The 112,877-nt window shown below is 37.6% G+C and overlaps 2 protein-coding genes across 3 annotated transcripts; both read right to left on the bottom strand.

Moving 5' to 3' along the window:
- Positions 1-2,360: 2,360 nt before the first annotated feature.
- On the bottom strand, positions 2,361-34,566 carry LOC141387089 (uncharacterized). The gene is made up of 15 exons (XM_073956225.1): positions 34,411-34,566; positions 22,086-22,900; positions 20,318-22,003; positions 19,925-20,188; positions 19,595-19,858; positions 10,164-10,367; positions 9,990-10,088; positions 9,557-9,781; positions 8,868-8,963; positions 4,689-4,781; positions 4,324-4,627; positions 3,903-3,989; positions 3,734-3,838; positions 3,158-3,295; positions 2,361-3,082 (listed from the first exon to the last, which is right to left on the bottom strand). Exons 2-15 carry the CDS (start codon positions 22,868-22,870, stop codon positions 2,642-2,644), a joined length of 4,791 nt encoding a protein of 1,596 aa, XP_073812326.1. The 5' UTR covers positions 22,871-22,900; positions 34,411-34,566; the 3' UTR covers positions 2,361-2,641.
- Positions 34,567-48,639: 14,073 nt separating this feature from the next.
- LOC141387088 (uncharacterized) lies at positions 48,640-110,820 on the bottom strand. Of its 2 annotated transcripts, none has more exons than XM_073956223.1 (8): positions 110,434-110,820; positions 68,719-69,803; positions 63,085-63,177; positions 62,717-63,020; positions 62,431-62,517; positions 62,262-62,366; positions 49,531-49,674; positions 48,640-49,457 (listed from the first exon to the last, which is right to left on the bottom strand). In XM_073956223.1, exons 2-8 carry the CDS (start codon positions 69,744-69,746, stop codon positions 48,942-48,944), a joined length of 2,277 nt encoding a protein of 758 aa, XP_073812324.1. In that variant the 5' UTR covers positions 69,747-69,803; positions 110,434-110,820; the 3' UTR covers positions 48,640-48,941. The 2 variants fall into 2 exon arrangements, with proteins under 2 accessions (XP_073812324.1, XP_073812325.1); XM_073956224.1 differs by lacking the exon at positions 110,434-110,820 and adding an exon at positions 82,640-83,123.
- Positions 110,821-112,877: the final 2,057 nt, after the last annotated feature.

Genomic DNA, 112,877 nt, shown 5'->3' with positions numbered 1-112,877 from the left:
ACATATTTCTATTAGGAATTGTTTAATAGTTTGAAAAAAAATATGATTAAAATAATTTAAAGTTTAGGGCCTTTTTCACTATGTCGAAAGAAAATGATTGCGAACGAAAAACACCTAAACTTTGGTGTTCATGGCAATATTTATTTTGTGTTTGCTTTAAAACAAATTACTTACTTACTTAGTTGGCCCATTACAGAACATTTGTTCTATAGACCGAACTACGAAAAGATCTCCATTCCTCTCTGTTTTTCGCTTGACTTTTTGGAATACCGCGCCTTTTCATTTCTTCATCCACTTGTATGCTCCATCGAAGCTTAGGCTTTGAAAAAAAATATGATTAAAATAATTTAAAGTTTAGGGCCTTTTTCACTATGTCGAAAGAAAATGATTGCGAACGAAAAACACCTAAACTTTGGTGTTCATGGCAATATTTATTTTGTGTTTGCTTTAAAACAAATTACTTACTTACTTAGTTGGCCCATTACAGAACATTTGTTCTATAGACCGAACTACGAAAAGATCTCCATTCCTCTCTGTTTTTCGCTTGACTTTTTGGAATACCGCGCCTTTTCATTTCTTCATCCACTTGTATGTTCCATCGAAGCTTAGGCCTGCCGATTCTGCGTGCACCGCCATGTGGCATGTATTTATACGCCTTTTTAGCGGGTTCATCATCGCTCATTCTCATGATATGGCCTTGCCAACGCAATCGTTGCATCTCGATACGTTTAACTATATTCATGTCTTTGTATAGCTGATAGAGCTCGTGGTTCATACGACGTCGATATTCACCGTCAACGCAAATCGACCCGTAGATCTTTCGAAGAATTTTCCTCTCAAACACACCAAGCACTGCCTTATCTGCTTGCGCAAGTACCCATGCTTCGGAGCCATACATTAGCACGGGTAGTATCAGCGTTTTGTATAGCATTATTTTTGTTTGACGAGATACGGCTTTGTTTTTAAATTGCTTCTTAAACCATAGTAGCATCTGTTGGCCAATACAATTCTTCTTCTTATTTCACAACTGATGTTGTTTGTTGTGTTTATGGCAGTGCCGAGGTAGACGAAGTCTTTAACTACCTCAAAATTGTAGGTACCAACTTCCACAGTTGGTCCGAGCTCTATGGACGCTTTGCGCGTTGACACCATCAATTTGGTCTTTTCGCCGTTTACCACCAGAACCACTTTCGCAGATTCTGCTTCGACCTTCCTAAAGGTATCAGTTACTTCCTTTACTGATCGTCCCATGATGTCTATGTCATCAGCATAGGCAAGTAACATGTGGCTATTGGTGTAAATTGTGCCATTTCTTTTGACGTTTGCATCTCGTATTACCTTTTCCAGCAAAATGTTGAATAGGTCACACGAAAGGCTGTCTCCTTGTCTGAAACCTCTTGTGGTACAAAATTCTTCGGAGAGGTTCTTTCGAATTTTCACTGAGGACCTAGTATCAGTTAAAGTCATCTTACAAAGCCGGATGAGCTTTGCGGGGATACCAAATTCAGACATTGCATGGAATACCTTTGATCGGAGGGGACTGTCGAATGCTGCTTTATAATCGACAAAAAGGTGATATGGGTCGATCTGCATCTCTTGGGTCTTCTCCAGGATTTGCCGCAGGGTAAATATCTGGTCAATGGTGGACTTGCCAGGTCTAAAGCCACATTGGTATGGTCCAATTATTTCGTTGACCATTGGCTTTAGTCGTTCGCACAATATCCCTGACACTATCTTATAGCAATAGGGAGAAGACTTAAAACAAATACAACATTTAAAAATCATACACGAGTTTAGTTGTTTTTCTTTCGTTTTCATTTTCGTTCGACATAGTGAAACAGGCAGTTAATTAATGCGGTTGATAGAGTGTTTTTGTCATCAAGATTTTTCATTTGATAAAATTATGTTTACTTTCACCTTTGGATATTGCAGAAAAATATTTGCATACGTTTGCAGCTCTAATTCCATTTATCAGGAAAAAACATTTAAGTTTGCAGTTGCCTTTCTCATACCAAGACGACATCTATTGGTAGCTTTTGGAATGTAACGATAAGTTCTGTATACATGTGTGTTAAAAAGTGTGAGCGTACTTTACGCATTGTGTCAACAACATATTCAGTTAACAACAGATTTTAAGAAAGCTTTAGTAAGATATTTAAAGAAATATTAGCCGTGTTCCAGTAACTTGCAGATATTTTTCCATTTTCTTGCTAGATACATGTGATAACCATCATTTGGTTGTTGTTTTATTTTACCCATATATACATTTTTCTGTTTGGCACCTGTTAAAATTTAAACAATTATTTATTGATAACGGCATTGTTTATTCACTAGAATAATAAAAATTTAAAACACAAATATTTTTCAGGAAATATGAAATAAATATCAAATTTGTTCTTCCTCTTCAATTTTAACAAACAGAATGAACTAAATGGACGCTTAACTTATTAATATAAGTAAAAAATTAAATGTATGAATTTGTGGACTACTACGACAAATGAAATAAAACTGAATTATGTATATAACTGAAGTTAACAGAGATACTCAATATATTGTAGGCTTTGGCATATTCTCTTATAAGTTTTATTTTATTTTACTCTACAACCTAGAGAAATACTCTAGCTGTCATATTCTAATATATCTAATTATTGCTTATACCGCTATCGGCACTAAAACGATTTGAATCACGGAATAAAGATAAATCAATTGCTCGTTTTTGCCTGTGAACCACCTCGGGGCAATGCAATTTTTGCAAACGGGCCCTTTCCTCCACAGCATAGGCGTTGATGACATCACGTATTAATTCCTGCCATTGTCTCACCAGCAATGGATCTCCCATAAATTCACATTCCTGCTGTTTGAGGCGATCATAGTATAAAGTAAAGGATTTACTCTGTATAGTCATGCCCAAATGTTCTCGCGGATAACGACCTCGAAATATCAACTGTTTACGTTTCACCTCGGTATAGATAATACACTTTTCATAAATGAAAAGTTTTGAACGATAATTTCTCTTTAGAGTAAAATCGTGGCAATTGAATTCACCAACATCACGAAATTTTCCCTGATAGAAAATGTTGAACTATAAAGAAGAAGGAGAAGAAAATCGGACTTCAGTCAGGATAAGTCCTTAATTGGCTTCAAAATGTAAACAAACCTCATGTGTTTCACTAATGCACTCCACGTCGTTGATAACTTCCGATTTGTTAATGGCATTCAGCAGAATTTGCAGTTTTCTATCCAAGCGACAACAGGAATCGATTATGGGTTTTAGGGGATAATTACCGAAAAGGTTCTGAAAGAATATGCGGAAGTGTGTTTAGAAAAGTTCAAATAGTCGATAAAAGTCCATGTTTATATTAGGCAATTTTCCTTGCGGCAATTGTCACCCTTTACCACTTAACGCCCTCTCTCACCAACAAACTGACAATTGCTGCTAGGAAAATTGCCGAATGTAAATATGGACTAATTTTAAATATAATTTACCATGTTAGAAATACAACTTTTTGAGCTTTAGGTCAATGTGGATTTTTATTTATTTTATTTTTCCAATATTTCGCAATTGTATAAATTGCATCCTCATGCATACGTGATTTGTTCAAAGCTCAAAAAGTTGTATTTCTAACATAAAAGGAAAAAGGTCGAATAAAATCAACACTTACAAATTATAATTTACCATCCTAATGGATTTTTTATTAAAAAACACTTGTTATCCAATAATAAGTGTACCAACCTTTATAAACTCCTTTAGCAGCAGAGAATATCGTGGAACACGTTGTATCGGCTGTAGCAGAAAACTATTGATGCCCAGGTTATCTTCACATTTTGTTTGCAAAATCTACGGAATTATAAATATGTGTATGCTTAATTTCTGTTATTTTAGAACAATTTCTGGGACTTACCTTGAAAAATTTCTTATAGTCATTGCACAGTTCCAGAGATCTTTGATTGTTCATGGCATACAGGACATATACATAAAAGTAATCCTCCTATAAAAAACATAAATTTCAGATTCTTATGTGATATGTTTAGAAGTATATAAGGGCTGGATATTTTCGATTGGATTGCAAGTCGGGGTGAGAGAAGCATTTACTAATGTACTAAATCTATAAAAAAAGGAAAAATTAGAGTCGAAGCCTTCTACAGCGCTCGGAGTGTAAAGCTAACCTTAAGGTCGACAAGCATAAATTTGTTATTCAAATAGCGATCTCCAGTATTTTTTGTCAATAAATAAGGGGTTGATTAGGCACTCTCCTTTTCGATTTTATTCAGGCCACCAAAAACGAACGTTCATACCTAAACTTTCCGTCTCATCAAACTTACCTCAATATAACGTTGAAATTCATCAAATAACTTCTTTAAATTTTTACGATTCCTCAGCAACATTGGTAGAAATTCTTCTCGATGGAATTCTGCAATCTGCTCAATATTCCCCAGCAAAATATATTTTTTACCCTTTAAACCTTTGGGTAGATCACGTTGTTCAAATAGCTTGCCATAATTATTTAAACCTTTCCATAGGCTATCCACATAAGATTCTTCGGTTTTGATTAATTCCTCCAATATGGGTTGTATTTGTTCCAGGCCTGTAGTGCATATTTCCGGAGAAAGTTGTTGCTCACAGGAGCTAAAATTATATAAAAGAATAAGACTGCAAATTTTATACGAATAATGTTTAATATGCTTACACAGGTTCAGGTACATGGGAATAATATTTATCAACTGGAGGATCCACAATTTGATAGGTACCATTTTTGATAATAACCAGGGATTTATTTTTTCTGTAATAAATTAATTGTTTTCAAAATTTGTTGAACAATTACGGTATTGCGGTCTTAGACTTTAGTTGGGAAAAATGAAATGTTATTTTTAAATTAACATTTTTATGACATTGCCTTCGGTCCTCTAGGGGACAGATTACAACAATCGCTTGGGATGCCATGTTCTCCATGAGTTATCCATTTACTCAATGGGAACTTCCATCCATTCGCACTGTGCCCTTGAAGCAAATTTAAATGGAAGGTGCTTACACCTGGGAAGTTTTTGCAGATTCTGAAACTACAATGTTCATAGATGAGAAAAATAAAAAAATCGCCGGAGCGCTTTTTAAATAAATCGCGATTCAAGTTGACATTTTTAGGGGTTGTATAGGTTTTTGTGATTTTGCTTGGAAACCGCAAGTCCTACCAACATGGGAATAAAGAAAAGTTTGTAGCTATGACAATTTTCTACAAGATTGATCTTTATGATATTCTCGTCGGTTTTACGGTTTTTGAGATATAGAAGTTCAAATTGGGACAATTCAAATTCAATTCAATTCTGTATCGCCCACTTATAAAACAATGTCAGGACTGCAAATTCCCAACTTAAACTTATATATCTAAAACATGGTACAACCCAGGAAAAGTTACATAAGCCAGTCTTGTAGAGAATTTCCACAGCTTCAGGTCCCATATCGATAAGACTTGTCGCATTCAAGCAAAATCGCGAAACTCTAACAAAAAAACCTTAAAATGTAAACTGAGCTTATTTATCTCAAAAATGGTATAACCTGGGAAGACATCATAAAGATCACTCCTCTAGAGAATTTTCACAGCTACAAAATTTTTTTAGCACCATTTCGATAGGACTTGTGGTTTCCATGCAAAATCGTGAAAACCTAAAAAACACCTAAAAATGTGAATTTTTACCGCGATTTATTTAAAAATCCCTACAGCGATTTTTTCTTGATTTTGGATTTTTCTCATCTATGAACAATACTGTTTCAGAATTCACAAAAACATTCCCTGTGTAAGCGGTTTTCATTAAAAGTTAGTTAAGGCGCACCCTTCATGACATTGCTTTATAAGGGGGGCGATAAAGTCAGTGCATTGTCCCAATTTGAACTTCTATATTTCAATAATGGTGACGTGGGGGATGGAAGGTACCAAGGAACGGTCCTGACCGGTTTTAACATGGCAAAGCCCAGGATTTATCTTATATATTATATTTTACGAGCGCTTAGAAGAAACATATGACCGTTGCCCTGCCCATGACATTAAAATCATTCTAGGCGATTTTAATGCCAAAATTGGAAAGGAGAATATCTTTGGCCCAACGGTCGGTAAATTCAGTCTCCACAGTGACACATCTGACAATGGTATGAGGCTGATAGACTTTGCAGCTCCAAAAAACATGGTAGTTAGCAGTACCAGATTTAATCATCTCGATATTCATAAGGGCACCTGGCTGTCTGCAGATCAAAGAACAAGTAATCAAATTGATCATGTTGTGATAGATGGAAGAAATTCATCGAGCGTGTTGGATGTACGATCGTTCCGAGGCGCAAACATAGATTCGGACCACTACCTTGTTGCAGCAAAGGTACGTACCCGTCTAAACTTTGCAAATAATGCACGAACAGACACAACGCGGAAGTTGGACATCGACAGGCTGCAAACACAACATATAGCCACATAATATTCCACTCAACTAGCCCAATTGCTTAATGCGAGCACTTCTTGTCCCGATAACATAACAACACAATTGCAACATATTGCCCACTCCATGCAAACAGCCGCAAAATCCATACTTGGATTCCAGAGACCTCCACAAAGGAATTCATGGTATGACCAGGAGTGTCGTGCTGCTACCGAACAGAAAAATGCGGCATATGGAGCTACTTTACAATCAGTAGCAACGCGTAGCGCACGAGAAAGATATCGGGAGAAAAGGAGAGAAGAGAAACGTCTTTTCCGCAAGGAAAAGAGAGAAATGGAAAGACGTTAGTGTGAAAAAATCGAGATGTACAGGAGCCAGAATGAAGTCCGAAAATTCTACCAAAGAGTGAAACATCAAACAGATGGCTTTGGTACAGGCACATCCTCCTGTAGAGACCAGCAAGGTAATCTGGTAACAGATACAGATAGCGTGCTCAGGATATGGAAGGAACATTTCTCCAATCTGCTGGTATCCAATAGTAGCGAAGACGATGATACCACAGATCCAATCCCAGAAGATGGTATAGAATGTATACCGCCCGGCAAAGATTAGGTAAAAACAGCAATCAACCGGCTGAAGAATAATAAAACAGCAGGAGCCGATTGCTTACCAGCCGAGCTGTTTAAAACCGGAGACGACACGCTGATAAGGTGTATGCATCAGCTAGTTAGCACCATCTGGCAGGAAGAACGCGTACCCGACGATTGGAACCTGAGCATCCTGTGTCCCGTCCACATGAAAGAAGATAAGACTGTATGCTCCAACTATAGGGGCATAAGTCTTCTCCCTATTGCCTATAAGATAGTGTCAGGGATATTGTGCGAACGACTAAAGCCAATGGTCAACGAAATAAGTGGACCATACCAATGTGGCTTTAGACTTGGCAAGTCCACCATTGACCAGATATTTACCCTGCGGCAAATCCTGGAGAAGACCCAAGAGATGCAGATCGACACATATCACCTTTTTGTCGATTATAAAGCAGCATTCGACAGTCCCCTCCGATCAAAGCTATTCCATGCAATGTCTGAATTTGGTATCCCCGCAAAGCTCATCTGGCTTTGTAAGATGACTTTAACTGATACTAGGTCCACAGTTAAAATTGGAAAGAACCTCTCTGAACAGTTCAGTACCAAAAGAGGTTTCAGACAAGGAGACAGCCTTTCGTGTGACCTATTCAACATTTTGCTGGAAAAGGTAATACGAGCTTAAGCTGATGACATAGACATCATGGGACGATCAGTAAAGGAAGTAAATGATACCTTTAGGAAGGTCAAAGCAGAATCTGCGTAAGTGGGTCTGGCGGTAAACGGCGAAAAGACCAAATTGATGGTGCCGACGCGCAAAGTGTCCATAGAGCTCGGACCAACTGTGAAAGTTGGTACCTATTTTGAGGTAGTTAAAGACTTCGTCTACCTCGGCACTGCCATAAACACAACAAACAAAATCAGTTGTGAATTAAGAAGAAGAATTGTATTGGCCAACAGATGCTACTATGGTTTAAGTAAGCAATTTAAAAACAAAGCCACATCTCGTCAAACAAAAATAACACTATACAAAACGCCGATACTACCCGTGCTAATGTGTGGCTCCGAAGCATGGGTACTTGCGCAAGCAGATAAGGCAGTGCTTGGTGTGTTTGAGAGGAAAATTCTTCGAAAGATCTACAGGCCGATTTGCATTGACGGTGAATATCGAAGTCGTATGAACCACGAGCTATATCAGCTATATAAAGACATGAATATAGTTAAACGTATCGAGATGCAACGATTGAGTTGGCTAGGCCATATCATAAGAATGAGCGATGATGAGCCCGCTAAAAAGACGTATGAATACATGCCACATGGCGATACACGCAGAATCGGCAGGCCTAAGCTTCGATGGAGCATACAAGTGGATGAAGAAATGAAAAGGCGCGGTATTCCAAAAAGCGAAGCTAAAAACAGAGAGGATTTTAGATCTTTTCTTAGTTCGGTCTATGGAACAAATGTCCTGTAATGGGCCAGCTTAGTAAGTAAGTAAGTAATATTTCAATAATGGAAAAACTACGGAAATACCATACAGGTCAATCTTGTAGAGAATTTTGATAGCTACAACATTTTCGTTAGTCCTATTCTGATAGGACTTGCGGTTTCCAAGAAAAATCGTGAAAACACAAACAAACCCTAATGATGTCAACTTGAATCGCGATTTATTTAAAAAACGTTCCGGCGATTTTTTTTTTTTTCTGATTTTTCTCACCTATGAACATTGTAGTTTTAGAATCTGCAAAAACTTCCCAGGTGCAAGCACCTTTCATTTAAATTTTTTTTCAAAAGCACCGTGTACGACATTGACTTTGATCGTTTTTATTTACTGTTTAATAAATTTGTTTATTAAAAACATACCTTGAAACATCCTCAGTTTTGTTCGTTTCCAAGTTACTACCCTCTTGCACATGTTCATATTTAGTTCCTAGACTGTGGTCATCTCTACTTTGTTGTCTGTAAAAAGTAAGTGAGAAGTTTTATTTATTTCAAAACTGGGTAATCGAGGTTGGAGCCTGTCCCTTCATTTTAAGTACTTAGAGTAACGGTTCTTCTCGAATCGATTTGTAAAAAGCGGCTTCTAGTAACCTACCTTCTTCTTATGAAAAGATTATCTTTACAAAAGTCGTATTTTTAGTTGAACTGTTTTTAATGAACAAGTTCGTTCATTTAGTTTTTTTTTTCAATCAATCGTTTTACGCTTTCATACAACTGATTATAATCTTTGAAGTACTTTTTTAGTAGCACAATCTGTATTATATAAATAGTTCAATGGTTCACGGTTACGAGACGTTCGGTCATTTCTGTTCCGTTCACTAGTTCAATGGCTCATTTCAGTGAATCCGTCAAATTGAATTATTTTATAAACGTGTATATATCACTTTAAGTGGCCAACCGCAATCGTTCCGTTGAGCGTCGCATTACAACAGCCACATGAAGACTTCAAGAAAAAACTTAGCATCACTTACGATATTTTCGTGTGGAGGTTGTTTTAATGGGTTAACGTGACGCTCAAAGAAGCGATTGTGGTTGGCCCCTAACTGACTTACCTGGTAATACTTCTGTGCTTAGATCTTTTAATGACTTCTGCGGTAAAATTCGCATTTTTCGCTTTCATTTCCTCTTCTTTAGCAGAGTCTTTTCTACTAATGACTAAAGTAAGATCTGTCCTTGAAGAAATTTCGTTAGTTTTCATTAGAGAACTTGCGGTAGTATTGTTTGACAAATCATCCTCCTTATTAGTTGAAGTTTGATCTTCAAATGAAACACCTTGTCTATAATAGAAATTTTTATAAGAAAAATGGAAAAATCATCAATCTTTAGGAAGATAAATATAATAGTAGTTGAATCATAAACGTTTGCATTAGAGCTTTTGCCGGGTTAACCTTTTTTATGAGGATTTATGTAACGTTTGCTCTATGAAATTGACATTTAAAACCCAGTGTGTTTATTAAATTCGGTTAACTGCAAACGGGGTATTACCTAGTCAAATCTTTTCTTGTCGCTTTCGTTTGAACTCCATTCTCCTTCACATGCTCCGTTCCCTTATTCACATCTTTAATATCTTTGCTAGGCTGGGAACTAGAAGAAAAACGTTTGTATAGAGAAAGTTAGATTTTAATAAGAGTTTTAAGACTTTGATTCGATTGCATTTACCTTGCAATAGTCTTTGGTCTTTTTCTTCGCTTGAGTTCCTTTCTGCGTTCTAAACGTTGTGGAATAATTATCTCTTTCATTTGCAAATCAGTTTCATTTTTACTTTCAGTTGATGCCTCCTCGAACTGTGTATCTGATTTGGTTTCTTTAGCTGATAATTCACTTTTGTTGGATCCCTCCTTATCCACAGATATATTATTTGAACTGGAAAAATTAATAAAAAGTTAAATTTTGAGAGAAGATCGAAATCAGGAAAAACCCCCGAAGGACATATTATTCAATCGGACCCCTACCGACACTACGGTGATCCCAGACAAGTTAACTAGAGAAGATGAGTATAGCATGGCGGTAAAAATATGAATTCCACTTGCAGATGGTCCTGTATCAGCGCATACCGGTAACAAACTTCACCGCAGGGGCAATGACTGACGATGGAGAATCCCAGGAGTCTGCAACAACAGTCAATGATTCTAAGAACAAATCTGCCAGAGAAGTTACAAAATACAAAGCACTACAAACGTACTGTGATGTATCTTCGCAAATTCTAGAACCGAATTTGCAATCTGGGAAGGGGGTCTTCTTCAGAAGTAAACTCAGGTACATGAGAACATTCGAGAAAACTTACCCTCATGTATCTCCACGCGAGTTTCACATGGATAAGATGCTCCTTCCATACCCTGTAGCTGCTCAAACCAAAGCCTCTAAGAAGCTGCTGCCACAAGCAATCAAGTGGAAAAGACGAAACCCACTCCCACCCACTAACGTGATGGTGTCAATTTCTATTCCGAAGCCGAACCCAAACCAGAATGGAATGAAGAAGTTAATGAAAAAACCCAGCAAACCAATCGTACCGACATTGTAACGAAATTCGTACGGTACGTCCGATGTCGGATTCAAAATCTTATCGACATCTTAAGGAAGTGGTTGACATAATTTCGGAACGAAATGACTGAGCGAAATCGGATCGATTTCGGTCAGAATTCGGAACGAAATCGGAAGAAAATTTTTTGGGAAATTCGGAAGGCGAATTTTTTCTTCTGAAATTTCGTACAGATTTCTGAACGATTTCGGAATAACCGTCGAATGAAAATCGGATGTACCTTCCGTATCGTAAGAATATCGAATGAAAATATTTTTTTCAGACGGCTTTTTATTGACCAATTTTTCTTTGTTATGTTTTTTATTGGAAGATTGCAGTTTCAAATATTTCCACTGATTTTCACTGTTGTTATTACCCAGCAAAATGTTCGATGCCAAAGATGTCATTCAATCATGGGTGCAAGTGATTTGGCATGTCATCTTTTTAGCATCTTCATCGATGAATTTTTTTATGAGCGTGGACCCCAAAAGATGCTATTCATTTTTGGATCCAAAGCATGTAATTTACACCAATGCTTTGGCATGTCTTTTTCATCAATGCTTTGGCATGTCATTTCCACCAATGCTTTGCCATGTCATTTTCACCACTTCTTTGCAATGACATTATCATTACAAGAGTTTTAACAACGTTGGTTGTGATTTCGAGTCTCCGACAACATCAAGCTTATTGTAAATTATTAATCTTATATATTTAGAAAAATGTGTATAAATAAAAACACAAAATTCATCTCTATTGGATCGATGGAATGGGTTCAAATGCTGGTGAAAAGATCGGATCTTTCACGACTTCCTTTGCGTAGGTTCAAATGCTGATGAAAAGATCGGATCTTTCACGACTTTCTTTGCATTTGTTCAAATGCTAATGAAAAGATCGGATCTTTCACGACTTCGTTTGAACCAATGCATAAGATGCAATGAAATAACGTCATCGCATGGAACCCCTTCCCTCAAATTTTGCTGGGTATTTTCCATTTATAGTAGAACAATGTAAACTTCGTCTACGAATATGTTGAGTATATAGCACTAATTTTATAAATATAAATTTTAAAACCAACAACTTTGTTTTTTTCTTTGAAATTTTGCCTTTTAGGGCGAAGATCATTTTTAATGATTTTTATTAATTTTCTCGTTTAGAGTTAAGCTTGATGATCGGAAATTTTTTGAAAGTGAAAAAGGAAAGCCAGGGACTCGAACCAACACAGTCACCAAATTTCGTTACCTGGTTTCGCTGTTGGTTAAGCAACTCTTCAGACGTATCGACTGTCGAATGGCTTCTCTGTCCTAGAACTTTTCGTTTTTCGTTTTTGTTTTTTGACAAAAAACTAAAATGATGTATGTTAGATACATACAAAAGGGCGGACATCCGACATTTGGTTTGCTGGAAACCTACCCCTAAATCAAACCACACCAAACGACATCCGCAAAGGAGATCAATTAACAAAGGGGTCTGCTTCTAAGCCCGACTCAAACCCGAAAGGCAAGAGTAAAGCGGGGGGACATCCGGTTCTAGGACCGGTGGTTGGGCCGACAGATAAACCATATTCTTCCGAGAAGACGAACAAAGCTACACAGCCAAAAACTGTTCGCTCCTCCGGGGCCCGCAGCTTTCATCTAAGAAGATGATGGTTTCTCAGGCAGTCAACCCATCTACTTTCTATGCAGCTGCCCTCGACCAAAAAAGCCTACTTAATCTCCTCCAGACCTATCTCGCTTGATCCTGGCTCTAATGACCTGTACATGGAATGAATGGGGTTAGCAGTCATGTGTGAAATTGTCGAGATAAATAGCTGGACTCCAGGTTATACTTCCAATATTACGAGGGCAGTTCGGAAACTTCTTAGCCTAGCACAAAAAGCGCGGTATAAACAGAAAAAAGTTAAGTGTTTTGGAAACTTCCATCTCTGTTATGAACACATGTTAAATTTTGTTTCGTTCTGGCAACTCCTTCATATAGAAACAGGTGTTCAAAAAAGACGCATCCGCAATTTTTTACAATGGAAAAATTAGAAATGCGTGCTTTCATTAAATATTTACATAAAAAAGGTTTATTGGGACATGAAATTCATAATGATATGGTGAATGTGTTAGGTGAAAGTGCTCCTTCATATGCAACAGTAAAAAATTGGGTTGCTGACTTTAAACGTGGTCGTACAAGCATTGAAGATGAACCACGTAGTGGACGTCCAAAAACAGCAAAAACAACTGAACTTGTAGCCAAAGTGCATGATATGGTATTAAATGATCGACGAATAAAAGTGCGTGAAATTGCTAATATCATGGGCATCTCAAATGATCGAGTCCATTTAATTTTGAATGAAGAACTACAGATGAAAAAGCTTTCTGCAAGATGGGTGCCGTATTTGTTAACAGTCGATCAAAAACGCATAAGAATGAACATTTCGCAAGCTTGTTGGAACGCTTTAAGCGAAATAAAATGGATTGTAAGCGTCGTTTCATAACTGTTGATGAGACATGGATCCACCACTATACTCCAGAGACAAAAGAACAATCCAAACAATGGAGTGAAGCTGGAGGAAGTGCCCCAAAGAAGGCAAAAACAATTCAATCGGCTGGTAAGGTTATGGCAACGGTTTTTTGGGACTTCAAAGGTATTTTATTGATTGACTATCTGCAAAAGGGTAAAACAATAAATTCAGAGTACTATTGCAACCTTTTGGATCAGTTAAATGTAAAAATTCGAGAAAAACGTCCTGGCTTACAACACAAAAAATAATTTTTCATCAAGACAACGCACCAGCGCACAGTGGATCCACCCATTGGCCAAAAATAAAAAAATTAATGTCAAAATTTTGGTACAGCATCTGGCAATTCTAACAGCTATGACATGGACCTTTTTAAATATATATTAATTTCTGTTTCATTCGAACGCGATCTTCTTAAGAATAGCTTCAAAAGTCGGAACATTTGACTAATATTTTTTGTTGTGAGTACAACCTATATTTTAGGTGCAAGTAAATATATTCAAAATATCGCGAAACTAATACGTATAGCAAAATATTATAGTGGAATTTGAAGGGGGAGGTAATAGCTTAATTTTCATTAAAAATAGTGTTTTAGCGTGTTATGGAATTCTAGTTAGCTGCATATTTTCTTAGTGTATTTTGTAATGCCAATTCGATCATATACTTAAGTTTGACCTAAGGTTTTAGTCTTGATGCCCACCAGTGCCCACCTCGGGAATAATTTTCCAAAGTAGCTCATGGGTTTAAGATTATTCAGTATTCAAATCAGCTGCCATCTAGTGCCAGACTATAAATGGTGGGCCGCTGACTAAAGCTGCCCTATAATAGGGTTTCTATGGATATATTAGCGTATAACTCTGTTATCTGACCACGTACATTAACATAATTGGTATCAGTGGCAAGATGAAGAAATCTTCTTCCAAATTAGTTTTACGTTGGCGGTACGTGCCTTCCAGGAAGAACGCTATAAGATCTATATTAAAAATTTTACCAAATTTCAGACAAAAATTTTGATTTTTTAATCTGCTAAATTGGTTGGATTTTATGTTGTTGTGGAGATTGTTCTGTTTCCCCAAGCCTATTTTTGCATAATAAGATAATCGGGACCTTTGTTCATGTCATTTTGTATTAACAGCATAAAACAATTCTTACCGTATACCCCCTCCAGAGGGGAAAGGGGGGAGAATGTTACGCTCGTGGTTTCTTAAAACACTCTTCGCAGCAGCACAAAGCTGCAACCAACGCATTAACTTGATATTTACACGGGAAATATTTTTGGCCACTTTCTCCATACAAGTGGATCCACTGTGCAGCGCACAAGAGTGTTTTAACAATGGCTAAAATCAACGAATTAAAGTACGAGTTGCTTGACCACCCACCTTATTCTCCTGATTTAGCTCCAGTGAATTTTACTTGTTCCCAAATCTAAAAAAATTCCTTGCTGTCAAGCGTTTTACCTCAAATGAAGATGCAATTACAGTTGTAAACCACTATTTTGAAGACCTTGAGGAAAAATATTTTAATCAAGGGATAGAATTGCTAGAAAAGCGTCGGACTAAGTGTATTGAAGTTTCAGGAGATTATATTGAAAAATAAAAATATTTTTGAAAAACTAACTATTCTCTTTCATTGATAGGCTAAGAAGTTTCCGAACCGCCCTCGTAGACAAGAGGGGTAAGTGCTGGCTGAGCAGATTTATAGCTCCACATTTGCACGGACATTGAGGACGCCCCTATCAGAACTGTCAGAAAGAGAGTGTCGCAAATCGCCAGATATACCCGTAGTGTCACCTGGTCCGCTTCTATTGAGTCAGACCATCTCCCCATAATTATCTCCATCAGCAAACCGTCCGATTTCATCACCTCTCAACGCAATATTTTCGTCAATCATGAAAAAACTAATTGGCCTAGTTTCAGAGACTTCACTAATCAACACTTCAGAGATATGCCCAATCCCTCTGATGTTCGGGTAGCAGAGAGGATTTTCCGAGACATCATCACTGCTGCAGCCGCTCGCTACATACCTGCTGGTCGAATAGCCGAAGTGAGACCAAATTTCCCAGCAGAGGCGAAGGGTTTAGCAAATGAGAGTAATCAGCATTGTCGAACCAATCTTAGTGACCCAAGAGTGAGTAGCTGATAATGGAAGTTAACAGCAGGGCTTCGGAGTCGAGCCATTTTTGGTCAGACTCCGACTCCGACTCCAGTCCATTTTTTTTCTCGACTCCGACTCCGACTCCAACTCCGGAGTCGACTCCGGAAATAGATAAAATAAAATTCACAACTTAAATTACAGTTATCTCAGTTTGAACTTTCAAGATACATTACATTGGGAGGATACCAAAACATAGACCTATATTGTTCCTTTTTTTCTCGTTGACAATACTGAATACAGAGTAACAAGCACTTCAGCATACTTCACACTTCAGAACATGTAGCAAAACCCTTCAAAGCAACTGCAATCGGACGGTATCGTTACAAGGTTTCTCTACCTAAACACCGACATACGAGTATATTTACAATTCTCCGAATTTGACGTATGTACCCAATGAGACTCGAAATACCAAATTACCATAATTACTGACCGGTAACACTTTTTGTAATTTTTTGAGTTATGGAAAATTAACGATATTTTAGCACCGCAACGTGATAGAAGACCAAAATAGCGTATTACCCCTTAACTTACACTTTTGTGGTTAAGGTTACTTGAAACCTTTATGCCAAAAGGGATCATTTTCTTCAAACCGTTAAGAATTTTGATTTGCACTTGTAGACCTTTGCCTACATAACTCTTCATCTTCAAGGACAATATCTCGGATTCTTGTCCGTCCATAGTTATTTTTTACGTATTGCACCACGTAATGTGACAATAGAAAACATTCGAAATACATAAAATAGGGCCGTGCCGTTATACTTATTCGTAAACCTATACCGGCAATTTTACATCTTTATACTTTATAAACTTCCCGACGAATATTTCGATGTGTTTCAAACGGAATGACAAGTTAGTATCTTATGGTGAAAAGTGTCTTTTGTCTACCACCTCAAAAAGAATACAAGTAAAACGAACGTTTATTACGGCTAAGCCGAACTCACAATAGGAAATGATTAAATAGTTCTGGAAATTTATATATCCACCATCCTATAGAGGTAATGCTCATAATTTAACGTCAATTTGTTAAATATTTTTCATTCCTCAGCATAAATATATTGACAAATTAATCCTAGATGCATGACTTAATCGAAAAATCATTTGATCTCTTCTTATCGAAGAACAACAGGATAGCATAAGAATATCACCTTAAATAGAGAGAGAAATGGTTAAGTAGGTTTACTTATAGATAACCACACACTATTATATTATAAAAAAGCAGACTTCTTTATAAAAGACGCATGGTTCTTCAAAAGCCCGAATATGCTGTATAAAAAATAGCAGGAACATCGTCTTTAAGAAGATTCTAACTTTTCTCATACAAATTCAGCAAGAAGTCTAGTAGGTCTTTCCTATGATTTCCCTTAAAGTACTACAAGGTCTTTCATAGAAGTCCAACAGGTTCTTTCACAGCAGACATAAATGACTTCTAATAAAAAACAACAAGAGAAGACCAGTGAGTCTTCTATAAAATGGCCTGTAACTCTTCTAAAAGATCTTCCTTAAGTATATTTGGAACATGCAAACATTATTCCAATCAATTGACCCAAAAATGTTTCCGATATGCATTTTGTAGTCAAAATAGAGATTAAGACTTTTTTAATTATGATCATTTAAACAATTTAATTCGATTTGACCAATTTTTTATAAATGTAGAACAGATTGATGCCCGGAGTCGGAGTCGAGCTTTTTTTCACGACTCCGGCTCCGACTCCGACTCCAGCAAAATTTGTTAGACTCCGACTCCAGACTCCAACTCCGGCTCCGAAGCCCTGGTTAACAGGTTTGTCGGTAAGCATAAGTGGAACAAGTGGCTTAAAATCATCTGAACATTGGAGCCGGAATAAGTGAATTGTGGGCAACGGTTAAGTCACTTTCGAACCCTGGAAAGAAAGTAGATAGCACCTCAGTCACATTTGGCGACGTTACTCTGACTGATCCGAAGAGGTGCGAAAGTTATTTCAATCGATAGTTTGTCGAGCATCCCGGGAGTGGCAGGGTGAAGAGGAGAGTACTACGTCACATCAAATCTCTTCCTGCCGAGAAGGAGCCACCCCACTTTACAACACAAGGTGTTGTGAATGCCATCAAAACCAGTCAAACCTTTGGGCCTTGATGGAATCTCAATGGTAATCCTGTAAGAGCTGGATGAGCCGGGTGTCAAGTATCTTCCAAAGTTCTCAACTTGTCGCTAGCCACCCACTAGTTATACGTAAACCAGATTTCGGTTAATCGATTATTAGCCGTAAAATTTCTAAAAGTCGTAGTCGACTATTGACTGTGCAAAACCGTATAATAGTCGACTATTAATCGTGGACGACTACTAGTCGTAGTTGACTATTGGTGTGCTAAAACCGCGTAATGGATGGTACTTTTTTTATACACATGTATGTATATACATCACGGATCGCATCAACGAAAATGGTCGATTATAATCGGTTTTCGGCGGTTAACGAATAACCGAAAGTCGACATTTAGTACACTCTCAAATAGTCGACTAACCGAAAATCGAGATTTAGGTTTTTCAAGAAAACCGTATAATCGAAAAACCGATTATTGCATTTCTCGATGTGGGTGGTAGGGACTCACATCGTTCCCGAAGTCTGGAATATGGGCAGGGTGGTCCCGCTACTGAAGACAGGCAAGGATGTCAGGAAAGGTGAATCGTACCGACCGATTTCGCTTTTGTTGCCCGTAGCAAAGACCCTTTAAGCTTTACTCCTTCCCAGCGTCAGAAACAGCTATCCAGTTGGCTATCACCAGCTTGGGTTTCGTAAGCAGCGCAGAACGGCAACAGCGCTGCACGCCATCTCCACACATATTAGTCAAGAACTCAACCAGAGCAAGCCGTGCGATAAAAAAGTGTTGGTGGCGCTCAACTTTTAAAAATCCTTTGACACTGTCACGCTGTTTGAGGATATTGAGGAGACTACCCTCCGGCCAAATTTGAAACGTTGAATAATCAGTTACAGTCGAAATCGCTTATAACGTCGGTCAAGGGACCGACGGAATTTGTCGCTATAACCGATATGTCGTTATAAGCGATAGGACTATAAAGGGCCCCAGAGATTTGGGACTTTTGGATATAGTCGTTATAACCGATATGACGTTATAAACGACGACGTTATAAGCGATTTCGACTGTATATGTGTGGACGCCAGTAATACGTGGAATTCAAAACAAAAAGATCCGTAGAGTGAAACAGCGAGTTCCCCACGTAGGGGTGATGTTTAACATCCACCTCTCTCGTATTCCACCCCCTCCAGACAGCTCTGAGATCCTATGTATTACACGATCATGGCGTCAGGTACCTTCTTGATGTTATATGTGAAAGACTGAAGTACTATTTAACTGATTTTTTCACTGGAGGAAAATGCAAATATCCACCACTAAATCTACGACCACTCTGTTCACCACATGTTCTGGTCGATGGCAGCAGAATTCCGACCACTAAACACCCCAAGATTCAGTTTCGGGTTGCATCCGACAGCATGTTTACTTCGCCCACGCATGCCACAGCTGTCTACGACAAGCCGAAATGTAGGAACAATGTCCTCAAGTACCGAGCCGTCAGCACTTGGGGTGCAGATGAAGAAACCTTGTTGACCACATAAAACGCGATATGACGGTATGTGGTAAGCTATGCGGAGCCAGTGTGGTCCGAGAATATAAGTGCAACGCGATGGAAAATATTCAAACCTTTCAGAATGTCGCCCTGAGAGCAGGAACAGGATGCCTCCTCATGTCATCATCTACATGAGGAGTCGAAGATCATTCCAGTACGACAACATAATGACATGCTCTCGTTGCAGTACTTGCTCGTGTGTTACCATGAGAGCCATCCTCGTATCGGTCACCATCGTCGTATAGTGGATAGGACCAACCCGTGCGAAAAACATATAAGTACGTTTAACTTACCGGTCTAATTCTTCAAATTGTGTCTCCGTTGCAGCATAATGTTCCTTCTCTATAGAGATATCAGCGCTTTTATCCTCAGTTTCAGATTCCTCATCTAAGCCCATAAATTTCTTAAAGGCTGGCGTCAAAAAACTTTTATTCCGAATTTCCTCAGATACCTTCGGTACTGTTATGGGATATAAAAAGCTATTTTGGGAGGTATGTTCTTCTTTAGACTTCCTTACAGAATCTGGACGATCACGAGCAATAATTTGATGTTCAGTACTACCAAATATCAGAAGAAAAAATATTAAAGTTTAATAAGACAGATTCTCTGCAAGGTAAACAAACCTTTTGAATTCCTTATTTGTTTCTATAATCTGCGATTTATTGTCGTATTTGATGGTGAGACCATCATCACTTTTGGTTAAGTCATATTTCGGAGACTTTGGGGGCGAAAGTGGTTTATATTTGCTAAAGTCATCATTCCTTGGAAGGTCATTTATTGGTAATAGTATGGGATTTGTATTTATCACGGAGGATGTGCGGGTTTCAAGCTCAGCTGGCGATAATTTGTATGAACCTTGCACTGAAAAGTCGCTCCTGGCATCATTCCTGTAAACATAGAAAGTTTTATTAAAATTTCAATATTCATCTCCTTTGAAGAGATTTCCTAAGGAAACTTCAGGGCGTATAACCAGCGTCGTAACTCATACGCCTATTTAGCCACTTTATTATACTTACCTTAGGTATTTGATTGAATTAATTTCGGTTAATAGCTTTTTGGCGAATTCACTCTCAGTGCTTTCAATAACACTCTGAGTATTTTCAGAATGGTATTGGGTAAATTTCTCTGTAGTACTCCTCTGGGTATTTACAAAATCATATGAAGAAGACATGACAATTTTACCACTGCTATATATATCCTTTTGCTCTTCGATCTGAGTTGTTATAAAATCATATGAAGTGGGTGTGACTGGTTCTTCACTTTGGGGGGAAATTTCTTCATATGCTTTAGGTTCCATAAATCTGTTCTTTGCTTTAACAAAATCATATGAAGACGGTGTGACCGCTTCTTCTCCTTCACTGTCTTCATCTGTTTGAGGTTCTGTTTCACTACCCTGAGCATTTACAAAGTCGTATGCAGTTGGTGTTACCGGTTCTTCAACAGCCTCTTCTGCTTCAGGTTCCGTCATTCTACTCTGAGCTTTTACAAAATCATATGAAGATGGTGTTGCCGGTTCTTCAACTTCACTGTCATTGCTATCTTCATCTGTTTCAGGTTCCGTTGCACTACTCTGAGCATTTACAAAATCGTACGAAGATGGTGTGACCGGTTCTACAAATTCATTGTCATCATCTTCTGCTACAGGTTCTGCAATTCTACTCCGAGCATTAACAAAATCATATGAAGATGGTGTTGCCGGTTCTTCATCCGTTTCTGGTTCCGTAACACTACTCTGAGCATTTACAAAATCGTATGAAGTGGGTGTGACTGGTTCTTCGCCTACTATTTCAGGAGTGTCTTCATCTGCTTCAGGTTCCATAATTCTACTCTGAGCTTTTACAAAATCATATGAAGATGGTGTTGCCGGTTCTTCAACTTCACTGCCATTGGTATCTTCATCTGTTTCAGGTTCGGTTGCACTACTCTGAGCACTCACAAAATCGTACGAAGATGGTGTGACCGGTTCTACACATTCATTGTCATCATCTTCTGCTTTAGGATCCACAATTCTACTCTGAGCTTTAACAAAATCATATGAAGATGGTGTTGCCGGTTCTTCATCATTTATATCTTCATCTGTGTCAGGTTCCGTAACACTACTTTGAGAATTTACAAAATCGTATGCAGTTGGCGTGACCGGTTCTTCCACTTCATCTTCTGATTCAGGTTCCGCCATTCTACTCTGAGCTTGAACAAAATCGTATGAAGCTGGCGTAGCCGGTTCTTCTCCTTCACTGTCATTGGAATTTTCGTCTGATTCAGATTCCGTAATACTACTCTGAGCATTAACAAAATCATACGAAGATGGTGTGACCGGTTCTACCACCTCACTTTCGTCATCTTCTGCCTCAGGTTCCATAAATCTACTATGAGCATTTAGAAAATCATATGAAGATGGTGTTTCCGGTTCTTGAACGTCACTATCACTGACATTTTCATCTGTTTCTGATTCCGTAATACTACTCTGAGCATCAACAAAATCGTAGGAAGATGGTGTTGTCGGTTCTTCAACTTCGCTGCCTTCATCCTCCGATTCAGATTCCATAATTCTACTCTGAGCATTAACTAAATCATATGAATAAGGTGTTTCTGGTTCTTCTACTACATAGCCATCACTTTCTGTTTCAGGTTCCGTATTATTTTGAGTATTTTCAAAATTTTCTGGTGTTCTTGGTATTTGATCTCGTGTAACGTAAATTTTACTAAAATAAAACAATGAGGCGTATAATTGTCGATAACACACATACGCATCATTATCCAATTATAAACATAAAAACTACTTACCTAAGAAACTCAATTGATTTGGCCTTTCGTATTAAAGCATCAACTTCCGAATTATGTTCGCCAAGGCCTTCTTTATTGTTTTCCAAATCTTGTGAAGAATCCTCTACCGTTTTCTCGGCATGAGTTTCAGGTACCGTAATATCATTATTTTTAATTTCCAAATTATTAGAAGAGTGTAACCTTTCCCAATTTACCACACCATTCTCTTCTCTGTCATCAACATTATTAACATAAAAAGTTGAACTAGAACGAGAGTTTTTCATATCTGCCACCCGTTTCACTTCCCTACCATCCTCCTCCGCATTAATATAAAAAGTTGCCATGGATATTTGTGGGGATTTTGTTTGTCCTACTTCCCATTTAGAAACAAACTTTCGTAAATTGGATCCTTTATTGCTGCTCCCTTTATTTCTTGCTGTCGTAAAACTAATCCATGAATCTGATTTTAATTTCTTCTCAAATAATATCAACTTGTCCTTTACACCCAAAAGTGAAGGTTCAGGTGTTTTAGCAGTAGCACAACTGTTTCCGGAATTTCGATCAAGTAGAGGGGAACTTGTGGATAAATGTTTGACATCCTTAGACATGTGTTTAATATGCACTTCCGTATTAGCATTTTCCGTTAAATCCAAGTTAGAGGAGGATATACTTTGCAGAGTATCGGAATGATTTACATAAAATTCCGACTTGGCGTAGTTATCATTTAAGGCACTCCAACGACGTCGTTCAAATTTTGCAAATGTTCGATTGCGTTGAAAATTTTTTCGACTATTAAGCTCATCCATCGTTGGAGATAATATTCAGGGGCTAAGTATCTGTGGATTAGAAAATAGGCGTACATTTAATTTATAAAAAGTATAAGTTTGAGCGATTATTATCAGTAAAAGTGAAATCGGAAGTGCATTGTGCTGTTTGCAAAGAAGTTCATTAGTTTAAAATGATTATTTTGTGAACTATTTCCTCACGCGCTTGGGACGATTTCTCTATAATTTTAGCAGAGCTCAGTTAGAGCCACATCTTTATATCTGTCATATGAGAACCCTCACCCATACGGCCAAAACGTAGATATGCTACTCAGAGAGGAATGCGATGCCAGCGTTCACAACTTTCATAAATCCGCCGTAGCTAGTCCCAAGGCGGATTAAGGAAGGATGAAGGATTCTTTCGCTAGCCTAAGAGGTTTACTGACTTAACCACAGTACACCTTTGAAACGTGCGATATATATTTACATTTTGCAGATCAAGGCGTTGGAGGAGTTGAAGAAGTATGGTCGCCAGTAACTCCCCATCGACGCCAATCCACGGGTTGCGTAGACTGTTCATGCCGTCATTGGAGGCGGACAAGAAATACACAAAAATTTAACTGAAAACAAGGTGTAGGGCCAGACGACATAACAAAATGACATAACCGTTTGTTTTTCACTGATTTTATCATCATTTTATATTATATATAACTTTATTTCATATATCATAAAAATTTAAAGTGGTTTGTGCGGGACCTTTTTTAAACTTTAAATGGAATAAAAGTTATTTTAGTCATCAATAGGCAAAAGACCATTCATTTGTGCAACAGGAAATAATTTTTTGAGATTTTTTTTCATATCATAGAATTTAAAAAAAATGTTCTTCACTGTGGTTTGTGCGGAATCTTTTTTATAATAAAACTAGCAAAGTGCCCGCTACTTCGTATGCGGAAAGGATGTAAAAACAAATTTAAAATATATAATACGGAAATGGTGAACACTGAACATTTTGTTGTACTAAATACTAAGCACTGTTCGTATCACTTTAGTCGGATTTTCTAAAAAACCAGCCGCATCTCACCCCAAAACATCAACAGCGGGCCACATTTTTTGAAACATTTTAATAAAGGTGTCCTCAGAAGGTAAAAGTTTTTGTAGGTCTACGTTTCCGAATAAAATTACTAAAACCGTTCAGAATAAAGAAACAATTTTTGTTTTGTTAAAAACCGAAAACGGGTCACATAGAACCAATGGTAGAATACCAGACCAAAACCCAGGACTGTATCTCAAATTTTACAGCTTCAGCCCTCCTTATTCGCCCACTACCTATGGATATTACGTGTATAAACATAGCATACATTTTAAGTGGGAATTTTCATAACCATTCAGATCAAGTCCCAACAGTGATCCTCATAACAAATTTCAGTAGTGGAATTCTGTAATTATTTTTTCGAGTTACCGACACAAATCGGTAAAATTAGAATGCTTATAATTTCGGTAATTAACGAAATTTTTATTTTTTGGAATGGTGAGAATTACACTTCAGAACGCTGGATTTACCTGTTCATTCAATATCAGTGCTCCAATGTTTAGTATTATTTAGTACATCTAGCTTACACAGCGTTATTTCAAATTATATATAATTATAGCTTTATTCCTACACCCAAGACCAATTTTAGAACCATTTAGTACTTTTCGTTGCCGTACAGTAGTTATTTCCAACGCCTTTTCAGCCCTCGGCGACCTCCATACCATGGTACCGCATTTAGTACTTTTCGTACAACTGTATATAGTTTTCAAAAAATATCAACCCTATATATCGACCTCGATTATCATATACAGCTCTATCAATTCCCCAAAAACCAAATGTAAAACTATTTAGAACTTTACATATAAATACATAAGTATGAATTTCCGAAACCTCCTCTTAATATTTGTGAATTCCTACTCCTTTACCAACAATGACTCCAAGAACACATTTTAGAATTCCACCTCTGTTCCCAATACCAAAATTGGACCGATTTAGTACTCTTCGTAAATTTATGGTACGTATTTCTTAAACCACTTCCATATACCAACATTACACACCAACACTCACCCTGAGTGCAACAAACAAAACAAAAGAAAAAACAACAGTATTCAGACCTGTCTCTACACCCAATACGAAATTGGATACCACATAGTAACTGTCGTATAATTATGGTACGTATTGAACAGCATATCTCAGCCCTATACTGACATTAGCACCAAATAACCAGTAATCTTAATTTAAAATCTCAGAATTCTAGCTCTATTCGTTCGTCCAATGCCAAACTATACCAAACTTAGTACCATTTAGTACTCTTCGTACCCATAATAACGATTTTCCAAAACTACTACCTTAATCCTTCACTTCAACAATAATCTTAATTCCATATCTTAGGATTGCGGCTCTATCTGTTCACCCAAATCAAAATTTCCAAACATCCTCAGTCCTACAACAATTCCAGCTTTACCCGTTCAATCAAATCCAAATTAAGTACCATTTAGAACCCTTCGTACCCATAAGTACGAATTTACAAAACTACCTCAATCCTACTCTTCAACAATAAACTTAATTCCAAATTTCAGAGTTCCAGCTCCACCTGTTCAACCAAATCCAAATTTTACCAAATTTAGTGCAATTTAGTACACATAAGTTGGAAATTCCAAAACTACCTCTATCCTACACTCTAACAGTAATATCAATTCCAAATTTCAGGATTCCAGCTCTATTTCTTCACCCACACCCAAATTGTACTAAATTTAGTACCATTTAGTACTTTTCGTATCCACAAGTACGAACTTACAACAATAATCTTAATTCCAAATTTCAGGATTCCAGCTCTATCCGTTCACCCAAAATCAAATTTTACCAAATTTAGTACCATTTAGTACTTTTCGTATCCATAAGTACGAATTTCCAAAACTACCTCAATCCTTCACTTCAGTAGTCATCCTAATTCCAAATTTTAAGATTCCAGCTCCATCCGATCGTCCAAATCCAAATCGTACCAAATTAAGTATCATTTAGTACTTTTCGTACACATAAGTTCGATTTTCCAAACCTCCCTCGATCCTACACTCAAACAATAATCTTAATTCCAAATTTGAGGAATCCAGCTCTATCCGTTCACCTAAATCCAAATTGTACCAAATTTAGTACCATTTAGTACTTTTCGTACCCATTGTACTAATTTCCAAAACTTCCTCAATCCCACTCTTCAACAGTAATCTTAACTCCAAATTTCAGGATTTCAGTTCTACCCGTTCCCCCAAATCCAAATTGCACCAACTTCAGTACTATTTAGTACTTTTCGTACACATAAGTACTAATTTCCAAAACTACCTCCATATCTCAAACCTACACTCCAACAGTAATCTTAATTCCAAATTTTGGATTCCAGCTTTATCCGTTCATCCAAATCAAATTTGTACCAAATTTAGTACCACTTAGTACTTTTCGTACACATTTTTAAAACCACCTCTTATATCAGCCCTACTTGCTTTTCATGATTCTCATTTCAAATTTTAAGATTCCAGCTCTATCCGTTCACATAATACAAAATAGTACCAAGTTTAGTACATTTTAGTACTTTTCGTACACTTCGATTTCGAATTTCTAAAAACCCTGTGATACATATATCCTACACTCTATTAGTGACTCTCGTTCCAAATTTCAGAATTCTAGCTCTTCCCGTTTGCCTAATCAAAGGGTACCATATTTAGTACCTTTTAGTACTTTTCGTACCGTTCTAGTTCGAATTTCCAAAAACCCAGCCTTATCTGACACTTTCGGACCAAGACTGACCCTCACCCAAAAATTCAAGATTCTAGCTTCAGCCGTTTGGTATGTGTCATTAAGTCAGTCAGTCAGTCAGTCAATCACTTTACTCTTTTATTAATATAGATGGAATGAATGTTATTTTATGCATTAATAGGCAAAAGTTCATTCATTCTCACTTTAGGAAACCATTTTTGAATAGTGAGATACCAATTGTGTCCAAGGGACACTCAAATGAAGAAAATTAACGACACCTTGTCGAAAATTCTTCCGAATCTGTTAAAATCTTTCTTACGATACACTTCCTTGTTTGCACGGATAGAACCATTAAAGACGCTCGACACGAAGTCTTTAGGACTATTGAGAAGTCCTTACAACACAAACAATACACCTTAGCCGGCCTTCTGAATATTGAAAGCACCTTCAATAACATAAGTACCTCAGGGATAGAACATGCTCTAGCTAGAGAACCACCATGCTGCAAGGAAGAGTTTGAAATTTACAGTTTATTCGTGCTTCTACAGCATCACACGTCAAACTTAACACGAATTTGTGTCGAAAGTCAAGCGGTACTCTTAGCATTAAAATCAAGCACTATCTCATCAAAGCTAATGAAAGAAAGTAAAGAAGAGCCTGCTAACTTAGAGCGTTTAGCTAGAGTAGTTCTTTCATGGATCCCAGATCATAAGGGACTTGTTGGTAACGAAAACTGAGACGAACTAGTCTGATCAGGATCCTCCTCTAACGAATTCCCAAATGCGTCAGTCGCAAAACCAATGGGAACTGAGACCAATGGGAACTGAGATCAAACGTACAACGTTCCTGATGAGACAAAATCGACGGAACCTGGCAAGACTACTTTCACGGTGCTCTTGAATCAAATTTAAATGGAAGGTGCTTACACCGTTGAAGTTTTTGCGGATTCTAAAACTACAATGTTCATAGATGAGAAAAATCAAAAAACAAAAAAAATCGCCGGAGCGCTTTTTAAATAAATCGCGATTCAAGTTGAAATTTTTAGGGGTTGTTTAGGTTTTCACGATTTTGCTTAGAAACCGCAAGTCGTATCAAAATGAGACTGAAGAAAATGTTGTAGCTATGAAAATTCTCTACAAGAAATGGAGCTAAAAAATGTTGTAGCTGTGAATATTCTCTACAGGATTGATGTTTATGATTTGTTCTCAGGCTGTACCATTTTTGAGATAAACTGAGCTTACATTTTTAGGTTTTTTTTGTTAGGGTTTCGCGATTTTGCTTGAATACGGCAGGTCTTATCGGCATGGGACCTGAGAAAATATTATAGCTGTGAAAATTCTCTACAAGATTGGCTTATGTAATTTTTCCTAGGTTGTACCATTTTTTTAGATATATAAGTTTAAGTTGGGAGATTGCAGTCATGACATTGTTTTATAAGGAGACGATACAGAATTGAATTGAATTGTCCCAATTTCAGCTTCTATATCTCAAAAACTGTATAATCTACGAAAATATCATTAAGGTCAATCTTGTAGAGAATTTTGATAGCTACAACATTTTCCTTATTTTCATTTTGATAGGACTTGCGGTTTCCAAGCAAAATCGCAAAAACCTAAACAATCCCTAAAAATGCCAACTTGAATCGCGATTTATATAAAAAGCGCTCCGGCGATTTTTTTTTTATTTTTCTCATCTATGAACATAGTAGTTTCAGAATCCGCAAAAACTTCCCAGGTGTAAGCACCTTCCATTTAAATTTGATTCAAGAGCACCGTGCTTTCTAAGCGCCCAAATATATATAATTAAGACCAGCTGCGGAAACGAAGAGGAGGAGGAACGGTTGTTTCTGCCCTGCACAAATGCGAAGGACGCCCGTTATTGCACTGTTTCTATTCACTACCACTTCCAACGGGGAAGCAATCGCACTAATGCTAGAGAAGGGTGTATATTTGCGTTTATTTTAAGAGTTAACATTAGAATGTGGGGGAGTCTGTCATCGGCACAACTCAGCTAGGTAAGGACAAATCACTTAAATCGGATATTCTCTTCATGCGCACCAACCTGTCGAAAAAAATCAATTTTTGTATTGAAGATACCCGATGAAGTTGACCGATATGGCCAATGATCGAACTTGATCTAAGTTTTGGCAAAAAATTACGAGGCTTAAAATTTGGACCAAATCGGTTGATCCGTTCTCGAGTTATGGTACGCTACAGCCTGGTTTGTGTCATATTCTATCTTATTGTGAAGAAATATGACATAATTGCGCGACTCCTACTGATATTCAACCAACTGTCAATGTATGCCCTTTTACACTGTAATTTCGGTGTCCGAGGAATTATTTAGAGGTTTTCTTTTGGTGAAAAAAGATTAGAAAGTCCTGCTTTATCGAATAAAGATAATCAACAATTCGCGAAAATAACATGATTGTCATATCCTGATGACCAAAAATAAATACCTATTCTTGTACCCTCCACCATACTAGGAGGGTATTAACCCTGCGGGACTTTTCTCAACCGGTTGAAAAAATAGTTATAATCGCATTATTCTACAACTAACTACAAATTGGTTGAAAAGTCATCTATAGATCAACCAGATTTAAAACTAAAATAATGGACGACTGACTATATCTGCATTACTTTTCAACTAGTTATCAACCAGTTTGAAAATAGTCAGTTACAAAGCAATTATTCTACAACCGACTATAAATTAGTTGAAAAGTCATCTAAAGATCAACCAGTAGAAAACGTTGAATGTTCAATAGTGTGTTTTCGACGCAAATAATTTTCATATACACTTTCGTAATTATTTTGATATAAATGCAACATACAATTATACAAGCTAGTTTTGATAGACTCGACATACCAAAAGTGAAACAACGAGGAATCATACTGGAAACAACTGGTGTCAAAATGAAAAGTCAAAGATAAAAGCAAAAGAAATTAAAAATAAATATAATATAATAAATAAAACAAGTAAAAAAGAGTTAATTTCGGCCGGGCCGAACTTTTCATACCCTCCACCATAAAATATTCTGAACTAAAATGGAATAATTAGTTTTCATTCCTGTCCCCAACTTTAAGTGGGTACGTTAAAATGTCAGATAATGTACATAAAATGCTTCATTCGGGAGGCGCTTTTTTATGGTGCCTATATCTAACTGTTGACAATTTTTGGTGGGCGAGAAATTGGGAGGTACCGTTATATAGGGGTTATTATAAAACATGGACCTATGTTGACAGTTTTTGATGGGAGCCTTTAATGTCAAATAACTCCTAATTCGGTTAAAAATTGTAGCTAGAATCCTCAAAATACCGAAAATCGGTACATAACGTGGGAACTTCAAATGTCATTAACAGCTAGTTCGGATGTATGTGGGCTATACGAAAATATGAACTTACGAGTAAATGTACAATTTTTGTTGCAAAATTGTTGTTGACTATTAAATTTAAAATTACAGAAAGTTCGTCCAAAAAATAAAGCTAAGGTACGGAAAATCGGGAGGTTTGTTTTGGGGCTATACCAAAACATGGACCTACGTGGTTAAACATTTTACGTAAAATCCTCTAAGTACCGAAAATCGGGAAGTATCGTTAAATTGGGGCTATGTTGAAAATTGTTGATGCAGATGTGTGGTGACCACAACAACCTTCAAATGTCAAATTACAGTTAGTTCGGTTAAAAATTGTAGCTAAAATTGCCAATTACTGAAAATTGTGAGGTACCATTATATGGGAGCTATATCCGAACATGGACCTATGTTGACAATTTTTTATGGAGAGGTGTTATGACCACTAAGAACTTCAAATGTCAAATTACTGCTAGTTCGGTTTAATATTGTAGCTAAAATCATCAAATTACTGAAAATCGGGAGGTACTTTTATATGGGAGCTTTATCAATACATCGACCTTTCTTGACAATTTTTGGTGGAGAGGTGTGGTGACCACTAAGAATTTCAAATGTCAGATGTTCAAATTACAGATAATTCGGTTAAAACTTGTAGGTAAAATTCTCAAAATACCGAAACTTCGTTATGTGGGGATACCGAAATCCGTTATACCGAGGTACCGTTATATGGGGCTATACCAAAACATGGACCTAAGTTCATAATTATTCCGAATATAAGTTTTTGGTCACTAAGAACCCTAAATATCAAATTATAGCTAATTCGGTCTAGAAATGTGAATTTAAACGTCAAAATACCTGAAATCGGGCGGTAACGTTATATGGGGGCTATTCCAAAACATGGACCTATGTCCACTAGTTATATAAGTTTATTGACATTTAGGAACCCTAAATGTCACATTATAGATAAATCGGTCTGAAAATGTAGCTAAAAACGGCAAAATACCGTAAATCGGGGGGTACCGTTATATGGGGGCTATACCAAAACGTGGACCTGTGTCCACAACTTTTGTTATATACGTTTATTGACACTTAAGAACCCTAAATGTCAAATTATAGCTAAATCGGTCTGAAAATGTAGCTAAAACGTCAAAATACCGTAAATCGGGGGTACCGTTATATGGGGGCTATACCAAAACGTGGACCGATATAGCCCATCATCGAACTTGCCTGCAAACAAAAGAAGCATTTTCCCAAAATTTCAGCGTTCTATCTCCATTTTTGTGGATGCTAGAGTGATTACCACAGACGGACGGACGGACGTGCACAGATCGACTCAGAATTTTACCCTGATCAAGAATATACATATATACTTTATAGGGTCGCAAATGAGTATTTCAACGCGTTACAAACGGAAAAACAAACTTAATATACCCTCCATACTATGGTGGAGGGTATAAAAATGATTTTTCACTCTCTTTAAGACAAAAACAACAGTTTTAAACTGACTACAAAAAGTCAAAAATAGTTAGATATAAATTAGTTAAAAATAGTTAGTTTATAACTAGTTAAAAGTAATGCAGAGATGGACAATTGTCCACTGCCTAGCTCATCCCCTGTTAAAATAGTTAGTTGGCGTAATGGAAAATAATCGAAAAATAACCACTTAAGTTTATTTTTACACTAGTTATAAAGTACTTTTAAACTAATTTATTTCCCCGCAGGGAAGTTTGTCATTCCATTTGTAACTTCTCGAAATTATCATTTGCGACCTTATAAAGTATATGAGGCGCTCATCGCCAAAACGGCCTAACCCACAGGGCCAAAAAAATCAAACTGATGTGGGTTAGGCCGTTTTGGCGCTGAGCGCCTCATATATAATTGATCAGCATGCAATTCTACATCGATATAGCCATGTCTGTCCGTCTGTGGAAATCACTCTAGGGTCCGAACGGATAGGTGGATTAAATTTTGATGAAATCTATAGTGGGTCCGTAGATTTTATGGTATCGAAAACGGACTATATAGGTCCGCGTATTGGTATAGCCCCATATAACGCCCCATATAAAGTGCGTCACTTTGAATGATTTTGAAGGTTTTAGTCCTATTTGACCGCCGAATTGGTTGTTATTTGGTATCTTGTATTTCCAGAGGCTAAAAACATTTCCACCTATAATTGTTTATATAGGTCCACGTTTTGATATAGCCCCCTTAGAACAGTACCTACCGAATTTGTGTATTTTTAGAGTTTTCGCCTCATTATCACACCGAAATGACTGACATTTTGTATTTAGTCTTCGTTGGGGTATACAACAACCCACCTGAAATTTGCTGGAATATGTCCACGTCTTTATATAGCCCCCGTACAACGGAAACTCACGATTTTGAGAATTTTAAAGTTTCAGCCACATCATTCAACTGAATTTGCTGAAATCTGGTTTTAATTACTTTTATGGTGCCGGATATTAAAAGTTCGGCCCGGCGAACATTACGCCGTATTTACTTGTTAATAGTAACATCGGAAAAATGATTAGAAAATAATTTCGGAAGGTGCTAAAAATAACTCTCGATAACCTGCCGACACCAACTTTAATGTCTGTTAAGAGTTGTCCAAAGCTTTACACATTGCAATATAAAGGTCTTTATCGGGCTCCTTAAAAGCACCCTGCGTACGTCCCTAATTCTTTTAGGTACTTTCCCCAAGCAAATTCAACGCTTTTCTTTTGGAAGCCTACTCTCGGATCCTGTTGGAATTTTAATAGCGGTCCACTTTTCCGATAGTGTTGGGGAAGCCAATGAGTACTTCCCGAGATATGGCGTCCGAAATTTCCCACTTTAATCCATAAGTAGAGAATTTATTATTATATTACTAGTAGGATGTTTGCTATTGAACATGGGCTATATCTCCCGATTTTCTGCGTCATTATCAAACCGAAAAGGATGAATTTGATATATAGTCCTAGAAACGAATCCTACAAAAAATAGAGGATACAGAGGATACAAAAACTAAATTAAAAATTAAAAATATTGATCCATTTTTTGTAAAGAACAATGATGACGCCCTTTTAAAAATTCTCAATATAAAAAGATTTTCGTCAGTTAAGATAGTCTTCTCCTCCAATAAATAAACCTTAACATGGAGGAATACCTTGGTACTATCATAAACGAAAGCGAGCTAATTGTACCTATTTAACGCCGTTATAACTTGTTTTAATTTAATTATGCAAAAAAATTCATCCGCTTATATGCCTTCGGCTTGTGTCTTTTTTCTGCAGAAGGATATTTCTACTTCCGTTTTTTAAAGCTCCCATAGAGAATGACGGTTTCCCCATTATAAAATTTCCATATATTGCAAATTGCCGCCTATAGTTGACATGAAATCTTTTGTTTAATAAATATTAAACAAATTCCTCCTTAAGTCAGTATGACAATGACAATTACTACAACATTATCGAATGATTTCGTATTTTTCAATACCAAAATGATAAAAAGTAAGTGTGTAATCACTACAATAATCAAATCGATATTTATCTACAATTTATCGCAATTTTGTTATTATTATGAAAACATTTTTCTTTTCTTGTGTTTTATTATCTCTATATGGGGAAATAAAACGTTTATATTTTCAACCACTGAAAGAAACAAAAATATTTCCCTATGTATGTACAATAAAGGAGAGACAGCTTGGATGGCTATCAGGATAGAAAACGGATTATTGTGAGTGATCAAATTATTTTTACGAACTATATGTTAATTAAGGTATTAAGTATGTTTGGTAGAAGTTCTCACACCAGCCAAACGTAGCCAACATTTCACATTGAATTATAATGTCATCGCCTATAACTTTAAGTCTTTCACTGGTCTCGATGGTCCCAGTCCTCTTTTTGCTGTTTCCTCACTCTCTTAACCCTTATAGGATAATCTAACGGAAACATTTGTTATTTAATCATTAATGATTTAATTATTATGAAGCACTGTATGGATTGAAAAGGCTTTCGTTCCACACAATACTGTCAACGACCTATCCCTTACCTACTCGAATGTTTCTTTTTTGATAAAAGTGGACAACGACACTACTTAATGGTGTTATAATGCTTCCCAAACCTCTTCCAACTCACCGCCACTTAGACTGAAAAAGAAATAGTGTTTTTTTTCTTTATCTCACTTGCTTTTGGGGAATTTTTTAATTACCTTCCCCCGTCCCAACCAAAAATACCAAAATGACACATTTTATTTGTGAACGAACTTTGTTTGCAATTATTCGAATAACATTATTATTTTTTTTTAAACAATCAACTTTTTTTTTTAATTCCATTTATTATTGGCACTTTCATAATCACTTTTATTGATACATATCATCGTTCGTTTAATAACTAAAACAGATTATTATTTTGCTGTTTTCTTCCAATGAATAATAAAATATAGCTTTGTAAAACCAAAATAACAAACAATACGTACAAAAAATATAAAATTTGCACCGATTTTATTGACGATTTTCCAGCGTCAAAGAACACAGCTGGAAATATAAAACAAACGTAAAATTACTTAACGCGAACTTCTTTCTCGATCGAATTCTTAAATATAACTAATCGAAAAGTAAACTGGAATTCAATTGGGGGGTTTGTCGCTTTTCTTCCACCCCTTTACCATTCTGCCAATATTCCATATCATTTTATTTATTTCGTTATCTTGGTCAATGTTATTGGCCATTTTCAAGTTTGATATAAATAGCAAGGCAAAGTACCCTACAGTGCGAAAAAATGGACTTATGATTATGGAATTACTTTACACTGTAAGAATGATCTGGTGAACCAAAAACGATCTGCTATGAAAACAAGGAGAGCCTACACCTCATTGCCACCACAACCTTTGCACTGCCTAACGCACCGCTGGCATTAATGGAAAAACAATAATCCTGACAATATCTCACAATTAAGACTTCAACACGAACCAAGAATGGGCTTATACTGAATTAAAACGAATTGAACTTAAACGAAGATGGACCAAATATGACTTGTTGGAAGCAAAATATTCAAAACAATGCATGGTAGAACAATATAAGGTAACAGAAATACCCAGGTGATTGAACTGTGCTTAGTGTCAAATTCCGTACGACATTTTATATATTTATTTCTATTTTCGATATATATTAGGGATATATATTTTTGAAGAAAAAGTATATCATTCAGAAAAAAAACTATTTCTCATTAAGGGTTCTTCATATCAATGACATATAACCTCCACCAAGTCTGAACGACGCACACTGGTCGAAATCACTGATCTAGCGGCGCAAAAGTAAAAAAATCGAACTATAAAATTGCGAAATATTTTCAATTGTATCGATTACAGACACTTCGCAGACAAAGATTTTGTTTTTTAATTTTTGTTGTTGTAAATATTCACTCAGTTATTCACTATCAAATGCAAGAGTTTCTGTTGCATCAGATTTTAAAAAATTGTTGCAAAAAATTAACTTCATATTTGTTTAAATGTTAAATGCATTCGTAATGAAACTGGACAAGATTTATATTCAATTAATAGCAGAGGGTGAGATTTAAATTATAAAAATTAGTTAGGAGGTACTTAGTTATATAGCAATAAATTTTCAAAAAAATTCAATTTTTTTGTGTTTTTATGGGTTGTACGCGCTTGTTCCACAGAGTGCATCTTGTAAACTTAGCCGAACGTAGGTTCGATTATTTTTTGGGGAATTAAATTGGACTCTCTGGATATGGAATAACCACATTTGGGCTGCAAATATTTGCAAATCTTTTGATGACTGCACTTTTAAAATAAGGGATTTTGCATGAAAATCATACAAATTTAGCTGTGCATTTGTATGGGAGGTAAATCAAAATATGGACCTATCTTGAGAAATGTTTGCAAGGAGGATTTCTACCTCCGGAGACACTATAATAGCATATTATAGCTAACTATGTTATTAAATATGGGATATAAAGTAAAAATTCAACGAATCGGGGGTACCATAAAAGGGGCTACATCGAAACATAAATCCGTGTTGAAAATGTTTTGTAAGAAGATTTTATACGCAGTGAGAACACGGAATGCAAAATTACAGCCAAGTTGGTTTAAAAATGTGGTCATGATATTCAAAATACCTTAAATTGGGAGGTACGGTTACATGGGGGCTATATCAAAACGTGCACCTATGTCCATAATTTTTGGTGAAATTATTTTGTGACCACTAGGAACCCTAAGTACGAAATTACAAGTAATTTGCTACGAAATTGTGGCTTAAATCCTCAAAATACCGAAAATCTTAAGGTACCGTTATATGGGGGCTATACCAAAACATCAGCCGATATTGTTCATATTTGGCCCATTATTACCCACAGGTACAAGCTGAGTTTGTGCCAAATTTCAGTGACGTATCTCAATTCGTTTGCAAGTTATTAATTTTGCGCCGCTAGATCAGTGCTTTCGACCAACGTGCGACGTGCGCACACTATCACACCGCTTCTGGAGGCGGGACAACAACAAAAGATTCAAACACCTCCTTTTTGAATGATTTTCCAGTGACACCAAACATTTTTGCAAGAATTCTACTTTCTGCGAGAAATTATCCACTTAGTGGAATAACATGGAAACATGCAAATTGAAAACGGAACGAATTTTCAGTCATGTTTTTCAGAATATTTAATCAAAAGTAAAAAATTTTATTTTTTTTTTTAATTCCCATTATCTCAGGAAATATGGATTGCCCCACATAAAATTGAACTCTCCCAAATTCTACTTCCTGGAAAAAAATTCAAAGCGATTAAATTTTTGTGTAGGATGTACCCGAAGGAGTAGACTCATATAGTTCATATTCGAACCTGAACCAGGCCTCGAAAAATATGGCCAAATCCGTTACTCACTTTCCGTAGTTATCGTGTTCACAATTTTAACTAAAACAAGTAAAACAATAAAAAAGTAATAAGCTCTTCTTCTACCTTAAGGCACATTCCTAGGAGGTACCCGAAGGAGTAGACTCATATAGTTCATATTCGAACCTGAAATAGGCCACGAAAATATGACCAAATCCGTTACTCCCTTCCCGTAGTTGTCGTGTTCACAATTTTAACTAAAACAATTAAAAAAAATAATAAGCTCTTCCTCTACTTTAAGGCACATTCCCTGGAGGAGCAGATTATCTTAACAATCTCCGTTCGAAAATTTGACAAAAATCTACGAAAATATATTTAAATTGGGCAATACCGGTTCATGGGTGCTAGACCTAAATCGGGGGTACGGGGTATCGGTAAGATGTGAGCCTATACCGACAAATTTCAGATGGAAAGTTTTATACCCCCACGAAGATTAACAATTTCGTTTGGATATTGCGGCCACAACCTTGAAAAGACCGAAAATCGGGGGTACCCTTCTAGGGGGCTATATGAAAACGTGAATTTATACTCATAATTTTCTTCTAGAATATTTTATAACCCCGAACATCGAAGGCAAATTACCAAATTTCATCCATTTCGGTTTGATAATGACGCTGAAATCTTTATAATACCGAAAATCGGGAAGGGCCGTTCTACGGGGGCTATATGAAGACATTGACCTAAATATATAGCGAATTTAAGCCATTTCTATGGGATACTGAGGCCACAACCCGCAAAATACCGAAAATCCGGAGGTACCGTTCTATAGGGGCTACATAAAGACGTTGACCTTTGACGTTGATTTTATGTATAACGTTTTATACGCCTAATGAAGGCTAAATACCAAATTTCAGCCACAACCTTCGAAATGCCGAAAATCAGGAGGTATCGATACGGTTCATCTTCGAACTATTCGAGGTTTGGACAAAATATTACGAGGTGCAAAGTTTGGACCAAATTGACTCGAGGTTTACCGTGCCCACCAATCTCACAGACTGGTTGTTTTAAGCGGATTTCGTCTAAAAACACTTTGGGTCCATTATATCGATGAGGTACATTTTTAAGGGTATTAAACAGTACATATGTATATACCCTCATTTGCCTAAAGGCTAAGAGTATAAAAATAGACTCGCGCTGCACTAATCAATAAGAGGAGAGTCTCACCTTGTTTTTATACTGAATACATTTTTGACAATTCTGGTACCTACCACACAAAAGTTCTGATAAAGGGTGTGTCCTGGCAACCCGTAATTTCTCTTGGCTCAAAACAACACTCCGTTTACATACTACTCGACAAAATAACCTCTGACAGACGTACTTTTCTGGACCATGGGAAGCAAAGCTGAGATTCAAAGCAAGGGTTCAGATAATTTACCAATTATCGCTTCACAGAGCTGTCAAGTCTTTCAGATCGTAGAATAGCTGAGAGAACAACTGCAGCCGCTTGAGACATTTTTGCTGGTCGAATACTCAAAATTTAGACCAAACTTCCCAATAGAGGCTACGAGACTAGCAAATTATCGTCGTCCGACCGAACCCTAAAGAGCCAAGAGTTGGAAAACTTACTCTGTAAGTCAATAAGCTAGTATGTGAGCATAAGCGGATGAATTAGTAAATTGTGGGCAACGATTAAATAACTCCCGAATGCGGGAAAGAAGGATGATAAACTGTTACTTTGAAAGGCGTCACAGTGAAAAATCCAAAGAGGTTTTATGTAGCAGTCTAGAGTACCCCGAAAGTGACGGGGCGAAGAACAGTATTCTACGCCGTATAAGATCCACCTAAGCCCAGGAAGATTTACGAGGGCATTAAAAAACCTTCTGACCTAGGCAACATGCAGTGTCGCCAGGCGTCATTTGACATTTGTTTGGAAAGTTTGACAGTTTTTATCCTAAGCGTATTCAGGACAGTTTGACATACGACCATGTGTTGGGTTATTTACAGTGACTTGAAAGAATCACTTTGCAACAAAAATTTAATTTACTTGTGAACATTTTCGTCCGATAATTTTTCACAACTTTCGACGTGGAAAATCACGGCAAGAGTGCATCGAACAAATTAAATCTTTTGTATGCCGATAGCATATGAAAAACTGGTTTAATGAATTCAATCATGGCCCGACACTTGCCAAAAACGAAGGTCGTTAGGGTCGCCCAAAATCGGACGTTGTGGCAGAAAAAATAAATCCCTGCGTGAACGGATAATGCTAGATCGCCATGTCATATACCGTGAGATAGAGGCACCCTTTGGCATTTATTCCACCAACTAACATTTGATATTGCATGAACGCCTGGCCGCAATAATGGATTTTTCTCGTTAGATCCAGCAAAATTGGTCAATCGCTCAAAAAAGGCTCTTGTAGGTTGGTGCAAAGAAATTGTGAATAAAAACAATCGCGATGCTTCAAACGACATTTATACGATCGTCACAGATGACGAATCTTGGATCTATGCTTAAGAGACCGAAACAAAGCAGGAATCGACCGTTTGGGTCTTCGAAAGCGAGACACATCCAACGAAAGTTGTTCATGGAAGAACGCCTTCAAAGCATATTGTCGCCTGTTTCTGCGGCAAAACTGACAGTGTGGCGACTATACCGCTTGAGAAAATTAGGACGGTTAATTCTGAGTTCCACACTACAATTTGTTTGCCTAAGAAAATCGAAAAACGAACAAGAGAAGACGAATCGTTCTACATCATGACAATGCGAGCTCCCACACATCGATTCAAACCAGTGCCTGTTTGACCAGACAAAACGTGGAATTGATGGGTCATGCCCCGTACAGCCCTGACTGGGGAGCCAATGACTTCATTTGATTCCAGTACATCAAGAAAAAAGGCCTGGTCAACAATTGTCGTCGCCAGAAGATGCTGTAGAAGCGTTCAAAAACCATGTTAGAGGTGTCTCAATCAAGCCACTGTAAACAACCCAACACATGGTCGTATGTCAAACTGTGCACTTAGGCTAAAAACTGTCAAACTTTCCAAAAAATGTCAAGTGACGCCTGGCGATACTGCGTGTTGCCTAGGCCAGAAAGTTTTCTAGTGCCCTTCCTACAACAAGCATACTCAATTAATCGTAAGTCTAGACAGTTCGCAGGTTCTTGACGCTACTAAAGCCAAAAAACCAACGATACCATTAACCATGTCAAACCTTTTGACTGCATAGATAAGACTTCCCTCCAGCCGTGTTTGAACCTTTGGATAATCAGCTATATGTCCAATTCAAAAATAATAAATAGAAGGACCTCAGAGTGAGTTCTGTACCACTCATAAATTTCACACCCTGATGATTGAAAAATGTGTTAGGGTAAATGCCTACATAACCTGGGCAGTTCAGGGGAATATGAAATGAGGCTCCCCCTGAACATATTGGTCAATGGTGTCCTGATTTCGATCATCAACTACATAAAGACGCTGGCCGGCAGCTCTTGCGGTGCTGACAAGGACACCTTGACATAAAGCAATAGACCGGCCTACGGAAAGCTATGCGGCAGCAGTGCGGCAGAATATTCAAACCTGCCAGAATTCCTCGCATATTATTACCTCTTTATGTCACGAATGGGCAATGAGGCGAAGATTTTTCAGGTTCATCAGGACAACAAAATCTGATTAGGTGTTCTTTGTTGCAGAATATTTGAATACAGAAGAATCAGAACCTGATAACTGAAATTAAGCACGAAAGGACACCTTGTCATAAAGCAATAGACCGTCCTACGGTAAGCTATGCGGCAGAATATTCAAACCTGCCAGAAGTCCTCGCATATTATTGCCTCTTTATGTCACGAATGGGCCATGGGGCGAAGATTTTTCCGGTTCAGCAGGACAACAAAATCTGATTAGGTGTTCTTTGTATTCTTTGTTGCAGAATATTTGAATACAGAAGAATCAGAACCTGATAACCGAAATTAAGCACGAAAGAACTTTTACGTTGCTGCAACAATACAAGTTAAAAATTGTTTGCTTAAGTACAGTTTAAGGGCTGCCGTAAGTAGTCGTTGTGGTACTTCCAGAGTTAATGACCGGAAAACTTCATAAGGGCACGTAGCCGTCAGTTGTGGAGTAAGTCGTCCGAGGAATAATAGAAACAGGATGAATTACCAGTCAAACTGTTCAAGACCGAAGGTGGCTAGCTGTTTTGCACGTCATCATCAATCTATTGCCAAATAGAAATCGAGGCAGCTGCACCATTTTAGAACTTAGTTTAGCCAAAACTCTGGTCTGTAGAGGCAGCTAACGTTCTTCTGCTTCAATAGATAAGGGATATACTCCGAGAACATCATTCAGTCACTGCATCTGTGTGAATGCCTGATAAGTTTGTTGATGCAGGATCTCTTGTAACTTTCAGCCACTCCTTGGCAGGGTGTCCTATACACCATATGATGATTAGGATGTCTCCCACGGTAACACCCGAGCAGGTACTGCAACTAAAACATATTATTATGTTGACGTAAGGCTATTCTCTAACTAATTTTTTTAGTTACCGAAAATCGCAATTAACGATATTTTTCGGCAAGTTAGCGACAAAAAAGTAGTCGTAATGTTCTACCAATATCAATACGAACATGTACACACTGAGGTGGCAGCCGCTGGCCGGAACATTGGTTTTGTGTTGTTCCGAGTCAATCCGGTACGAAAGAACCCGCTGCCGTGGGATTGTATGTAATGGCAAGAATGCCAGCAAAAGTGAATCGTACAGACCGATTTCGCTTTTGTCGCCCGTAGCAAAGACACTTGAGGCCTTGCTCCTCCCCAGTCTCAGAAATAGCTATCAAGTTGCCGATCATCAACATGGATTCCGTAAGCAGCACAGCACGACAACAGCGCTGCACGCCATTACCACATATATCTGTAAAGAACTCAACCAGAGACGGCCGTGCGATAGAACAGTGATGGTGGCGCTTGACTTATCAAAAGCCTTTGATACAGTCAGGCACTCCACGCTGTTTGAGGACATTGAGCAGACAACCCTCCGGCCAAGCTTGAAACGTTGGATAGTGAACTATATGTGTGGACGCCAGTCGTACGTGGAATTCAGGAATAAGAAGTCCAAACCCCGTTGAGTGAAACAGGGAGTTCCCCAAGGTGGGGTGATATCTCCGGAACTGTTTAACCTCTACCTCTTCTGTATTCCACCCCCTCCAGACGGCATGGAGATCGTGACGTATGCGGATGATTGCACGATCCTGGCGTCGGGTACCTATCCTGATGACATCTGTGAGAGACTGAACAACTATTTAACCGATCTTACCACCTTTTTCCATTCGAGGAATATGCAGATTTCCCCCACAAAATCTACAGCCACTCTGTTCACCACATGGACAGCGCAGTTTGGACGTGAGTTGAATGTCGTGGTCGACGATAGCAGAATTCCGACCACAAACTGCCCTAAAATTTTAGGGGTCACATTCGACACTACAATCACGTCGTGCGCACACGCCACAGCTATCTGCGACAAGTTGAAAAGTAGAAACAAGGTCCTCAAGTTCCTGGCCGGCAGCACTTGGGGTGCAGATAAAGAAACCTTGTTGGCCACGTATAACGCGATAGGTCGGTCTGTGGTAAGCTATGCGGCTCCAGTCTGGTCCCCGAGATTATGTGATTCGAACTGGAAAAAGATTCAAACTTGCCAGAATGCCGCCCTGAGAACAGCGACAGGGTGCCTCCTCAAATCTTCAGTGGACCATCTACATGAGGAGGCAAAAATTCTTCCTGTAAAGCAACACAATGAGATGCTTTCGTTGCAGTACCTGCTTGGATGTTATCGTGTGAGCCATCCCAATCACCATCTTGTGGGTAGGCCCGGCCCATTCAGGGAGATCACGAAGGATATCCATGCTCTAGAGGCAGAGGTCCAACGATACAGGAGAGAACCCCTAGATCAACAAGCATATCAAGCAGGATTGAATAGCATTCACACGGACGCAGTTGCCAAGGCCAATAAAGTACTGCCAATAAAGTACTCAGAGTACATCCTCCATCTATCGCAGCTGAGGAGTGTAAACTACCACGACAAACCAGAGTAGTTTTGGCTCAACTACGCTCGGGATATTGCAGTCGCCTAAATTCGTATTGGGCGGAAATCGATCGCGCCGTGCAAGACATATGCCCAGTATGCGGCATGGGCCCGCACGACGCACAACACCTTTTTAACAGCCCCGCCAAACCTACCCATCTAACTCCAGTGGATCTGTGGCTACATCCCATCGAAGCAGCCATTTTTCTGGAACTGGAGATAGACCCAGAGCCAGATTGAACAGAGGAACGAACATATAAACATAATAAAAACACTGTTACAACAACAACAAGACCGAAGGTGGCTAGCTGCTTTGCACGTCATCATCAATCTTTTACCAAATAGAAATCGAGGCACCTGCACCATTTTAGAACTTAGTTGAGCCAAAACTCTGGTATATAGAGGCAGCTGACGTTATTCTGCTGCCATAGATAAGGGATATACTCCGAGGACATCATTCAGTCACTGTTGATGAAGAATCTCTTGTAACTTGCAGCCACTCCTCGTCAGGGGGTCCTATACACCTTATGATGATTAGGATACCTCCCACGGTAACACCTGAGCAGGTACTGCAACTGAAACATATTATTATGTTGACGTACGCAAAACTCTTCGTCTCCTCATGTAAATGGTGCACTGAAGACATAAGGAGGCAACCTGTTGCAAAGGAAGTGCGATTCTCTAACTATTTGTTTAGTTACCGAAAATCGCTGTAATAACGATATTTGTCGGCAAGTTAGCGACAAAAAAGTAGTCGTAATGTTCTACCAATATCAACAGTGTTGTCAACTTTCGTTTGAACATTTCATTCATAATTTTACGTTTAAATGTTGCGAGTTTTGACGGTACCCAGCAAAATTTATTTGAAGTTGTTCCTTGTGAAGTAGTGATTGAATAGCTTTTTTTGAAGCAGTCCACGCAGAGTCATGAAAAATGCAGTCCGTTCTTCACATTTTGACAATGTCCGATTTGAATCCATTTCATAAATTTTTCACATTTTATAAATTTCAAAATTTTGCAAAAAAAAACTTAAAAAGACAAAGAACTTAATTTGTTTCTTGTTAATTATAATAACAGCAATATGTTTGTATACAAAAAATAATAAAAGTGATTTCGAACTACATCTTTGTTTGTAGCCAAAGAAGTAGTTGAATCATATGTTGTTGTGATTTATTCACTACAAAGAACTAATGCAAAATGTGTGCTTAAGAAGCAAATTAGACAGTATCCTCACTGCACCATGCCCTTGTAAAAATCATGACTTCTTTCACGTAAAAAGATGTAGTCCGGAATCACTTGCACTCATGATTTAACTACTTCTTTGGCTACAAACATTTTGCTGGGTAACTCAAAAACTGAGTAAGGAAAATCGCACTACAGGTCCGAATACTCTTTCATTGTGTTGCACTTGTATTCAAGGGCCACACCGTGTAGTCTACATGCGACACCACGTATAGAGGAGTTTTTGATGACTGAAATTCTCAGGAAATGTAAGCCAACATTATGCCGCCGAAATTTTTGATATTCTGGTCAGGGATTAACTCGCAGATCTTTTGAGTGCAAGGCGGGCGTGTTTACTACAGCACCACGGCTACTTTTGTTTAATCCTTTTGAACCTACTGTCATCACTAATAATAGCATTATAGCTTGTTTATATTATAGATTTTTACCGGGTTAACCTTCTTTATGAGGATTTATTTGAAGTATACCCAATGGAATTGACATGCTGTAAAAGCGCATGGAATGGAATTGAAACCTCAGTCTCTGACTGACTGCATTCTTAATCGGTCGTGTGTAATGGATCCTCCTGCAAACACTTTGTGCGCGAAATGTTTTAATGCGCTAAAATCTAAGTTTATTGCCTGCCATTTATGCAGAGCAAGATACCATCTAATTTGTGCAAAAATTGAAGATAAATTCGGTGAACTGTTTTTACAAAATCCTAACATTGTATACAATTGCAATGATTGCCTAAAAGTTACGTCAAACCTAATCTCTCATGTCTCTTCATTGTCTAGTGAAGTGAGAGAGTTACGTGAGCTAATAAAAAACTCAATATCTGCTCAATTATCTGAACTAAAAGAAAAGATTATGGAGGACGGCAAACAAGTGAGTCAAGCAAAACATGAAGAAATAGACAAACAACAAAGTAACCATCAACCTGTTGTTGTATCGCATTCCACATCTAAAACGCAACAAAAGGCTAATGATAAAAACAAGAAAATAATATTCCCCCCTTTATCTTGTTCGTCGCTATCGTCACAACACACAGATGCTAATACTGTAAGTCATGCTGATACTGATAATGCTAGCAACGACATGTTTGATGCAACTGTCCAACCTGCAGTTAATACCCATGACTGGGTTGATGTTCAGAGGCGTAGGCATAGAAGACGTAGAATTGTTTTTGGTGCTAACTCAGAACCTAATGAGTTAGATGTTATTAAATCAAAAAAATGGATACATTTGGCATCCTTTAAGCCTAGTGTTTCTGCTGATCAAGTTATTGATTATGTGGCAAAGAAATCTAGTATTGCGAAAGAACATATGCAATGTTTTAAATTATTAAAAAAAGATGCTGACACTTCGAATTTGAAGAAGGTTAACTTTAAATTTGGCATTTCATCCTGTTTTTATAACGACATTTTGGATCCAAAGATTTGGCCTATGGACATTAAGGTCCGTCCCTTTATAAATTTTCGGAGGAACCTAACCCAAAATCAACAAAACTAGCTGACGTCAATAGCGGATTATCAATTTATTACCAGAATGTTTCTGGCATGCGTACAAAATCTAAGCAAATTTTTGAATTTTCGTCCCAATGTGACTTTGATGTTATTGCTCTTGTGGAAACGTGGCTAAATGAGGACTTTTTTAGTTCTGAATTCTTTGATGCAAACTTGTTTGATGTCTACAGAAAAGACCGTAATGGCGATACCACTGGTTGTTCGAGAGGAGGTGGAGTGCTTTTAGCAGTAAAGAAGGAGTTAAAATCGGAGCTTTTTGATATACATAATGATAATGGCTTACTTGATCAGCTAATTATATGCGTTCGTGGTGACAATGTCAAAATATACTTATGCATTTCATATGTACCACCTGGCAGTCCTGGGAGTTTATACGATAAACACGTTTCTAATATATTAACGCTGGATGGAGTGGTCAATAACAATTCGTTTTTGTGTGTATTGGGCGATTTCAACCTACCAAACATCTCATGGGCCCGTCATGATTGTAGTGAGTTTTTAGATCCTATAAATGTTACTAGAGATTATGAAATTTCTTTTATTGATACTCTTCTTGCCATGGGCTTGGTTCAAATTAACCATGTCTCCAATAACCTTCAACGTTTTCTTGACCTTGTATTTGTATCTGATGAATGTAAATTTTATCTTAGTGAATCTTTATCACCTCTATCGCCGTCGAATATTCATCACAACCCATTGGTAATTGAAATAGATTCATTTCTTTATATGCAAAGTTCTTTAAATAATGATACTGCAAATTTTAATTTTTATAAATGTAATTTTGAATTGCTTAATTCAATAATGGCCTCTGTTAACTGGATTGCATTGTTTGAAGATAGTTCGACTCAGCACTGTTATGACTTATTCATAAGAGAAATGTCTAATATTATAAATGAACATGTTCCGCGAAGGAAAAACACATCTTATAAACAGCCTTGGTACAACAAAAATCTGAAGAAAATTAAAAATCTTCGTAATAAATTTCAAAGAAGATTCATCAAATCAAACTCCCCTTATGATAGGGAAAAATTTATTCACTACCAACGTGAATTTAATTTCCTAAACAAATATCTATATAAACATTATATACTCAATAAGGAATCAGAAATAAAATCTAATCCCAAAGCATTTTGGTCATTCATAAATTCTAAAAAGAAACAATCTGATATTCCTACCACAGTCTCTCTGAATGGGAGGACCTCTATTTCAGGTAATGATACTGTTAACTTTTTTGCCGAATATTTTAAATCTAATTTTGAAGTTCCCACATCTTTTAATGGTGAATTTTGTTTATCGCAAACCAATTTGAATATTGGATCTATGTGCATTTCAAAAGATGAGGTTTTTGAAGCAATCCATGGATCGAAGAACGACACTAAAATTGATGCCGATGGTCTTTGTTATTTCCTCCTTAAAAAATGCAATAATAGTCTGTGCATTGCTATCACGCATATTTTCAATTTGTCCCTCAAAGAAGGTGTTTTTTTAAACTGCTGGAAAACAGCATCAATCACCCCAGTTTTTAAAAGCGGCAATAAACATGATGTTTCTTGTTACCGGCCTATATCTAAATTATCCTGCGTGTCAAAGTTATTTGAGCGTATTGTATACAAAAGGCTGTTTTTCTTAACAAAATCAGTTATTTCTCCGCAACAGCACGGATTTTTCACTGGCAGATCCACAGTTACAAATCTTGCAACATTTAGTGAATATTGCATCTCAGCCTTGGAACATAAAAGCCAAGTTGAGACAATATATACGGACTTCTCCAAAGCTTTTGATAAAGTGTCCCATTCGATATTAATATACAAATTACAATGTTTAGGCTTCCACTCATCTTTTTTACAATGGATTGATTCCTACTTATCAAATAGAATCTGTAGAGTAAGGATTGCTGATTTCATTTCTACACCATATGTTCAAACATCTGGTGTTCCACAGGGGAGCGTATTAGGTCCCTTGTTCTTCAATTTGTTCATTAATGATATTTCTTCTTGTTTCTTTAGATCCAAATTCCTGCTTTACGCAGACGATCTTAAGATTTTTTCGAAAGTAGATTCATTATTGGATGCAGTTTATCTGCAGGCTGATCTTGATAATCTATACAATTGGTGCATTTCGAATAGAATACCTTTAAATATCTCTAAATGTTTTCACATATCATATAACAAATCCCATCATCCTATTTCATACCGCTTTAAACTTTGTGAACATACATTGACGACAGTTGAAACTATTCGTGATCTTGGGGTTGTTTTCGATTCAGCCATGTCGTTTGTGCCTCATATCGATTACATGCTTCCGAAAGCTTATAAAATGTTAGCATTTATTAAGAGAAATTGTAATGACTTTACTGATCCTTGCACTCTAAAAGTTATTTACACAGCTTTTGTGAGATCTAGAGTTGAATATGCTTCAATTATTTGGGATCCACATGGTATATCCCATACCTCCCGCGTAGAAAGAATTCAACGATTATTTGTTAAACATGCTTTAAAATCTTTTCCTTCCATTTGGCATTCCACATACATTTCTAAGTGTTTGTTTTTGGGATTACAAACTCTTGAGCATCGTAGAAAAATTAATTCGGCTCTCTTTGTTTTTGATTTGATTAATGATTCAATTGATTCTCCAGAATTAATATCGCGTATACCGCTTTATGTACCACCTAGGCAAATGAGATATACCGATGTGTTTAACGTTTGCCTACACCGCGTTAACTATGCTAATCATAGCCCATTAACTCGGACTTTTTGTTTTATCAATTCCATTAACATGAAATACCAAAAGAAATTTAACCAGTGTATAGAATTCAGCATTTCAAAAGATAATTTTAAATTATATTTTTTAACTAAATTTGATTAAAAAATATGTTTTTCTTTTTTTTTTTTTTTGTTTTGTAAATATTTATATTTTTTAAATCATAGTCTGTAAGGAAATTATGTTCCATAGACCGAAATAAATAAATAAATAAATAAAAACCCAGTGGTTTTGTGAAATCCGGCTATATATAAACGTACTATTATTTCTATTAATATTTTTAAATCGTTGTTTTTATTGTTCTTAAAAAATGGAATATTTGGCGTTTAGTTTTCACTTAATTTGCGACATACATAAATTAAATAACAAAATTATTAACATAGACAAAATGTTAACTAGACAAACTTACAACTAAAATACTCAGAAAAAAATTCAAGCATATAAAATAACAAAAAAATACTTAACAATAAATGGCTATTTAAATATTACACTGAAAATACTAATTATTTAGTATTTGTCTTTAATTGAGCGCGCTATGATTCTCCAGGAACCAAACAAATCTCCCTCCTTCCTACTTCTTTTATGTTGTTGCATACCATGTGGAACGGCTGGAAGAACTTTCTTCACTTTCCGGCTTCGGGGGTAATATCCACATATTACCAATACCACTATCCGTGCTAAAACGATTCGAATCACGGAATAGTGACAAATTTGCCGGTTTAGGATGCATATGATCTTCACCATGTTCCAAGGCACGCATTTCTTTGAATTTCTTACGTTCTTCTTCGGCATATGAGCTAATCATGTCACGTATTAGATCCAACCATTGTTCAATCAGTGCGGCATCGGCAATAAAATCACATTCCTGTTTCTTACGATGTTCATAGTAAAGTGTAAATTGTTTAGTTTTTGCCGTTATACCAATGTGTTCGCAGGGATAGCGGCCATGGAATATCAATTGTTTACCCTTTATTTCGGTGTAAATGATGCATTTATCAAAGATGAACACCTTGCCACGATACGTTCGCTTCAGTGTGTGATCGGCAATATTGAATTCACTGACTTTGCGAAATTTACCCTGATAGAAGGTGTTGAACTGTAAGGGGAGAGAAGGAAAGAAATGTTAGTTTTTTTCGTTGGGATGTGAAGAAAAATTTTCTGAATCTTACCTCATGCGTTTCGCTGAGACAAACAATGTCATTAATGACCTCAGATTCATTTGTGGTGGTTAGAAGTGTTCTTAATCTCTTTTCCAAACGACAACAAGATTCAATAACTGGCTTCAGTACATAGTCACGATTTTTAAAGAGGGTCTGAAAGATATAAAATGTGAGGAAAAAATTAATTAATAATGAAGAACTAAGGGCAGATAGAATTCATTATTAAAATATTTACATAACATCTTAAACAAGCTTGCTCATGCCTCTTGGGTATTCAAGCGTTTATCGCATTTAATTTTAACTTATAGTAAAACCTAACTTATGATAAATAATTGTATCTAAAGTACATCATCCTCTATGAATTCCAGGAGAGACTCGAGTATAAAAATCTGGACAGGACACAGAAACTACAACTGTTGATAACTCAATGTCAATGGACGGCATAGAATTGGTATTTTGTCAGCCAACTTACTGAATAAAGGAGTTAAGATGCCGGAAAAGTCTGTTTACATATTTTTTTAGTTACTTGCAATGAATATACAAAAATGCGGGTAGCACCTGAAGTTGCATAAATGACATTTTTTATGATTTTTTTTTTTTTACAAGAAATCTACCAAATTTTTTCATAAGATTTTATTTTCATCTGATAGATCACACCTTGAGCTACTTTCGGAATTTTTTTTTGGTTGAAAAATATTGCACAATGTTCTGACAAATGGCCGCCTACGAAACACTGTTTTTACTAAAGCAGTTTGCGGTGCCCACTGTACCTCTAAAACGAATTAACCGCTCAGCATATGCTTGTGTGGGATCATTAAGAACCTAAGAATCTTGTACTTATGTGAAGCGGAATTCAAAAAAATTAATTTTTAAAAAAATTGTGAACTGTCAAAGTCAAATTTTCGATTTTAACTAAAATATTGATAGATTTTTGGCCAAAAATCCGTCAAGATGTTTTTTTTAAGTCTCTCGCTTAAGTACAAGCTTTTTATGTGTATAATAATCCCACAAAAGCATATGGAGATCGGATCATCCGTTTTCGAGCTACAGTGGGCATTGCATTCCAAAATGCCATTTTTGAATTTTCTCTTTCTAACGCTCATATCTCAGCTAATTTTTGTCCGATCCGATTTTTGCAAATTCTACCTGTATATTAAAATGAGACAATAAAAAAATTTTTGATCTTGTAAAATATGTAAGTGGCCATAACCCCTTAAGGACCGAACATTGTTCCCTACACATAAGCGGAGAATTTTCCTTTCTAACACTTCTAATTTCTGCATAACTGTGGGCGAAAAGTAAAGCAGGTCTAATACAAGTTTTTTTATAACATTGTTAGGGATTTACTTTTTGGGAGCGTTCCAAAAGATCGCTTTATGCAATAAGCCTTTCACATAATATTCCGCGCATTTCATTAAATTTTACCAATTTATGAAATGTTACTACCAAATATTTAATGTTAACTTTAATTGGTATTTCCAAGCGATTTAAAAATAGTCTTAAAGACTGGCATGATCCACTTTTTGGATTTACCAGAGGTATTTCTTAAACAGATCGTTTTGCTTTTGGGTGAGCTAATTTTTATCCTCCATTCCGTATAATAATGATAAACTGTTCTTAAACAATGTTAGGCATAGGATAGTGTTTACGAGGCTATAAGCAAAGCTTTGGGCACGGTCGAACCTACCATTAAAATGTCTACCATTTAATTGACAGGAACAATATAATTACATACAAACATATGTTCCCACAACATTCTCGAAAGGACAAGGGAGACTTCTCTACACCGTAGTTTTTCTTACTGTCTGTACGTTTTAAGGAAAGTACATCACATCTTAAGTACTCTTTCATGTTGCCCCCCGTTTCCTTACTCAATATTTGAATAAATATTTATGAAAATTTCTAGCTACCCACATCAATAGTCGATCACATTACACCAGGATGCTCTCATTGCAATTCCTTTTTAGCAGGATACTTTTTTCAATTTACAGTATTTAACCTATTTCTTTGTTTCGAAAATATATATTTCAAATCAGAAAAGCTTTGTTTGCACAAATATGTCGAAGGAAAAATGACACACATTTAAAGGAAATATCCTTTAGATAAGGTATTCGCATCAGTCAATATTTTTCAAAAAAAAAAAAATACTTCAAAACTTTGCAGGGAAAGAATTTTCAAAAAGGTCCGGTACGGCTTCTAAGTTTTTAAATTAAAATTTCGATACGAGGGCTGGCCTAACAATGAAAACGCATATATTTACCATCAAAAATAATTTTATTGATTTTTTTAAATTGTCTCCAGGATGACTTTTTCATGAGCTCAAACCAATGGTTGAAGCACTTTTTGCACTCCGATTGAGACACCTCCAAAACATGGGTTTTGAATGCTCTTACAGCATCATCTGGCGACGAAAATGTCCGGGAATCAAAAGAAGTCATTGGATCCCCAGTCAGGACTGTACGGCGGATGACCCATCAATTCCACGTTTTGTCCGGTCCAACATGCGCCGATTTGCGCTCAATGTGTCGCATTGTCATGTTGTAGAATGCTTCGTCTTCTCTTGTTCGTTTTTCAAATTTCTCAGGAAACTTCAGGCAAACAAATTGTAGTGTGCCATTCAGAATTAACCGTCCTACATTTCTGAAGCCGTAAAGTCGCCACACGGTCAGTTTTGCCGATGAAACAGGCGACCTTTTGCTTCGAAGTGCTTCTTACATGGACAACTTTCGTTGGTTTTGGCTCGCTTTCGAAACCCTAAACGGTCAATTCCTGTTTTGTTCGGGCTCCTAAGCATAGATCCAAGGTTCGTTGTCTGTCGTTTGAAGTACCGCGATCGTTTTTATTCAAAATTTCTTAGCACCAATCCACGACAAAAATCCATTTTTGGAACAGGTGTTCATGCAATAGCAAATGTTAGTTAGTGGAAGAAATGTACAAGGGTGTCTCTATCGCAAGGTATATAACATGACGATACAGCATTATCCGTTCATGCACTGCTTAATTTTTTTCTGTCACAACGGCCGATTTTGGGCGACCCTCAAGACCTTCGTTTTTTTGGCGAGTTTCGGCCACGATAGAATTCATTAAACCAATTTTTCATAGTGCTATAGGATGGCCCATTATCGACATACTAAGATTTAATTTGATCGGTGCACTCTTACCGTGATTATCCACGTCGAAAATTGTGAAAAATGATCGGACGATCACATGTAAATTCCATTTTTTAAAGTATTTTTTTTTTCAACACAACACAAGTAGGCCTATCTATTGTTAAAAAGTTACTGAATAGGGGGGCTGGTCGTACGAAAAACTGTCCTGAGTACATTTTGGCTAAAAACTATCAATCCTTCCAAATAAATTCAAATGGCGCCTGGCAACACGCGGTGTTGCCTAGGCCAGAAAGTTTTCGTGCATCTCTCGTATTATAACTAATATTATCAATATTTGCAAAGGACTCGAAAAGATTATCAGCCTTATTCTGAACGAAATTTCCCGTGAAGTTAACATTTCCGCCGTTTCAACTTTCTAGGAAGAGGGAGAAAACTCACGGGGAATTTTAGTTCAGAATAATATTCAGTATCAACGAATCTTTAAGTCCATTTAGACTACGCTGGATTTAGCAATTATCTGGTTTTATTTAACATATGTTGTATGAAAATGACAACTTAAATCCACTGGATTTGCTAAATCTAGCATAGTCTAAATCAGGCATTACACAAATGGCAAGTTGACAAAAATCGTTAATGTCCGTACTAATTGCCATTACTACACATTTTCACTATTGCGAGCTGTAGTTGTTCGTGACAATTGCAACGTTATAACGAAATCAACTCCCTGATTGATTTTTTCTTTGTTTTATGCAATATGCATTAAATGCATTAAATTAATTTCCTCCTTAGGAATATCACTTTACTAAAAGAGTCATCCGTAAAAGGTTTTCCTGATATCAAGACTTATAGTCTTCAATACTTCGTGTTTTACATTTATTTCTTTCTTGTAGTACGTTTATATATAACCGGATTTAACAAACCCACTGGGTTTAAAATGTTAATTCCATTGCTTATATTTCAAATACATAAATCCTCATAGAGAAGGTTAACCCTGCAAAATGCTATAATATAAACATGGCCTTAGGAATATCATTTTCCAATGTATAAACCCACTTTTAGATTTTGTAGAAATATGGCTGTTTTAATCAAATCATAACATATACTGATGTACATATTATTATTTCTTTTCTAAATAGGTTCTCACCGTGAAAACAATATACAAAAAACAATATTTCTTTTCCAAATAGGTTCTCCACCCAAAACACAATTTACAAAATGACAACAACAACATTTGTTGATAAATACTACGACGACAACAAGTCCACACAAAACAACAACACTATTCATTATAAAATTTAATGTGTTTAGAATTGTACGCTGAAGAATGAATGGACGGAGGTCGTACACGCCACAAGTCGACAGTGTTATTTTTACCCCCTCCTCTCTTTAACAATAAATGCAACGTTATATGATTGATTTTTTCTTTGTTTTATGCAATATGCATTAAATGCATTAAATTAATTTCCTCCTTAGGAATATCACTTTACTAAAAGAGTCATCCGTAAAAGGTTTTCCTGATATCAAGACTTATAGTCTTCAATACTTCCTGTTTTACATTTATTTCTTTCTTGTAGTACGTTTATATATAACCGGATTTAACAAACCCACTGGGTTTAAAATGTTAATTCCATTGCTTATATTTCAAATACATAAATCCTCATAGAGAAGGTTAACCCTGCAAAATGCTATAATATAAACATGGCCTTAGGAATATCATTTTCCAATGTATAAACCCACTTTTAGATTTTGTAGAAATATGGCTGTTTTAATCAAATCATAACATATACTGATGTACATATTATTATTTCTTTTCTAAATAGGTTCTCACCGTGAAAACAATATACAAAAAACAATATTTCTTTTCCAAATAGGTTCTCCACCCAAAACACAATTTACAAAATGACAACAACAACATTTGTTGATAAATACTACGACGACAACAAGTCCACACAAAACAACAACACTATTCATTATAAAATTTAATGTGTTTAGAATTGTACGCTGAAGAATGAATGGACGGAGGTCGTACACGCCACAAGTCGACAGTGTTATTTTTACCCCCTCCTCTCTTTAACAATAAATGCAACGTTATATGATTGATTTTTTCTTTGTTTTATGCAATATGCATTAAATGCATTAAATTAATTTCCTCCTTAGGAATATCACTTTACTAAAAGAGTCATCCGTAAAAGGTTTTCCTGATATCAAGACTTATAGTCTTCAATACTTCCTGTTTTACATTTATTTCTTTCTTGTAGTACGTTTATATATAACCGGATTTAACAAACCCACTGGGTTTAAAATGTTAATTCCATTGCTTATATTTCAAATACATAAATCCTCATAGAGAAGGTTAACCCTGCAAAATGCTATAATATAAACATGGCCTTAGGAATATCATTTTCCAATGTATAAACCCACTTTTAGATTTTGTAGAAATATGGCTGTTTTAACCCTCCGTTGGACACCTGAGTCTAGCCAGGCCTTTTTCATTTTATTTTGCATTTTAAACTGGGTTAAAATAAAGCTATGGACCTGAGATTTCAGGTAGCTTCATGAAATTTTCTTGCCTTTCCAACGAAAGAAACATGAAGTCAAAAGGATCACCAGAAAAGGAGCTACAAGGATTTTTTGACATACATATCACATTCGTAACACATGAGTCTGGCCAGACCCCACCTATTTTTTATTGAAAAATTTCCAAAATTTTTCTTAAAATTGGTTTTTTTCTAAATTATTTGACAGAATGAATACCACTTTATGAAATTTGTCGCATTTCACCCTACCATGTCTTCAAAATTGCACGTAAAAAGGTCGCAAAAGTAGGAGTTGGGTTTGAAATCAGTGTACGTACCACAACCTAAAAAAATCCCTTGGAAATAGGGTTACACATTTATTTTAGACAATTTTACACATAACTGGACAAATAAAACCTATTACAAAGCCTTTATGCTCTTTTTGTGGAGTGGAATGGTTCAAATATAGGATTCTCCATATGAATTAGAAGAAAGTCCTTAGGACATATGCCCTCATTTACCTATTGATATTATCGTTATTGCACTGCAATAAGCTGTAAAGTTATAAAATAGACCCTATTCATTCAGAGTAATACCCCAAAATAAAATATAGTGCATTGAAGTTATATATAAATACGATTTTCGAGCATAGAGACAAGAAAAGTACGAATTTTTACTCCATAGGCATATGTCCGTTTTTACTACCTTGATAAAATTAATTAAATTTAGTGTTTTTCGGTATGTTTTTTGACAAATAACGATTATATATGTAAGATTAGGATCCTTAAAACATATTCTACAACTTTTTATACGAAAATATTAATTAAGTTTACTAAAAAATTTATATTTATTACATGGGTCTGGCCAGACTCATGTGTTACGAATGTGACAAACAATATCGGTGTCCAACGAAGGGTTAATCAAATCATAACATATACTGATGTACATATTATTATTTCTTTTCTAAATAGGTTCTCACCGTGAAAACAATATACAAAAAACAATATTTCTTTTCCAAATAGGTTCTCCACCCAAAACACAATTTACAAAATGACAACAACAACATTTGTTGATAAATACTACGACGACAACAAGTCCACACAAAACAACAACACTATTCATTATAAAATTTAATGTGTTTAGAATTGTACGCTGAAGAATGAATGGACGGAGGTCGTACACGCCACAAGTCGACAGTGTTATTTTTACCCCCTCCTCTCTTTAACAATAAATGTACACAAATAGATCTCTTTCTTCTTTGGTTTCATTGGCCACCCCAATGAATATTTGTCTCAATCATTTCCATTAAGTAAATACACACATTCTCTCTGTTTGAGTGAGTTGTTCGCATAAAAACTACTTCATGACTGGCTAAAAAAATTCTCATTCACTTCAAAGTGGCTACGCCTAATAAAGTTTGCTTTTTCTGTTGTCAATTTGTCATTAGTAGGTATGAACTGACGTTCTACCCTATTAATAAGGTTCGTGTGATGTTCCAAGATTATGATTCTTTTTGTGATTCGAATCTACCTACTGTTCCGATGGGGTTGCTCCTATCTGGGATTTGTGGTTGGACTGACGGCCTCTAAAAATGACCAAACTTTTTAAAATAATAAATTTCAAATATCAATGTGGTAAACAGAATAAATAAATAATAGAGAAAAAAGAATGTTGATTGAAATCGTAGGGATACAGTAAGACGTTGACAGAGCTATAAACCTGAAAAAAGATACGGACTATTTATCGTGAGTTATGACATTGCAATAAGGTAAACGAGCTGTGCTATTGGTTTTTACGTCTTGTTAATTTTTTTGTATGTTTAATTAGTACTAAAACTTACTAATGTAAGTGCAACTTTTTGCAATTCCTTGGTGTATTTTTTATTGAATGCTTATAATTTTATTATTTTTTGAATAGATGAAGAAGATCTTAAATAAGCTACGAAACATCGAGATAATTAATTAAAATTAATAAGCTTCTGTTTTATTTGCTCCAACTACAACAATTAAAGTCGAATAAATTCTATCTTTGATAAATAAGAAAGAAGCAGTAACAGGAGTGGTGTACCTAAATGTACTATGGACGGATCTCTAATTTTAAATATAGGTTAAATAATATATTATTTATGAGGTAAGTAAGCAAGTCGTTGATACTATCCTCGTTCTACATGCCGTACGAAGTCACGTGGGACCTTTTTGACTAGATGATCAGCATAGGCTAGACAAGGTGCAAAGAGCAGCCTCGATTCTTATAACTGGAAACGCGAGGAGAAGCACACCCCAATTTGCTATGTACGCAATGCTGAACTTAAGGCCTCTGGGTCTCAGCATTAAGTGTCAGGCAGCACGTAGCGCCCTAAGGCTGCATGAACAGAATCATTGGCGCAATTGTGCTTATGGGCATGGATGTATGCTGAACGAGTCAGCTATCAATGTGAACCAACGTGAAAAACTAAGCGACTATATATCACCAGTCCTGAGATTTGACGATATAGATGTCGTTATCCCTTGTAGAGACGACTGGAACCGTAGTAACCCTCCTCTGGACGGTCTGGCTTTTTATACAGACGGTTCCAAGCTGAAAGAAGGTACTGGGGCTGGCATCTACTGTGAAAGGCTAGGTCTTGAGTACACTTACAGGTTAGATAGCAACTGTAGTGTATTCCAGGCTGAAACCTTCGCGATTTGGAAGGCAGCGGAATTGATAAGAAGTCTGGATGCAGAGATCTTTGAACCGGTGACAATTTTTGTGGATAATCTAGCCATCAAATCCTGTAGCATCAAGTCTGAGATCGCCCTTAACTGTAGAACAGCTTTGGAAACGCTAACTAACAGCTATCGACTACGCCGACTACCAGGACTTCGATTTAATGGGAAATGAAAAAGCAGACGAACTAGCTAGACGAGGATCGCAGTCTACATATCTAGCAATCGCTGACTCAATCAAACCACCCATTTGTCACCTTTTCCAAAGTATTGAAACGTTCTTTGACGAAAGAGCCCGTGAATTATAGCATAACGAACCTAGTGTCAAGATCCATCTGGCTAACTCTGTCAGCCAAAAGAACAACCTGAGCAAAGCTGAAGTTAGAGTAATTTCGGGAGTTACTGACTACTGCAGACTCTGTGAGGACGAGGAAGAGATGGAGTTGATCGAGCACCTTCTGTCTCGATGTCAAGTTTTGGCTTGCAGACAGCAGAGGCTAGTGGGTGTCCAGTTTCCACCGTGTCTAACCTTCTACTCAACTAAGGAACCTGCTTTAATCTACAACATCATCAGAAATCTGAAGTGGCTGGGACAGCGCAACATGAACAAGTGAACCGTTTATCCAAATTTCTTCCAACCATCACCACCCAAACTGTTTTCTTCCTTCTAAATTCCCTTTTTCTAAATTTTTACTTAATTACTCTATATACTTTTTCTTTATTTCCCTTTATCTGCTTCTGTTCTCTTTTTCTTCCCTCTTTTATCTTATAGTTTTCTCTTTACAGCCCTTTCCATTTATCTTCCTTGGATGACCATAATGGACCATAAGGTCACCGAGTGACGCAGTCACAGTTAGTGACTGCACATCCCCAAACCTAACCAAGCATAGGCTTGACAATCTGTGAGTGCGATGCAAATGTTCACCACTTTCACTGGGGAAGCAGTGACACTAATGTCAGAGGTGAGTCCGTATTAATTTTTATTTTACAAAATAAAACCGACGTGGACGACTATGGTATAAAGAATTGGAGGGTATCTGAAAAATGCTTCTTCTCGGATCACAGAATGATATTGTTCCAAATTTCTATACTTGGAGTAATAATGAGTCCCCATAGAAATCCTAGGAGAACGAACTGGAGAGCGCTGCGACTTCAAATTTGTGCAGAACAATAGTTTTCACACAATCGAGAGAGCTGTGGATTCCATAACCAATACTCTTCTGACTTGCTATGAAAACTCCGATCCAATCATCTACCCTGGGAAAAATCCCAACCAGTTTGTTGGAATAAACAGTTAGCCAATCTTCGCAAGGTAGGTAGGAGATCCTGCAATAATGGCAGTAAGACGAAATTCAGTTCGGATTGGGATACCTACAATGTTAATTTCAATAATTACAAGAGTGAAATCATGAAAGCTAAGCGGAAATCTTGTGTCAATTTTAGTGAGTCTAGTGGCAAGATGCTATATAATGATTTCAAATCCATAGGTAGTATTTAGAGGCGCGACGGTTCCTGGACTCATTCTGGACTAGATGATCTGGATCTGCTATTAGGGGTTCACTTCCCCGGTTACGCAGACTTTGATGGTGTCCTAACTACAACGAGTCGCAATCAAACCCGAACCGTAGAGGATGGATTAAATAGTGTCTCAAGACTTAAATTGTCGATTGACAGCTTTCAGCCGTACAAATCAACGGGATAGTATGGCTATGCTTCAGAATGCAGCGGAGTCGATAATAAAGATTATGGCGGAGATTTTTAAGGTCTGCCCGACCTATTGGAGAGTTAAAGGTGGCCTAAATCCCCGGAGCGAGGAAGACGAGTCACGCATCAACCAAAGACTATGGAACAATTACTTTACCGGCTCTGCTTCAGAATGCATCGGAGTCGGTAATAATGATTATGGCGGAAATTTTTAAAGCTTGCCTGCGTTTCCCACACATACCCGACCTATGGAAAGAGGTAAAGGTGACTTACATCCCTGGAGCGAGGAAGCCGTGTCACACACCACTCAAAAACTATGGACCAATTACTCTTTTTTTCTTTCTTTCTTTCTTTCTTTCTTTCTTTCTTTCTTTCTTTCTTTCTTTCTTTCTTTCTTCTATTTAAGGCAATGCAATCTTACTGGATCTGTAAATTAGTGCACAATGAGATTCCAAAAAGATCAGCAGATCTCAGGAAGCCTATATTAAGGGTAAATTACCTCTTGTCATCTAGTGATAAATAAAATCTATGTGTGTTTCGACAAGCTGAGAATCAAGGTGGTGCTCTGGTATAACCGGCAAGTTGGGTCAAACCAGAGAAGACGGAACATGTTATATTCACCAGGAAACGCAAAATTCCCGATTTTGGCCCCCAATTTTCGGCGGGACTTTCTGCGGAAGCAAAATACCTCGGTACAATCCTGGACCATCGTTTGACATGAAAAAGGAGTACTGAGGAGCGGGCAAAGAAAGAACTTATTGCACTCTACTCCTGGCAGAACTCTATTGCGAACAGTTGGGGACTGAGGAAACAAATCATACACCAATCCCACGGCAGCAGGTTCATTGTACCGCAGTGACCCGAAACCATAGTGTTTCTCCCAGCGGCTGCCAATCCATCATCAAACCCCTGCTTCTACGTAGGTTTCTATCATACAGTAGCTGTATATAAATTTTGTCCTACCCATCTTAACCTAAGGTGGAGTTATCTTGCACTTAGAAGTGAAACATTACTGTCTAAATTATCCAAAGGACTCCTCAAGCCGCTTTGAACGTGATCTTGAATATCCAACCTTTGGGTATCTTGATCCAGTGTAAGGCTGCGAAGAGAGCTTTGGCGGAATTTACATTTCGGACACGCCAAGGTCTTAAACATAATTGATAGTCAGCATGAACTAAATGACGGGAGATGCGTAAGCGATAACGTCTCCCCTACTTCAGGTTTGACTCCTTATTAGTAATTTTTCCAAGTTGGGACACTGAAGATAACTCTCCTCTGGACAGTATGACAATACATACAACAGACGGTTCCAAGGTGGAGGAAGGAACTGCCGTTTCAAAATCTCATTTAAACTTATTGATAGCTGCAGCGTCTTTCAGACAGAGATTTCTGCTCTCATGAAAGATGCAGAATTGTTGAAAGGACTTGAATCGATAAATTATATGGCAATCCTTGGTTGCTGGAAAGCTCAGCATTACGTTAAACTTTGCTGGGTTCCATGTCATAGTAATATAATGGAAAATATAATGATTTTTGAAACCTGGATGCAGGACTGTCATCGTAGAACGTAGAGTGAGAACTCTAACATCAAAATGGGCTGACATTGGCATTGATTACTGTAGGTTATGTGTAGATACAGAAGAAATGGAGATTATCGAACATCTATTCTGCCAGTCATCCCTGTTGCAAAAGAAAAGAAACCGACTGCTAGAAAAATATAAGAGATATACCCCCTAACCATCCTATAGGTATATGCATAGCGCCCAATATCCTTTTTAATTTTGCCAAGCACCTATCATGGCTTGGATGAACGGTCTCTGAGTAAAGCACATGCCTACACTATTAGATAGCTGAGCATCATTGAACCTAACCTAGCGTCCAGATGACAAATGTGGATAATATTTACGAGCAGACCAGGACGTCAACCTATTGTCAATAGCGAATTTTCTGAACTCTCTGCCTAAACAGGCGATCTCCGAATCCATAAATTGCTACAGATGCAATAAAGTCCTAAACCAATATCCTCCAGCAATTTTGGATTGTGAGCAGCTTCTTCCAATTCAAATCCTTTCATACTGGCTTAACTAAGGTTCGGTTACTGTAGATTTCACAACACTTACAGATAACGCTATTGATTTGAGGTTACAGCCAACCACAATTCCTTCAATTGCCAACATCCATTCCTATTAACACACTTAAGAACACAACCAAACTGCTACAACAGCTCTAAGGATGTCAAAGGATCCCCAACCCAAAGGTAGGCCTAATTTAAAGTTCACCTTATAATTATAATTGTTCCACAAACATCCCAGTTGGGACAAGGGAGACTTCTCTCATATCAATGAGTGCACCCCGATTCATATTAGCTCAATGACATGGGACCTACTGTTTTATTGCCGAGTCCGAACGGCGTGTCCTAAGACACCACTTGTAGAGAAGTTTTACAAGGCTGAAATACTCAGGAAATGTCGCCAACATCACTGAGGGGTATTTTGCCACCGTTGAAAATTTGATGTTGCCTGCCCTGGGAATCGAACCCACGACCTTAAGCGTGCAAGGCGGGTGTGCATACCATTGCACCACGGTGGCAACCACAACCTTAACCTTATACTTGTAATTTATTCAGCTTCTGCAGGCATTCAGTAAAATTTAAAAAAGACAATTTAAGAAAACCACAGCAGCTACTTCTTTCGTCCTAAACTTACCGTTATAAATTGTGTCAGCAGCAATGGGTAGCGGGCCATTCTTTGAATTGGCTGCACCAGAAAACTATTAATGCCCAATTTATCATCCAATTCTGTTTGGATTAGCTAAAATTACACAACAAATATGTGAATTACAATGAAAAGAAGTTAATCGGATATAACAACTTACCTTAAAATAATTCTTATAAGTATCACATAATTTCAAGGAACGTTGTTTGTTCATTGTATACAAAACATAACCATAAAAACAATGTTGCTAAAATTAAAAAAATAGTAATAATAAAGAATTGTTAAAAAAGAAAAAAGGATCAAACTTCTCTATAGACATAACTTCGTTATAGAAACTCTATTTTGTGTAAAAAAAAACATACTTTCAATGTATAAAACAATTCGTTATAGAGAATTGTGCGTCACAGAGAAGTTCGACTTTACTTGAAAATAAACTCCCTACTCACCTCTATATAATGTTGAAATTCATCAAATAATCTCTTTAAATCATGTTTATTACGATGCAGCATTGGCAGGAATTCATCACGATGAAATTCGGCTAATTGTTCAACATTGCCGAAGAGGACATATTTTTTACCACGCAAACCCATTGGCAAATCTTTACGTTCAAACATATTGCCATAATTGTTAATGCCCGTCCATAGATTTTCCACATAGGTTTCTTCGGTTTTTATAAGCTCATCCAGGATTGGTTGTATACAACCATAACCCTTATCACGCATTTCAATTTGTTCCTCATCTTCGGCATCACTGAAGTGGAGAAAGGGGGGGAAATAAATTACAATTAATTAATAGAAAAAAGTTGATTACTTACCATATCACCTGCCGCAATGAAGTGTATTTCTCTCCTCGAAGACGCACCGTCTGTGAGCCACCAATTTCTGTCAATGGACGTGAACGGAAGTTTCTAAAACATAGAAAATGGAAAGTCTACATTTAATTCGTAGATAAATTAGGGATCAAAGTAGAACCAAAAAACAAATAGGAAACATAAGGCAGCGAGACCTGATGGAATCACGTCGAAAGCGCTGGAAATAATTGTAGGAAATCTACGACAAGAATTATTTTAACGGACCTAAACAAATTTTTCGGGATTACGACGAAATTTTGAGGGTTAACAATAATTTTTGGCATGAAATGAGTATAAGCGCTAATATGGACTCTGTAAATCTTTCCTCGTCTGGAAATTGCAAACTTTGTGATTAAATATTTTCCTCAAAGACTCTTCAGAAATCTTTAACGGCCTCCATTGATTATTGCAATTACGTATTAAGATGAGTTCTTTAAGCATATTCTATTCCTATCATCATTATCTAACCACTTAGGCGTTGAAAGTCGTGATTCATAAAAATCTATACAAATATAAATGGGGAGGTAATTTTTTATTTGCAAATAAAGAAAAAAAAACAGAAAACACAACAAACCGTCAAATAGTAACTGTTATCAACGATACTATTTTATAAATTCCAAAATGGGGATTTACCTTTCGTTATCTGTGGCAACAAAAATGTTAACGGCGAATCAATAAAATTGGAAAATAATCTCAACAATAAAGGAACTAATAAAGACATTTATATTATTTACAGGCCATAGGGTTTTGATTTTGTAACACAAAGTTTTAATTGTAAGAAAAAAACATAAAATATAAAATAATTTCGAAGATTAATCAGAAGATCGACAAACTGAATACCCTCCATATGAAGGCCGTATAAAAATATTTAAAGGGGCTATTCCCCCTGGATTTTCAATACACAGGGGCAAGTAAACAAGTAAAAATTCGTTAACCCAAATGCCTAAATTACGCTGTGAACCGAAATTTTGGGTGGTGGAAAATTCCTCTTGGGGATGAAAGCCCTTGGTTAGTGCTTACAGAACCCCGAAGGACAGATCCGCAGTGAATCGAACTTCTGAGTTATGGCGTGATGAATATTTTGTGCTGGAAACACTATGAGCCGTCTGGAACCAGCGTTATATCTTTTTGTAGAGCATTTCGACCTTCTAACTCGCTTCCTTCAATGTCCTTTTCGTCCTTTATTTCAAGAACCGCAATAAAAGTACCACAAGATGACATTTTACAGCTTTGGAATGTTCTGCAAAAATGTCGCTCGGAAGATTTTAGACACGGTTCCTAAAGACATGAAATCAATACCATCTTATTTAAGCGGTCCTTTTTCACTTTTACACCAATCTGCCTAAGACAACCAAGACAACCGGAGCCATTACAAATATTGAGCGCACTTTAATATCATTATTTTTTGGAATACAGATACGGGTATCCGAATTTTGGAACCGGTTATTTTGATACTAAAACCGATTTTTTTTATTCGTTTTATATGAACCGACCCTTTATTCTAGGTGTAAAAATGTCACATTACAGCTAGTTCGGTTAAAAATTTCAGCTAAAATCCTCAAAATACCGAAAATCGGGAGGTGCCGTTATAAGGGGGCTACAACAAAACATTGGGGTGGCGTAGGGGATGGAAGATACCATGGAATGGTCCTGACCGGCTTTAACATGGCAAAGCCCAGGATTTATCTTGGTCCCTCTTTCATCTCAAGTGGACACTGACCTCCCCGTGGTGTCACCTGGGGAACTGCCTTTAACACCCGTTAAAGGTAGTGAGCCAACATGTGCCGCGCGTTCACCCATAAGAACGTTAAAAACTTGGGTTAGGGCGTCGGTTTAGTAACCCTCCCCTAGAAAAAACAGCCTACTATGAAAAAACCAAAGAAAAGAAAAACAAACCCCTCTAAAGTTGCAGAACCCCGCAAACGTTTTAAGGTCCATGATCTGCGAATCTGCACCTGGAATGTTCGCACTCTTTATAGAGAAGGTGTAGTTTACGCATTGGCAGATGTACTTGAAAATTACAAGGTCGACGTTACTGCCATACAGGAAATACGATGGAACGGGAAAGGGGTCACAACAACACTTAAGGTGACGCGCTGTATTATAGCTGCCATGACACAAAGCATGAGTTTGGTTGCGGATTTTTAGTTGGTCGGAGGTTAAAACATCTGGTCTCCAGCTTTACCACAGTCAACGAAAGACTCGCTGCAATTCGACTAAAAGCAAAATTCTTCAACATCATCTTTATTTGCGCTCATGCTCCCACTGAAGACACGGACGAACAGACCAAAGATATATTTTACGAGCGCTTAGAAGAAACTTATGACCGTTGCCCTGCCCATGACATTAAAATCATTCTAGGCAATTTTAATGCCAAAATTGGAAAGGAGAATATCTTTGGCCCAACAGCCGGGAAATTCAGTCTCCACAGTGAAACATCTGACAATGGTATGAGGCTGATAGACTTTGCAGCTGCAAGAAACATGGTAGTTAGCAGTACCAGATTTAAGCATCTCGATATTCATAAGGGCACCTGGCTGTCGCCAGATCAAAGAACAAGATATCAAATTGATCACGTTGTGATAGATGGAAGACATGCATCAAGCGTGTTGGATGTACGATCGTTCCGAGGTGCAAACATAGACTCGGAACACTACCTTGTTGCAGCAAAGGTACGTACCAGATTAATGCCCGTAATTTCTAGCCCTAGGTATCCGGGTATGTAGCTACCTATTAGTTATCTTTGGTAATTTCTACGTGCCATTTACCGAGGCGTGTAAATTTTGAAAACATGTGGTAACATTGGTGATTTTCATTCATGATTTCGTAAAAACATTGCCACATATAAGTGTGTTACATTTTTTAACACATTGGCAACGATCAACCAGGCAAAATCCTTGGTGTAAGTAACACGGCCGTTTTCGACCCGGTAACGTTACCTATGGATTGAAATTATGAAATTTTGCTTACACGGGGATATCTATGAACTCATAGAAATTACAGGCATAAACGTAGCAAACAAAGTGTTAACAGACACAACACGGAAGTTGGACATCGGTAAGCTGCAATCACAACAGATAGCCACAGCATATTCCACTCAACTGGCCCAACTGCTTAATCAAAGCACTCCTCGTCCCGATAACATATCAGGCAAATGGCAAAATATTGCCCACTCCATGCAAACAGCTGCAAAATCCATACTTGGATACCAGAGACCTCCACCAAGGAATCCATGGTATGACCAGGAGTGTCGTGCTGCTACCGAAGAGAAATATGCGGCATATAGGGCTACTCTACAATCAGTAGCTACGCGTAGCGCACGAGAAAGGTATCGGGAGAAAAGGAGAGAGGAGAAACGTCTTTTCCGCAGGAAAAAGAGAGAGATGGAAAAACAGGAGTGTGAACAAATCGAGATGTACAGGAGACAGAATGAAGTCCGAAAATTCTACCAAAGAGTGAAACATCAAACTGATGGCTTTGGAACTGGCATATCCTCCTGTAGAGACCAGCAAGGTAATCTGGTAACTGATACAGATAGTGTGCTAAGGATATGGAAAGAGCATTTCCAAACTGTTGGTATCCAATAGTAGTGAAGTCGACGACACAGATCCAATCCCAGAAGATGGTATTGAATGTATACCACCCGGCCAATATTAGGTAAAGACAGCAATAAACCGGCTGAAGAATAATAAGACAGCAGGAGCTGATGGCCTACCAGCCGAGCAGTTTAAAACCGGAGGCGACACGCTGATAAGGTGTATGCATCAGCTAGTTAGCCCCATCTGGCAGGAAGAACGGCTTTAGACCTGGCAAGTCCACCATTTACCAGATATTTACCCTGCGGCAAATCCTTGAGAAGACCCAAGAGATGCAGATCGACACCTACCACCTTTTTGTCGATTATAAAGCAGCCTTCGACAGCCCGCTACGTTCAAAGGTATTCCATGCAATGTCTGAATTTGGTATCACCGCAAAGCTCATTCGGCTTTGTAAAATGACTCTAACTGACACAAGATCTTCAGTTAAAATAGGAAAGAACCTCTCCGAAGAGTTTTGTACCAAAAGAGGTTTCAGGCAAGGAGACAGCCTTTCGTGTGATTTTTTCAACATCCTGCTGGAAAAGGTTATACGAGAGGCAAACATCAAAAGAAGTGGCACAATCTACACCAATAGCCACATGTTACTTGCTTATGCTGATGATATAGACATCATGGGACGATCAGTAAAAGAAGTAACCGATGAAGGTCGAAGGAGAATCTGCTAAAGTGGGTCTGGCGGTAAACGGCGAGAAGACCAAGCTGATGGTATCGACGCGCAATGCGTCCATTGAGATCGGACCAACTGTTGAAGTTGGTTCCTATAATTTTGAGGTAGTAAAAGACTTCGTATACCTCGGCACCGCCGTAAACACAACAAACGACATCAGTTGTGAAATAAAAAGAAGAATTGTATTGGCCAACAGATGCTACTTTGGCTTAAGTAAGCACTTTAAAAACAAAGCCACAACTCGCCAAACAAAAAATAACGATTTACAAAACACTGATACTACCCGAAGCCTGGGTACTTGGACAAGCAGATAAGGTAGTGCTTGGCGTGTTTGAGAGAAAAATTCTTCGAAAGATCTACGGACCGATCTGCGTTGACGGTAAATTTCGACGTCGTATGAACCACGAGCTGTATCTGCTATACAACGACATTAATATATTTAAACGAATCGAGACTCAGCGATTGCGTTGGCTAGGCCATATAATAAGAATGAGCGATGATGAACCCGCTAAAAAGGCATACAAATTCGAGCCACATGGCGGTGCACGCAGAATTGGCAGGCCAAAGAATAGATGGCGTAAACAAGTGGATGAAGAGATGACAAGGCGCGGTATTCAAAAAAGCGAAGCACTAAACAGAGAGAATTGGAGATCTTTTCTTAGTTCGATCTATGGAACAAATGTTCTGTAATGGGCCAGCTAAGGCCGCCATCAGACCATCTGCTTTTTCACATGTATGACATCAGCTGTTCTGTAGTATTAGTATACCCAAAGTGACAACATACATGTGAAAAAGCAGATGGTCTGATGGCCGCCTAAGTAAGTAAGTAACAAAACATGGACATACATATATTGACGATTTTTGGCATAGAAGTTTTGTGACCACAGAAAACCTCAAATGTCAAATTACAGCTAGTTCTGTTAAAAATTTTAGGTAAAATTCTCAAAATGTCGAAAATCTGGAGGTACGGTTACATGGACCTATTCTGACGATTTTTGGCAGAGAAGTTTCGTGAGAGAACTTCAAATGTCAAATAACAGCTTGTTTTATTAAAAATTAAAAAAATCTCAAAATACCGAAAATCTGGAGGTACCGCTATATGGGGGGCCTATATCTTGACCGGGTACAAAAATATAGCTTTCTAGCTCAATTATTGCTGCCGCTAGAATGATTACAACAGACGCACATGGCTATATCGACTCAGAATTTTATCTTTATATGGTCGCAAATGATTATTTTAATGCGTTGCAAGCGGAAAAACAATCTTAATATACTCTCCATGCTATGGTGCAGAGTATAAAATGGAAAAAACAATTATTTCTTTCTACATACCTTGGAAAATCTTTCGCTTTTGGTTTCGCCACAACTTCCTCATTTGGTTTGTTGGCACTGGTTGCTTCTTCCGCTGCGTCCTCTTTATTTCCATTAGGTTCGTGGCTTTTAGAATGTGTTAAGAATGGAGCCAAAAATGATTTATTCGTTGTTTCCACAATTGGTTCAGTATTCTCATCTTTACCACCAGTCTCACCATCCTCCCGGCATTCTTCAGCTACCTCATCTTCTATTGCATCAACTTCATCTTCAGTGTGTTCTTCATCAATACTTTGATGATAGGAGGAATGACGATTAATGGTGTGTTTATTACTTGCGGCGCTATCCAAACCCATGACCAGCACCCGGCCAGGTGGTGCCACATAATATGATCCAGAATTGGAGGAAGTCGATGTGGATGAATTCAATATGGGGGAGGACACTTTCTGCCACACAGGTTGAGCCCGTTCATTTGTGAGCAATGATTGTGTTGATTGTGAAGTATATTTCGATGTTTTCAGGTTATCACTTGCATGGAATTTTTCAAAGATAATACGTTTTTGTGATACCCCTAACCATGCTGGATCGGGTGTTACAGGCGTATTGGCCGGTGATGGAAGATTTTCATTATTTGGTGTTCCAGGGGCATCTTCATTGTTACTAATGTTTGTTTCATCTATGGAATTTCTAGCAAATTCATATGAACGCAGTTTTCTCATTGGTTTTGTGGGTTTGTGGTGGTGCTGCTGCTGACTACTTGAGGTTTCTGATGTATCCGAATTCACAGAATATGTTATATTCATAGAACTACTGGAACTAGAACTGGCGGTGGCGGGTGTAGAAGGTGTTGCAGGTTGTGACGGATTCTCTGTTGTTGTTGTTGCCACCACATTGTCGTCTATATACACTGAATGCAGTAGACGGGGTTCCATGGAATTGCAACTTTCTGTGCTTTGACGTCGCGAGTGATTTGAACCGCGTTTATTGAAATTGCGATTACTTAAATTTCTTTCACGTCGAAAAGGACGAGGACTGTCAACATCAGACATGGTGTCAGCAATAAATCAGCAGAATATAGTTTTAACTGCTTTGTCCTATGCTTTGAGCTGTAAAGAAACCACAAAGCAGAAAATAAATTATAATAATATATAATATAGTATGTTCTCAGGGTACAAAGTTTATTGGAGTAATGTATGATGCTTGGTCATGTTCTGAGTAATTCTTTTATGACTAAAATTGTTAGCTTAATAAAATATTTTACAAACAATAAAGCCACTTTTGTTTACAACAGCTGTTCGAAGGTGAAATATTTCTAAAACAAACATTCTCTGTTATTCAGGCCACATTTTGAGACAACAATAACTTTTTACTATTGCATTTGCTGACTAATTGTGAATCGTGGGAGTAAAGTGGATAGAACAACAGTTAGAAATTTTAGCTCATTAGCTTATATTTACTCTAAAGTGTAAATTGCTGTATTAAAATAAATATGTACATATAAAGAAATTAAACAAAGGACTTAATAAAGTTGGGGTGTATTAAAATAAACAGAACGCTTATAAGTTGGTCCTGCTTCCATCATAGGAAAATATTTTTTTCAAATTTAAACATAGAATCCGTTGCCATACTTCTATTGGGTAATTTTCAGTGGTGACGGACGCGAAGGATGCCTGATTGCGGAATACTTCACACAGAGATGTTTCAACACATCGCGTAACCATAACTTCTTAGGAATTAATCTCTAAGAGATATTTGCCCAAAATGTTTTTTGATGTCCGTGAACCAAAAATGGATAGGTGTAGTGACCCTACAGCAAACAAGTAAAAAAAGTGTTAGGTTCGGCCGGGCTCAACTTTTTATATCATCCACCATGAAATATTATTAACTAAAATGAAATAATTATGAAGTTTTCTGACCGCTGGGAATCCTAATTACCACTTACAGCAAATTTGGACACAAAATGTAGATAAAAAACTTTAAAATACCTGAAATCGACTAGTAGAGTTATATGTAGGTATATCCAATGTGCACAATTTTAGGTGGATAAGTTTTTGGTCCCCCTGGACATCCCATTTTCCAAGTAATAGCTAATTTGATCAGCAGAATTAGATAAAATCCTCAAAATATCCAAAATTGGACCATGGACCGATGTTGACCGATGTTTTTGTTAGAGAAGTTTCCTGACTGCAGGCAGCCTTAAATGTCAAATTACGAGTAGTTCCGTCAAAAAATGTAGCAAAAACCATCAAAATACTGAAAATCGGAAGGTACCGTTATAAGGGACCTATACCAAAAGATGGAACTACATTGACAATTTTTAGTGAAGTAATTCTTTGACCACAAGGAATAGCAAATGCCAAATTAAAGGTAGTTCGGTTAAAACAAATGTAGCTAATATTCTCAAAATACTGAAAATCGGGATGTACCGTTATATGCGGCCTATGCCACAACATGGACCTATGTTGACAATTTTTAGTGGAGAAATATTGTAGCCACTAAGAACCTCAAATGTTAAATTACAGCTAGTACGGTTAAAAATTTTAGCTTAAATAAGGTGCCTATACCAAAACATGGCACGGTGCCCTTGAACCAAATTTAAATGGAAGGTGAAAATGTTGTAGCAGTGAAAATTCTGTACAAGATTGGCTGATTGATCTTTTCCTAGTTTTTACCATTTTTGAGATGTAGAGGTTCAGATCAAACTTTCAGATTTTTTTCTTAAGTCTTCGGGATTAAGCTTGAAAACTTCAAATCCTTTCGAAATGGGTCTAAAGAATATGTTGTAGCTGTTAAAATTCTCTACCAGATTGGTTTTCGTAATTTTTTCCTAGGTTGTACCATTTTTGAGATATATAAGTTTAAGTTGGGAAATTGCAGTCATGACATTGTTTTATAAGGAGGCAATACAGTCAATCCGTAGTCATAATTTGAACTTCTATATCTCAATAACGGTAACAACTACGAAGCTATCATAGAAGCCACTCTTGTAGTGAATTTTCATTGCAACAACATTTTCTTTAGTCCCATTTCGATAGGACTTGCGGTTTCCAAGCAAAATCGTGAAAACTTAAAGAAGCCTTAAAAATGTCAACTTGAATCGCGATTTATTTAAAAAGCGCTCCGGCGATTTTTTTTATTTTTCTCATCTATGTCTATATTGTATCTATCTATGAATATTGTCCGCAAAAACTTCCCAGGTGTAAGCACCATCCATTTAAATTTGTTTCAAGAGCACCATGATGGAACTATATTGACCATTTTTATTGAAGAAGTTTCAAATACCAAATTTAAGGTAATTATGTTGAACAATTTTGCTAAAATCCTCCAAATACTGAAAATCGGAAGGCAACGTTATATGGGAGCGATACCAAAACGCGGACCGATATAGCCCATCTTCGAACTTGACCTGCCTATGGAAAGACAATTGTTGTAGGCGCTAGAGTGATTACAATAGATGGACATGGCTCTATGGACTTCGAATTTGATCCTGTAGTGGGATTCTGTAACTCATTTTTGCTGTTATCGATAATTGTCGGTAAAATTAAAATGCTTATAATTTCGATAATTAACGAAATTTTTCGGTAAGTTAACGATGTATAAAAAGTAGTCGCTAGCCCTTACCGACACCAACAGTGATTTCAACTTTTCTTTATGTTTTTAGTCATAATTTTGCGATTTAATTTTACCGATTTTTGTCGGTAACAGCAAAAATGAGTTACAGAATCCCACTACTGGTCAAGAATATATATTAAGGTAGCCCAAAAAAATTTTTTTTTTTTTGGATTTCCTACGCCTTAAATTTTTTCCACTTGATCCAAAACCTATATGTATATAAAATTTTATGGCGATCAGTTAACGTTAAACCGCACCTACCTAGCGATCTTTGTTTCCGTAATAATTTCTATGGGTCCAATGGCGCATTTTCACCAAAATTCTTTAAATGCCATAATTATGGTCCGATCGATGAAAAATCTTTACCAGTTCATTATTGTGGGTAAAAAACGATTTCTACAAAAAATCTTGAAAATCGGATCAGACTTTGATATAGCTCTCATATGCATATTTGCATACAAAATTTCTTATTTTTGGATTTCCTACCCGCTAAATTTTTTCCACTTGATCCGAAAACCTTATATATAAATTTTTATGGCGATCGGTTAACTTTAAACCGTACCAAACTAGCGATCTTTGTTTCCATAATAATTTCTATGGGTCCATGCGCCTTTGGCCAAAATTCTCTAAATGCCACCAAAGTTCTCTAAATGCCACAACTATGGTCCGATTGACGAAAAAAACTTTACAAGTTCATTATTGTGGCTCCAAAACGATTTCTACAAAAAAATCTTGAATCTGCTGTGGACGATGATAAAGCCAAGATTGGTGCAAATCAGTCTTCGGCTGACAGAATCGAAAGTATGGGCGGGGACGACTTACTCTTGCGACTATTAAGGATGGTTTAGAGAAGAGGAGTAGGGAACCCCTCACACATTTGGACAGGCTTGCACCAGAAGAGAATAACCTAGACATCTCCCCAGAGAATATGTTACTCAGTGTGGCCTTGACTGGCGACGAGCTGAACACTATGGTGATTTCGGCCAATTCTACTAAAGAAGACGACAGTAATATAAGTACCCCGTACATCTCCTCAGGGGACATGTTACTCAGTCTGATCTTAACCGACGACAAGCTGATGACGACAGCAATGTGGATGATGAAAAAAGTCACTTGGGGGTTCAACTAGCGGCAACACTTGTTCTAGTTGGTCCTATACCGGTGCAGGTCGATAAAAGACTTATGATGGTCATAAGTCATACAATAATCATAAGTCACACCATATGTTTTTTCACATGTATGGCATCAGCTGGTCTGTATATTAGTATACCCAAAGTGACAACATACATACATGTGAAAAAGCATATGGCGTGATATAGCCATTACGATAATGATAAGGATGATCCAACCACAGTTAATGTCTAATGACAGTAACGCCATGTAAGTTATACACGCCGGATATTATAAAAATACTGTGGCGTATCTTCTCAAATTCATGGAAACGGTCGGGCATGCTGAGAAGGAAGTTTTTTTTTACATAAGAAACAAGTTCGATAGACTCGCCTAGATGCGATTTTCAGGAGGATCAAATTTGTCTACAAGATTTTAGACCTTCTCATGCCGAAGTCTCTACGGCGACAAGCAAAAAAGTGGTGAACACGAAACTCGGAAACTCAGAACAAAGTGGTACAATCTAAACCTGTTTGAAATGCCTCGAACCCGAATTCGAAAGGCGAGAAGAAGGCAAAAAAACAGACCTCAAAAACCTAAAGTGAGTCGAAATAGTGAACATTGGGCGGAGAGGTCTGCTCCTAGTCTGCACTCAAACCCGAAAGTTTAGAATATAGTTAAGGGACAGTTTTGGCGATGGTCACTCCAAAGGAAGCTGCAAGGAAGCTAAGCGAGAATCACACTCTACAGCACAAAACTGTAAGACGCATTTGTTCTTCTGAAGGACCCCAGCCTCCCCAAGAAGAGAATAGTACCTTAGACAGTCAACCTATCGACTTTCTGTTCGTGATCGGAAAGCCAAAGAGAAATGCCTGCATTAGAAAGGCAAACAACCCCCCATGAAGAACGACTTTTCAATTTCCATGGTCGAAAAAGTTCTATGAAAAACCGACGAATGAAGCCCAAGGATTGTGCAACTGTGGACATAGATGTTTGCTAATAGATATAGGAGCGATTCCAGCGATTTGAATATATTTATGTCGTCATCAGTATTAGATAGAACTGAAACCGAAGTTAAGACCTGGCTTGATAAGTGCCTGACCTAGCATTTTATACAGACAGTATTTTAAATGGAAGGTACCGATAATGGAGTCCACTCTGAAAATCCAGGTCTTAAATAATAATACAAATGGAACGTCTTCTTTTGATAGGCAGGTCAAGTTCGAATATGGGCTATATCGGGGCACATTTTGGTATAGCCCCTATATAACGGTACCTCCCGATTTTCGGTATTTTGGATTTTATCTAAAAATTTTCACCGAACTACCTTACTTTGACAGTTTCTGTTCCTAGTAATTACAAAATATCTCCACCAAAAACTGTCAACATAGGTAAATGTTTTGGTATAGGCCCCATATAACGGTACCTTCCGATTTTCGGTATTTTGTGGACCTTAACTACATTTTTGACCAAACTACCTGCAATTGAACATTTGAGGTTCCCAGGGGTCACAAAACATCTCCACTAAAAACTGTCAACATAGGTCCATGTTGTGGTATAGCCCCCATATAACCGAACCTCCCGATTTTCGGTATTTTGAGGATTTTGGCTACAATTTTTGACCGAACTGTCAAACTACATTTGACAGTTGAGGTTCCTAGTAATCACAAAACATCTCCACCTAAAACTGTCAACATAGTCCTTGTATACTATACAAAAGTATAGTCCCCATATAAAGGTACCTTCCGATTTTCGGCATTTTGAGGATTTTAGCTAAAATTTTTCACCGAACTACCTGTAATTTGACAGTTGAGTGATCACAAAACATCTCCACTAAAAACTGTCAACATAGGTCCATGTTGTTTTTTAGATATTAACTACAATTTTTGGGCCAAGTATCTGCAATTCGACATTTGAGGTTCCCAGTGGTGACAAAACATCTCCACCAAAAACATAGGTCCACACTTTGATGCAGCCCCATATACGGTTCCCGACCGATTGATTTGGATATCAGTGATCACAAAATATCTACGCCTAAAATTGTGGACAGGAAAGAAAATAATTATTCCGTTTTAGTTCAGAATATTTTATGGTGGAGGGTATAAAATGTTCGGCCCGGCCGAACTTAACGCTTTTTTACTTGTTGTTCTTTCTATCATTGGGTCATTGCTATCGAAAATGTCCCACATTGATGTCGATTTAGCCACATACCTCCGTCTGTCTGGCTGGTGCGGACGATAACTTCGAACAAAATAACCGATTCGTTCAAACATTGATACCAGGAGCTTTGTGCTAACGAGGGAATATACACTTTGATAAAATCAAAAAGATCAACTCATCGAAATAATGGGATCTACACAAGCATGTCTGGATGAATTCCGTTTCTGACAATTTCGATTCGATTTAGCCCTATCCACCTTGGCTGTTGCGCTTAATAGCTCTCGAACAATCTAATCTATATTATTTTCTCAAATTCTCAAAAATTATTTTAATTCTCTGTCTCATAATTGAGACATCGGTCACAAACTGTTTTCCATTATTCACATTACAAGAAACAAACATCCAACTGATACCTATCTCTTAAAAATTAATGGCTATGTAATTGAATATGTTTTTTCCCCGTTTACCTTGGCGTGGTATTCAATGAAAAACTATCATGGCCGAATTACAGAAATATGGCAGCCGGAAAATTTATGGAATGTTACAGAATCTCGGGCATGGAAATTCTCACGTTATTTACAAAATCATACCTTTTTCCAACTTTTTTACGGTTCTGAAGTTTTTTCCTATAGTTGTGTCTATACCGATCAATGCAAACAGAAAGTCACGTTCAACAACATTGCAAGATATGTATGTAGTTAATAAAAAATATAAAATTTTAAAAATATTCGCAAAAGTATCGTTAAAGACAGAGACCAATTTTACTCCCTACACCACATTGTGGCAAGAGGTATTATGTGTTTGTGTTTTTGTATGTAACATGTAAAAAGACCCGAGATAGACCGTTAGCTCCTTTTAGGGATATATGTATGTACATACATAGAATCATATTCTGAGTCGATTTATTGGGTTTTTTTTGGATTTGCTACCCCCTAAATTTTTTCCATTTGATCCAAAAACCTTATATATGAAATTTTATGGCGATCGGTTAACGTTTACCTGGGCCAACCTAGCGATCTTTGTTTCCATTATAATTTCTATGGGGCCAAAGGCGCATTTTCACCAAAATTCTCGAAACGTACAGGTCGCATTTATTGTCCGATTTAGCTTAAAACTGGGGAAGATCATTTTTTAGCCATAGGAAGAACGCTATGGCCTTTAGTGACAATCGGTTCAGATTTCGATATACATAGCTCCCACATACATTTTCGCCCGATTTGAGGTATTTGGTGCATCAATCACGCTACGTACGTGTGTCCAATTTTAATGAAATTTGGAATGTGTGACGGAATTCGCACTAGAAAAATGGTTGCCAAATTTTATTGAACTCGGCTTAGATTTGGATATAGCCCCATATATATTTTCGCCCCATTTTTAGTATTTGGTGCACAAAAACAAAATTGGACAAACATTTTTATGAAATTGGAAATTTTGACGCAATTTGGTCTGGAATAAATTTCCCCAAATTATATTGAAATCGTGGTGGTGTAGTCGGCCCCGCCCGACTTTGATCCTTTCCTTACTGTGCTTTTAGGTCATTATTGAGTAAAATGCCTCCCGGCTCAGTATTTATGCTAACGATGGAAAATGCACTTTCATACGGATAAAATATGTCTCATCGAAATAATGTTTTATACCCCAAGTATGTTTGGACGAAATCCGTTTCAGACAATTTGAAGTCGATTTAGCAATGTTTTTGGTCCAAAATTTCGTAATATTTTGTCCAAACTTAGTTTAAGTTCGAAGATGGGTTATATCGGTCCACTCCCTCGAGTACCTCCCCCACAAAAGTTCAAATTTTGTCGCAAAAATTATTCACACTATAACTTTCGAAGGGACTAACCGATTTGGTCCATACTTTGGATATTGTAATATTTGTACTGTTCGAATATGGACTACATGTGTCCACTACTTCGGGTACCTCCCACACAAAATTTCTCTTCTTGAATCGTTTTGACTTTTATTGTAGCAACTTTTATTTCCTGCCCCCATCACGACAGTACAAGTTTTTCCAGGTTCAGGTTCATACTACCTGAGAAAATTTGTCTAAACTCAACAAATTCGAACCAAATTTTGGATATCGCAATATTTTGTCCAAACATAGTTTAAGTTCGAAGATGGGTCATATCGGTCCACTCCTTTGGGTACCTCCCCCACAAGGGTTCAAAACTTTTCGCTAAAATGGATAGCACGGCAGAAATCGATTTAGTCCATACCTTGCACATCGTAATATTTCTACGAGACATATGTAGATCAGGTTCGAATGCGGACTATATCTGTCCACTACTTCGGATACCTCCCACACAAAATTTCGGAAAAGTGCAGTTTAACACCAGCTCGTGTTATCGTGTTATTTTCATTGCAACATCTTAAAGGGGCAAGTCTATACACCCTGAGAAAATGATCCGAAAGCTTTTAAAACCCCCCACGGTCATCATATGTTGAGAATGGTGCGCCCGACAACTTCCGAAATGGATACTAGGTTGTTCCAAATATTGAATACACTGTGCAATATTTTTAAGGCAATCTTGTGCAAACAATTTGAACTGGGGGATTTTTTGAAAGTAGAGACCCAAACGACAAAAACATTAGTTGGGTTTTGTTGCATCAGATCCAGCTTGGATTTTATTGCCCCATCTAAACATGGTTAAATATTGATTTTTTTAAGCAATTCGGGGCTATATCTCTGAAACCAATGCGAATTGGTACTTTCTGAAAAAGGGGCCGCAGCCGATTTTTTTTTTTAAAAATCGAGCGAAATTTTAGGAAAATATTTTCACTATTTAAGAAAATAAAAAGTTTTGTTAAAATTTCAAAGACTTTCTGAAAATCAAAAAGCGCCGCAGCCGAAAATATTTTAGAAAAATAGCGCGATTTTTTACAAAAATATTTTCACACTTTAAGAAGATTAAAAAGGTTTGGAAAAATGTTCAAATACTTTCTGAAAAACGAAAAGCGCCGCAGCCGAAATTTTTTTTTATCGCGCGATTTTTTACAAAAATATTTTTACACTTTAAGAAATATTTTTGACAAAATCGCACGATTTTTTATAAAAAATATTTTCACTATATAGAAGATAAACATTTTTTGTAAATATATTCACTTTCCGAAAAACGAAAAGTGCGGCAGGCAAAAATATTTTTGAAAAAAATCGCGCGATTTTCTTAACATATATTTTCACAATTAAAGAAAATACAATTTTTTGTAAAAACAAGCAAATACGTTGAAAATCGCTCGATTAAAAAAATAAAATTTAAATAATTATCATATCGACACCTCCAAATAATAGTATGCTAAGTCTTAAAAGTGAGTTTTGCAGGAGAAGCTCTCAAAGTTTGGAATTTTTTTTAACTTCAGTACTATGCTAAGTCAATATTTGTTTATAACTTCTGTTTGGATTGACCGATCATTACCAAAATTAGATAGAATTTAAGTTAAAGGACGTTCGACACCTCCAAATAATAGTTTGCTAATTCTGAAAAGCGAGTTTTGCAGGACGACAATCTCTAAAAGTTTGGAAATTTCTTTGGCCTTCAGTACTATGCTAAGTAAATATTTGTTAATAACTTCTGTTCGGATTGTCCGATCATTACCAAAATTTGACAGAATTTAAGTTAAAGGACGTTAAATATAAAAATGTAAAGAACTTGAAAACATGCTAAGTCGACTTAGCATACTATTATTTGGAGGCGTCGATATATACATACAAATGACTTCGGTATTCGAGTATGGTAAAACTTCTCCGAACTGCTACTCTCATAATTTGTTTTTAAATAATTTTATGAAATCAGTAGGATTTTGTGGATACTTCGGCATTGGTTGGCACTTAGGCCTTCTCAATTGTATAATTCCGCATAAATTCTAACTACTACTCAAGCAAAGAAATAATTTTGAAATTAAGAAAAAAATCGTTGGGAGTTATGTCCGCTTTGCATCACAGTCATAGCTCCTAATTGCGCCAAGCAAAGTGGACATAACGCCCAAATTATTTTGGGAGTTATGTCCGGGCACCGGTTTTTGTAGTCTCAATATGTACATTCAAAAAATGCATATTAGAATTAGTTTGCATTTCCAGTGTTGCATAGTGTTATCGTAATATTTCTGCAATTCTTAGACAAAGTTCGAATGTGGTATTTATCGGCCCATTTCTGCTTATCGTAATATTTCTGCAAATCTAAGATAACGTTCAAAGATAGTATTTATGGACCCACCCACTTTCAAAATGGGCTATTTGGGTTCACTCCTTCAGGTACCAAATCCAAACTCTTATCGGCACGTCCTTACGACCAAAATTCTGATATCCCCAAAATACAATTTTTTTTGGAAATAAGACGTTTCAATTCACACAGGCTGAGGATATATCTCTGTCGGCAAAGTATTATTAAGGCTGTACTCACATTTCCAGCCAATCATGTTGTAATGAGAATTTTTAGGTCATTATTAATTAAAGAGCAAACATTTTTCATTCTAAAACACAGATTTGGTACTCATGTAATAGTTCCCTCGTTATGACATACATATTGTCAAAGATTTCTCAATATTTTTCATGGTCGTATCTGTAAAGAGTTCATTAGCGCCTTTTATTTTTATCAAACCTAATCATGAAATCACCACAGTGTGCAAAATAATAATATGTTTATATCGAAAGAGAAATAGGAAGACATTTTCGAGCTAAAAGCTATACTGCAAACCGCTTTAATAAGTACAATGTTTCGTAGACGGTCATTTACCACAAAACCATTTTTCTACAAAAAAAGTCCCGAAAGTAGCTTAAGATGTGCTCTTTCAGATAAAAACAAGTAAAAAAGAATCAGTCAGCTTTGCCGACAGAGATATACCCTCAGCCTATGTAAATTGAAATATTAATCTACGGACAGATCGAATGTATTTCGGGTCTTTTTAGAATTTTGTGGCCATTTTGTACCTTTGAACTTGCCGACGATAATGTGGATTATGGCCTACTTAAATGAATAGACGACATAGGAAGTGGATCTGATTTTGAGAGTTATATCTTTCTGATATATATTGGTCACACTAGTTATTTCAGTGGATCATCTTACAACTTTTGGACCAGTATGTCAGGAAGCATGGACTTGTCCACAGAAAACATAATATGACTGTAAACAGCAGGACCACAATGAACAGCATCGGCATTCATTTCCAAAGCATCTTCGAAGAGACCCTAAACTGCATTTCGACACGAATGTTGAACTTTTGTGGGGGAGGTACCCTAAGGTTAAGAAGAAGTTTTCGTTCTCTCCAGCGACTACACATAGGGTTTTTTACACCTTTCGGGCTGTTTCCTCGAGAAGTACGGACTTTCCCCTGAAAAAACATTTATTGTCGTAATTGAGGTAGCGAATGCAAGTTGCTTCAACAGAATTCAAAGTGTCTCGAGACAGGTCTTAAAGTGAACCTATCCGAAATTTTGTGGGGGAGGTACCCGAGGGAGTGGACAAATATAATCCATATTTAAACCTAATATATATCTGGTACATGTATTAAGATGTGTGAAGTATGGACCAAATCGTTCACTCCCTTCAACAGTTATCGTGCGCACAATTTTTCCGAACACTTTTGAACTTTTGTGGGGGAGGTACCTGAAGGAATGGACCGATTTAAATCATCTTCGAACATAAACTATGTTTGGACAAAATATTACGAAATCCAAATTTTGGACTGAATCGGCAGATCCGTTCGAGAGTTATTTGCGCTCAAACCATTACATACGGTGTCATAGGGGTTTTTTGCACCTTTCAGGCTATTTTCTCAGGAAATATGGACTTCCTCCAGATGAAACTTGCACCGTTGTATAGAGGGCACTGAATATAAGTTGCTACAACCAAAATCAAAGCGATTCGAGACCAGGCCCTAAACCGAAATTTTGTGTGGGAGGTACCCGAAGGAGTGAACCTATTGAGACCGTATTGGAACCTCATATTACTCTGGTAGAAAGTTTACGCTATACAAAGTATGAACCAAATCGGTCTCTCCCTTCAAGAGTTATCGTGCGCACAAACTTTCCGAACATTTTCGAACCTTTGGGGGGGAAGTACCGGAAGGAGTGGACCGATGTAGCTCATCTTCGAACTTAAACTAAGTTTGGGCAAAATATTACGAAAGCCAAAATTTGAACCGAATCGGTTCATCCGTTCGAGACGGACATGGCTAGATCGACTCCAAATTGTCTGAAACACATTTCGTCCAAACATACTTGGGGTCTTAAACCATTATTTCGATGAGGCACATTTTCATCGTATCAAAGTGTATATACCCTCCTTAGCCTAAAGGCTGAGGGTATGAAAAATGATATAATGGGGGGTAACCCCTATAACCCAGTTATTACCACTGGCTTTTTAAATGGTTACAAAAACATTTACGTAAAACTTGGTTATTTTCCATGGTAGAAGGTGAAATAAATGCTACAATAAATTCAACTCAACAGCAACCACATCGAAATTTGTTTTTGTTTGTAATGTTAGTGTCACCGGTATATGTAAACAAAACAATGAAATGTCTATAAATTATTGGAATTTAAAAAACTAATATTTTTTCACATTTTATTGAATATTTTGAAAAACATGAATGAAAACTCGTCACATTTTCAATTGGAATGTTTCCATTTCATTCCACTAAATGGATAATTTCTCGCAGAAAGTAAAATTGTTGCAAAAATGTTTTGGGTCGCTAAAAATTCATTAAAAAAGGAGAAACTTTTTCAACTTTTTTATTTGTTTAAAAAATCTCAAATATTTCATTTTTAAATAACATTTAAAGTTTTCTCGCCAAAAAATTCGTCGCTAAGTGGGTTAATTTGACATGATTCCAATGGTACATGACCAATATTTCACTTAACAGAAATATTATTATCAGCATTCGTTTCAATTATTTTTATTTTTTCTCGTTATAATTAAAAATGCAACATAATTCCACCGGAAACATATTCACGATAGTAGTAGCTGACATTTCCTCATGCACACATACATGTACATATATATGTGCATCCGTTAACAAGTAATACACATCAACAATAAAATATTTCTCATATTGAATCACTTGCCTTTATAAATAATGCTTTATAAACAACACTTTTTGTAATAAAATACAATTACTATAATTGTATTTTTATTAAAAAAAAACACACAACACAGATTTTTGTGTTAATTTTTTTGCTCACATAAAATGCATATTTTGTAATTTATTTGTTTTGTTTTTTATTTATATGTATAAATATTGACATCACATTTCAAATATCACAATTTAGCACTATACATATTCTAATATTAATTTCACAAAGAAATTGTTTTGTTTCGTTTTTGTTTTTTTGTTTATACGATCTGTACGACCTATAAAAATTTGTCAAATTGGTAGCCGTTCAAAGTTTAATGTTAAAAATGTGTTTTATTGGTTTTTCCTTTGTCGTCGAAATTATTTCATTTAGAACAAAAACAACGCAGGTATGAATTTGTTTTGGCACTTTCAACGCGGCGTACTCTACCGTTCGACAATTTCAACAATACTAATTAAGAATTTGATTTTGTGTCGTTAAAACATTCACGGGCTAGCAGCTAATTTTTTTCTTTCTCACACAATTCTCATAATTAAATGTTTGCTTTGCTTCTTCTTATCAGTCAATGAGACACAGTCAGACCAACGCAGAGTGTTTTGATGTGTCAAAACAAGTGCGGGAGGAAGGGCATTCACCATATAATAATGCAAGAGAAAATTAAACAAAACAGTCGTGTAAGAAATTATAGAACAAGTGAATTGATGTGTTTATTTTTTTCCATCACCCACACACCACTAGGTGGGGTGGGGATGAGTAAAATTTAATTTGTATGTACATTGATAGATAATCGCATGGACAAAATTTGACAATTCAAATTTGTATTTTTAAACATACCTGAGCACCCAGCACCACTAGTGGTGGTTCAAGTAATCTAATTTTTTTTAATCCAACAACACATCGAAGTATCTGCATTTTTTGTTTTTATTTGTTAAAACCTTAAAGAAGTGATGTTAGATTAGCTTTAAGTTTTAAAATAACAAAAACAAGTAAAAAGTCGTTAAGTTTGGCCGGTCGAACTTTTTATACCCCCACCATAAAGTGACCACAGAGAAACTTAAATATTAAATTACAGATAGTTCAGTTAAAACTTGTAGCTAAAAATCCTCAAAGTAACGAAAATCGGGAGGCATCGTTATATGGGAGCTATATCAAAACATGGACCTATATCGAAAATTTTTAGTGAAAAATTTTCGTGACCACTGAGAACCCCAAGTGTCAAATTACAGCTAGTTCGGTTAAAAATTTTAGCTAAACTCGTCAAATAACAGCTAGTTCGATTAAAAGTTGTAGCTAAAATCCTCAAAAATCCGAAAATCGGGATGTACCGTTATATGGGGGCTATAGCAAAACATGGTCCCACTGTAAACAACCCAACAGATGGTCGTATGTCAAACTGTCCTGAGTACGCTTACCCCCTGTTTTTGTAACTTATTTTTGTTCGTTCGTCTATATTTGTAATAATTTAGGCATCCATAGCTCAGCACCCAGAAGACATACATACCTACTTTTTCGTATACCCGTTCCATACAGTGGCGGCCATATAATTAAGAACGACATCGTATTAAAAAGTATTTGCCTTGCTACGTTCCAAATATTTGAATATTTATATGGAACAAAATTTGTAAATAAAGTACACGGTAAGCACTTTCAAATAAAGCCAAAACATGTTTTAATTCTTCCTCGTTTATACGCAAGAAACCACGATTTATTAAAATAGTCATAAATCGACCTGGCCACATAATTAAGAACGATATAAGTAAAGGTTACTTTAAGGTAATTTTCATTCACAATATGTGAATATATCGTTATGTATTTTAGAAATCGGTTACTTTGATTCATTTTTCGTATCAAATGTCCTTCAATGGTACATATTATTGAGTCTAAGTTTGATAATTAGGGCATACCTAAAGTTTTCAAAAATTTGCCCATAATTTGACGAATTTATTTTATTTTTGGGATCTAAAACCGCAGTTTTGGCTTCCTTTCATTCCCTCGATGACGCTCTAAACGATATCCTGTGATTGTCGTTCCATAGTCGGCGCTTATTTACCCTTAAATTGGCTTTTATCCCACTTGTTTGAGTCCTTTATGAAGGAATTGTCTGGGAAATAGTTTCGTAAGAGCCATTTCCACCTTATAAATCGGTAGGATTGTTGTCTGCATGTACTAGCCAGGAAATAAAAAATTAATTTAGTTTTGTACAAAAAATTGGCCACCGAACAGATATGAAAGGTTTAATATTTTGAAAACCTTAATTGCACAATGTCTTTGTGGGTGTGGTAGGCATAGTTATGTAAGACTTTTTAATCAATGAAGCTCACATTAATATCAAAACCAGTCAAATCAATAATTTTATGGATGGAAATACAACTAATGTCTGATGTACATACACAAAATTATTGTAGAATTCGAACATTCAAAACATTATGTTAATAAATGTTATATTCGGTGTGGAATTCTTCCAATTTTTGTATAGACGTTATATTATTGTTTAATTTCCTGTCTACTACCTGCAGACAAAAATCCTACCGCTTTATAAGGTGGAAATGGCTCCTACGAAACTATTTCCCAGACAATTCCTTCGTAAAGGACTCAAACAAGTGGGATAGAAGCCAATTTAAGGGTAAATAAGCGCCGATTATGGAACGACAATCACAGGGTATCGTTCAGAGCGTCGTCGAGGGAATGAGAGGAAGCCAAAACTGTGGCTTTAGATCCCAAAAATAAAATAAATTCATCAAATTATGGGCAAATTTTGGAAAACCTTAGGTAGTATGCCCTAATAAAAAAACTTAGACTCAATAATATGTACCATTGAAGGACATTTGATACGAAAAATGAATCAAAGTAACCGATTTCTAAAATACATAACGATATATTCACATATTGTGTATGAAATTTACCTTAAAGTAACCTTTACTTATATCGTTCTTAATTATGTGGCCAGGTCGATTTATGACTATTTTAATAAATCGTGATTTCTTGCGTATAAACGAGGGAGAATTAAAACATGTTTTGGCTTTATTTGAAAGTGCTTACCGTGTACTTTATTTATAAATTTTGTTCCATATAAATATTCAAATATTTGGAACGTAGCAAGTCAAATACTTTTTAATACGATGTCGTTCCTTATTATATGGCCGCCACTGTATATCGTTAAGAATTCCTCATTTAAAAATCAGCGCTCTACATTTGCGCTAAAGCGAGTAAATCGATCAACAAAATTTGACAATTCGTGTGAGAAGAATAAAATTTTTTACAAAAACAGGGGGTTAGGCTAAAAACTATCAAACTTTTCAAAAAAAAAAAAGTCAAATGACGCCTGGCGACACTGCGTGTTGCCTAGGCCGCAAACTTTTCTAGTGTCCCTCGTATTTGTGGACGCCTGTCGTTTGTGATATTCAGAAATGGGACATTTAAGACCCGTAGGGTGAAACAAGGAGTTCCGCTTAACTTACCTCTATTTCTCTGAAATTTCACACCCTCCATACGGCATAGAGCTCGTAATGTCTATCTATCTATCTATCTATCTATCTATCTATCTATCTATCTATCTATCGCAGATGAAATATGTGATGGGTTAAATGTCTACATAGCTGACTTAGTGCAGTTCTTCCATCTGAGAAATATGAAAATATATGAACATCAATGGCTGAGATGAGGTTCCCCCTGAGTCCTGATTCCGAGACCCCCAAACTACCCCAAAATATTGGGTATAACGTTCCATGGCATTTTTAAGTCGTATGCGCATGCCACAACCATTTCCAGCAAGAACAGAAATAGGAATAAGTTGCTGGCCTGCAGCACTTGTGGTGCAGACAAAGCAACCTTGTCAACCTCTTACAAAGCAATAGTACGGTCTATGGCAGGGACGAACTTCTTTGCTTAGATCGTATAGTGAGGGCGCCCACTGAGTTGTTTTTGCATTTGCTTCTCACTATCACGTACAGTGTAAATGAATGAAAAAAAAAAAACAAAAACATAATGTAGTTGTTGCTTTTTTCACTCATACGTTCATACAGGTCTTCGCTTTGGTTGTATTTATGTGTTCGTCGCTGGTCTATGGTAAGCTATGCAGCGCCAGATGATATGCAAATTTTAGTGCGACGCAGTGGAAGAATATTCAAACCTGCCATAATACCACACTGACCACTGCGACAGGGTGCCTTGTCGTGACACCAGTGGACCATCTTCATGAGAAGAGGAAGATTTTACCGATGCATTGGCACAAAAAGATGTGGTCGATGCAGAACAGCTTTAGTGTTACTGCAGTGAGTATCCTTGTCACAATATTGTGGTCATGTTTTACAGTCAAACAGGCACGTCAGTGGAGATTGGTCTGGAGAGGTATAAGGTACAAGCGAGAACCTGTAGGTCTAGGAGCCTATCAGGCAGGCTTGGTTGCGTTGCGTAGGCAGATGTGCCGTTCAATGGATCTATATCGACAATTCTCGACAGGAATGTTTTATACCCCCAACAAAGACTTAATACTAAATTTAAGCCATTTCGGTGGCGTAACAAGGCTACAACGTTACTAAGGGAAGTACATATCGGCCTTTTTGTAGAAAATTTACTTATGTTGAGACTGAGGTATGCGGTATTGTAACTCGCAAATTGTTGTAATATACCATAACTTTTGAACGCATTTATGTAAAATAAACTGTTTTAGCACGATTCACCGATGGATTTCTTAAAATTATAATTTGAGCGGAAGCTGTTGTCATATTAATGTAAAACAAGTAAAAAAGTATCAGTCGGCTTTGCCGACAGAGATATACCCTCAGCCTGAGCAAATAGAAACACTTTTTTCACAAAAAACTTATGTATTTAGGGGGTTTCAAAATTTTGGTCGTATGAACCGACAAAAATGTTGATTAGGATTAAAGTTCAAAAATGTTGCGGAAAAGGTACTTAAAGGAATGGACCGACATAGACCATGGGGGTGCCATAGGTGGTTTTTACACTCTTCGGGCTGTTTGCTCAAGAAGTAAGGACTTGCCCCTAAAAAACTTTAACCATCGTAATTGAGGCAGCGAATGCAAGTTGCTTCAGCAAAAATAAAAGTGATTCGATATCAGGTCTTAAAGTGAACTTATCCGAAATTTTGTGTGGGAGGTACCGGATGGAGTGGACAAATATAGTCCATATTTCAACCTGATCTATATCTGGTAGATATATTAGGATGTGTAAAGTATAGACCAATTCGGCCACTCCCTTCAAGAGTTACCGTATGAGCAAGTTTTCCGAACATTTTTGAACTTTTGTGGGGGAGGTACCTGAAGAAGTGGACCGATATGGCTTATCTTCAAACATAAACTATGTTTGGGCCAAATATTACTGAGGCCAAATTTTGGACCGAATCGGCAGATCCGTTCGTGAGTTATCTTGCGCTCCAACCACCTCACACGGTGTCATAGGGGGTTTTTGCAACTTTCAGGCTACTTTCTCAGGAAGTATGGACTTGCCCCTGAAAAAAGTTGTGCCGTCGTATGGAGGGCACTGAATACAAGTTGTTTAAACAAAAATCAGAGCGATTCGTGAGGTGGCCCTAAACTGAACTTTTCCGAAATTTTGTGTGGGAGGTACCCGAAGGAGTGGACTGATTGAGTCCATATTTAAACTTCATCTAAGTCTGGTAGAAATTTCATGATGTACAAAGTGTGGACCAAATCGGTTACTCCCTCCAAGAGTTATCGTGCGCACAAATTTTCCGAACATTTTCGAACTTTTGTGGGGGAGGTACCGGAAGGAGTGGACCGATATAACCCATCTTCGAACTTAAACTAAGTTTGGGCAAAATATTACGAAAGACTAATTTTGAACCGAATCGGTTGCTCCGTTCGAGAGTTATCGTGCGCACCAGCCAGCCAGACAGACAGACGGACGGACATGGCTAAATCAACTCCAAATTGTCTGAAACACATTTCGTCCAAACATACTTGGGGTCTAAAATCATTATTTCGATGAGACACATTTTGCCCGTACGAAAGTGTATACTCGTATACCCTCGTTAGCATAAATGCTGAGGGTATAATCAAACAAGTAAAAAAGTATCAGTCGGCTTTGCCGACAGAGATATACCCTCAGCCTGCGCAAATTGAAACACTTTTTTCACAAAAAACGTATGTATTTAGGGGGTTTAAAAATTTTGGTCTCGTATGAACCGACAAAAATATTGATTAGGATTAAAGTTCAAAAATTTTGCTGAAAAAGTACTTAAAGGAATGGACCGACATATACCATGGGGGTGCCATAGGGGGTTTTTACACCCTTCGGGCTGTTTTCTCAAGAAGTATGGACTTGCCCCTGAAACAACTTTTACCATCGTAATTGAGGCAGCTAATGTAAGTCGCTTCAATAAAAATCAAAGTGATTCAATAGCAGGTCTTAAAGTGAACTTATCCAAAATTTTGTGTGGGAGGTAAGGGATGGAGTGGACAAATATAGTCCATATTCGAACCTGATCTATATCTGGTAGATATTATGATAATGTGTAAAGTATGGACCAAATCGGTCACTCCCATCAAGAGTTATCGTGCCCACAATTTTTCTGAATATTTTTGAACTTTTGTGGGGTAGGTACCTGAAGGAGTGGGCCGATATGGCTTATCTACGAACTTAAACTAAGTTTGGAAACAATATTACGAAGGCAAAATTTTGGCCGGAACCGGCATTTCCGTTCGAGAATTATCTTGCGCTTCCACCCATAAACATGGTGTCATAGGGTTTGTTTTTCAACTTTCAGGCTATTTTTTCAGGAAGTATGGACTTGCCCCTGAGGAAACTTGTACCTTCGTATAGGGGACAGTGAATACAAGATGGTACAACAAAAACCAAGGCGATTCAAGAGCAGGTCCTAAACTGAACTTTTCCGAAATTTTGTGTGGGAGGTACTCGAAGGAGTTTACCGATTGAGTCCATATTGGAACCTCATCTAAGTCTGGTAGAAATTTCATAATGTGCAAAGTATGGACCAAATCGGTTACTCCCTTCAAGAGTTATCGTACGCACAAATTTTCCGAACATTTTCGAACTTCTGTGGGTTAGGTACCGGAAGGAGTGGACCGATATAATCCATCTTTGAACTTGAACTAAGTTTGGACAATATATTACGAAAGCCAAATTTTGGACCGAATCGGCAGATCCGTTCGAGAGTTATCTTGCGCTCCAACCACTACACACGGTGTCATAGGGTTTTTTGTAACTTTCAGGCTATTTTCTCAGGAAGTATGGACTTGCCCCTAATGAAACTTACAGCGTCGTATAGAGGACAGCGAATACAACTTGCGTAAACAAAAATCAAAGCGATTCGAGACCAGGTCCTAAACTGAACTTTTCCGAAATTTTGTGCGGGAGGTACCCGAAGGAGTGGACCGATTGAGTCCATATTGGAACCTAATCTAAGTTTGGTAGAAATTACATGATGTGTAAAGTATGGACCAAATCGGTTATTCATTACAAGAGTTATCGTGCGCACAAGTTTTGCGACAATTTTTGAACATTTGTGGGGGAGGTACCTGAAGGAGTGGACCTATATGGCCCATCTTCGAACTTAAATCGAATCTGGACAAAATATTTCGATACCCAAAATTTGAACCGAATCGATTGATCCGTTCGAGAGTTATCGTGCGCACCAGCCAGACAGACCGACAGACAGACAGACAGACGGACGGACATTGCTAGATCTACTCAAAATTGTCTGAAACGGATATCGTACAAACATAATTGGGGTCTAAAACCATTATTTCGATGAGGCACATTTTTGGTCGTATCAAAGTGTAAATACCCTCTTTAGCCTAAAGGCTGAGGGTATAAAAACAAAAAAAAAATCGCCGAAGCGCTTTTTAAATGAATCGCGATTCAAGTTGACCTTTTTAAGGGTTTTTCGGTTTTCACGATTTTGCTTGGAAACCGCAAGTCCTATGAAAATGGTACTAAAGAAAATGTTGTAGCTATGAAAATTCTCTACATGATTTATCTTTTTGATAATTTCGTAGGTTTTACAGTTATAGAGATATAGAAGTTCATATTAGGACAATGCATTGACTGTATCGCTTCCTTATAAAACAATGTCATGACTGCAATTTCCGAATTTAAACTTATATATCTCGAAAATGATACAACCTAGGAAAAAATTATGAAAGCCAATCTTGTAGAGAATTTTCACAGCTAAAAGATACTCTCCAGTCCCATTTCGATAAGACTTATCGTTTTCAAGCAAATCGTGAAAACCCAAAAAAAATCTAAAAAAGTGACCTGAACATCTATATATCTCAAAAATGGTAAAACCTATGAACAAATCATAAGGGTTAATGCTCTAGAGAATTTTCACAGCTACATTTCGATAGGGCTTGCGGTTTCCAAGCAAAATCGCGAAAGCCTAAAATAAACCTAAAAATGTGAATTTTGAGCGCGATTTATTTAAAAATCCCGCCACCGATTTTTTCTTGTTTTTGTTTTTTTCTCACCTATGAACATTGCTGTTTCAAAATCCGCAAAAACTTCCCAAGTGTAAGCGGTTTTCACTAAACGTTAGTTAAGACGCACCATGTATGAACTTGTTTTATAAGGTAGCGTTACAGTCAATGCATTGCCCCAATTTCTCAATATCTCAATAACGGTAAAACCTATAAAATTATCATAAAGGTTAATCTTGTAGAGAATAGCTACAACATTTTCTTCAGTCCTATTTTGATAGGACTTGCGGTTTCCAAGCCAAATCGGGAAACCCTAAAAATATCAACTAGAATCGCGATTAATTTTTTGATTTTTCTCATCTATGAACATTGTAGTTTCAGAATCCCCAAAAACTTCCCAGGTGTAAGCACCTTCCATTTAAAGTTGCTTCAAGAGCACCGTGCTAATTTATTAGTGGAGAAAATTTGGCATTGTTCATTGCTAAGGCAAGGAAGACTATGGCTTCGATCCTCTGCACAGGATCTCATCAGTTTCCTTGTTTTTTATTTGTGGATATTCTCCACCGAAGTTATTTTTCAATAACTTCTTTAACAAAAAAAACTGTTTTTATCCAAACTTCAATCGTCGGCTCGAAATATAAGAGAGATAAAGATAAAATCTCATTGAGAAGTTTTCCTTGGCAACCTCATATAACCACAACGACGCAATTTGTTATTAATTTCGGGCATTGCCGAATTATGTCAAAATCCCTAACAATACCTCAAGTTATGAGCGTGACGTCAAAAAACAATATATTCTGCATTAAATTTAATTACAAGACAGAATCAAAGTTAAAGAAGTGTTTTTATCTGAGTAATTTTTAGCTGCGTGCTTTCTTTCATTATGCAAATGGGTCAGTTGAGTGGATTATTTTGCGGATACCTCTTCTGTTTATAATTATGTCGGATGTCCAGCTTTCTTGTTGTATAAATATCGTATTTTGTTCGAAGCATTCAATCAATGGAAAGCTTTGCTGTAACAAGCTCGAATTGATTGTACACTCTGACAACGTAATATATGTATATGGTTTATTGTGACTTGTTCTAGAAGCATTCGCCAAGTCCATAAAAAGTCCGATAGATGCGTTATAGTTTCACTGGAGACGCTACATTTTCGTCAGTTGGAAGGAACTATTTCTAATTTTGGCCTAGAAAGAAAATTTTACGGTCATGGTCGATCCTTGGTCAAACATTCTTTTTAGGCTGTTGTAAAATATATCTGGCACCATCAACCCAACTCAATGCTCTCTCGAATATTTACTACGAGACTTTCCCCCCAATTCCATCAAATTGTCCGCGGCTACTTATTTAATTCTTAGATACTCAATATGTCTACTGGGCTTTCCTTTATCCTCATCCAGTGGATACGTCCGTCAGCTACAACCTATGTGTTCCCAAAGCGCGTAATCTAGGATCCATTAGAATTTCTTTTTTTGCATGTCGTTTTTGTTTTTTTTTTTTTTTAAGGCGCCTACAAACTTTTATATTTCCCCATATTTAACATTTTAATAATAGATTTTTGCTTTCATTTGCATTCCTAATTTAAATGCGAGGGAGTGTTAAGTTTCCAACCTTGATTGAAATAATGGATATAATTCAATTCGTAATTTGATTTAATTTCAGTTACAAGTAACAACAATAAAAAAGTTATAATAAATTATTCAATGAAATGCATTTCAATTATATATTTTTTTACAAAAAAAAAGTAAAATAAAACAACAAAACATTTCCCCTTATGAGTCATTATTATTATTTCATATCAGAGATACTACGACGAATGCTATTGGAGAAATATATACGCAGCTACGACAAAATGCTACGAACAAACAAATCGGTTAAAAATAAATAAAAAATATAAAACAAAACAAAATGTCTAAAATTAAATAAAACGCTTTTTAATAGCTGAGTATAATAAAGAATTAAATCATCAAAAATTGTCAAATATCATATTGAAAAAAGTTTTGCAAAGATACATTCTCTCTTTTGAAAATATTTTTTTTCCAGTTAAGCTGTCAATGAAATCCACCTATGTACTCGTATGTACCTACCTCACAAAAATGTGTTTACTCAACCAGAAATAGTTGTTTTCTCAAGATAACAAATTATTAATCAAACATATTTATTTACCACAATTTGTTGTTGTTGTTTTTATTATGTCCCCATTTATTAGAATCTGCTTTGCAATAAACAATAATGAGAAGAACATGACAATGATAAACAGATTTTGTATACAAAAAAAGTTAAGTATTTTGTTTTTTTTTTTTGATGATGATATTCCTCGAGACAAGATCGAAATGGGGCATCCATAGTTCGAACAGGTTGCTGCACAAATGTAGTTATTTATTGGAGTGCAGGTTTTTTACTGCAATGAATTGTGGCTTTGACATTTTTAGGCTATAAAGTGAATGGACTTAAATGCCCGAGTGCCATTGATCCCTGGATTGCCGAGACTACGTTCAACTATGAAAACAAAATAACACCGTGAAATAAACAAGGTGACACAATAACACCAGTTGATGGATTTTTGCGTTGTAAAAACATATTGCTCATTTACTCGAAGAATCTTATAAGTAAAAAAAATCTTCTGTACTGACCCACTAGCGAGATGAACTAGTTCGGTATCGGAAACTCGATTATCTGGGTAACAGTAACTAGTTCTACTTTAGACCCCTTACAATGGAATCAGCTGTAAACTTTAACATGGGGATGTCAGAGTAGATAACCAATTGACCCTGTATGCATTACCTGTAGGTGGTATTGTACTAGTTCCAAGTTTACAGTCATATACCAGTATGTTTATAATTCCTCTTTTCTGTTGTTGTTTAAAAAAGTGGTGTATTTTATTTGAGAGTTAATAGCACTATGCAACACTGAAAATGCAAACAACTTCTAGTATGCATTTTTTGAATATACATATTTAGACTTCAAAACCCCTAGTAGGGTTTTGCCCTGTCAGATCCAGTTCGGATTTTATGGCCTCATCTAAACCGGGCTAAATCTACACTTTTTTGCATTTATCAGGCCTTTATCTCAGAAACGAATAGGAATTTGGCCTTGCTGTCTTTAGCATTATTGTAGCCCTAAACTAGTAGAACTTATCTTCTGAAAAAACCACATAAGAAAAACTCCATCTAGGACATCAAAATCTATAAAATATAGAAAATTTTACATAATTGCTGAAATTCTGGTCAGTATCGGCTAAACTTTGGGAGTTGAACCAAGTAACCTTTTGGAAAAATCTTCCAAATAAAGTTCTCAACAATTCTTTAGAATATCATATCTTTTACAAAACGCATTTCAAACAGAGTTCACACCAACAGTTTATTTTCGCTTTTCGGATTTCACTACGTTATTGACATTTTTATTAAAACGTCTTTCAAAAATGTACTGAAAACAACGGGATAGAGGCATGTTCTGAAAAACTGTGTATTACATTCCAGGGAATATTTTTCCAAAAGAAAATATTCAGAAAAAATTTAACGGTTTTGGGGATACGGTGCGAAATGTATTGTGGCAATTTTTGCATATATTTTGAAATTTGAGGCAATAAATGTAGTTTTTCGAGTTCATTACTTCTCCAAATATTTTATTCTTGTCCTTATCTACAAATTTGTTTTAGAGGTCAGAAGAAGATTCGCATTGGTTTCAGAGATATAGCCCCGAATTTCTTTAAAAACTCAATATTTAACCATATTTAGATGGGGCCATACAATGCGAGCTGGATCTGACACAACAAAACCCAACTAGGGTTTCTTGTCGTTTGGGTCTGTACTTTCGAAAAATCCTCAGTTCCAATTGTTTGCACAAGATCGCCTTAAAAATGTTGCACAGTGTAGTCGTAACTTGTGCCTCGTCGTTTACTTGGGGATAAAAAAGGTGTCAATTGGTTTCCTTCCCATAGGGGTCAATTGTGTACTAGTACCGCTTAGAACTAGTTCTGGACTAATTAAATTGCGACAATTGGAATTTTCATTGCTAGCGGTTAGAGATCTCTTCTCGAGAAGAAGAGAGCAATTTGTATATTTCCTTCGTATTCCTTTTTTATACCAGAACAATATGAACAATCTGTAGGAATAGAATGCTGCATTTATATGTAAGTTATTAAGAAAATACAAATGTGAATTATTTATACAACTCTTAGTTTACTTGGGGATATAAAGGTTCCCTTCGCATTACTTCCGTTTCAATTGTGTACTAGTTCCGCTTAGAACTAGTTCTGGACTAATTAAATTGCGACAATTGGAATTTTCATTGCTAGCGGGGATCTTCAATAAGAAGAGCAACTGGTCTTTAATGGAAGTGAGGTTGAACTCTTATGAGGAAACCTTGTTCTATTCTTTAATGAGGAGGGCTACTAATCTTCTGAAAGAAGAGTTTGTTCTGAAGGTGTTCTTTTGGTGGCTATATGTTCTATAAGGGCTATATCAAAACGTGGGCCTATACTGACAAATTTCTGCGAAAAAGTTTTGTAGCACCAAGGAAGAGTAAATGCCAAATTTCATCCATTTCGGTAAGATAATGAGACCAAACACTTTCAAAACACCAAAAATCGGGAGGTAACGTTCTATGGGGGTATATGAAAACGTGGACCTGTATTGTCATATTTCTTTTGGAAAATTTTGTGACCCCAAAAAACACTTAATTATAGACTAAAATGTTCGTTATATCGGTGTGATAATGAGGTTAAAACCTGGAAAATATCGAAATTCGCGCGGTACCGTTTTATGGGGGCTATACCATCAAGTGGACCTGTATTGAAAAATATCTGGGAAAAAATTTGTGGCCCCAAGGAAGACTAACAGCTATTTCGGCTGATTCTAAAACTTTGAAAATACCGAAAATCGGGCAGTACTGTCCTAAGGGGCCTATATCAAAAAGTGGACCTATACTAACAACTTCCTGGGAGAAAGTTTTGTAGCCCCGGGAAAGCTCAATACCAAATTTCAGCCATTTCTGTGGGATATTGAGGCTAAATATTTGAAAATGCCGAAAATGTACCGGTTTATGAGAGCTATATTAAAACATCTACCTGTTTGGCCCAAAAGAAGACTTAAAACGTGGGCTTGTTCTGCAAATTTCTGACTAAATAACGAATTTCAGCCATTTCGGTGCGATAATTACATTATAGCATACCGAAAATTGGACGGTACCTTTCTATGGGGGCTATATCAAAACGTGGATCTGAACCTACAAATTCCTGTGAGAAAGTTTTATAGCCCCAAGGAAGACTAAATACCAAATTTCAGCCATTTCTGTGTGATAATGAGACCGAAAACCATTGGGATACCAAAATTATGGCGGGCTTGTTCTGACAAATTATGAGTGCTATATCAAAACGTAGACCTATACTGATAAATTAGTAGGTGAATGTTTTTTAGCGCCAATGAAGGGGTGATAATACAGCATCAGAGCAAAAGGAAGCATAACTCAATGCTGTTGTCTCACAAAACAGCAATGGTGTGCCACCAGCTCTACTGAGGTCATTGAAATCCCAACCACATGTCTGTCAGGAAACCACTAGGTTAGCAGCAACTCGGGTGAAGGATTACTTGGTAAGCACGCTTTATTTGGAGAAGTGAAACATACACATTGAGAGCTTTGAAGTTCATAATCTGATCCTCAAGAATGAATCTAACGAAATTATGTTGGCTGCGATCAAATGGAAACATGCAAAAGCTCAAACAATCGCAGAAGGACTGCAGAATATGCTAGATGTGTTCAACCTGTGTTTCAGGCCCAATTTGAATTGAAGCGGCTACATCGTCGGGATCTTAACGGGGCTAAAACAAGACATGTTTGTCTTGGCAGCTTGCAACCTTCTGCTGCCCAGAGAACTGCTACAGGTGCCTCCTCATGACACCAGCGGACCAATTTCATTACAAGGGGAAGATTTTGCCGGTGCATCGACAAGGTATCTGTTTGGGTGTTAGCGCCGTAAGCATCCCTGCCACATATCAGGTGGGATTTAGATTGCGGATACCACCCCTCTCTTAGTACGGCATTTACAGCGTACCTTTGTACTACCTGCGTAACTGCATCAGTGTAAATGCTATTCAGGTCTTCCTGATGGGTTCTTTGGACCTCTCTCTCCCTAGATCTTGAAAATCTAACCTAATGTGTCTAGTTAGGCAGACTAGATTGTGGCAGGTATGCTTGTTGTACTAATGCACCATAAAATCTTCGGTAAAATCTTCGTTTCCTCATGAAGATAGTACACTGGTGCCATGAAGAAACTCCCGGTTGTAGTCCTCGGCGCAGGTTTGAATATTCATACACTGCGTGGTAGTAACATTTTCATACCTTTCTGGCGCCACAAAGCTTACCACACATCCGCCTATTGCTTTGTAAGAGGTCAACAAGGTTTCTCTATCGCTACCCCAAGTGCCCCCGCCCTTCTATTTGATGATGTTGTTCCTACTTCTAATCGTGTCGCAAATAGCTGTGGCTTTCTTTGTGGTGGGAATCAGGATGCTCATCGACCACTATGTTCAAGATGAGCCTCATTTGAGCAGTTCATGTGGTGAAAATAGTGGCAGTGGATTTAATGGCGGATATTTTTATATTCATCGATGGAAAAATCCACTAAATCAGTTAACATGTGTAAAGACTTATCTGTGTTCTCAGCTTGGCAGCTTGGCATGGTTGGCGGTATCGAACACCTTTTATATGTCAAGAGCCACCATGACCGTTCGGTCGCATGACTTGTTCTGGTTTGGTCGACTGATATGTGCTGATATGATGTGTAATACTGTTGTGGTACTGTGCATTTTTCGGAATCCATGCTGATTTTGGGCAACTGGAAAACCGCTTCTCATCATCAGGTGGAGTAGTGCTCGAGAGTATTCGTTACTGGCGACAGGAGGGAGATCAGCCTGTACAATTCGCCTCTGCTGCCATCCTTGCCTGGCCTAAGTAACGAGACCACCATATCAAATTTCGATTCTTGTGATACAATATGGGTGACTAACGATGGCGGGCACTTGTCATACGCTCAATTTCGGGTTCAATCAGTTTTGGCCTCGTCTTGCCAGTCTTAGATTTAGTTGTGAAGGATCCTAACTCCTTAAGTGCAGCCTAGCTAGCAACGTAAAATGTGAAAATCCTATATGCAAGGTCTGTCATTCCTACCAGTAGTTATAAGACTTTCAGCACTGCAAAGATATCTGCCTGAAAAAAAAACAACCTGCAGTTGTCGTTAAGTTTGTACGAACTGATGTTCAGTTCTACACAATACACACCAGATCCCGTGCCTTCGTCCGCGCAAGAGATCCGAACAGCTTGATACCACCGATTTTCCGAGGTTGATTGACACCGTTGTAGTCAACGCAGTTTTTTGGGCTGGTGACTAACTCCGGATCAGGAAGCGAAATTCGTTCTCAACGTGATGGTACTTAATTTCAAAGCGCTTCACAAAGAGAAGATTCAACCCTATCTCTCGGAGTTAAGCCTGTGAGATTTTTCCTTGGGCTTCATCCACAAATTTTTCATTCATTTCATAATTCATAGCTCTACTATAGCCGTGCTAGTCCTTTCTCTCCCGGGCCTCATCCACCAAGTCTTCTTGTCTGGGAGAAACAGGTCTGTCGACAACGACCGACATTCTATCCACTGAGGGGATTGCTCCTTGATTACCTGGTTTAGTGCTCCCTAGAGTAGCTGAGGAGGACGCCTGCCCGTTTGATTGAGATGCGATGACCGTAATGTCCATATCATCATCCAACTTTCCCCACTTAGATAAAGAGACGCACTTTCCCTAAGGAGATTGAGCAATTCCCTGCTCTGCGTCTTAATAGAGTCACTCACAGCGTCCAAAGTCGCTATAGAGCAGTCGACCCGCTTAAATTTGTGTCTTTTGAACCAGGTGGGTGCAGCACTGTTCGTAGTCGAAGAAGTGGTAATTTAACATAGGTGTTTTCTTTTCCTTTGAGCTGTTTCCATACTGTCCACCTGAAATATCTCGGGACAGGTCCACGTCTTTATATAGCCCTCAGAGAACGGTACCTCCGATTTCGGTATTTTGAAGGTCGTGCCTTAGAATCCCACACAAATGGTTGAAATGTTGGTATTCACCAACTTTCCACCAGAAATTTTCCGGTATAAATCCACTTTTTCACATAGCCCTCATTGAACGGGACCTCCCGATTTTCTGTATTTTGAAGGTTGTGGCCTCAATATCCCACCGAAATGGCTGTAGTTTGGTATTTAGTCTTTCGTTTCGGGTTTACAACTTCGCACCAGCAATTTGTTGGTATAGGTCCACGTTTTCATATATGGTCCCATAGAATGGTATCCCACGATTTTCGGTAATGTTCTAGTTTTAGCCACTTTATTCAACCGAAATGACTGAAATTGCGGTAGAGCTTGCGGTTTCCAAGCAAAGTCGTGAAAACCTAAAAAACCCTATAAATGTGAACATCGACTGCGATTTATTTAAAAAGCGCTCAGGGGATTTTTTCGTTTTGTTTTTTTTTTTTTTAATTGTTTGAATCCGCAAAAACTTCCCAGCACCTTTCATTTAAACTTTGTGCAGGCGTACCGTTTCAATACAGTTCGTGGTGGAGGGTATAAAAGGTTCGATCCGAAGGTTATAAAATGTTCAGAACTTAACGCCGTTCTTACTTGTTTGACAATGGAAACGAAATATATACTACATACCTATATGTATGTATGTGAAGATCTTTATCATTACTTATTATCTATTACCCATGATATTTAGCATAAAACAAAATATGAGATTGTGGCAGAGCTTAGCCTGAGAAATTGAAAATTCACGTTGTCTTTCGTTTGTTGCTGCGTCAGCCATCCTCAGGTCCGTATATTTCAATTTACAACAATGCTGCTTAATTAGCAGTTTTGCTTTGAAAACAATATACCAACAAATAAGCATTGAAAACGCCACAATAAATTATGGCATTAAAGAAGAAAATTACTTGTAATTTAGAAAGACAACAAATTCTGTGAAAAAGAACATTAACGTTAATAAAAAACGACAACATTGGAAGAAAACACGCGCGGGTAGTGTGTGCAAATACTACCATGCTCCATATTTAATATTTTTTATCACTAAACTGATATCGGAACTGATAAGATGACAAGAAGAGAGAATATAGTACTACTCATGTGGCGGTTTGGGCAGAAAATGGACAAAAAAATGTTCGCTATTACAAAGAAGAAAAGAAGTACGATTCAAAAGAAATTTATCTTCCAAAGAAATCTATAAAATTGACTATTAAATTCCCATTTTCCCAATTATGGCAGATAAAGAATTTCTTTCATTGTACTTCTCGTTTGGGCCTTTTGAGGAATTTTTCCGTTAATCTTTTTTAGTCAATAATTTCATGCCGATAATATTTTTATGGAGACAAAAAAGAAGCATGTCTTTACTTTAAACAACAATAAATATAATTTTAATCTTTCGAGAAACTTACAGACTTGCTGCATCGATAATCACTTAGACGAGCTACTTGAGAACAAAGAGATTCCAAAAAAGCAACAGGCATGTATTGTGTTGTTCTTAATCAACTGAAGTTGAAATGATAAACGCTGGTCTTTACAACAGGGAAGTTATTTTTATCCAAAAGCAAAGTTACAAAATAAATATCTGTTTACGAAGAAAAAATCTTCTCCACTGATGATGTTGAAGTGTAACAGAAGATCACATTTTTTTGTGATATCGAACTCAATATCAAGATTTCAGCAACGTAGTGAATTTGTAACTGCAAATATTTTAAATTTGATAAGTATGGTAATTTCATAAGAAGGGGGAGCAAAGAACGATATGTGTTAGAGTTGAAAACTAGGGTATTGGAGACAGCATGAAATATAAAACAAATAAGCAAAGGTTATCTATAGTCGTGGCGGGGGCGAACCCGTCAAAATTCCTTTTGTGGAGGAATTCGATTAAATCTTAAAACAAGTAAGCAACGACTATAGTCCGGACGAGGCCAACAATGTGTTACCCTACTCCACTACTTTTGCATGATATGAAGCTTATATCGAAGACCCTGTAAAGTATGAATATTCTTGATCAACATAAAACTTGATATAACGATGTCCGTCTGTCCGTCCGTCTTTTGAAATCAAGGTACAGCTCGCAATTTTTAAGATAGTATTGATATAGATATTTGGTATAGCAAATGGGCTATATCGGTTCACGTTTTGATAAAGCACCCATAGAATGGTACCTCCCTGTTTTCGGTATTTTGAAGGTTTTAGCGTCATTCTCACGCCGAAATGGCTGAAATTTGGTATTTAGTCTTCGTTGGGGTATAAAAGTTTCCACCTGAAATTTATCGGTATAGGTCTACGTCCTCATATAGCCCCCATTGAACGGTACCTCCCGATTTTCGGTAGTTTGAAGGTTGTGGCCTCAATATCCCACCGAAATGATTGAAATTTGGTATTTGGACTTCCTCCGGGTTATAAAATATTCCAGAAGAGAATAATCAGTATTGGTACAAGTCTTCGTTTAGTCCCAATAGAAGCGTACCTCCTGATTTTCGGTATTTTTAAGTTTATGGCCTCAATATCCCACTGAAATAACTGAGATTTGGTATTTATAAAACTTTCTACCTGAAATTTGTCGGTATAGGTCTACGTCCTCATATAGCACCCATTGAACCATACCTCCCGATTTTCGGTAGTTTGAAGGTTGTGGCCTCAATATCCCACGGAAATAACTGAAATTTGGTATTTAGTCTTCGTTGGGGCATAAAACTTTCTACCGGAAAAAATTCAGTATTTCTAAACGTCTTAGTAGCCGCCATTTAAGATTTTTTGGATGTTTTGTTAACAGGAATTTTGTGTTTTGTGGAAAACTTACACGTATTTCGAGGGTTTTTCAAACCAAATTTGCTGTAATTTAATATTTTGTGCTCGTGGTGGAGGATATAAACGACGAATTTAACGACTTTCTAACTTGTTTTTATATACTAATGTTTTTCATTTTTTCTTGGTACATTGACAAGAAAACGGCTCAGATGACTCTGAGACCATCTACAGAGATATTCAATCGATCACACTGTTTTGATAATTCAGCAAATTTCCCTAATTGATAGAGAATCCCGACATTCCGTTATGCAAATAGTATCCTTTTAATCTAGCCTTTGTTCGCCATCAAATAGTTCCGATCGTTATTTTTCTTCAGTGTAAATACTCTACTTCTACTACTTAGATGGCTTTTATACTAAACAGAACGTCTTGTTCCATAAGCCGAACTAAGAATAGATTTCCAAACGCACCGATCTTTTGCCTTACTTCTCCAATTTTGGACGCCATGTTTTGTGATATCTTCTTCAACTTGGTCTTTCCATCGGAGTTTTGGCCTTCCCTTGGGGCGTATACCGCCGAGTGGCTCGTATTCAAATGCCTTTTTGGCGGGGGCATCTTTATCCATCCTGCTGACATGGCCAAACCAACGCAATCGTTGTAGTTCGATGCGTTTTACTATATCGATGTCGGTCGGCTGGTATAGCTCGTGGTTCATACGGCGTCGGTATTCACTTTTAGCGCATATTGGTCCACAAATCTTTCGAAGAATTTTTCTCTCAAACACACCAAGTTCTGCCTCATCTGCTTTCGCAAGTACCCATGCTTCAGATCCATACAAAAGAACGGGTAGTATCAGTGTCCGGTAAAGTGTACGTTTTGTTTGACGAGAGGTGGTTTTGCTTTCAAACTGTTTATTTAGACAAAAGTAGCATCTGTTGGCGAATATTATTCTTCTCTTTATTTCAAGGCTTATATTGTTGGTTTTATTTATGGCGGTGCCGAGGTAGATAAAGTCATTTACTATCTCAAATTTATAATTATCAACATCCACAGTTGGTCCGAGTCTACTGGACGACTTGCGTGTTGATAGCATAAACTTCGTCTTATCGCCGTTGACTGCCAGACCCACTTTGGCAGACTCTTTTTCAATTTTTGCAAAGGTGGCTGTTACGGCTCGCGCTGATCTACCTATTATGTCTATGTCATCTGCGTATGCAAGCAACATTATATCTTTATTGTATATCGTGCTGTTTTTGTCTCTGGCCGTATATATATTCGCATCTCGTATGACCTTTTCCAGTAGGATATTAAATAGGTCACACGATAGACTGAAACCTCGTTTTGTGTTGAAAGGCTCGGAGAGGTTCTTTCCTATTTTAACCGCTGATCTTGTGTCAGCCAATGTCATCCTGCATAGTCGAATTAGTTTTGCAGGGATGCCAAACTCAGACATGGCTTGAAACACCTTTGCTCTAATTGGGCTGTCGAACGCGGCCTTATAGTCGACGAATAGGTGGTATGTGTCGATTTGTCTTTCGTGGGTCTTCTCCAATATTTGGCGCAGTGTGAAGATTTGGTCAATTGTCGACTTACCAGGTCTAAAACCGCATTGGTATGACCCGATTATTTCATTGACCATGTGTTTTAACCGTTCACACAGTATGCTCGACAACACTTTATATGCGATGGGAAGGAGACTTATACCTCGGTAATTTGCACAAACCGTTTTGTCTCCTTTCTTATGTACGGGACATAGTAGGCTGAGGTTTCAATCGTTGGGTATGCTTTCTTCCTGCCAAATTTCGCAAATTAGCTGATGCATACTCCTTACCAGCATTTCGACACCGGTCTTAAACAATTCGGCGGGAAGTCCATCAGCTCCTGCTGCCTTATTGTTTTTCAGCCGATTAATGGCTGTCGTAACCTCGCTTTGGCTAGGTGGTAGACATTCAACATTGTCATTTACGATTGGTTCTGGGGTATCTTCATCGCCATCCACCATATCCTTCAGTCTGGTGTTTTACACTCTGGTAAAATTTTCGGTCTTCATTCTGACTCCTGAACATCTCGAGTTTCTCACGCTCACGTTTTTCTTGCTCCTTCTTTTTTCTTCTGAAAATACGCTTTTCCTCTCTCCTCTTCTCCCGATAAGTTTCTTTCGTTCTTCGTGTTGCTACTGAATGCAGTGTTGCTCTATATGCCGCGTTCTTTTCTTCTGTAGCTTTACGACAATCCTGATCGTACCATAAATTTTTAGGTGGAGGTTTTTGGTACCCAAGTATGGTTTTTGCGGCAGTCTGAAAGGAGAGGGCTATTCTTTGCCAACGTGCTTCTACATTATCGGGATAAGGAGTGCTGTTTTCCACCATGCGAGTCAGTTGAGCGGAGTAGGCTTGTGCTGTCTGTTGTGTTTGCAGCTTCTCGACATCCAGCTTCCGTCCTGTGTTAGATCGCACTTTTGCCGCAACATTAAGACGAGTGCGTACCTTGGCTGCCACAAGGAAATGGTCCGAATCGATGTTCGCACCTCGAATCGATCGGACATCTAACACACTGGACGAGTGTCTTCCATCTATCACAACATGATCAATCTGATTTTTTGTTTTCCCATCCGGGGATATCCACGTAGCCTTGTGTATGTCGAGGTGTGGGAATCTGGTGCAGCTCACTACCATGTTCTTTGCCGCTGCAAAATCAATCAGCCTCATTCCGTTGTCGGATGTTACCTCATGAAGACTGAATTTGCCGACCGTGGGACCGAATATATTTTCCCTTTCAATTTTAGCATTAAAATCTCCTAGAACAATCTTAATGTCGTGGCCAGGGCAGCGGTCATATACTCTCTCTTAGCGCTCGTAGAATATATCCTTGGTCTGTTCGTCTTTCTCTTCGGTCGGAGCATGGGCGCAGATGAGACTGGTGTTAAAATACTTTGCTTTTATACGGATTGTGGCAATTCTCTCATCAACCGGAGTAAAATTGGATACAAGATTTTTAAGCCTCCGGTTTACCATAAATCCAACACCTAGCTCATGCTTCGTTTCATGGCAGCTATAATACATTGCGTAATCGTTTGTGATCTTTACATCTGCCCGATTCCATCGCACTTCCTGTAAGGCGATATATCAGCATTGTACTTGTCAAGTACATCCGCCAATGCGTAAACTGCACCTACTCTGTAAAGAGTCCTGACATTCCAGGTGCAGATTCGCAGATCATGGTCCTTAATACGTTTGCGGGGGTCGTCAACTTTAGAGGGGTTTGTTTTTCTTCTTTTTCTTTGTTTTTTTTTTTCATAGTAAGCTGTTTTGACGGGGTGAGTTACTAGCCCAACGCCCAACCCAAGTTTTTATCGTTCTTATGGGTGAACGCGCGGTACATGTTAGCTCACTACCGTTAACGGGCGTTAAAGGCAGCTCCCCAGGTGACACCACGGGGAGGTCAGTGTCCACTTGAGATGAATGAGGGACCAAGATAAGTCCTGGGCTTTGCCAGGTAAGCAAAAGACCAGGGGATCCGGTAAGTGACGTAGGGGATGGAAGATACCAAGGAACGGTCCTGACCGGCTTTAACGTGGCAAAGCCCAGGATTTACATATCTTGGTCCGTCTTTCATCTCAAGTGGACACTGACCTCTCCGTGATGTCACATGGGGAGCTGCCTTTAACACCCGTTAAAGGTAGTGAGCTAACATGTGCCGCGCGTTCATCCATAAGAACGTTAAAAACTTGGGTTTGGGAGTCAGGTCAATAACCCTCCCCTAGAAAAAGCAGCCTTCTATGAAAAAATGAAAGAAAAGAAAAGAAAAACAAACCCCTCTAAAGTTGACGAAACACCGCAAACGATTCAAGGACCATGATCTACGAATCTGCACCTTGAATGTTCGCACTCTTTATGGAGAAGGTGCAGTTTACGCATTGACAGATGTACTTGAAAAGTACAAGGCCGACATTACTGCCATACAGGAAATACAATGGATTGGGAAAGGCGGCACAACAACACTTAAAGGTGACGCCCTGTGTTATAACTGCCATGACACAAAGCATGATTTTAGTTGCGGATTTGTAGATGGTCGTAGGTTAAAACATCTAGTCTCCAGCTTTACCCCAGTAAATGAAAGACTCGCTGCAATTCGATTAAAAGCAAAATTCTTCAACATCAGCTTTATTTGCGCTCATGCTCCCACTGAAGACAAGGACGAACAGACCAAAGATATATTTTACCAGCGCTTAGAAAAAACTTATGACCGTTGCCCTGCCCATGACATTAAAATTATTCTAGGCAATTTTAATGCCAAAATTGGAAAGGAGAATATCTTTGGCCCAACAGTCGGGAAATTCAGTCTCCACAGTGAAACATCCATCAATGGTATGAGGCTGATAGACTTTGCAGATGCAAAAAACTTGGTAGTTAGCAGTACCAGATTTAAGCATCTCGATATTCATAAGGGCACCTGGCTGTCTCCAGATCAAAGAACAAGTAATCAAATTGATCATGTCCTGATAGATGAAAGACATTCATCGAGCGTGTTGGATGTACGATCGTTCCGAGGAGCAAATATAGATTCGGACCACTACCTTCCCAGCAAACCAAATGTCGGATGTCCGACACGTCTGAACAATTTCGGAAGCAACGTCGTTCAGATTTCGTTCCGATTTCTAAACGATTTTTCGGAGCGGAAATAGTTTAGATTTTGTACCGATTTCGTTCCTATTTCGGAACGAATGTCGGCAAGAAATTTCCTTTCCGAATTTCCCAAGGATTTTCTTCAGATTTCGTTACGAAATCGGATCGAAATCGATACGATGTCGCTCCGAAATTTAGTTCCGAAATTATGTCAACCACTTCATACAACTTTCGTTAAGATAACGTTACGATTTCGGATCACACATCGGACGTATCGTCCGAATTTTGTTCCAATTTCGTTAAGATGTCGGTTCGATTGGTTTGCTGGGTTGTTGCAGCAAAGGTACGTACCCGTCTAAACGTTGCAAATGAAGCACGAACAGATACAACGCTGAAGTTGAACATCGGTGAAGGGGTGTTTACACTAGCCATCAATGTCATATGACCCGAAATAAAAACATTCCATATCTGCCCACACAGAAAATGAGGAGACGTAATTTCACTGCATTTTTGTTGGTATGAACGCAAAAAGTAAATGACGTAAGGAAAATCCCCAATATTGCACACATTAGCGAATGTATAACGATGAAAAAGTTCAGGTCATATGACATTGATGGCTAGTGTAAACACCCCTTAAGCTGCAAACACAACAGATAACCACGGCATATTCCACTCAATTAGCCCAATTGCTTACTGAAAGCACTCCTCGTCCCGATAACATATCAGGACAATGGAAAAATATTGCCCACTCCATGCAAACAGCCGCAAAATCCATACTTGGATGCCAGAGACCTCCACCAAGGAATCCATGGTATGACCAGGAGTGTCGTGCTGCTACCGAAGAGAAAATTGCGGCATATAGGGTTACTCTACAATCAGTAGCAACGCGTAGCCCACGAGAGAGGTATCGGGAGAAAAGGAGAGAGGAAAAAGAGAGAAATGGAAAGACGTTAGTGTGAAAAAATCGAGATGTACAGCAGCCAGAATGAAGTCCGAAAGTTCTACCATATAGTGAAACCTCAAACTGATGGCTTTGGTACAGGCACATCCTCCTGTAGAGACCAGCAAGGTAATTTGGTAACTGATACAGATAGTGTACTCAGGATATGGAAAGAACATTTTTCAAATCTGTTGGTATCCAATAGCAGCGAAGACGACGAAGATACCACAGTCCCAATCCCAGAAGATGGTATTGAATGTATACCGCCCAGCCAAGATGAGGTAAGGACAGCAATCAACCGGCTGAAGAATAATAAAGCAGCAGGAGCCGATGGCTTACCAGCCGAGCTGTTTAAAACCGGAGGTGATGCGCTGATAAGGTGTATGCATCAGCTAGTTAGCACCATCTGACAGGAAGAACGCGTGTCCCGTCCACAAGAAAGGAGATAAGACTGTATGCCCCAACTATAGGGGCATAAGTCTTCTCCCTATTGCCTATAAGATAGTGTCAGGGATAATGTGCGAACGACTAAAGCCTATGGTCATTGAAATAAATGGGCCATACCAATCCGGCTTTAGACCTGGCACATCCACCATTGACCAGATATTTACCCTGCGGCAAATCCTGGAGAGGACCCAAGAGATGCAGATCGACACTTACCACCTTTTTGGTGATTACAAAGCAGCCTTCGGCAGCCCCCTACGTTCAATGGTATTCCAAGCCATGTCATGACTCGATCGTCAGTTAAAATAGGAAAGAACCTCCCGAAGAGTTTGGTACCAAAAGAGGTTTCAGACAAGGTGATGGCCTCTCGTGTGATCTTTTCAACATTCTGCTGGAAAAGGTTATACAAGATGCGAAGGTGAAAAGAAGTGGCAGAATATATACAAACAGCCATATGTTACTTGCTTATACTGATGACATTGACATCATAGGTCGATCGGTAAAGGAAGTAACTGATACCTTTGAAAAAGTCGAGAGGGAATCTGCTAAAGTGGGTAATGGTGTCGTCGCGCAATGCGTCCATAGAGATCGGGTCAACTGTTGATGTTGGTTCCTATAATTTTGAGGTAGTAAGGGACTTCGTCTACCTCGGCACCGCCGTAAACACAACCAACAACATCAGTTGTGAAATACGAAGAAGAATTGTGTTGGCCAACAGATGCTACTTCGGGCTGAGTAAGCAGTTTAGGAATAAGGTCACATCTCGTCAAACAAAAACAACGCTTTACAAAAAACTTATACTACCCGTGCTGATGTATGGTTCAGAAGCCTGGGAACTTGCGCAGGCAGACAAGGCAGTGCTTGGTGTGTTTGAGAGAAAAATTCTTTGAAAGATCTATGGACCAATCTGCGTTGGCGGTGAATATCGACGTCGTATGAACTACGAGCTGTATCAGCTATACAACAACATCAGTATAGATCAATGGTGAGCAAAATAGGAAAAGAGAAAATTTAAGGGAGAATTAATATTTAATTTTTCTTGTTGTTTCATTACATATTTAAACATTTTTAAGCACTAATGTTACCTAAAATCGTGCTACAACTGAATTATTAAAGAATTATTACAAAAAATACTTAAACGCCCAGGTGTTGTTGAATTAATTAAATTAAGAGTATTTTACAGAAACCACCAGTGGATGGCCGTGCACACCAGTGGTATAGATAAACGTATCGAGATGCAACGATTGCGTTGGCTAGGCCATATCATAAGAATGAGCAATGATGAACCCGCTAAAAAGGCGTATAAATACGTGCCACATGGCGGTGCACACAGAATTGGCAGGCCTAAGCTTAGATGGAGCACACAAGTGGATGAAGAGATGAAAAGGCGCGGTATTCCAGAAAGTGAAACAGTAAGCAGAGAGAGTTGGAGATCTTTTCTTAGTTCGGCTTATGTAACACATGTTCTGTAATGGGCCAGCTAAGTAAGTAAGTAAAAGACCTATATACCGAATTATTTTTTCATGATAGGTCTGTTCGATAACCCAAAAGTTTGTACAAACTTTTACAAAATGCTGTTCGATAACAAACTTGCTCAATAAAAGAGAAATGAGAAGTAGTTACAAGAACTTGCAAATACTGTTTACTTGGGGAGTTATCGAACATGCCAAATGTTTAATTTCTTAGCGTCCAACGATTTTTGTAGGCAACGAAAAAATTTTTGCAAAATTTCCCCATAAGAGTGCTTTCATGAATGAATTGGGCAAGGTGTGTTAAGTACTCTGTTGCTATCTGTTGTTATTGCACGTTTCTTTATGTGGTGCTTTCTGTTGTTACAGTTTTTTGGCTCAGCTGATCCTAAAATAAACGTTCATAAACGTCGCTACTCCAAGAACTCATATTACTAAAACCTCGTTTTTAGGCTTAAATGATCTAAATTATTGGTAGTAAATATTAATTGATTGACAATTAGCTATTTTTAACCATTATAATCTAAATATAAATGATGGATCATAAATTAGCCTCTTTTACTGTCATTTTTCCCTTAGCAACATTAACATAGGGGAATAGGTAATGGGAAAGCCTACATCTTTTGTGATATTTCACCTGTTTTTATTATTATTTATTTTTGTTATCATAACAAATGTCATTCAAACATCATACAAGTCATTTTCGATAATTGTTTACATATTTGCGTTCCAGTCTCCTCTCAACATTTTAATGTCATTCTCTCCTTCCTATAATAAGTACCTCTCTCGCCAACTGAACTGTCAATTGAAGAAAGACGAGAAATTAACGCTCTATAAAAATTTACGATAATACGTTTCTAATATGGCTAAAGTCGGTTTTTAATGCCACTTAATGAATCACAAGTCAGCCAGCCATGTTTAATTCCCTGGCTATTGCACACGTCAAATGATAAGAACAAAATTTATACAATTTTTTCGAACTGCACATTTCTTCAGCAAGCTGTATTTGATTACATAGCCAACAAAAAAACACTCTTTTTGATGACATTGAATTGGAGACCAAAAAATATTACACACTCACATTTTTTACCAAGGGAAATTGGATACTCTCTGTTGTTGTTTTTCTTTTTTTGTTATAACACCTGATCTCTTTTCTGTTACTGTTGTTTTTAGATTTGTATTTTATCTAGAATTATCTCAACAACGAACGTTATCTCATCATTCATTCACGTAATCACATTCAAAAGTTTCAATTTTGTTTTGATTTTATTTTCTCAATTCATGCGTGCGCCGCTTTTTCTATTTTGTAACGGATATTAACGTTTTTGTGACGTATTTAAAACCGAATAACGAGCGCTATCAGCTATGGAGCAAGTATGCGAGTTTGTACTAAACACCACCGTACCACCGTAAGCGAACGCGAGCGAACTCATTACTGTGCTGGATCGCAAAACAACATCGACCTCCATGTAGAAGTTTTTTTTTTGTTATTTCTAAATGCTTCTTCTTCTTCCAATTTTGTTTGTTTTTATAGGCGCTAAGGTTGAGGTAAGGGTATGTTAGGTTTATCAACAGGTTTGTTGATCATGAAAGAAGTATACATAGGTATTGTGGCCTGTCAAACAAATGTTTATTGGTTTAAAATGTCAAAGTTTTGGAAGTGTGGAATGTACCTTTAATGGGTTTTACGCTATATATCAATGTCCGACTAACCCTATAGTATGGTTTACGAGGGCCTGGGAGGAGCATTGACCCCTGTCCTGACCATTACCTTAACATTTTTCTAATCAATTCTATCCCAAGGGAATATCTTTGACCCAACTGTCAGAAACTTTAGCCTCCACATGATAGCTAACAACGTCAGATTTTAACATCAACTCACAAGAAACCAAATGTCTTCGTCATCAGAATTCACCGTTCGTTGATGAACAACAACTGCCTGATACGGTGTTCAGGTCTCACATAACACATTTGATAGCCAGCTTCTGTCACCTCAGGGCAAACCGGAGAAATATGAAATTCGTTCAGTGTAATGGCTGGAAAAATTGGTGCCATATTAGGAAATACACCACTTTTCATTCCCACATGGACTGGAGTCTCAGCCGCATGCTGTTCCAACACCCGTGCAGCAAGGACGAGCACTTCCGCTAAAACAATCCCACGGCGGCCGGTTCTATGCACCACATTGACTCGGAGGAATCTTCGACCTAGGGCGTCACCTCAACTTATTATTTTCGCTACAGGATGGGTAATTTATCCCAGAATGCCTGAACCGAGTTCTTTTGATCCGTGCCGGCAGAGAGATGAACCCCGGGCCATGGATCTGTTCCGTTTGCCAGATCCGCATACACCGCATGTCAATTTCAGGGAGATGTAATGGATATAGGGATTGGGTGCACTTCCGAGGCTGTTCTGGCCTTAGTCGACTCCAGGATTGCTGCGATAGAAGCTATGTTGCTGCGCAAGAACATCTCCCAGCGTTTCCCCAACTTCGTCGTCGTCGGAACCACACAATCTCCCCAACAACAACAAACGCAGCATGTAACACCACAAGATGTTGTTCAGTGTCCCGGAAACGCATCGTTCCATCATTAATTCAATTGTAACGGTTCCCGCAACAATGTCATCGAAATTGTGGATTTTATGAGCAAAAAAATCATGGTCGTCGCGATCCTGGAAACAAAGCTCACCGTCATCTGTAGCTTGAAACGTTGCGATGGTTACATCGTTTTGCGAAAGTATCGTACAAGAAGCGGAGGAGGAGGACTTGCCTTTCTAATATACCACGAGGATTAGAGGAGATTGCCACAGCTCACCAGAAAGCTCCATTGTGGCACCATGTCTGATAAATGAAGTATCCTGGCAACCCGTCATTTACCTTGGCTCCGACCACCTCCCTGTCATCGTCTCCGTAAATATACCACCCGATTTCATAACCTCTGACCGGCGTAAAATCTGATTTGCAAGGGTTCTGAGAATTTACCGATCACCGCTTCAGAGAGCTGCCCATTTCCTCAGATCCTCGGGTAACTGAGAGAATGTTCAGGGATATTATCACTACTACAGCCGCTTGCGGCATTCCCTCTGGTCGAATACTCGAATTTAGATCAAACTTCCCAGCAGAGGCGGACTGGGACTAGCAAATGAGCGTGACGAACTTCAGCTCCACGTTTTGCACGCTGAATAAAGACGCTCCTACGAGGATTAGAGGAGATTGCCACAGCTCACCAGAAAGCTCCATTCTGGCACCATGTCTGATAAATGAAGTATCCTGGCAACCCGTCATTTACCTTGGCTCCGAACACCTCCCTGTCATCGTCTCTGACCGGCGTACTTTACGGAAAATCTGATTTGCAAGGGTTCTGAAAATTTACCAATCACCGCTTCAGAGAGCTGCCCATTTTCTCAGATCCTCGGGTAACTGAGAGAATGTTCAGGGAAATTATCACAACTACAGCCGTTTGCGGCATTCCTTCTGGTCGAATACTCGAATTTAGATCAAACTTCCCAGAAGAGACGGGCTGG

This window comes from Musca autumnalis, unplaced genomic scaffold (assembly GCF_047663935.1).
Source record: "Musca autumnalis isolate F117 unplaced genomic scaffold, ASM4766393v1 scaffold_5, whole genome shotgun sequence".
Lineage (NCBI taxonomy): Eukaryota > Metazoa > Arthropoda > Insecta > Diptera > Muscidae > Musca > Musca autumnalis.
The sequence above is the reverse complement of the archived record's forward strand: the minus strand, read 5'-3'. Positions and strand labels throughout refer to the sequence as shown.

Excerpts from the sequence above, each read along its gene's own strand:
- LOC141387088 (XM_073956223.1), bottom strand. The coding sequence starts at position 69,746 with ATGTCTGATGTTGACAGTCCTCGTCCTTTTCGACGTGAAAGAAATTTA. Across the intron at positions 62,518-62,716 it reads AATTTCAACATTATATAGAG|CAACATTGTTTTTATGGTTA; the intron begins GTGAGTAGGGAG and ends TTTTAATTTTAG. Across the intron at positions 62,367-62,430 it reads CTTATAAGAATTATTTTAAG|CTAATCCAAACAGAATTGGA; the intron begins GTAAGTTGTTAT and ends GTGTAATTTTAG.
- LOC141387089 (XM_073956225.1), bottom strand. The coding sequence starts at position 22,870 with ATGGATGAGCTTAATAGTCGAAAAAATTTTCAACGCAATCGAACATTT. Across the intron at positions 10,368-19,594 it reads CAATTTGAAGAATTAGACCG|TTCAAATAATATATCTGTGG; the intron begins GTAAGTTAAACG and ends TAATTTTTCCAG. Across the intron at positions 3,083-3,157 it reads GCATTAGTGAAACACATGAG|TTCAACATTTTCTATCAGGG; the intron begins GTTTGTTTACAT and ends TCTTCTTTATAG.